Here is a 142,921-nt window from a genome sequence, read left to right on the forward strand (position 1 = left end):
AAGAAACCATACACAATCTTTCGGCTAACCCATCCTCCATACTCATCATCAAGTGCCTGTGGGAGATCACTATGGTGTAGAGTAACATGTGGTTGGATTCCTGCTTGAAAGTTAGAGCACTTAGACATCAAATTACAGAATTGTTAGATTGGTGGAAGCGGTACATGTTTCTTAAGGCATGTTTATTAGGAATGGGTATTGGAATTACTCAATTCATGTCTTCCCCCGAGTTTACTAACACAGAAGCAATCCAAAATTATATGGGTTGCATGCTAAACTCGCGAATATCCTCAAAAATAGTAATTGGATCAGCTACATAGTTGATTTGATTCCAATTCGTCAATTTAGTTCCACGATTCATGACTTCCTCCATTCCTAAGTAAACATGCCCCAAGAGTATAACCACTCCCCAAATTCGAAGGAAAATATATAATGTAGTATCATAAGGTAGATAGTAACCATGGCTGATTAGTTGATCAATAAGATTGTTGTAATATTGTAGACCCTTTGGATTGACAGGTCCTTTTCCATCTGAAATAAAGAAACTGGATATTTGAGTGCGTGAAAACTTAAGCCTTGTATGTTTAATATGAGTAACAATTGGATGTGCATGCATACTTGGGATAAGTCTTGACCATGAGATGGAAAATCTATATGCCTCTAATCCAGTATCTGCCATTAGTTGAACATCTTCCTGCAACAGTTTGAATGAACATTATATATCATGCATAAACGATATATGATATGATGTATATCAAATAGCATCAACATGTTCCTAATTAGTTATTTAGGCAATAAATCTTGTGATTACGGAACATATAGTATGTTATATTGCCTCACAAAAACTATAAAAACCTCTCAAATACTAGCTAGTCTTGATATATTATGAATCTCATGATTGCATAATTGTAACATATATGTGAATAACTAATAGTCCTGGAACAAAAAGAAAAAGATTGTTGGCAATAACTAGATTGAATTTCGTAAATTATATACCTTATACTTGTGATACGCGTCACACGCTACATCTCCAGTGGCTCCATGAAAATGACCTGAAAAATTGAGTTGAGCAATGAACTAACAAGGATCATATATGCAAGTTATCATGTTAGTTTGAACAATCCACTTTATCTAAATGTTTAAAATAATAATAATAATAATAATAATAATAATAATAATAATAATAAAAAACCAATACCTAATTAAGTAACCATAACTTTACTCTAGAGTATGTGATAAAACCGTAATTTACAATAATAATGTGACACATGAATTTGTCTCCGACTGCCGACTGACATTGTTTGGACGGACATGAATTTAACGTCATAGATGACAGTGGTTTTAGGGTCATGGGCCCCTCCCAATATAACATTGAATCTAGCACAAGAAATCAACAAAGACTTTTCTTGCTTTAAGAATACCAATCACTACAACAATATCTATGGCTGCCTACTAATAATAGTATTGATTGGTATCCAAATCAATATGATTTAAAAATCAATATCTTATACCAAATTGTCACATTTCAAGATTGGTTCTGTCGTAGCATGATATTGTCCGCTTTGGGCCCCTTTTCTGCTCTATGATTTTGTTTACGGAAACTTACGAGCAACTTCCCAGTGGATCACTCATCTTGGGATTGTTCTAGTCTTAACTCGCTTAACTTTGAAATTCTCACAACTCCGAAGTCAGTGAGCTCTTAAAAAACCTCCTGCTAGATGGAGGTGAACATGTACATATAAGGCACATCAACTCCTATCCATTGATCGATGTGGGATGTTACAATTCATCCCTCTTATGGGCCCGACGTCTTCGTCGAATGATCCACTAGTGTAATAATTTGAAATAATTGTTTTACCAAACAAAGTTCTGGGTCTAAGTTCTAGCATTCGTATAGTGTGTGTGAGTTTAGTATATTATCGCATTTCTTAATAAATACAAATCCTTTTTAAAAAAATATCAATATCTATAGCTACATCCTTTATTGACTTTTTCGAACTGAATTGAGATGTTGGTTATATAACATTTTTAAAACTAATTAATTCTTGGAAAAATTTAATCGAACTAATCAAAAACTCTAATTTATTTATGAAGAGGTCAAATTTTTTTTTTTAATAAAAATAAAAACTAAAAAAACAAAAACAAAAGAAAAGCATAAAAACTAGTATTGCTACAATCTAACCTGACCTCGCCAACCAACAAACAAAAATGAAAAAAGAGCGAAAAAAAGAAGGAAAATGTGATATGAAAGTAGTGGGAAGCTAACCAGCTTGCGCATATGTGTCCAAGATGCTCGGGGTCCTGCCATCTTCGGCTGCAGCACCTTCCACCTTTTTTCATTTAGATTTTATCAACCCAGGTAATAATACCAATGAAAAGAAATTAGAGAGAGAAAAATAAAAATAAAAAGAAATTGAGAAAACCTGATAAGCAGAGGAGGAGGCACCAAACACAAAGGCCGGTGCCGGTGGGAAGTCATCTCTGCAGAAGTTATCAGTGCTTGAAGAAACACTTTCTATAGTAAGAAGAAACCACAGCAGAAGTGAAACTCTCAACATTAATTATGGAAAAGACGAAAGCACAGCAAGAGTTGGAGATTCTGGTTTCTGAACTTATAAAAAGCAAAACTTAGAATGAGATTTGAGTGGTTACCTCTTTAGTTATCCTTACTTTAGCTTACCCTAAAGCTCCACGTCGATAAAGCTAGAAGACTCCAAATTACTTTAGAAAGGCGTTGTGTTTTGAATTGAAGACTTTTTCATTTGTCGGGTGCCGAAACTTGTCAAAAAAAGCCGAAAACTTGTCAAACTTAGATGAATTCTTTAAAATTTTACAAAACAAAACAAAAATATTTTCCCAGCCCCAACAACCCCCTCTCTCCGTCAACCCCTTCCTCCTTCCATCTCTGCACTCAAGCCCACCACCCCATTACCACCCACACCATCCACCACTGCACTGCCCCCTTGCCCCAACGACATCAATGGCTCGGTCTCCCTTAACTCCTTTTCTCTACTCCTCTCTCTGCAAATTCAAAAACCAAAATTTTATATTTCATCTCCAAAGCCAACTTTCTCTATTTCATCTCCAAAAGCAACATCAGTCAAAATCATGTTTTATTCCCACCAAATTCTCAAAAGTCACTGACTTGTTGTCCTTTCTTGTAACATTTCTACTAAGTGATAACAAAGAGAAATTTCTAATGCTCGGGTCTGAAGCTTTTCACTTCAAGGAGCTTTACACTCTGTGATTCAGCTCAACCAATTAAAGCTTTCTCAACCCACCCCCATGCCGCACCCCACACAACCACCCACCCACCAATAGCCATCGCTGCCCCAACATAGCCAGCCACAAACGACCTTATCGCCCCATCGATAGCCACACTCAAACCCCAAAACTTTTAAAAAAACCTGGATGGTTTTTGAAGAGAGAGGGGGGAAGAGAGAAAAAGAGGGATAGAAAATGAGAAGGGGTGGGCTTGATTGTTGTTGAAGAAAGAGGGGTAAAGAGAGAAATAGAGGGAGAGAAAATGAGGAGGGGTGGGCTTGGTAAGGGGAGAGAGAACACGGAAGGGTGGGTGTGTAAGGGAGAAGAGAAAGCGTGGCTGGGGTTTGGGATATTATTATTTTTTGTTTCAAAATATTATTTTTTTCACACATCAACACCAAAGTAGGTATTTCACTTGTCATGTCACCAAGGGTAAAGTAGGAAAGAGAAAGAACAATAAAGAAAAAATTTGATTAAAAAGTATTAAAAAAAACAAAAGAGAGTATAAGTAGAGAAAAAGAAAATGGGAAAATCAACTCTCTTTTTTTAATTGTATAATTTAGGGAAATAATGCTTAATGCCTCCAGTTTTTTAATTTTAACCGAAAATACTGTCTTTTCCCACAAATTTTGTAAATATCACCTATAAATATATATTTATTGTCCACTCTGTCGCTCTCTCTCAGCTCTCTCTTGGCTCCGTCTCTCTCTGTCGCTCAGCTCTCACTCTCTCTTCACTCTATCTCTCCGTCGCTCAGCTCTCACTCTCTCTTTGCTCTTTCTCTGTCACGCGCTACTCTCGGTCTCTCTTGTGCAGCTCTCTCTCTCTCCTCTCTCTCTCTCTCTCTCTCTCTCTCTCTTTGACGCAATGCTCTTCCTCCACTAGCGGTGTCTATTCATCGAAGCTCAACTCCATATTCACCTCCAAAAGGTACTGTTCATCGTCATTTTCTTAGGATTGAGGGGTTTCTCTGAAGTTGATTTAGGGTTTATGAGTTTATATGAAATTGGTTTAGGGGTTTCTTCGAAATTGGTTTAAGGTTTCTTTAAAATTGGTTTAGGGGTTCTATGAAATTAGCTTATTTACTGTAGTGCCCATTGAAACTATAGTCAAATCTCACTTTACTCGCTAAAGTGACCCATAATATACCCCCTTGACTAACGTTTGGTGGTTCACTTTTGCCCCATACTATTAACTCTATTAAAAATGGGTGGTGCTAGAGGCACCAACTTTAGGCACCAACTTGGGCACTAACTCTCTAATAGAGGTGGAGCTACACCGACCCCATACTCTATTAGAGGGTGCCCAAAGTTGGTGCCTCTAGCATTTTCCATTAAAAATTCCGTTAAAAACGTTAATGTGGCACAAATAGGACCCACTCTTTTATTAAAGTATACGTCACCTAAGTGCCACATGTAAAAAAATATAAAACAATTTATTTAAAAATTTTAACAAATAGAAAATTACATTACTTCTCTCATCTCTCTCCCTCTTTCTTTCTCTCTACCTGAGTCTCGACCTTCTCCCCCACCAACAAATAGGTAAACGTTAATGGTATAGAAAAGCAGCAAAGCACATGCCATTACTGAAATTCTTGTGCTTGAACTTTAATTACTGAAATTCTGTGCTTGAATTTTAAGCAGCAAAGCACACTCCAAATCGAAAGGCAAACCCATTCAAACATCACACAAATCAAGAGGGATAATACCCAAAACCATTCAAGAAATCAAAACCAAGAAGGCTGGGGCGCTCCTTTTGTTTATAAATTAAATTTTATTTTTGTTTTATGGTTTAGAAAAGATTTGGAGTTTTTGGGTTATGTTTGGTAGGCAAGAAAATTTCAACAGGAAGTTGAGATTTTGGAGGTGGATTTGGTTGGGGAAGGAGTGGTTTTGAGGATTTTTAGGCGGCGAAGCTGGTTAGATGGAATGGAGGAGCTAGTGGGGAGGGGGTAGGGCAGTGATGACTACCCCAAGTGGGTTGGTTGGGGGAGGGAGTCGGTACAGAGAAAGAAAGAGGGAGAGAGAAGAGAGAAGGGAAGAGAGAGGTAATGTAATTTTATAATTCTTTTAAAATAAAATATTTTATTATATTTTTCACATGTGACACTTACATGGCATATATTTTAACAAAAGAACGAACCCTATTTGTGTCACATCAGAATTTTTAACATAATTTTTGATAAAATTAACAGTAGGAGGCAAAGTGAGCTGCAAAATCTTGGTCAAGAGGGTACTCTGGGTCACTTTAACTTTCAGAAAGTAAAGTGAGATTTGACTATAGTTTCAGGAGGCACTACAGTAAATAAGCCTTAAAAAAATTCAAATATCATATTGGGTTAGAAAATTGAAAACACTAGGAGGCCTATTTCATTGTTTCTATTGTCAAAGGGCCTTTTTTTTTTTTTTTCAGAAAAGTGAAGTCTCTAGTAGTAGAGGCTTTTCTTGGTTTCCACCAAAGTTGATGGTGATTGAATGCCGCCCAACTTCATCTTGAATTGGTTCTCCAAGTCACTAAAGAAAGTTACCTCAAAATTTCTTCACCAACAAGAGCTTCAGAAGAAGGTGATGTGTCTTAGTGAGATGATTATGCTAGCAATCTCTCACCAAGAAGACCGGTTTTTGCAAGGGTTGAATGGGAAAGCTAGAGCAGAGCTTATGTAACACCCCGACCCAATTTTAACCATTTATTAAATCTATTTAATTTATTTAATTGTGAAATTACAATTTTGTCCTCGGAGTAAGGTCACAATGGTCATTTTTCGATCCGTAAGGATATTGGGGATTTAAGTGGCACCGTTGCGTAGAGCGCATTGATATGAGTTCGTAGACACGTAGTGGGCCTAAATGGAAAAACTTAGTGATAAATCGTGTTACCCATAAGTCAGGAACATAAATTGAAAGACTACCAATAATATAACATTATTAGCTTGAGAAAATCGTGAATATTAATATAACATATTTTTTTAATTGTATAATTTAGGGAAATAGCACTTAATGCCCCCAATTTTTTAATTTTAATTGGAAATACCGCCGGTTGACGCAGAAAAATAGTTCGGCACTTTCCCGCGCAACTTAGTGATGTTAGGCCTTTGGTATGCTCTGGGCTTTGGTAGAGCGCGTGATCTGCAAGATAACAAACGCGCAGTAAGACCTAGGGCACCGGTGTAATCTTGGCCGAAGGCTCTCCGATGCTTAATTAAGTACGAATTTAGTAAAGTTGAACCACATATCAATAGGCAGTATGCCGTGAGTTCTGATTACCTCCATTTTGGGGAATTGTGCTTCTTTTATAGACCTTGGGAGGTATGCAAGTTGTGTAGAATTTCGATGTGGGACTGTAGACATCGATTGTGGGCTTGCCACATGTCCTAGGAGAGGAGGTTGCCATAATCGTTGGATCGGTAGGATGGGTGCCGAAGCAAGGTGCCAAAGGCTACCATAGACCCAATCTTGTCCATGCGTCTGATTCTCATTGGCTGTTCATTTTGGTATAAACAGTACTCCCCCAAGTTCTCTTTCAAGAGTTCTTGAAAGGGGACTTGATATTCTCTTCGGCTAGGAAATGGTATCCTACCGTTCGGTAACTCGGTGGATGGAGGGGCTCAATCTTGGCACTTCCGTGCGTTCCCTTTCGGAAGCGGCGTCGAAGTCCGAAGGTTGCGCGTGTTGATGCGTGATGGGGGAGGGCGCCGTCTTCCATGCCCGCATCTTGTCGGTCATCCACATGATGAATGACATGTGGCGTGTGCACTCATTAGGTGCGGCGCATTAACGCGCCGTTTGGTTTTTCAAGGAGTACCATTGCGAACCTCGCCCTATAAATAGGGTGACTCGGAAGAGAGGATCACTTTGCATTTGTGAGAGCGCGAGAGCTCGGTTGAGGCGATTCGGCGAGTGCTAACGGCAATCAAGGCAATTTCGGCGAGAGCAAACGGCAATCAAAGGCGATTTTCGGCATAGCAAGCGACAATCAGGTACCGTTCGGCCTCTCATTTAACTCTCTTATTTATCTGCTGTTCGTCAACGTCCTTCCTTGGCATGAACTAGGTGACCATAGGGTTCCGTTCGGTAGTCTAGTTGCCATAGGTAGTGACGTAGGGATCGATAGCCTAGTCTTCTGCATGGCCCTTAGTTTCCTTTTTCCTGTTTTGTAGATGTCCCATAGCGAGTCACTCTTCGAGAGTGAGCCTAATGCTTTCAAGGGGGAGTCATCGGACGGTCTGTTCGATTGATAGTGAGGCCATAGGCCCCGTTGTCGAGGACGGAGAAGATACCGATGTTGAGATACTCGGTGAAGGCCCGAGCTCCATTCCTACTCACGGCATCGGGAAGGGGCTCATGACTCGGCAGCCCACGCCATTGGTGTGGTCTATCGTGACGTAGGCATTTCGGCTTAGATCGACCTTTGTGAGTCCAGTAGTTAGCGACCACGAGCCTCCACATCCGTCGTGGGAAGCGGCTAATGAACCGTCTCCCGTTCGAGGTATCGATAGTCTTCCCGGCAACCTAGAGTACCGATAGGGGTGACGAAGGAGCATATGTTCGGTGTAGACTACTTATAGCCAAATAAGATCACGAGCGGGAGATAGCTAAATATCGTCTTTGAATACCTTATCCGGATTCGGTAAGGATGAGGATCCAGCGCCTACGAATCCCTCGATGCCGAAGGGCGGTGAGGTCATTTTCTTCATCGGCGTGCTTCTCCAAGGAGTTTGGTTGCCGTGGCGGTGCGATAATATTGGCGCAGATCGGTGTGCGCGGATCAATACAACCTAACTTATGGGTGGCGTTGATGGGGGTAATCGCCGCGTTCGGCATTTCCAAGGAAGGAGAACCTTCCTACGAGCAGTTCTCTTACCTCTGACAAAGATTACTAGGTCGAAAGCGACCATGGCGGTGGGTTGGGCTAATCGCTTGAAGGCTTCGAATCGGCCATTTTGTCGATGCCGTGCCGACCTCTCGAAGTCGTGGAGGAATCGGAGGTGCTCCTTTACGGCGAGTCGCCGTCGGGACAACTGTCCGCTTCCACATCCCCTTGCCTTCCAAATAGCGGGTAGGTTGACGTCTTGTTCGGTAAGTAGATTGCCGTTTCTTTCTTGTGAGATCTCCACCGTTGTGTTTCTTTGCGGGAAAATTGAAGCGGTAGAGTCCTCGCATTACGAGATTGGCGGATCGGCGGGTGAAGTTGAAGGTCCTGCCGTCGAGAGAGTGTACCCCTTTCTCTTTACCGCGAATTTGGTTGAAGCGGACTTGCGAATCCTCAAAGTAAGTGGACATCATCTTTGCGTCGTCATTCATATATTGCTGATGCCTTACCGATTCTTTTCTCATGCGGTGTGAAAAGAAGAAAGCTACAGTCGAGAAGAATGAGCAGATCCTTCAAGGGGTGCTGATGATGGGACTACAAGGGAAAAAGCGGCGGAGGCGGTGCATGTTCGTCGGCGGGGTTGATTCGAAAGATCAAACCCTTGCCGATTACTGAGACAACTCAGCGCGGGACAACGTCTGTTAGTGCGGCGGCATCGGCTCTGGCGGCGAGGCGAGACTACCCGCCTCCTCCTCCAAGGCTGAAGGTAAAAGGCGATGGCGGTGGATGCGGAGGCGGGCTGGTGCCCAGCGGAGTTGGCGGGAGGAGGTGCCGAGGTTACCCTTGCCGCCAAGGATGATGAGAACCAGCGAGCCAATCACGATGCGTGTCCGTCGAAGCGATCCGGTTTGCGAACCACATGATCTTTGGTTCGCAAATGGGCTATCCGAGATCGAGGAGTTGCCGAAGCTCCTACGGGAGGAAGCGAGGCGCGCCTTCGTCTCAAGCCTCGGTAAGTTTTCTTCGCTCTTTTTCTTTTCTTTTTTTCTTTTGTTTTTTTAAAAAACCGTTCAACACCATCACGACTTCTCTTTGTCTTTCGAGCTTCGATGGACATGTGGCTGTGCATGCGGCGGGCCATCACTTCTTCTGGCCAGCGCCAAGAAGGCCTACGATGATGGCCGGGCCAAGGTTGCTGAGGTTGGCAAAGCTCTCAAGACCACGCTCATCTCGTCAAGGATATGCAGAACGGCAAGTCAAAGCTTACGAAGCCAAGTTTCTTTGAGATAGCCAGCGGCTCTGGAGGTGCATAGCTGGTGGCTAAGGAAGCCTATGAGGCAAAGGAGGCGGTTCATGTGGCCTTGGAGGAATTAGAGCGAGACAAGGCTTTGGAGATCGATCTGCCGTCCAGGAGGCGATTAGAAGCTATCGTTTGTCGACCGAGTTCTCCATCCTGCTGGACAAGGAGGGGCTCGGAGATGGCGGATCTGCTTTACCGTTTCAAGCGGTACAATCCTGAAGCTGAACCTTAACTTCATCGCCGATCCTCCTCCTCAGGAAGGTCTCACCGAGGAGATGATTGAAGACTATGAAGGGGAGGGCGCCTCGGAAGAGGTCCCTGCAGCCGAAAGCTCTGCCCATGCCGAAGAAGTTCATGCCGATGCTGATCTTTAATAATTTATTTAATGTATTTTTGTACTTGCCATGAGATAGTATTTCCGAACACCTTGATGCCGAGGGCATCTTTTTATTTAATGTTTTAACTTCTATACATTTGTTCGTGTGGTTTCACTATCGGTAGTTGTTAGTTTAACTGTCTTAGTTGTCGAGGGCTCAATAAAGGTTAACTGCCGAAAGACTAGTTGAAACTAAAAACTCAAGTAAGCCTGCAATCGGTAAGTCACTTAAGACTTAACCATTTTAAATGCCGAGGGCTAAATAAACTAAATGTTTTAACTTGTCGAGGGAAAAATAAAAACTTATTAGCCGAAGGCTAGTCAACGAATAACTCCAAAGTGAACTTTGAATCGGTAGGAAGCTGAAAATTAATCAAATTATTTGCCGAGGGCTAAATGATTGGTTAACTGCCGAAGACTAGTAAAAGAACAACTCCCAAGTGAACCTTTAATCGGTAGGATACTGGACTTAAGTGTTTAATTGCCGAAGGTTAGAAAGTGTTTATAAGAGTAGTATGCTGTGACCGATGGTCCCTACCGTATCTCTTTATTTAATGAAATAAATAAAAACATTGAAGGTTGCGAATATATATGCCAAAGGATTTTTTTTCATTAAATATTGCTGAAGGCAAAGATAAGTTCAGAGTTCGTTTTACAATTAAAACCTGCCGTAGGCTAGGGAACTACTTGAAATAATACTTGGATGTTCGACGTTCCAAGGATGGTGAGGTCTTGCCGTTGGAGTCTCTGAGGCGATAGGTTCCCGATTGGAGGATGCCGATGATCTCGTAAGGTCCTTCCGGAAGGTCAGAGTTCCTTCCGTGGGGTTCTTAGTTGCGCGAGACTTTTCGCATAACCCTTGATCCCCGATTCGAAAAGAGCGGGATCGACTCTTGAGTCGTAATGCCGAGAGACTCACTATTTGTAAGCCGTTCCCAAGGTTGGCTTGCGCTCGCGTTCTTCGATTAGGTCAAGGCTTAATGCGAGTGCTTCCTCATTCGCCTTTGGAGCAAAGGTTTCCGTTCGGTAGGTAGGCTCGCCGATCTCCACGAGGACTACCGCTTCGAGTCAAGGCTAGAGAAGCGGGTTTCCCTATTGCCGTTGGTAGGATGTCAGAATAGCTCATAATGTACGGAAGCTTCTCGCCAAGCTCCTTTGGCTTTGTCAATTGCCGTTTGATAGTTTCTTGATGATTTTGTTTATTGCTTCGACTTGATCGTTCGACTGGGGGTGGGCTAGTGAAGCAAAGAACATATTGATCTTGAGGCGAGTGCAAAATTGCACGAAGGATTAGAATCAAGCACTCTGAATCATCGGCAAATGTGGGTCGGATAAGTCCTCCATTCAGTTGCCGTTATAGTTGCTAGAGCTTCGGCTTCCCATTTGGTGAAGTAATCCACGGCAACTACAGCGTATTTGACCTAGGCTTTGCCTTGCGGCATCGGACCGATCAAGTCTAGTCCCTATTGGGCAAAATGTCATGGGCTTATGATCGACGTTAAGGGTTCGGCAGGGATTTGAGCTACATTACGGAACCGTTGGCATTTGTCGCACTTCTTCACTAACGCGTTCGCATCTTGGTGCAAAGTCGGCCAGTAATACCCTTGCCAAAATACCTTATGTGCCAGCGATCGGGAACCGTAATGATCACCGCATACTCCATGTGGATTTCCGAAGGACATAGTCCCCTTGTCCGGCAGTGATACATTTTAGGTATGGTGTGGTATAGCCTCGTTTGTACAAGACATCATTGATGACTGTGTATCTTGCCGATCGGTACCGTAGCTTCCGGGCTTGGGACTTATCGGTGGGCATATTTCCAGTCATCAAGAAAGCATAGATTGGGATAATATCTCCACCGACACCTTCCTTCCGACCTTGTCGCTTATTACCGACGCCAAACGTGAGAGTGCATCGGCGTGATTTTCTAATCGGAGATCCGCCAAATCTCGTAGGCCCGGAATTTTTGTAGGAGTTGGTGGGCTGCCGATAGGTAGGTGACATAGAGGCATCCTTGGCTGCGAAGTTTGCCGTTATCGATTCACTATGGTGGGAGTCACTTGTGAATGCTTGATTTGTTTTGCGCTCATGCTCTTGGCTAGCCAAAGGCGGCCAAGAGAGCCTCATCTCGACTCATTGTTGGAGGTTCGAGTTGAATCGAAGGGCATACTCGACCTTGGCTCCGTCGAGTAGTCAACACCACCAGCCCCACAACCTTGTTGATTTGAAGAGCCATCGACATGCGAGAATCCATACGAGGCGGAAGAATCAAGGTGTTCGGTATTCGCCTTTACGGTTTTCCGGCATCGGCATCGAAATGGCGAGTTCTCATGGTACCGTAGGTGTAAGCTCGGAAATGAAATCGGCAACAGATTGACCCTTCTCTGTAGGCTGGGCTTGAATTGTATGTCAAATTCTCGAGCTCAATCGCCCATTTTACCAATCGGCCGGATGTTTACGGCTTTGGAGTACTGCCGAAGGGGTTGATTAGTTAGAACAGTGATCTCGTGCGCTTGAGTATGGCGGAGCCTTGAGGAGCGACGAGGGCTATAGCTAGTCGTTCAAGGGGATACGAAGCTCTGCAGCGCCTTGCGACATAGAAGATCGGTAGTTTTGCCTTCTCGGCTTCGTATCAACAGAGCTAACGGTCTTGGATCAAAGGTAGAAGGAGAACTTCTCGAAGTGTTTTTGACAATAGCGGTGCTTTACTCATGTAGTTAATTAGGTCTTGAAATGCCTTGTTGCATTCGGCGGTCCACGTAATATTCTGTTTGCCCCCTTTCAAGGCTTTAAAGAACGGTATGCGCATTTATCGGTAGCCTTGGAGATGAAGCGGGTTAAGGCAGACACGCCCGTAAGGCTCGTCCCTTCTGCGTTTTGGCCTCTCCATGTAGATTATGACCTTGATTTTCTTGGGATTTTATTCCATCCCTCTCTAGCGATCATGAACCCAAGAAACTTACCCGCAGACACACTGCGATGCCTTATCGGATGCTCCTCTGCGTTCGACTTTTCACCAACATATAAATCGACATACATCTCCATGATGCATCGATGTGTTTAGCGAAAATTCGATTGACAAGCCTTTGATATATTTGCCCTGCGTTTTCGGCCGAGCGACATGACGCGTTGTAGCAGTACAATCCACGGCGATGATGAATGCCGTATGCTCGATGTTGGGAGGTGCATGAATATACAGTTGTATCACGAATAGTCGTCCATGAAGTGGCGATTCAGAATCGCCGTCGCATCAACGAGCTGGTCGATCCTAGGTAACGAAGCTATCCTTGGACAGGCCTGTTTAGGTATGTGTAGTCTTGGCACATTCACCATCCACCCTTGGGTTTCGAACCATTACCAAGTTGGCAAGCCATCAGTGCGTAGCTTTCTGATAAAATCGATGGCTTTTAGTTTGTCAACTTCCAGCGCATGGCCTCATACCGTTCGGCATGGTACGAGCAGCTCGACGGGCTTATAGGCGAGGAGATGCTAAGTTTATGGCGATGGCGTCGGGAGATATGCAGCATGTCCTCGTAGGGCGAGGCGAATACCTCAACGTGATGCCGTAAGAACTCGGCTGTGCTCAAGGTGGGGTGAGTGTGGTGCCGATCTTCACGCCTTCGGGATGCTCTTCATTCAACACTACTTTCAGTTCTTTGGCGATTGTGCTTGCGGTGTTGGCGTGTCCTCCATTGGGTCGTTTATAGGCCCGCTACGTTCGATACCCTTGCACAGCCATTGCTTCCATCGGAGGTTTGCAAGCTACCGACTTTAGGGCCGTCTCATGCACGTCCGTGCGGCTGAGTTGATCTCCTCGGGCGGTGCGGTGCTTGCGGGTTGGGAATTTCATCGGCAACATGTGGGGGCAGTGCGCTTTGACTACGGTGAGTGTCGTCCGTCCCACGATGACGTTGTATGCCGTGGGCGTCGGCGATGAGCGGTCATAGGTCATCGATTTCCGAAGAACGCCAAGGCGATCGATCGACACTACCGACCGGGCGGACGGATCCGGAGAAACTAAGTAAAGGTGTTATCTGCCGATTGACCATCTTGTCGGCAATTTCCAATAAACGGCTGACCCAATTTTCACTTTGGAATCAGGTTGAAACACATTTAAAAGCCCGACACACAGTAACCGTGGGTATAAATGACCAAAATGCCACAGATAACATAAACCCTAAGCCCTTAACTCGTGGCTCGCCTAATAGAGGCTCCTACCCTTTACGAGGTATCAAGCCACACATAGTTCTTTGTTACATTCTTGATCTATAATCGCATTTCTGTAAACTGATTCTAAGGTTGGCATTCCTGGAGTATCCAGGACTCCGTTTATGATCCGTCAAACACTATACAATCCTAGCCAAGTCTAGATTACCATATTCGAAAATGGTTACGATCCAACGGTTCGAAACTATTGAACCCGGAAATCACACAATATAAGAGATCCGTTCGGGGTTCAAACGTTAACCAAATTGAGATCTGTTAATTCCTACGTGCTCGTGACGACCCAAGGATCATTCTAGAACCGAGTCTCTACCAATATGCCCACGCGCCGGCAGCGCGGTGGCTTTATCAATTCCTGGCAGTCTGAAAAACTCCAAACCACAGGCCCAAACTCCTAACTTAGGTAAAATACCCCATTTGGAATAACTTTTGTTCTTGGACATACCCCAAAAACTGGCCGAAAGTGGCCTAAACAGTGACCAAAATCTGCTGAAACCTAACTTAAACAATCGAATGATCTACGATTGAAATCTCTGAAATCCTACACAACCAGCAGCTAGAGCATGAAAAATAGCTTGAAAACCATACCTCACTCGTCCGATTTGGTGGCCGGACGACGAAGAACGAAAGGTTGGAAGTTACGTCAAAATCGCCCACCGCTGTTTCGTGGCTGTTTCCGGTGACTATGGCGACGGATCGAGGCAGTAAAGGGCTGGGGCTGGAAGAGGGAAGTTTCATGGTTCATTTGGCACTGGTCTTGCCTGAATCGGAGGTCGAGTGAGAAAACAGCTCCCAAAGTCGGTGGTCGTGCCCCCGAATCCAGAAATTTCTGCGTTTATATAAACTGAAGTTCAAAATATTTACGGTTATGCCACTGAACTTCTTTTAATTGTAACTCCTTCTTTACAACTCCAATTTGAGTCCACTACGTGTTTACGGACTCATCTCGCTGCGGTCTACGCAATGGTATAACTGAAATCCCAAAATTCCTTCCCGGTCAAAAAGTCAACTTTTATACTATTAAAATATTCTAGGGGTATAGTGGTATTTTATTGGAATAAATTAATAATTAAATATTAATTAAGGATCGGGTTGTTACACCCAATCCTCTGAAGGCATTAGAAAAAATTACATTTACCGAGCTTCCAGTGTCGATCAATAACCTTCCAACATCGTAATCAGCGATTTCAAGTCGAATGATCATCGGGTCGTCATGGGGGTAAAGGATCCCTTCTTCCTCCTCTTCAAAAAACGTGATGGGCTCTCATCCTACCTTTGAAAATTTGCGGTGTCGGTCGACGTCTATGCCGAAGACTTGAGGGTAGTGCACAGCCCGTACATATTGCTTTACCGATCGCTTAGATGGTCAGGCGCCAGAGTGGGGCTTCGATGGTGCTGATCATGTTTATCTGCGATTCGCATTCGGGACCGGCGCATGCGTGGTTTGGCGATGTATCTTGATACAATTTCCCCTCCCGAATCGATCGTTTGACGATCTTCCTCAAACTTATGCAGGTCTTGGTGTTATGGCTTTATACTCGTGGTATCGGTAGAATTTGCTGGTATCCCAATTATCCCGCCGATTGGGCTTTGTGAGTCGGCTTCGGTATGATTTCTTGCTCGCTCATCAATACGGCTTCGACGGTGGTATTCAGCAAGGTGAATACTTGCGACCGTATTTTCCTCGTCCTTTCTTAGAGCCACCCCGAGCGCGGTCTTGATTCTGCAGTGGCGCACGGTGGTCGTTGCGACCGTATTTTCCTCGTCCTTTCTTAGAGCCACCCTGCCGATTATCACAATCGTCCTTCCGTTTGTGTCCTGCCGATGGTTCATTAGTTCTTCTAGGGGTGTACGGTGATCCTTGCCCGTGATAGCTATTCATGGCTGGTTCCTCCTGCCGAGCCGAAGGCCCGGACTTTGAGTTGAAATATTCAACCTTGGCGTGAATTGCCACTTGCTTCATCAATTCGTCATGCCGAAAGTGTGAGGATCGAAGGCCACTCTTGAAGGCGCCGTAAGCGCCCTATCGTCTTTCGGACATCTCGAGTATTCGTGGATGAAGTGTGCAGCGTATTCTCTTAAGGGCTCATCTTCTCTCTGCGAATCGTACGGATCATCGGCCAGTACTGACGATCTGCTTGGATCATAAAGTGATTGAGGAAAATCTGTTTTTGTTCGTCCGAAGGAGTCCACCGCTTATGGTTCCAATCGGAAGAACCAATATGCCGCCTGTAAGCGCGGATGGAAATAGCGAGGCATTGCCCTTCAACACCGAGCCCTTGCATCCTATTGCCGATTGGAAGGAGTGAAGATGCGTTAAGGGGTCTTCCACCCTGTAGAATGGTATACGAGAGGTTGTATGTCTCTAACCTGCCGTTATCGCTGATATGTTCGGTAAATGGTCCGACCAAGCTTTCCCACAGTCTGGTTCTTGAGAGCGAACTCGGTCGTTTTCCATCGCTTGGAATTTCGGAAGAGAAGTCGACCACGGGATCTCGACTCGGATTTCCTAGGAACTGTAGTCTTCCAAAAGTTTTTGGGGGCTTACGGGCCTAGCCTTCGAGTACCTCGTTGGCGTTGCCGAACGGTATGTGGAACTAGTCTTGGAAGGGACATACTCGGAATCTAACTCTTCGGTGGATTGTAAGCCTCGAGCCTTCCAAATCGGTGACTTATTTCCCAGGGCTTTCAATCGTGAGTCTCGGAGTTTTGCGTTGATTGGCTTGAAGTGAAAAGCCTTTGCTTCCTCCCAGCGGCGTAGGAATTCTCCCAAAGAAAGTCAACATTATTAGCTTGAGAAAATCGTTAATATTAACATAATATATTTTTTTAATTGTATAATTTAGGGAAATAGCACTTAATGCCACCAGTTTTTTAATTTTAACTGGAAATACTGCCTGTTGATGCAGAAAAATAGTTCGCACGCTTCCCGTGCATGATCTGCAAGATAACAAACGCTCGGTAAGACCTAGGGCACCGGTGTGGTACCGCCGAAGGCTCTCCGATGCTTAAGTAAGTACAGATTTAGTAAAGTTGAACTACAGATCAATAGGCAGTATGCCGTGACTTCTGATTACCTCCATTTTGGTGAATTGTGCTTCTTTTATAGACCTTGGGAGGTGTGCAAGTTGTGTAGAATTTCGATGTATGATTGTAGACATCGATTGTGGGCTTGCCACATGTCCTAGGAGAGGAGGTTGCCCTAATCGTTGGATCGGGCAGGATGGGTGCCGAAGCAAGGTGCCGAAAGCTACCAAAGACCAAATCTTGTCCACGCGTCCAATTCGCATTGGCTGTTCATTTTGGTATAAACACCGCCTTTCTCCACAAATTTTGCAAATATCACCTATAAATATATATTTATTGTCCACTTATTGTACACATAACATTTTTTTTCTGAAATTTAGTTTTCTCTCTCAGCTCTCTCTTGGCTCCGTCTCTCTCTGTCGCTCAGCTCTCACTCTCTCTTCACTCTGTCTCTCTGTCTCTTAGCTCTCACTCTTTCTTCACTCTTTCTCTGTCGCGTGCTGCTCTCGCTCTCTGACGCAATGCTCTTCCTCCACCAAATGCATTCATCAAGCTCAACTTCATCGTTCACCTCCAAAAGGTACTGTTCATCATCATTTTCTTAGGATTTAGGGGTTTCTCTAAAGTTGGTTTAAGGTTTATGAGTTTCTATGAAATTGGTTTAGGGGTTTCTTCGAAATTGGTTTAGAGTTTAGGGTTTTCTTTTAAATTGGTTTAAGGTTAAGTGGTTTCTCTGAAATTGGTTTAGGGGTTCTCTGAAATTGGCTTATTTACTGTAGTGCTCCTTGAATTTATAGTCAAATCTCATTTTACCTCCTGAAAGTTAAAGTGACTCAGAATACCCCCTCGACTAACGCTTAGTGGTTCACTCTGCTCCCCACTATTAACTCTGTTAAAAATTCGGTTAAAAATGCTGATGTGTGTCACCTAAGTGCCACATGTAAAAAAAATATAAAAATAAAAATTAGAATTTTAACAAATAGAAAAAAAAAAATACATTACTTCTCTCTTCTCTCTCCCTCTTTCTTTCTCTCTACCTGAGTCTCGACCTTCTCCCCCACCAACAAATAGGTAAACGTTAATGGTAAAGAAAAGCAGCAAAGCACATGTCATTACAGAAATTCTTGTGTTTGAATTTTAATTACTGAAATTATGTGCTTGAATTTTAAGTAGCAAAGCATATTCCCAAATCGAAAGGCAAACCCATTCAAACATCATACAAATCAAGCAGGATAATACCCAAAACCATTCAAGAAATCAAAACCAAGAGGGCTGGGGGGCTCTTTTTGTTTATAAATTAAATTTTGTTTTTGTTTTATGGTTTAGAAAATATTTGGATTTTTTGGGTTCTGTTTGGTTGGCAAGAAAATTTCAACAGGAAGTTGAGATTTTGGAGGTGGATTTCGTTGGGGAAGGAGTGGTTTTGAGGATTTTTAGGCTGCGAAGCTGGGTAGATGGAAGGGAGGAGCTAGTGGGGAGGGGTTGGGAGTGTGATGACTACCCTAAGTGGGTTGGTTGGGGGAGGGAATCAGGTACAGAGAGAAAGAGGGGGAGAGAAGAGAGAAGGGAAGAGAGAAGTAATGTAATTTTATAATTTTTTTTTCAAATAAAATATTTTATTATATTTTTCACATATGACACTTACATGGCATATATTTTAACAAAAGAACAGACCCTATTTGAGTCACATCATCATTTTTAATACAATTTTTGACAGAGTTAATAGTGGGAGGAAAAGTGAGCCACAAAATCTTGGTTAATGGGGTACTCTGGGTCACTTTAACTTTCATAAGTTAAAGTGAGATTTGACTATAGTTTCAAGAGGCACTACAATAAATAAGCCTAAAAAAATTGGGAAATGACCCCCACTACCACCCATTTGCTAATATTAACTAAAAATACCACCCCTTCCCAATTTTTGTAAAACTATAACCTATAAATATAAAATTATTGTCCTCCTGTTGCTAATTTATCACAAGTTCATAAATTTTGGTCTCTCTTAGCTCACGCAGCTCTCTCTCTCTCTCTCTCTGGCACAGCTCTCTTTCTCTTTGGTATATGTTTATCGCAGCTCTCTGTCTCTCTTGGCTCTCTCTCTCTCTGTAGCACAACTCTCTGTCTCTGTCTTTGCTCTCTTTCTCATACCGCAGCTCTTTCTCTCTCTAGATTCGTTATGTCTATTTCTCCCCATATTCGGTCTTGCTCTCTGTTTGGAATCGCGAACCCCTACCTTTAGGTATGTCTTCTGAATAGCCGCTTGCAACCGTGAAGCTCTAGTGGATTGCCGACCTCGAAAAGGTAGTGTTGATGGTTATTTTCTTTTAATATCAGTGGGATTATGTGAAATGGGTTACATTTTGATTGTTTGGGTTTGTGTTAAATTTGTTTTGGCTTTAATTGCTTTGGGTTAGGTTTTGTTGAATATCCATGCTGATTCATCTGGGTTTGTACCAATTGCACTTAGATTGGTCTGGATATGTGAATCTTGAAACTTGGGATTTTCCATTTGATGTAGTAGATCTGTATAGTGTGATTCTGATGTGTTACACCAGTGTTCCTCTTATTTTACTGTCGTATTGTTGTTATGTTGCTGTTATATTGCCATTATATTGCTGTTATATTGCTGTTATATTGTGGTTATATTGCTGCTATATTGTACGGTTATTGTGGTTATATTGCTGTTATATTGTATGGTTATCGTGGTTATATTGTGTTAATGAACTGTTGTTTTGTCATGGTCAGAAATGGAGACAATTGTTATTCTCGTGTGCTACAATGAAAAATGGGTCACCTCGAAGAAGATGTGCAAATACGAAGGGGGTGACTCAAAAGGCTTAATAGTTCCACGGACCATCAAATTTGCTGAACTATTGGACCGTGTGCATCAGATTGGTAATACAAACAGCAGGGAAGACAAGGTTTGCTTAAAATTCTCAGTTTTGGTGGCCTCGAATGAGTGGAAGCACATAAAGATTGAGGATGATGATGATGTCAATTTTTTTATGAAGTACAATTCTGAGGTAACACCTTCAAAACTAGCTCCCTTACTCGTGAGTATAGAAGATAAAGGACTCACAAATGATGTAGTTGATAGTATGAATATCACGACAAATAGTAGTCGGATGGGTCGTTCTTCAGTTGCCATTGTTGAAAGCAATGAAGTAAGTTGGAATAATACAAATGGCAATGATGTGGGAGGTGAAGTAGGGACATATTTTATGGATATGATTGATTTTAGCGAGGTGGAGGACATGCATGGTGGTGATAATGGTACTGAAAGAAATGAAGTGTCAGTGTACTCTGCCCCTCCTATTTTGGGCTGCTTGAACACATCTGCCCAACTGCCAATAATGCCTTTAGGAGGAGAATCTGAACCCATTCGTGAACATTATTGGAATCAAATAGGTGAACAGAACCGGTACAATGAAGCCGGTGTAAATGATGGGAAAGCATATTTGGATAGCGGGTGTTCGCGAAGTGATTGGAATCCGAAAATTACAGTTGGGCAAATTTTCTCTAGTAAGAAAGCATTGTTGACGGAGTTACAGTTGACGGCAATAAGAGGCCACTTCGAATTTAAGGTGCAATTCTCCTGCACAAAGAGGTTGCTTGTGGTTTGTTGTCAACGTCCATGCCCATGGCGGGTCCGAGCATCGAGATTTGGAGAATACAGCTTCATGATTGTGAGGTGTACAATTGTCCATGAATGTGATTTGAGGTTCATAAGTGACAACCATCGTCAAGCAACCGCAGCACTTGTAGCCACTTCATGTAAAAGGAAGTTGAAGGATTCTCGGACAATATACACACCAAGTGACATTATGAGAGATGTGAAACACAACTTTGGTTTGAGAATCCATTATTCGAAAGCTTGGAAAGCAAGGGAGTTAGCTTTATTGTCCATTAGAGGATCAGTGGAGGAGGCATATTATATTCTTCCAGCTTATTGCTATGAATTGGAGCGTATGAATCCCGGCACAAAAACACACATCCAAACTGATGAGAACAATCACTTTGTGTATTTATTTATGGCGGTTGGCGCATGTATTAGAGGGTTTTGTTCTTCCATGCGCCCAGTGATAGCTGTGGATGCCACTCATTTAAAATCCAAGTACAAGGGTGTTATGTTTGTAGCAAATGCATTCGATGGTAATCGAAATATATATCCTCTTGCTTTTGGGATCGGGGATTTGGAGACGGATGCATCATGGCATTGGTTTTTCACTAAACTTCATGAAGCCATTGGTGAGTGTCCCAATCTTGTTATTATTTCTGATCGAAATGTTAGCATACAGAATGTGTGGAACAAAGTTTTTCCAACTGCGCAACATGGCATATGCTTTTATCATATGAAGGGGAACATGAAACGCACTTGCAAGTTGAAAAAGCGTGATCCAATACTTATGCACTTTGAGCAGGCTGCGAAATCTTATTCCATTGCTGAATTTGATTGTCATTTTCGCAAGATCAAGCGAAAGGAACATGTTGCTCAATATCTTGAAGAGGCAGGGTTACATAAGTGGTCTAGAGCTCACATGGATGGACGCCGCTACAATGTAATGACAACAAATATTGCGGAGTCAATCAACTCAGTCCTTAGGTTTGTAAGGACGCTGCCAGTGGTTCATTTGATAGGGGAAATTATGAATCTCCTTGTCAAATGGTTCACCGAACGTCGTGAGTTGGCTTTGAAGTGCACAACAACATTGTGCCCCAATTTTGGAGAGAAGAAGTTGAGGAACAGGTTGGAGGATGCTGCAAGGATGAATGTGGTTAAAGTGAATAATGCACAGTTTAATGTTTTGGACGGTCATATGGATGGCCTCGTAGATTTGACGAACAACACTTGCAGTTGTAGAAAGTTTCAGCTTGAGCAGCTACCTTGCAAGCATGTAGTTGCAGTTTGCCGCTTCTTGAAAGTAAATGTATACTCAAAGGCTTCTTGGTATTACACTCGGAAAACCTGGATGGATGCTTATTTGGATAGCATCTACCCGATACAGCCTCACGGAATGTGGGATATTCCTGAAGATGTTCGAAGTCGAGTTGTGCTGCCTCCCATTGCAAGGGTCATGCCAGGTAGACGAAAGAAGATAAGAATTCCCTCGTAAGGAGAGGGCACCATTAGAAGAAAGTGCTCAAGGTGTGGTTCCACAGGCCACAATAAAAGCACCTGTAAAAACACTATTCCAGTGCGCAATGTATCTTAGACAATATGATTTCTGTTGCTTTGGTAGGTCATGTCAACTTTACTTTTATTTGTGGTGGGTTTCGTGTTATGTTGAATGGGAATTCTTTTACATTTGCATAATTTGGGTTGCATTGCTACAGCATGTTGTATTGCGTCCAGATTGCCATTATATTGTACTTTTATTGCACTGGTATTACTTCCATATTGCTATTATAATTTTAGTGCGAAATTAAAGGGCCTGGAATGTAATTCCAAATGGATCCAAAACATTCAAGTTCTTTGAATTCCTTTATGACACAGTTACCGTGATACTCCGACTATACCTTCTTTTGTGATTACAAATTTGGCCGATGCATAGGCCACATGTGGGGCAAATACAAGGTGAAATGTCCTATGTGTTTGACTACATCTCGTTGTTGAAGGAGCATTACGAATGTTAACCCCAATAGATTGCTCATGTCCAATGGATAATTTAGGGGTTGAAAGAGGAAGGAGCATGAGGTTTTGGGGTGTCATGTTTCTATAATTTAGGGGGGGGATGTGATGGTGCTACAAGGCATGCATTATATATATATAGAGTTCATTTTGAAGGTCTGTAATGTAGGTCATATGTCTTTTAAGGGATGTATAATTCATCCTTTTTCCAGGTTGTAATTACTTTTATTTTTTGTATTTTTGTATTTTTTTGGACCAAATAATTTTAAAAACATTCTGATGACTACGTACTGTAATATGATCATATTGTAACCCTATCACTACTCTATTGCACTCTTATTGACATAATATTGCCATTATACGCATGTTTATTGTATAGTTATTGCTGCTATATCGCCACTCAACTGGACACCGATAAACTGTATACGCACAAAAACAAAAAGAGGCATCATCATTCCATAAAATCCTATTTCCAAACTTACATAATACAACAACATTCGACCAAAAAAACATAATACAACAACAGGCCACCCCATCGTTACATAATACAAAAAGAGGCGACCTCATAGTTCCATTTCCCTGCTATTGACAAATTCGAAGTTGCATACTCTTCAAGTGCGGCGACCACGACCCATGAAATTCATGACCCCGGCCACAGTCATGTTGTCCCAGTTTCCTGCCGGATCCACTATTTTTGCAAACTTACGAAATAGTTCGAATCCGCTTTCCACTTCTTGTTGCTTCAACTTGGCCATTTCTTCTGATTCCTTGAATACCATAATTGCAGTGGCAGGGGCAATTTCAATTTTTCCTTTCATTGCCTTTATATGTAGGAGATGCATGCGGGCATGATAACGAGAGCGAATTGTGCGGTTTTTTATGACACCCCATCTAGCTTGGCCCTCCACAATTTTTGAAACTATGTCTGCATGGAGATTTTTCCAAAACATTGTATTGCCTCGACATTGCTGCATGCCATGGACCAAGTTTGCAGTGAGTGAATTGGGTGACTTGCCTTCTGTTTCAATCTTCCCTCCTTCAGTAATTGAAAGCGTTTGGTTTGGTGTGAGGTTATGGTCCATGGTCTTCGATATTTATTGTAGGCTGGTGTACGACTTAATTGGAAATAAAGGGGTCTAAATGCGATGGGAGGGAAATCCGTGGGGAAGGTAATGGCTGCAGTTAATGTGATGGAAGTTTTCATTTGAAACAGCTAGGTTGATTAATATAGGCAGCCTTTAATGACCTGGAGTAACTGAGAGAGTTATTGGCGGGAGGAATGAGGGGGAGTAATTGGCGGGAGGGATTGGCGGGAGTCTTAGGCGGGATAGTATTGGGCGGGAGTTATTACCCAGTTCACTGTATGACTTTTTGTAATATATTTCTATTTTGGATGTTCCGAACTTGGTAATTTTCCCATTATGTAATTCAAATAAGGGATTTGCCTATTTGGCTAATTGACCAACTCATTCAAATTGACCAATATGGTTATTGTCTTATTTCTCATTTCAGCAATCTCAATTCGTTTCCATGTTTCCATTTTTCATATTTTCCTATTTTCCATGTGTCATCCAATTTTTCATTATTTTTGCCTATTTTTCCTATTTCCCATTTTCGTATTTTGCAATTTCCCAAGTTTCCTTTTATACTATTTCCAGTTTTCCAATCTTTTCAATGTTCCTATTTTCCCATTATGTAATTAAAATAAGTTGCCTACTTTGCCTAATTGAGAAAGTAAATAAAATTGTCCAATATGGTAATTGTTTTATTTCCCATTTCCACAATTTCAATTCGTTTCCAATTTGCCTATTTTCCACGTGTCCCTGTTTCCTATTTCCATTTATCCAATTTTCAGTTTTTGTCCAATTATCCAATTTGCTTTTTTCCAATTGCCCTATTTTCTAAGTTTCCTTTTTTTCCTATTTCCAATTTTCCAATTTGCTAACTTTCCTTTTGTTCTATTTCCAATTTTACTATTTTCAAAGTTGCCTTATTTCCTAATTTCCAATTATCCAGTTATCCAATAGTCCAATTTTCCAATTATCCAATTTTCAATTTTCCAATTTGCGAATTTGCCTATTTTCCAAGTGTCCTTTTTTCCTATTTCCTATTTCGATTTTTCGAATTTTCCTTTTTTCGAATTTTCATGTTTTCAGAGTTTCCTTTTTTGCCTTTTTCCTATTTTCCAAGTTTCCTTTTGTTCAATTTCCAATTTTCCAATTTTCCAAGGGTCTTTATTTTCCAATGACCCAATTTTTGAAGTGTCCTTTTTGGCTTTTTCCAAATTTCCAAGTGTCCTTTTATCCTATTTCCTAGTTTCCTGTTTCTAATTTTCCTTTTTTCCTATTTCCACTTTTCCAAATTTCCAAGCTTCCATTTTTTTATATTTTCGTATTTTCGTATTTCCAATTTTCCAAATTTCCAAATTTCCAAATTTCCAAATTTCCAATTTTCCTTTTGTTCTATTTCCAATTTTCCAAGTTTCCTTATTTCTCATTTTCCAAGTTTGCACTTTTGCTAATTTGCTATTTTGCTATGTTCCAATTTTCTTTTCTGAAATTCGCAATAAATGCTTATTTACATAGTCCTAGTTTGGGTTCAAATCCACAATTTCCAATTTCCATGAAGGTTAGCTTTTTTCCGTTTGTCAGCCCATTTTATTGTTGTTAATGTAATGCTCTACTGCTGTGAATTACAGCCAACGAGTTAATGGTCTACTTTGCAATCCCATCAATTGAATGCACCACCTAAATACCGAATGTACTTCATATCAATTCCTACATATAACTCAACCTTCCTATCAATAATTGCAACTTAGCCAACTTCTTCAACGTCAGAAAGGTAATGAGTCGTACTCAAATGCAAACATTCAGTCGCCAGGTGTGAATTGTCCCCATTAATAGTTCAAGATGTCGGATGTACGCCCTCCAAACGAGCATGGCAGTTACCCGGGGGACCAGCCATGGCATGTGCCATTCCCATCTCCACCTCCGACTCCCAATCATGATCCCACTTCATCTGGAAGTGAGGCTGAGAGCAGTGATCCGCTTGACAAAATCTCAGCCGTCAAGCACGACCTCCAATATTTGTCTAAGGCAACAGATTGGTGGGAGACTAAATGTGATATTCATGGCCAAGTTATGGGAAATTTGGCCAACAAGTTGAACAAAGCATATGCTGGAGAAGTGAAGCAAACTTTAAAAGCAAACAGTCGGAGCAAAGAGTTAGAGTCGTTGAAGTTGAAATTGGAAGAGATAAAGAAAAATGCCGTCGAAAAATTCACCAAATCTGAAGAATATAACCATGAAATGGTTGAATGTTTCAACAACGGCTTCGAAATGTTCCGAGATTATGCGTCGGTCATCTCACCAGACTACAATTGGAGTGAAATTGATGTACCTGGTGTCCAGGTGCTGAATATGGGTGCTGAGGGAATGGCTCATCATAGCCTCGTGCATGCAGCGAGGAGAAAGCACAAAGACATTGATCTTTTCATGGACCTGTAGTAAGGGTAAGTGCTGCTGCAGTTCATCTCACCCGAGTACATGGATCTTTTGGTGCCTTCGTTTTTCCTTCGCGGAATAGGATTGTTAAGGTTCGGAGGCGATTTGGTTTGCATCTGTCAAATGTAGTCGTACTTTTGGATGTGTGTGTATTGTATGTAGATTCACTTCATATTGCTGTTATATTGCGTGTATATTGCTTAATATTGCCTTGGTATTGTATACATATTGTATGTATATTGCTTAATATTGCCTTCGTATTGTATACATATTGATGTATATTGCTTAATATTGCCTTGGTATTGTATACATATTGTATGTATATTGCCACCATATGAGAAGTATATTGTGATCATGTGCCTATGGTATTGTACTTATATTGCTTTAATATTGCCTCTACAGTGAAGTATATTGGCCTAATATTGCTATTACATCATATGTCAATGCCATTTGGTCTAATAACAGTCTCCATTTCGTTCAAAGTAATCCTCAATTCAAATATCACGGACAGGACAATTGTTATCCATCCTTATATTACCATGAATTGATGTTTCCCTTTGAAATGATAGTTGGAGTTGCACATCGATTCATATTCAAAAGGAAAGTAATTCTCTCCCTCAATGAATCGTCCTTCAAAAGAAGACAGCTATGAAATATTGGGTACAAAAATGCAAGAGCCAGGGTAAATTCATTGGGCTCAAACCACATCTTACAAAACCAGGATGATTTTTGGCATGCTTGAAAAGAAGGGTCAAATACAATAGAAAAGAAAATCCATTCAAGCTTGGCCAATGGAATGCACAATAACCCTTTTACATCTCCTTCCAACACCAGTGTTTTGCCTGCTTTAGGGTCGCCGAAGGAGACCAAATTGGCATTGTGCAATTCGAGGGGGCAGTGAATTTGGAATGGTGCCATAAACATGTTTTCTTCCCCTGACTTTAACTAAATGAACTTTAGTTTAATTACTTGTAAGCTCCAGCTAGGTCCTTCTGTTTTCTCTTCTTCCTCTTCTTCTTCTCATGACTCTTAAGAGGCAGTTTGATGTAAAGAAATCCTAAGATTTCCATGTGATGCACACACAATTGGAATAAATAAACAATAACAAATAAAGGGATCAGTTCATTAGTGGTTACATTTAATCTTATCTATGACAAATGTAAGAAGAAAAATACAAATTTTTTGTCAAGTCTCATCGGATGGTACCGTAGACCTCTAGCTCCATGCGGAATTTGACAGAAGAAAACTGATTCGAATCTTTCATATTTGTAACCACTTTGCTTCTTCTCCGAGGAGGAAACAAAAATAATAATAATAATAATAATACGGTGTGATTTCAATTATTTCAAAACATGTATGTCAAAACCGTTTGTTTGACATTATAAGGGCATCTCTCACAGAATTAAGGCCAGAAAAGAAACTAAACATGCTATAAAGTCCACATTAATATTTACTTCATCTCCATAATCATAATATTGGGGGAAAAAACCACGGAGAAATACATGAAATGTAAACCAACTCGGTACTGACTCTGAGATTGTGTACATACAACTTGGAACAACCAAACCAATTCAAGCTAAGCCATCTCATACGTATGCCTATATCAAATAACAGTGTATGGTCATCTTCTTTAGAATATTGCAATCAACACTTGGTTGAGACGGACCTGCAAAAACAACTGGCACACACATATGACACACATAGATAGAGTTTATGAATAGGAGTTCCAGAATTAAGACCTCTGTTAATTTGTAACTGCCACCGAGTCTGTTCATAGTGCCAAATGCAGCTATCTTGCACACAGATATGACAAGCCAAAAGAAAACAAGCAAAGTAACAAAGAAAATAGAGGATGGTGACTACAACAACAGGGTTGGTACAAGCATTAAACAAAAACAAATAACTGAAAACCAAAAATAGGCACTGCAATGGAACTACTGTCTCAAACAAACTCAGTCATCCAATTGTTGGATGTAATCAAAGAAATTACTCAAAGTTTCTCCTCAAACCCTTCCTCTTACGGATATCTATCACAAGTTCTGAAGCCTGGGATCCAGCTTCCAATGGATCAAACATCATCATCTACCAATGATCAAAGACACATTGTGGGAAGGCTGCCCTGAAGTCGAAGCCCTCATTGACCAGAGAACCCAAAACATTCAATGACGGGTAGGTATGCCTTCATATTGTACAGTGGAGTACCAGGCCTCTGCATTTCAAACACGTGCCCACGTTTCGATTAAGAACACCGTAGATACCACTAACAGTCTGCTCTGGAGCTTGGATTTCAACAAGATATACAGGTTCAAGGAGGCTTGGCTTGGCAGTGAGTGGGAGGCATAGATGAGTGTCCTAGCAGTGGGAATGACCTGACCACCTCCTCTGTGGATGACATCAGCATGAAGAACCACATCACAGACTTCAAAGCAAATACCCCTCATGTTTTCTTATGCCAATGCAAGCTGAATACAGGTTGGTTCTGTAGCTCATAATGAATGAGCAAGCAACACAAGCTCCTAAACACAAATCCATCAATTTTTTCAGCAACAAGACACAAGCTCCTAAATAAATAAACAAACTCATAAAAACCCTAGTTGACCAAATGCATAACAAAATTTAAAAACTCATACACAAATAACACGAAATACAAATGTTGTGCGAGTTCCACTAGCAACGCAGAGTAAAAAGTATGAAAACAGACCTGAAGTATTACGATCAAGTCAGAGAATGAACCATTCTTAAGCATCCATAAACAGCAACTATAAAAAGCATCCAAAACCAGCAACTATAAAAGCATCCATTAACAGCAACTATAAAAAGCATCCAAAACCAGCAACTATAAAAGCATGCGGAATTAACAGCAACTATAACAGCGTCCATAAATAGCAACTACAAAAGCATCCATAAACAGCAACTATATTTACATATGGAGGTGTCCAAAATAGTTAAACTTCAAAATCGAAACAGTGTGTGTGCCATGTAAGGCAATTAGCCACTGCTTCTAGATTGTACAATATTACACCTCACAATACTAACAATACCAACTAGCTCTAGCAAAAAGGCAGGATTACGAGCCAAAGTAGGCCCAGCAAAGCTTCCACGTGTACATCTTCATATGAAGGAGTTCCTGACATAAATAATGAGCGAAGTGAATTCCCAAGTCATAAGTCGTCATTGAGGTCAATTCACACACATGAAGACATTTACCTCATAAATATGCCTCCCCCCTTAACCCCTCTATTGCAAGCTTCAGTCGGTAATATTTGATCTTCGACGGGTCAATTTTATGCACCGAAAGCCCAGCACTGAGATGCTCGATGAATTGAACGGTCATGATTCCGCAAGACGTACTGTGAGGCCAATAAGTTGGGAAATTACAACTGCATTTATGTAAAATTTTGAAAAAATGAACTAAATTCACAATTCTTACCCATCTCGTTGTTGTGGCACACCTCCAATGATGCAAACTGAGAAAGGCGTAAACCTCGACATCTGCAGCCTCTTTTGCTTCACCTCTTCAACCTCAGAATCTTCATAAAACTTCATATTGTACAGCACTCGTGCAAGCGTATCGCTAACAGGTTGCGTATGTAACCAGCTTCAAAGATTTGGTATATTTAACATATGAGCCATACATTGCAGTATGTCGGACGAAATCAATTTCGATTGCAACCCAATGGGACTCTCGAAGATTATATGGAAAATACACTTTGCGGACTTTTTTCCAAGCTTGGGCATACCCGTGTTGCCACGTACCGTGCACAAAGTGATGTACATTCTTCACCTTGTTGGCTGGAAGGTCACTGTGTTTGAAGTGCTGCCTTCTTCGATCCATGTGTCTTGCCAGTCGCTTTTAACGGCTCTAGAAATTACTGCAGACATTGAAATGAAACCATATGACATAATGATGAGGGAAAGCAAATGAAGCAGTGAATGTAACATGGTAAAAAGTGTACCTGCAAGGCATAATCTGCCGTTGTCCAGTCGGTTCCAAATAGCAACGGATGAGAGAGTTGCCGTTTCCGGATAAGAAAGGTTGCCATTTCTAGGTGCTGACAGTTGACATATAATATCAGCACATTTTCAGACAATTGTACACTTAAAAAAGGTGAGAAAACAATTGAATGATCATAATAAAGTAGAGATTTGTGTATTCTTACCCTTGAGCTAATCCATGCCGTTTCATCGATGAGTTTGTAGAAAAAATCAGCGCCCACTGAAAATGCTTCAAGCTGCACCTGCACACTAGAAAAGGCAAACTTGGAACGGTTACGTTTGTACTCATCTCATAAATCTGACTTTGTTCATGACAAATATACACATGCATATTAATAGGATGACAATTGGATTTCAAAGGTCAAGAATCCGAACCTGATATCGTTTTTCCAGCAGTGCAAAAATCTATTACTGCCTTCACATCTTCAATGGGCAGCGATTTTGATGGATCAAAACATGGTGGGGTTGCAGTCGCATCCGACATACTCATTGTCCTCTTCTTCCTCAAAGGATCAGTAAATGGACTTAATAATGTCCTGGGCGCTTCTCTACAGCCTTTACCTTCCACTTCTTTTTTTTCAACACTCAAACTACCTTCTTCATCAGCAGCCATACTAATTGTAGGTATACTTGGAGGATTTATCGGACCTCCCGATGGCACTCTGTCAGCTATTTTCCAATCTTCTAACAAAAACATAAGTCTTTGGCAGATTTCACACCCCGCCACATCTTCCGGGGTAGGCAGCTTCTCGGATTGTGCATGCGCAGCTGCTTCATGCACTTGTAAGTCAGGAACTGGAGTGACCATGGCTGCGAAGGTTCGGCTCCATCCCTGGGGACTTGTGTTGCCATTGCTGCCGATTTTGTGGGCGGAGTGACATTGTCATGTAATGGCGACAATTCATTGTCACCTCCTTCATTCATATGAGGAGTACCGAGGTCCTCATGTCCTTCCCCAGCTTCTTTCACCCCACCGATAAACTATTTTCGCAGCTGCTCTAGCTCCAGCTTAAAATAATGCTCCATTGATGCCACTGTGTTGCGCAAATCCTCCACACACTTGTTATTTCTTTCAACTTTGGATGACTCCCTCCGTACCATTTCTTCCAACTCATGCACTCTGTTGCGAAGCGCTCGATTTGAACTGGCAACTTTGGCGAATTCATCCTTCATCCTTTCAAAGTCACGCTTCAAAGTGCGTAACTCAGTGGACGCCATTTTACCCTGCATTCAGTTATAATGCAAGTGTTACAATATTTCCAAAATATATCGGAACAAAACAGCAGTTAATTTCCTATTGTATTATGACATATATATTGGAATATTGGAAAATAGGTAATGCTTGCCCTAGAAGACGACGGAAGGCTAGCAGTTTCTTCAATGTCCTCATCTTTTTCTTCTACAGAGGCAGACGTGCTGGTTTTTTGTTCAGCGTCATCGCCAACCAACTCAACAAGTTCTTCATTGTTGTCAACACTGTCACCCCAAGTCCAATACGGCTGCTACTTGTCAATTACAGATGGCCGGATAAGTTGCACATCAACCTGCAATTTACGCAGACAATAGAAATATCAGTAAACTTATAAAATTATATTTTCATATGCCTAAGATTATCATTACAAACTGAACTAACCTCACGGTTTTCGAAGACTTGGCTAATGAGCTCATAAAAACGTGGCAAAGTGTTGCTCCTCCAATGTAGTATACGAGGGATGTAGGCATTATGTTCGTGCACCACCAAATGTAGTGCAGCCAACGCTGGAAATACCTCATAAGCCCAAATCTGGTTTGAGGAAGAAAAGCCTTAGAGATCACATGCTATAACCTTAAATAGGGCATGAAAAGCCAAGAATACAATAAAGAGAAATAATTAGCATGTATTAATTGCAGTCTAAACCTTGCCCTATGATTGACAAAAGTTAAAAGAAATACAGCCATCTAGAGATGCATAGAGGCTAAAAGTGGTTCGGGCCACATTAGTCATTAGTCTAAGAGCATTCAACACAAATCAGGAAAAAGATTATTTCCTAATATCCAATATCCCCCACTTACATAAAGGGGTGAAAATGTAAACTTGTTTTTCTGACAACTTATTTCTATAATGAGGTAATTAGTGTTAACTTAGGGTTGTTGATAGAAAAACACGGGGCTCATCATCAATATTAATGATATAATATTCAGCAAAAACAGAATAATATTACTAATTAAATAAAATAAAACCTTCTGTCCATTTTCTATTCTTGAATTCCCTTCTACCCCTGACCCCCTCCCTTGAATGTTTCTCCCCTTTCCCATCAATTTTTTAACTTTGCAAATTATTTTATTTGTTTGTAGAATTCTTTTTTTAAATACCACAGCCAGAACAGCCACCCAATTTGCTCTCTCTCTCTCTCTCTCTCGCTCTCTTTGTCTCTCTCACACAAAATATCTACCAACACACACACACAAACACAATATCATTAGTCAAAAGAATCTGTCAAAAAACAATAACAGTGGACAGAGTTCCTTTTATTCGTCTTCATCCTTCAACAACTAAACCAATCAATCCCCCAAATAAGTAATAATTACAGAAAATAAACATGAACAAATGATGTTTTAGCTCCTCCAATGCAGCTCTCAATCTCTCTCTCTCTCTCTCTCTCTCTCTCTCTCCCCCATTACTGTTTTAGAACCCATTACTGTAAACAAATGATATTTAACTTCAACAGGAATCGAAATGTGCTCACTTGAAGTGCAAAGGCAAAACCCTTCAGGTGGTACTCTCTTGGTCTACCAGTTGCCGTTGTCTTTACTTGCTTTTCAGATTTTTTGTTTTCGCTTTTTGGGCCCTTTCACTCGTGGCAATCTGCACACAGTGCCCTCAGAAGGACGCATTTGTCTTCACATAAGACACAGCACCCCATGTATATTTCCCAAAATCTTCAAGGTCTTCCGCCAACTTCAAATATCGCATGTCAATGTGGACATGTTTTTCACTGCCCAACAGCACAAACACAGCGAAGTATACAAAGCCGAGCTTCAATGCATCATCCGCATCAGCGCATCGCGAAGGCTTTTTCTAATTCCAACAGGCTCACTGTTTTATTGTTGCCAAAATACTTCCTTTTCAATGAGCGTTGTCATTACTGGGAATCGGAATAAAGGGAAGGTTTCAAACCTTAGCCCTGTGACGACGCAAAATTGCTGCGGTGTGAATTGGATCACCTTATTGCCAACAATGAATTTGATCCCGTTCACTTGGGAAACAGTCTTCGGATCAGCTTTCCTCAGCAACAATCCGTGTACAATTGGCAACGTCCACTTCAGGTCCTCGATGAGTAGGAGATGCCCAAAACAACTCTCTTCGAAGGTTCGTAGCTGTTGCTCACTGAATTTCTCTTTTATCGTACTTATTGCACTCTTTGTATGGGATAACGCCAATGCTTTTCCTTGGAACTTTTCTTCCTCTCCAATCATCAACTTAATTGGCGAAACCATGTTTCCCTGCACGGCATTATTATTAAAAAAAATTCAGTCCGTTGCAATCTGGACAATAACAAGCAATACACAATTCAACGGCCTATTATAGGATATTAAGTGAAAATTAAACACAAATTACAGCACATGAACCACAATAAATTCCCACACTAAATATGCATCATAAAATGAAACTGAAAACACGCATCACAAACGAACCAATCCTACATGACAAATAGCAACTTGAGGCACTTCGTCATCCATAGCATGAAAATCAATCAGACCAATAGAAGTTTCATCCAAGCATGAAGTAATTCACAGTTAAAATACAGAAATTTGCAATCTCTCTAATTACTAAACTTCACAAAATCAGTCACAGGTTAGTGAAATGATCCTTTTCAAATGAAAACTGTACAAAAAGACAAACTAGTCAATAACAAATACAAAACCTACTTTAGAATCACTCGTTTTGCACAGACCCGAATTGGAAATCGCAGAAACACCTAAACAAAAGCTCAATTCATGTCTGTGAGAGGATTGAGAATGAGGAGGAAGTATGTGAAAAAGTCGGAACCGAAACCAAGAATTTGGGTTTTTTGAGGCCACTGAAAGAGCAGAGAAGAAGAGAAAGACGTCCATTGAAAACATGAAAAGAGAGGGAACTGAGAGATTGTTGAAGGGAGAGAGCATTTAACGAAGCAACCCTCTCTTTCACCTTCAAGAACCCCCTCAACAAACCCTAACATTGACTGCAAAGAGAGAAAGAGAGAGTGCCATTATATTTTCCCACTTCCTTCTTTTATATTTTCTCTTCACAAGGCTTCCTAAAAAATGCCATTAAACTACTTGTCTCTCACTCAGTTTTTCATGTGTCCTTCAAATTACTTGTCTCTCACTCCAATTTCTGTCTCACAAGGATTTAAGTCTTTACCTTACATGATCATTGACAATTAACTAAATATCTACAGACACATCTCCAAACACCAGATAATCATGACAGCTTAAGCTACAATAGGAATGTGCAGTAGCAGAAGTCTAATTCAGAACAATTCAACAAGAAGACATCAGGAAACAATTTGTTGACTTCAACGTATAATGTCATGGAACATCCTATCAATTAGTGGCAACCACAATCATGACTCCAATATGCCCTCCTTTCAAATGTAAGGAAATTAATGAAATTGGCACCATCCCTTCAGTTTTTCGTTAACAAAATCAGAGGTTTGTATGTATTGTATGTGTTATCAATATCAAAGATAAATGAATAAATAAACCATCAAAACTGTAAAAAATGTTTCTTACACATGTACAATTAAAAAATTAAAAGTTCACCTCATAAACAGAGTTGTCTAACTATCCATACACAAAAAAGACAAGCAAAAGCTTAAAGAGTTAGCTTATAGCAAAATCCATGGCCCCATTTCTCTAAACCACACCTGCTGGTGGCATGTTCCCATCTTCACTCATTTCCCGCTTTGTTTTAAGCATACAATGATCAAGCACAAAACAGCAAACTTTTAAAGAACTCATATTACACCACATATGGTTCCTTGCCCTTTGTTTAGACATTGAATATTCATCCCCAAACTGAAATTCCAAATAATCACAAGAGAATATGAAAAACATAGAGAACTTATCCATATCCAATATGCAAGCCCTTAAGTTAGCAAACAGAGTTAAAGCAAAACCAATTTTAGTGAAACCCCTAAACCCTATACCCATTTCAGAAAACCCACTAAACCAATTTCAGAGAAACCCCCAAACCCTAAACCAATTTCAAACAACCCCGTCAACCAATTTCAAACAACCCCGTCAACCAATTTCAAACAAACCCATAAACCCTAAGCCGTAAAAGAATTCCGATGAACAGTACCTGTTTGCTTTGTGAATGATGGCGTTGTTCTTCGATGCACAGATTTATTTGGGAGAGGAAGAAGCAAGAGTGACAGTGAGCGGCGAGAGATGAGAGAGTTAGAGTGAGAGACGAGAGAGTGAGAGCAGAGTGACCAGAGAGTGAAGATGAAGAGACTGAGCGACGGAGAGCTGATGGGCGGGAGGTCAATTTCAGAAAATGTGTTAGGAGAGCAATAAGGGTACAATAATTTTCTATTTATAGTTGATAGTTATAAAAAAATTGGGAAGGGATGGTATTTTTAGTTAAAATTATTAAAGGGGTGGCACTGAGGGTCATTTCCCACAAAAATTCAAATATCATATTGGGTTAGGAATTGAAAACACAAGGAGCCCTATTTCATTGTTTCTCTTGTCAACGGGCTTTTTTTTATCAAAAAGTGAAGTCTCGGTTCGGAATTGTAAAGTCACGATGGTCACTTTTCGATCCGTAAGGATATTGGGGATTTAAGTAGTCTAAAAGGTATTTTGGGAATTAGACGACATAGAAGCACAATGTCCTGCCCTAAACCAAGAATGCAAGAACAAAAAAACATATTAGATGCATCTTTCTTTACACTCCATCGTTAATTAACAATGTATAGTGAAATCTACTGAACGCGATCATGGGAAAGGGATTTAATAAACCCGTCTAAGCTGATGACGTTCTTTCTCTTTAAAAACTGGGAGTACCAGTGAGCAGAGAGTTTGGGTTGTCTTCTTAAATCGGGGTCATCCAAATCGATGTAGTAGAGGCCGTAGCTCGATTCATAGCCGTCCAACAGCTCAAGGGAATCCAAGAAGGACCATACAAAATAGCCTCTGACGTTTGATCCATTCCTTCCAAAGTAAATATTTCATAGCATCCATTAGTAATTTAAAAACAGGTATTATATCTTTCCGCATCTCATAAACACCTTTGTTTGGACTTGGCCAGTTAGCCTTTACAAAATGGAGAGAACATGATAAATCATATAACCCTCGGCTTAAATTATAATCGACAGAAAATAGGTATACCTTACAGCTTCAAGCAAAGCTTGGATGTGTCCGTCCAAATATTTCACCCTTGGCCAATCCTCTAATGATGAATTGCGTCGAGTTCGTTGACCTAAAATATATTGGATGCCAGATTTTTTCATTAAATTTCACCATTCTGAAGAGTTTATTTGTTTTTATCTTTTTGCTGCGTTATGTTTTCTCACATTATATATGTCTTCATATAAATGCACTCTAGCAGTACTTTGATTAAAATTCACTATTTAGGGGAGAGAGAGAGAGAGAGAGAGAGAGAGAGAGAGAGAGAGAGAGACCATTTTCATGGATATATATTGGAGGATTTCCATAGTTTTGCTTGACATATTCCAGCAGTCGTTGCAGGCCCCAGGGAGTTATTGGAAACTGAAATCAAAGAAACCGATCGGTATTAAGGCTCTGAAATTAACCCCATAAGCAGTGAATTGATTACGTTCAAGCTTCTACCTCAAATGTTGTATCATTTTGTAGACCTGCACGTGAAATTAAAGAAGGTTTGAAAGCTATCACATGAACAATGCACAAATATTCCTTGCGCATGCATGAGCGATGAACAAAAAGAAAAAAATGAACGACGCACAAACAACCATCACAAACACAAAAAATGAACATTGTGATTTTGAAATATCTTCATAGAGGCTAATTTTGTTTATGATATATGCTTTAGCATATTTCGGTCATTCATATCATATTTGGGACTACACACTCCTTGCCTATGCAGTGTCTGCTTGAAATGCTGAGTTTTCTAGGGTTTGCGTCGTACTTTTATTTTTAGTAAAAAAGGAGAAGGAAAAGAAAACGAAAAAGAAAAAGGCATCAGCATGGTACAGAAAATTTACAAATTTGAACAGAAAAAGGCATCTGTATACATACTACATCAGTTTTCTCCCTGCACAACATGCATCCTTTAAAGAAAGGACATCCCAGTAAAATATTTCTAACATAATATCTCTTTATTTTTTCTATCAACACTACTAGCACATTGTAGGGGACAAGGTGTCATGCAAGTGCTTTCAGATATTGAATGGAGAAAGCAGTGTCCAAGAATTTAATCACACTCTAATCTCCTTAATTCCTAAGGTGCAGACACCCTCCAGAGTGACTGAATTTAGACCAAAAAGCCTATGTACAGCGATTTACAAAATTATTGCAAAGGCTTTTGCAAATAGACTCAAGTATTTATTGCCTTCAGTTATCTCAGAGTCGCAAAGTGCTTTTGTACCCCCAACATCTAATTCTTGATAATGTGATGGCAGCCTTTGAGACAATTCATTTTCTGAAAGGTTTAAAGAAGGGGCAACAAACAAAGATGGCCATTAAACTTGACATGGCTAAGGCCTATGATTGAGTAGAGTGGTCTTTTTTGCAAGCAATGATTTTGAGATTGGGTTTTGATTCAGAGTGGGTAAAACCGATAATGGACTGCTTAACAACAGTCACTTTTTCGATGCTTTGGAAAGGTAATCCATTCGGGCATGTTATTCCTCAGAGAGGGTTAAGACAAGGGTGCCCCCTTTCACCATACCTATTTTTAATGTGTGCTGAAGGCTTTTCAAGGATGTTGTAGGATGCTGAAAGGATAGGGAGTTTGCGTGGGATTCAAATTGCTAATGGAGCTCCATCGGTTAGTCATTTATTCTTTACAGATGACAGCATTCTCTTTTTGGATGCAACCAAAGAGTCCTGTGAAACAGTGAATAATATATTTGAAGTGTATGAGGAGACTTCTAGGTAGAAGATCAACTTCACAAAGTCGGCTTTAACTTTGAGCCCAAATGCTACTGCTGTTGAAAAACAAATAGTATTGGATTTGCTGGAAATTCCGTTGGTGTCTTGCCATGAAAAATATTTAGGTTTGTCTTTCATGACTGGCAAGGGAAGAAAACAGATTTTCGAGATTGTCAAAGATCGAATCAGAAAACGAATTAGTCGGTGGAAGGAAAAGCTCTTTTCTAGAGCTGGTAAAGAGATCCTGATTAAAGTTGTGTTGCAGGCTATGCCCACCTACTTGATGAGCTGCTTTCGAATGCCTAAGGGGATGTGTAAGGAGCTTCATGGCATGATGGCTAAATTCTGGTGGTCTAAGAGTAAGAATATGCAAGGTATTCATTGGACTAAGTGGGAAACATTATGTGTGAGCAAGCAGAATGGAGGATTGGGATTTAGAGACCTTGAGGCTTTTAATCAAGCTCTCCTTGCAAAAAAAAGTTGGATATTATTTTTTAATTGTAATTCCTTCACAGCGAGAATTTTTAAGGCATGATATTTTCCGCATTGTAATTTTCTAGATGCTGGTTGGGGATATCGACCCTCACTTATTAGGAGTTCGTTGATCTGGGGTAAGGATTTGTTGAAGGCGGGTTTGCGGTGGAGAGTGGGAAATGGTGACGATATACAGGTTTATCAGGATCGTTAGGTGCCTTTACCAATGAATTTCAAGATCATCTCAACGCCACAATTTGATGCTTCTATGAAGGTATGTGAGCTGTTTACTACAGCAAGACAATAGGATGAGGAGTTACTAAAAGCTAATTTTTGGGAACAAGAAGCAGAGGCTATCCTCCAAATTCCTTTGGCTTCAAATAATAGAAAGGATAAATTAATTTGGCACTGTGATCGAAGCGGTAAATACTCAATCAGAAGTGGTTATATGGTTGCATGAATGAAGAAGCAGCGGGAAAATGGCATGGAAGGGTCCTCGGTACAAGATGAAAAATTGTTATGGAAAAAATTGTGGAGTTTGTGCCTAATAAGATCAAATTCTTTCTATGGAGATGTATATGGGGGTTTTTGCGTAGCAGACAAAATATTTACCATAAGAAGATCTTGAATTCTCCTAGTCCCAAATGTGCTTGGTTGATTATGGTACAAACAGTAGTCCCTCAAGTTGCTAATCAGAGGTATTGTCATACCAATTGGCAGGGGAAAATGATCCTGGCACAAGTCATGTGTGAGCCCCCTACACTATCGGCACAGAGCCTGCCGATTGGAGGGTTGACATCATGCACGAGTCATGCACAAGTCCCCCTCACAATCGGCACAAAGCCTGCCGATCGATATGGTTGACATCATGCACGAGTCGTGCGTGAGTCCCTTACCTGGTCGGCACATAGCCTGTCGATCGGTAGGGTTGACGTCATGCACAAGTCGTGCCCGAGTGTTGCCTTGTGTGTATTGGTCTAAGTAGTGGGAATCGAACAGGCTTCGTTAAGGTTTCGTTGGTGTGGAAATCGAGACGTTAGTGCGGGCGGTTGAGATGCAATAATAGCGACGGTTCGTAAGTTGAGGCGTTGGTATGGCTGGCACCTATAAAATGGCTTCAAGGGGAAGAATGAGGAGTACTTAGCATTTGAGAGTCGTTTGGAGAGAATAGGAATAGGCAATTTCCAGTGAGATTTTGAGTGAGGAAAGGCGAGGTGATTTCCTGTGCAAGGTATTTTTGTTTTGCTGCCCTATTTTTTAATTGAAATGCACTTTTTAGGTGAAGTTTTGCATGAAACTTTGAAATTATGCATGAACATTTGAAGATCCTCCTTAGAGTAAAATCCTAGGCATTCCAACCGTTAGGTATTTTGCTTTGAACTTTGGCCTATCGTTTAGTATCGTTCATTTATGTTTGTAGATGTCTAATAGTTCTGATAAAGAAGTGAACAATCCTCAAGCCTTTGGTGGGGAAGAAACGAAAAGTGAGGGGCGTACCATTTCTAAAGTGGCTAGTAATGAAAGCACCGAATCTGAAGTTATTGTGGAGGGTTTGGTAAAAGATGGTAGGGTGGTGGTGGATAGGGTTAGGGTAGAAAAGCAATCGGTAAGATATGGGGGTGAAGCTTATAAGGAGATGCAAAGGAATTATGTTACACTACAGGCGATGGCCAATCGAGTTCTTGAAATGCCTCATACACCTGAAGTGGAGTCAAGCAACCAGGGCCATCTGGGTCTAGTAATGTGGTGGTAGCTTTTGCGCCAGCTAGCGTGAATGTTCCAGTGGGGGTTCCACTACAGAAGAGAAACAAGATGAACTTATATACGTATAGCAAAAACTTACCTATCCTCTTCATTGCCGAGTCAGCAATATAGTCTCTGTTTGTATTCTTTAAGCTGATGGAGTTGTCCTCGGCGTATACGGCAAGATAATAATTAAATCCTATGAAGTCAAACGAACCCTTGACACTTTGAGACTCAAGCCTAGTGAAGAAAGGAATTCTAGAGCCTGCATTTTTTTTCATCACATCCGGGTAATCTCCAAACACCAAGGGATTCAAATACCTGCAACACAAAATAGACACAATGGAATTACAATGCGATTGCAGTTAAGACAAGTAAATAACAATTGACATATATATATATATATATATATCGGTTTCACATAGTAGCTTGATCATCCACACCACCAAATTGGGCCGGAAAATGACTACAAAAGAGAGAACAGAGAGGTTGCAATTTTATGCCAATTTCAAACTTACCAACCAATATAGAAGTCGAAGCCTCTTTGGGTTGCTAGTTCATCTTCAATGGTTTTTGTTCGAGGAAAAAACCAAAAGGCAAAAAGGTTGATTCCTATAAACCCACGTTGTTTATCCTGCATTCCAAAAGTATTGATGTTACATGGAATAATCTTTGTTGAATTAGGTTGGTTTTCTTTTAACTTCTTTATCATAGTTTATAACGGTCTGTATTGTATGTTTGAGCTTATAATTGTTTATGCATTTCCACATAGTATATGTACATTAGAAGGAGAGGCATCAAACATTGCAGAGTTTTCTCTTTTTCTACTTCCCATTTGCTCACAATTTCTTCTTTTCTCAACCTATCGTTAAATATTTTCTTAGTTAAAATCTTTATGTTCTCGAATTAAAACTCGAAGACCTAAGTAACAAGTGAAAGTTAGCAGCTATGACACTTATTAATCTGTATTATTTCTTGATTCAAGGACGTAAGGACACCATTGCAAGAACAGCAGTGCTTGAAGCATTTAACATGAATTTGTTTTCTCTTCCAATTACCTGGTAGTTTTTCTTGTACAATCTAGCAGCCGACGCATGAGATAATAAGATATTATGCGTTGCCAAGTACGGTTCTGTTGAGGAGTTACCCCTAGAGCAGTTGAGACCAAATGGAATTGAACATCGTTGTGGTGGAAGAAATCCAGTATCATAACCCCCAAGAACAAAAACATTAGGTTCATTCATAGTAGTCCAATGCAAAACTCTATCCCCGAAATTTTTGAAGCACACATCTGCATACGCAGTGAAGTCTTTTCTGCAACCACAAAATTGTTCCATCATGATCTTTTCCCTTTTTCTCCTGATGCATTGAAATTACGCAAAATAAAAAAAATAGGGTTAAGAAACCATACACAATCTTTCGGCTAACCCATCCTCCATACTCATCATCAAGTGCCTGTGGGAGATCACTATGGTGTAGAGTAACATGGGGTTGGATTCCTGCTTGAAAAATAAAACACTCAGACATCAAATTACAGAATTGTTAGATTGGTGGACGTGGTACATGTTTCTTAAGGCATGTTTACTTTATCAGGAATGGGTATTGGAATTATGCAAATTCATGTCTTCCCCCGCGTTTACTAACACAAAAGCAATCCAAATTATATGGGTTGCATGCTAAACTTGCGAATATCCTCAAAAATAGTAATCGGATCAGCTACTTAGCTGATCTGATATCCAATTCCTCAATTTGGTTCCACGATTCATGACTTCCTCCATTCCTAAGTAAACATGCCCTAAGAGTATAACCACTCCCCAAATTTGAAGGAAAATATATAATGTAGTATCATAAGGTAGATAGTAACCATGGCTGATTAGTTGATCAATAAGATTGTTGTAATATTGTAGACCCTTTGGATTGACAGGTCCTTTTCCATCTGAAATAAAGAAACTGGATATTTGAGTGCGTGAAAACTTAAGCCTTGTTTGTTTAATATGAGTAACAATTGGATGTTCATGCATACTTGGGATAAGTCTTGACCATGAGATGGAAAATCTATATGCCTCTAATCCAGTATCTGCCATTAGTTGAACATCTTCCTGCAACAGTTTGAATGAACATTATATATCATGCATAAACGATATATGATATGAATATGATGTATATCAAATAGCATCAACATGTTCCTAATATTTAGGCAATAAATCGTGTGATTACGTAATTGTACAGAACATATAGTATGCTATATTGCCTCCCAAAAACTAAAAATCTCTCGAATACTAGCTAGTCTTGATATAGTATGAATCTCGTGATTGCATAATTGTAACATGTATGTGAATAACTACTAGTCCTGAAACCTCTGAACTAAAAGAAAAGATTGTCAGCAATAACTAGATTGAATTTTGCAAAATATATACCTTATACTTGTGATACGCGTCACACGCTACATCTCCAGTGGCTCCATGAAAATGACCTGAAAAATTGAGTTAAGCAATGAACTAACAAGGATCATATACACGCAAGTTATCATGTTAGTTTGAACAATCCACTTTATCTAAATGTTTAAAAATAAATAAATAAAAAAACCTAATTAAGTAACCATAACTTTACTCTAGAGTATGTGATAAAACCGTAATTTACAATAATAATGTGACACATGACACTGTCATGTATTTTGTTTTAATTAATTACATAGTTTGTCTCAAAAAAGGAAGAAGAAAAAAAAATTCAACAACAAAAACGAAAGTGTGCCAATAGAATATGTGAATTACTATTTCGTACCTGATCACTTGTCTTTAAGAATTACTTTTTCTTCATACGGTTTTGAATCTATTTCGATCAGGTTTCGGGCATGAGGTTTTTTTTCCAGAGTACAAGTGATAATCTAAACTACAAGAGGAGGGGGGTTTCTCATGCACACAACCAAGATGTCATGGAGGTTCGGACCTAAGACCACTAGGCTACAACTCAAGGTCCTTTTTCCAATAAACGATAAGGATACCAGCATAATACATACCCAAGAACCTCAATGCTTAAGTTAGGTACGTATGGGGTATGTAAAGGTAATTTCATAGACTAGATTTAGGGTCCATCTCTGCATGTCACTATGTGGATAAGGAGGAAAATATTGTTAAAAAAAAAAAAACCCAAAACCTAATTAAGTAACTGTTTGGGCCAAAATTGACACATCCAGCCCAAAAAGATGGAAGCCCAAAAAACTGTAAGAGTCCACCCAAGGCTCATCAGAGCAAACAAGGCTGATTTGGGCCTCACAGGCCCAACATAATAGGAAGAGGAGTCCAGAAGAAGGAACAATCCCACGTGGCAACCTCTGGGATAAAAAGTCAGCAATGGCAACCTCAGGATGAAAAAGTCAACAATGGCGGAAGTCGAATGGCAATGCCATAGAAGAAGTGATTGAAGGGTTCGTGACATCAAGTTGATTCTCAAGAACTGAAGATTAAATCCCCTTATATATGTATATTCAGAGATTTTTCTTCTGTCTTTACAGAGAAGGTAATTTTCCCAAGGAGATAAGCAAGTTACAATCTCGAGAGGGATAAGCAGAAAGCGGGAGCTGTCCAGAAAAGGAATCAAACTAACCATCACAGGTAAAATATCACAAGGGGCGTAGAAATTGGGAAAGAGATTAGGTTCTTTTTCAAGAAAATCAGGGAAGTGATTGCCTATCTGAGAGCCTATCTGCCAAAACTGAAGAAGAAGAGGAAAAGGGGGAAATATCTTTGCCGCCCAATAAATAAACACAATCACCCTACTCCAGAGAAGAAACAGTTTACTATAAATACAAGAAGGGGTGAACAGGGTAAAAGACACTCAAAAAACAACCAAAAAATCAATCAAAAACAAAAACTCAAAATGATCACTTGATCTCAAAAAACCTTCAAAACACTGAAGCAACCAAAGCTCATTGAGCCAAGACACCAACACAAACACACAAAAACCTCAACAAATTTCACAACAAATTTCACAGTGCAAGTCTCTAGCCCACTGAAGTCCTCGAGAACGACCATACGCCTTTCGATCAAGAAGCGCGATTCGCCCCACTCGTAAGCTTCACAAAAGCTTAAGGTACATTGAAGCTCTGCCAGAATCAACCTTTGGTATCGATTTATAGTTGAAGCTTAGCAATCGAGTTGTCAACGGTCCAGTCCAGCCGACATTCCAGTCCCCAAGCATCTCCAAATCCGGCCGGGCATTTCCAGTCCGGCCGAGCATGTAACCTTCCATCTCGGAAATGGAGTTCCAATGTATCTTCATCTCTAGCATGAGTATTTATTGTTATAGTTTTGTAAAAGGCGATTCGCTTAAAAGCGATTTAAATTCCATCAACCATTCGCCGAACAACCTCTTTATACTGAGATAAATTGTTAAAGTCCTCACCACCGAGGCAGAAAAGAACTTACTTGGGAGATATTCCTCACCCAAATTCACAATCGCTTGTTTGCGAAATCAAGAACTTGGCGCAAGTTATCTATTCCAAACTAAGTCCGCTAGACTTTTATTACTAGCATGTACGCTCGCACACCAAAGAAAGCGACTTGTTGACCGTCTATGGTTCTCAAGGCGTGGGAACTTTGCCCTTCCGTCACAGAGTAAACGCAAAGCGGGCAAACAATTTGGCACGCCATGGGACTTCTCAAGTACACATTGTTCTTTACCACCATGAATACTGGAAGCTCTAGCAGTAACCCACACCACGACATGGAAATAAACCAAGTGGCCCTCGGGGAAGGACTGGAATCGGAAAGCGATGCGGCATTGGCACATGGCGATAGGGAGCGGGAGGTCGGGGCCGGCTCGGAAGGATGAACGTCGACATAGGAATCGTATTACGACAAGAGGTCACAACACAAAGGAGCCAAGATACCCTAAATAATATGACGAGCCATGACGCAATGGCGGTCAACGAGCAATTCAGGAAGGATCGGGAGGCGCCATGGCGAATTCCCAATCATGATGAGGTGGTCGGCAACTAGACCTTCCCTATGGTCCCCACCAGGGATTGGCATGGCCATGTCAAGAGAATCCTCTCGGTGCGGTGGCCGGGATACGAGCGGGGAGAAATCCAGTGGACACAGGAAGTGATTGTTCTGTCCCAAGAACGTGTGGCCCCAAGATGCGGCCGTAAGCTCTGCGCCAGACAAGTTCCGCAGAATCGGCTAGAACCTCGACTTGTTCCGCAGCAAGCGGCCCCACAAGATCTCCCCATGGAAATTCTGCAACAGCAAATATTACCCTACAGGCCCGTAGGATGGATCCCAATCCATTCCCTCCACGCAAGAGGAAGGAGAGGCGGGGGGAAACTATCCTTATGCCAATAACGCATGTAAATGCAGGCGGGCAAACTGGAGGAACCACCAGGTGGAAGAGCGAGGAGCACGGGAAGAAGTTCGCTTAGACCAAATAGGCGTAACCACGATTTGCTCAGCGATTTGCTCAGCAGGGACAAAACCCCTCCCGTAATGCTCTAAATGGCGTGGGGTCATTGCAGAGGATATTCAGGAAATGATGGAGCTGAAGCGGGGAGGGGGAAAGGCCCACCTATAGGAAGCCATATCCACCTTACATTGATCGGATACCCTTGTCCCTGGTTTTAAAGTACCAAACTTCACTTTATTCAACGGAAAGGATCCTCATGCTTCATCAGATTGAGCACGTAGGCGATTTTCCACCCAATGCATAGCCATAGAGAGTAACCTTTATTAAAGCTAAGACTTTTTGGGAACTCTCTCTCGGACAAGCTTTCACTTGGTACACTAACACCGCCAAAGAAATTCTATTCAGACTTGGGAGCAAATGGAGAGCGTCTTCCATGACTACTATTACATAATTCACCGAAGTCACCATCGGTGACCTTGCCGCTCTCAAGCAGAGTGAAGATGAACACCCAAGACTTTATAAAGTTGAGAAGCTCAAAATGAAGTGCGAATCCCCATCGAAGAAAGACATTTCATCCAAATGGCTCAGTGCCCTCAAAATTTCTTTGAGGAAAAGATTTGATGGGATGTTGTTTGGAGATCAGCAAAGCGGCGTAAAGCGACCAAGTACAGGAATTGCTCGAGAGGAGCAGAAGAGAAACTCTTCCAAAGGCACGTATTACAAATCCCCTTCTTCCTCAATACATATGATTGAAGTGGAGTCAGAAGAAGATGCAGAGGAATCGGAGGAGAGAGAGGTTGCAGATTGCGGAAATGGCAAAATTAAAGCATCCCATCAGTTGTAAAACCCTTACAAAGCCTCCAAGGGATCAAAAGCCGCCACCATTCACAGGAGGGTTCGTTCCAAACAAACCCATGCAGAACAAAGTATATTCTTTCGATCTGACCAAAGTAGATGCTTTGTTTGATGAAATGTTGCTACTGAAAGCAATAGAGACGCCTCACAGAATGCCCAAACCAAGAACTCAAGGGCGACAGATTGCGATGGCACAATTCTTGGAATCATTCTACCAATAGTTGTGTTGTTTTGAGAGATGTTATACAGGAAGGGATAACAGCAGAAGTCCTAGCGAAAAACCTCCATCCGTCACCACAGATCCTTTTCCCGCCACAAGTTAATATGGTCAACCTAAATTGGCGAGCGAAAGAAGGAAAGCGACTATAGAGGTGACTCGGTAGAAGCGAGAATAGTTTCAAAGGAGACTATGGAAAGACCAAAAGCAACCATTTCACCGAATAGTGCTCTGCAGCAGGTGCAAGTGTGAGTGGTGGAGGTAATCCCGAAAAGCAGGATCTGCCCACTCCAAGTGTTTTTGACCGGATTGGAACCACGCCGAGATAAGGCGAGCAGAGAAACTACCCTAGGCCTGTCAATCCAACAAAAGAATGACTAAGCAGCCCAAGGAAGAAACATCAATAAGAGTGCCTAGTGATAAACCTTGGCAGCCATCATTGAAGCGGGTGGTATTCAGTCGGGAAAAGTGGCGGACCAACAATGGAGCCGACAAGAACCCAAAGGAGGAGGGTTCAGAGACAAGATCGCACATTCCTCAATAACGAGAAAACGCAGTGTGCTTCCAGAGGCCAATTCGCCAAAAAGGGAAAGAGCCGAAATATTTCCCCCAGACAGAACAAGCAATCTCTCAACCACGTGGTTGAAAGAAGCGAGAATCCTCAAAGAAACCTTCTATCCATTCTACCTCCGCCTCGAAAATCTACTTAAAACTCCCGGCCAGAGGAAAAAACCGATCCTATTCCAGAGAAGGGCAAGTAGGCTAGGTTGAGGAATATGAAGAGGAGCGGTGAATTATGAACCATCTACGATGACTGAAATGCGCTCCTCTGAGCATGTAAGAACTAGGAGAATGGACGGAGGTATGATGGAGAATGATGGATTATGACGGAGGATGGATCACGAGCGGGGCCTTGGTGCGGGGTGGAGGACTTGTTACGTCGACCTAGGCATCAATATAGTGTTCATTCCGCGAGAAAAGTTCGGCGGTAGAAGGACGAAGAGCACTGCGGCGGAGGCGTATTTTCCCAAGAAAGTTTTGAATGCGAGGTTGGCGAAGCGGAAGAAAGGCGTATCAAAGAGCAGTCCTGACAGTAGGAACAACCCACAAGTTGGCTACAGATCGCTTTGCTTCTCCAAACCAACCAAAGAAATGGCAAACCACCTCGACCCTTGTTTATAACAAGCAAACTTTGGGGTGTTCCTATTCCCAACACTATGGTAGATGGAGGTGCAGCCATCAACCTTCTCGCCTCACGAATCTTTGAGCAAAATGGGCGAAAAAAGGATTTAATTCCAACCCTTTGACCGTCACCAATTTCGCAGGAGGCATCACCAAAACCCTTGAGATCCTAGATGTGGATGTTTTAGTAGGAAGCAAGAAGCTGAAGGTTGTATTCTTTGTGGTAGAAACTACCTCTACCACTTACAATGCATTGCTTGGCGGTGGATTCACCAGAGTCTATGTGTTCCTTCCACTCTTCATCAATTAGTTTTATGGAATGAAGAAGGCTACATGGAGATAATAGAGGCCGATCCACGGCCATTTCTACCTTCTGCCATGTGTTGTGAGGCAAGGTACTATCATGATGACCTTGGTCCTTTCACCTTCTTTGGAGTCAACCAGTAACGGCCGCCTCCATGGTGTCACGGCCCAGAGGCTCATTGAAGAATGTCTAACCAATTCCTTGGAGGATTGGAACAGACCTTTTGTTCTAAATTTCCATAGCACTAATGTCTAGTCCCAATAAACAAGAAAAGGATCGATTTGCCGCAACAATCCGGTCCATTACAAAAAGATTGTTGATATACTGGGAGGAAAGAAAGTTTTTTGCGAATTCACCATCAATATGGCGTAATTCACTCATGAAAGCACTGAAAGCCGGGAGGAAGAGGAACTACAGGAGGAAGTGCTAGATTTTGCACCACCAGACTGGATGACTCTGCGAGTAGAAGATCCTTTGCGGAGATAAACTTAGGAACAGGAGGATCCAAGGCCTACCTTTATCAGCACTATTGAAAGAGCCACTTAAGAATGAACTCGTTGCACTTCTACAAGAGTTCAAAGATTGTTTTGCTTGGCATTATCATGAGATGCCAGATTAGACAGGGAATTGGTAGAACACAAGTCGCCAATCAAAGAGGGATACCACGGTCAAGCAGCGTAAGAAGGATGTCCATGGACACAGAACTAAAAGTCAAAGAAGAAATAGAAAGGCTGCTCAAGGCGGATTCATCAGCTGCCATCTATGCCGATTGGCTAGCTAATATTGTACCCGTTCTAAAAGGAAAATTGGGGCGTCAATCTGCGTGGATTACGTAAACTGAATGAAGCCTCTCCCAAGGATGAGTACCCTATGCCAATGGCGTACATGCTAGTAGATGGAGCTGCCCACAACCAGATGCTATCTTTTATGGATGGCAACGCAGTTACAATCGATCATGATGGCGAAGAAGATATCCACAAGACCTTCATGTGTCCAGGGCATATAGGTGCTTTTGAATACATCAATGCCTTTTGGCTTGAGAAATGCAGGGGCTACCTATCAAAGGGCAATGAATTCATTTTCCACGATATGATTGGACATTCCTCGAAGTTTATATTGATGATGTTGTGATTAAATCACCGAGGAGGAAAACCACATGATGATCTAAGAAGAGCATTCCTAAGAATGAGGCAACATAAAAAATGAACCCAAAGAAGTGCGTTTTGGAGTTCAAAGTGGAAATTTCCTAGGATTCTTGGTCCACCAAAGAGGCATAGAGATCGACAAAAACAAAGCAAGATCCATCATAGAGGCTTTGCCACCTAGGAACAAGAAGGATTACAAAGTCTCTTAGGAAAAATTAATTTTTTGAGGAGATTTATATCCAATTCTGCAGGAAAGATCCAGCCTTTCTCTTCTTTGTTAAGATTAAAACAGGAACAAACCTTTAAGTGGGAAGAGCAAAGCACCAACAAGCTTTTGAGGAAATCAAGCATTACCTCTCAAATCCACCAGTTCCTGTCCCCACTCAAGGAGAGGCACCACTCAAGCTTGATATATCGCATCAAGTATCCATTGGAAGTTTATTGGTTCAGGGATAACAAGGAAGGAAAGGAACAGGCGGTTTATTACCTAAGCGAGAACTCGTGAAGTGGAAAGAAAATATTCGCAATTAAAGACTTTGCCTAGCCTTGTACTTCACCGCCAGTAAAGCTCGGACATTATATGCTTGCCATACACCATCTATATCATTGCCAAAACAGATCTGATCAAATACATGCTAACAAGACCAATGCTAAGAGGCGAATTGGAAAATGGACCTTGGCCTTGACAGAATTTGCCTTCAGATATGTTCCTCGAAAGTCAAAGGACAAGGTGGCAGACTTCCTAGCAGATCATCCCGGAGAGGAGATTGAAAATATGGACTCTTTAGACATAGCAAATGCAGATCTATTGACCAGAGCTCACACCGCCTCAACAATCCTACCTACTCAGTTCATCTTGCACCTTGGAAGTTATACTTTGATGGATCAAAAGCTGATATAACTTCAGTGCAGGAATTGTCTTGGAAGAACCACTTGAATCGACATCTGCTACTCTTTCCAATTGGATTTCCAATGCACCAACAACAGGCGAATATGAGGCCTTAATCATTGGCTTAGAAATACTGGTAGAACTAGGAATCCAATCTGGAAATTGCAGGAGATTCCATCTTTGGTTTTGAAACAAATTCTTTGGAGAATACAAGTGCCTAAGCCCTTCTTTGGCTGTCTACTTGGTGGCGCTAGGAATCTTCTGATGAATTCAGAGAAGCCACTTGGGAACATATCCCAAGGAAGAAAATTTTGCAGCCAATGAATTGGCCCGGTGGCAACAGCGTACAAATGCCAAGGCGTGTACAAAGAATCATCAGATATGAAAGAAAAGCCTACCATCATTGCGGCGGGGATGGAGATAGATGTCAACTCTGCCACAATCACTGAAGATGATTGGAGAAATCCTATCATGACCTATCTACGATATCCAACTTTGCCCTCTGAGAAGAGAGTCAGAATCATGGCTTTAAACTACCTTATGTGGAATGAAGATTTGGTCCGAAAGAGCAAGGATGAGGTGCTTTTAAGGTGCCTCGGAAAGAAAGAATACATGAAAGTTATGGGGGAAACCCATGAAGGAATCTGTGGAGCACATCAAGGTGGGAGAAAAATGTGCTGGTTAATTAGGAGATATGGCTACTTCTGGCCAACCATGATGAAAGATTGCATTAACTATTCCAAGGGGTGTGAATCTTGTCAAAGACACGGCCCATCCAGAGGCTCCATCGTTCCCATGAATCCAGTGGTAAAACCATGGCCCTTTAGAGGATGGGCAATGGATCTCATTGGTAAGATCTATCCACCAGCAGCCAGAAGATCGCTTTATCATTGTTGCCACAGACTATTTCACTAAGTGGGTGGAATCCAAGGCTCGTTAAATCTACTACATCTCAAGAGATCATCACTTTCATAGAAGAGCAGATTATCCAAAGATTTGGCATCCCAGAATCAATCACAACTGATAGAGGATCCTCCTTCATATCCGGAGAAATGCTGGACATGGCAGAGGCATTCAAAATCAGATGCTCCAATCCACTCCTTATTATGCCCAAGCCAATGGACAGGCGGAATCAAGCAACAAAGTGATCATCAACATTATCAGGAAAATGCTTGAGAAGAATCCGAAACAATGGCATGAGAAGCTGTCAGAAACTCTGTGGGCATATAGAACTTCAAAAAGAGAAGCGATCGCATGACTCTATGCGTTAACCTACGGTCATGATGCAATTCTGCTATGGAGATAGCTGTCACCCTCGTAATTGCTCACCAACATGACTTAGTAGGAGAGAACTACTCCTGTGCCATGATGCCGAACTGAGGGATTGGATGCAGGCACTGACACTCTCAACAAACTCTGGCGGCAGAAAACAGGTGATCAAGGGCCTACAACAAGAGAGTCGAGGACAAGAGTTTTGAAGAAGGGAGATAGTCCGAAAGGCTCGCTTCTTTGGAACCCATGTGGCTGGTTATGGAAAATGGTCGCCTACATGGGAAGGCCTTTTCATAATCAATCAGATCCTCGGAATAGGGGCATACAGGTTGCAGGATAGGGATGGAGAAATTCATACGGCCCCAATCAATGGCAAATGGTTAAAAAAGTTTTATCCAACCATGTGGGATGCGCAGGCTGTACAAATAGACCCTGGGATAGACACAAGATTACACTAAAAATCTTTTGATTCCTTTCAATATTACCCTTGTTTTAGATTTACTTTGAGTTTGTCCCTTTTGTTGTACTTCTACTTCTGACTTTGAGTTTGTCCCTTTTGTTGTACTTCTACTGCTTTGAGTTTGTCCCTTTGTTGTACTTCTACTTCTGTCTTTGAGTTTGTCCCTTTATTATACTTCTACTGTTTTACATTAGGGAGAATTTACCACGCGCCAATTTAATGGCCATGTATTTAAGTCGAAACTGCTTCCAAAACGATTGGACTTAAGGGGCATTGTTTGGGCCAAAATTGACACATCCAAACAAATAAAAGATGGAAGCCAAAAACTGTAAGAGTCCCCAAGGCTCATCAGAGCAAACAAGGTGATTTGGGCCTCATAGGCCCAACATAATAGGAAGAGGGAGTCCAGAAGAAGGAACAATCCCACGTGGCAACCTCTGGGATAAAAAGTCAGCAATGGCAACCTCTGGGATGAAAAAGTCAACAATGGCGGAAGTCAGAATGGCAACTGCCATAGAAGAAGTGATTGAAGGGTTCGTGACATCAAGTTGATTCTGAAGAACTGAAGATTAAATCCCCCTTATATATGTATATTCAGAGATTTTTCTTCTGTCTTTACAGAGAAGGTAATTTTCCCAAGGAGATAAGCAAGTTACAATCTCGAGAGAGGATAAGCAGGAAAGCGGGAGCTGTCGAAAAGGAATCAAACTAACCATCACGGGTAAAATATCACAAGGGGCAGTAGAAATTGGGAAAGAGATTAGGTTCCTTTTCAAGAAAATCAGGGAAGTGATTGCCTATCTGAGAGCCTATCTGCCAAAACTGAAGAAGAAGAGGAAAAGGGGGAAATATCTTTGCCGCCCAATAAATAAACACAATCACCCTACTCCAGAGAAGAAACAGTTTACTATAAATACAAGAAGGGGTGAACAGGGTAAAAGACACTCAAAAAACAACCAAAAAATCAATCAAAAACAAAAACTCAAAATGATCACTTGATCTCAAAAAACCTTCAAAACACTGAAGCAACCAAAGCTCATTGAGCCAAGACACCAACACAAACACACAAAAACCTCAACAAATTTCACAACAAATTTCACAGTGCAAGTCTCTAGCCCACTGAAGTCCTCGAGAACACCACTACGCCTTTCGATCAAGAAGCGCGATTCGCCCTCGAAGCTTCACAAAAGCTTAAGGTACATTGAAGCTCTGCCAGAATCAACATTTGGTATCGATTTATAGTTGAAGCTTAACAATCGAGTTGTCAACGGTCCACGGCCCAACATTCCCAAATCCGGCCGGGCATTTCATGTCCGAATGTAACCTTCCATCTCGGCGAAATGGAGTTCCAATCGTATCTTCATCTCTCTAGCATGAGTATTTATTGTTATAGTTTTGTAAAAGGCGCTCGCCTAAAAATGCGATTTAAATTCCATCAACCATTCTCGCCGAACAACCTCTTTATACTTGAGATAAATTGTTAAAGTCCTCACCACGAGGCAGAAAAGAACTTACTTGGGAGATATTCCTCACCCAAATTCACAATCGTTTGTTTGCAAAATCAGTAACTTGGGGCGCAAGTTATCTATTCCAAACTAAGTCTGCTAGACTTTTATTACTAGCGGCACGCCGCACACCAAAGAAAGTGACTTGTTGACCGGTTTATGGTTCTCAAGGCATGAACTTTGCCCTTCCGTCACAGGAGTAAACGCAAAACGGGCAAACAGTAACCAAAACTTTACTCTAGAGTATGTGATAAAATCGTAATTTACAATAATAATGTGACACATGACACTGTCATGTATTTTTTTTTATACAAATTTATAAATAAACCCAATCCTAGACATGTATACCCAAAATCAACCCCAAAGTCAACTTTTTGGGTGTGTTTATAAATGGATTTTGAGTGTGTGTAATGATGGGTTTTGGGTGTGTTTATATGTTTAAATAGTGCTTGGGTTTTTTTATAATTTCAACCCCCATTTTGGGTGTTTTAGTGAAACTCCCTTTTTTTTATTAATTACATAGTTTGTCTCAAAAATAGAAGAAGAAAAAAAAATCAACAACAAAAACTAAAGTGTGCCAATAGAATATGTGAATTACTATTTTGTACCTGATCACTTGTCTTTATGAATTACTTTTTCTTCATACGGTTTTGAATCTATTTCGATCAGGTTTCGGGCATGAGTTGTTTTTCATACGGTTTTGAATCTATGTCTCATACTTTTTCTTCATGTTTTGACTGCCGACTGACATTGTTTGGACGTATATGAATTTAACGTCATAGATGACAATGGTTTTGTGGTCATGAGATGAGCCCCTTCCAATATAACATTGAATCTAGTACAAGAAAACAACCAAGACATTTCTTGCTTTAAGAATACCAATCACTACAACAATATCTATGGCTGCCCACTAATAATAATATTGATTGGTATCCAAGTCAATATCTAGGCAAATGTGCACTAGTGTGGTGGTTTGGAGTTCGAGTCCTAACATATTATCGTCTCTCGTAATAGAAAAAGTCTTAAAAAGAAAAAAATTAATATCTATTGCTGCATCTTTCATTGGCTTTTCGAACTGAATTGAGACGTTGATTATATAACATTTTTAAAACTAATTAATTCTTGGAAAAATTTAATCTAACTAATAAAAAACTCTAATTTATTCATGGAGAGGTTAAATTTTTTTAATAAAAATAAAAACTAAAAAAACAAATACAAAATAAAAGCATAACAACCAGTATTGCTACAATCTAACCTGACCTCGCCAACCAACAAACAAAAATGAAAAAAGAGCGAAAAAAAGAATAAGAAGGAAAATGTGATATGAAAGTAGTGGGAAGCTAACCAGCATGCGCACATGTGTCCATGATGCTCGGGGTCCTGCCATCTTCGGCTGCAGCACCTTCCACCTTTTTTCATGTAGATTTTTTTTTCAACCCAGGTAATAATACAAATGAAAAGAAATTAGAGAGACAAAAGAAAAATGAAAAGAAATTGAGAACCTGATAAGCAGAGGAGGAAGCACCAAAAACAAAGGCTGGTGCAGGTGGGAAGTCATCTCTGCAAAAGTTATCAGTGCTTGAAGAAACACTTTCTATAGTAAGAAGAAAACACAGCAGAAGTGAAACTCTCAACATAATTATGGAAAAGACGAAAGCACAGCAAAAGTGGGAGATTCTGGTTTCTGAACTTATAAAAAGCAAAACTTAGAATGAGATTTGAGTGGTTACCCTTTAGTTATCCTTACTTTAGCTTACCCTAAAGCTCCACGTCGATAAAGCTAGAAGACTCCAAATTACTTTAGAAAGGTGTTGTGTGTTGAATTGAAGACTTTTTCATTTGTCGAGTGCGGAAACTCGTCAAAACAGCCGAAAACTTGTCAAATTAATTGATAAAGGTTGTGCAAAGCCCCACTGCGATGATTGGCTTGAAGTGAAAAGCCTTTGCTTCCTCCCAACGGCGTAGGAATTCTCCCAAAGAAAGTTAACATTATTAGCTTGAGAAAATCATGAATATTAACATAATATATTTTTTTTAATTGTATAATTTAGGGAAACAGCGTTTAATGCCACCAGTTTTTTAATTTTAACTGGAAATACCGCCTTTCTCCACAATTTTTGCAAATATCACCTATAAATATATATTTATTGTCCACTTATTGTACACATAACACTTTTTTCTGAAATTTAGTTTTCTCTCTCAACCCTCTCTTGGCTCCGTCTCTCTCTGTCGCTCAGCTCTCACTCTCTCTTCACTGCTGTCTTTCTCTGCGTGCTGCTCTCAGTCTCTCTCTTTCTCTCTCTTTGACGCAATGCTCTTCCTCAACCAGCGGTGTCTGTTCATCGAAGCTCAACTCCATCGTTCACCTCCAAAAGGTACTGTTCATCGTCATTTTCTTAGGATTTAGGGGTTTCTCTGAAGTTGGTTTAGGGTTTATGAGTTTCTATGAAATTGGTTTAGGGGTTTCTTCGAAATTGGTTTAGAGTTTATGGTTTTCTCTTAAATTGGTTTAAGGTTTAGTGGTTTCTCTGAAATTGGTTTAGGGGTTCTCTGAAATTGGCTTATTTACTGTAGTGCCCCTTGAATTTATAGTCAAATCTCACTTTACCCCATGAAAGTTAAAGTGACCCAGAATACCCCATTGACCAACGTTTAGTGGTTCACTTTGCCCCCCACTATTAACTCTGTTAAAAATTCGGTTAAAAACGTTGATGTGGCATAAATAGGACCCACTCTTTTGTTGAAATATATGTCACCTAAGTGCCACATGTAAAAAAAATATAAATATAAATATAAAATTTTTAACAAATAGAAAATAAAAATAAAAAATTACATTACTTCTCTCTTCTCTCTCCCTCTTTCTTTCTCTCTACCGGAGTCTCGACCTTCTCCCCCACCAACAAATAGGTAAACGTTAATGGTAAAGAAAAGCAGCAAAGCACATGCCATTACAGAAATTCTTGTGCTTGAATTTTAATTACTGAAATTATGTGCTTGAATTTTAAGTAGCAAAGCACATTCCCAAAAATCGAAAGGCAAACCCATTCAAACATCATACAAATCAAGCGGGATAATACCCAAAACCATTCAAGAAATCGAAACCAAGAGGGCTGTGTTTATAAATTAAATTTTGTTTTTGTTTTATGGTTTAGAAAATATTTGGATTTTTTGGGTTCTGTTTGGTTGGCAAGAAAATTTCAACAGGAAGTTGAGATTTTGGAGGTGGATTTCGTTGGGGAAGGAGTGGTTTTGAGGATTTTTAGGCTGCGAAGCTGGGTAGATGGAAGGGAGGAGCTGGTGGGGAGGGGTTGGGGCAGTGATGACTACCCTAAGTGGGTTGGTTGGGGGAGGGAGTCAGGTACAGAGAAAGAAAGAGGGGGAGAGAAGAGAGAAGGGAAGAGAGAAGTAATGTAATTTTATATTTTTTTTTTCAAATAAAATATTTTATTATATTTTTCACATGTGACACTTACATGGCATATATTTTAACAAAAGAATGGACCCTTTTTGAGTCACATCAGCATTTTTAATAGAATTTTTGACAGAGTTAACAGTGAGAGGCAAAGTGAGCCACAAAATCTTGGTCAATGGGGTAATCTAGGTCACTTTAACTTTCAGAAGGTAAAGTGAAATTTGACTGTAGTTTCAAGAGGCACTACAATAAATAAGCCTAAAAAAATTCAAATATCATATTGGGTTAGGAATTGAAAACACAAGGAGCCCTATTTCATTGTTTCTCTTGTCAAAGGGCCTTTTTTTTTTTCAAAAAGTGAAGCCTCGGTTAGGAATTGTAAAGTCACGATGGTCACTTTTCAATCCGTAAGGATATTGGGGATTTAAGTAGTCTAAAAGATATTTTGGGAATTAGACTACAGAGAAGCACAATGTCCTGCCCTCAATCTAGAATGCAAAAACAAAAAAACATATTAGATATCCATCTTTACTTGTTTATTTTGCTATAATTTTTCAAGTACATAGACAGAATTTCTAAGGGGAGTAAAAACACGCATCTTTCTTTACACTCTTATCGGTATTTAACAACGTATAGTGAAATCTACTGAACGCGATCATGGGAAAGGGATTTAATAAACCCGTCTAAACTGATGACGTTCTTTCTCTTTAAAAACTGGGAGTACCAGTGAGCAGAGAGTTTGGGTTGTCTTCTTAAATCGGGGTCATCCAAATCGATGTAGTAGAGGCCGTAGCTCGATTCATAGCCGTCCAACAGCTCAAGGGAATCCAAGAAGGACCATATAAAATAGCCTCTGACGTTTGATCCATTCCTTCCAAAGTAAATATTTCACAGCATCCATTAGTAATTTAAAAACAGGTATTATGCATCTCATAAACACCTTTATTTGGGCATGGCCAGTTAGCCTTTACAAAATGGAGAGAACATGATAAATCATATAACCCTCGGCTTAAATTATAATCGACAGAAAATAGGTATACCTTACAGCTTCAAGCAAAGTTTTGATGTGTCCGTCCAAATATTTCACCCTTGGCCAATCCTCTAATGATGAATTGCGTCGAGTTCGTTGACCTAAAATATATTGGATATGCCAGATTTTTTCATTAAATTTCACCATTCTGAAGAGTTTATTTGTTTTTATCTTTTTGCTGCGTTATGTTTTCTCACATTATATATGTCTTCATATAAATGCACTCTAGCAGTACTTTTATTAAAATTCACTATTTAGGGGAGAGAGAGAGAGAGAGAGAGAGACCATTTTCATGGATATATATTGGAGGATTTCCATAGTTTTGCTTGACATATTCCAGCAGTCGTTGCAGGCCCCAGGGAGTTATTGGAAACTGAAATCAAAGAAACCGATCGGTATTAAGGCTCTGAAATTAACCTCATGAGCAGTGAATTGATTACGTTCAAGCTTCTACCTCAAATGTTGTATCATTTTGTAGACCTGCACGGGAAATTAAAGAAAGTTTGAAAGCTATCACTTGAACAATGCACAAATATTCCTTGCGCATGCATGAGCAATGAACAAAAAGAAAAAAATGAACGATGCACAAACAACCATCACAAACACAAAAAATGAACATTGTGATTTCGAAATATCTTCTTGCCTATGCAGTGTCTGCTTGAAATGCTGAGTTTTCTAGGGTTTGCGTTGTACTTTTATTTTTAGTAAAAAAGGAAAAGGAAAAGAAAAAGAAAAAGAAAAAGAAAAAGGCATCAGCATGGTACAGAAAATTTACAAATTTGAACAGAAAAAGGCATCTGTATACATACTACATCAGTTTTCTCCCTGCACAACATGCATCCTTTAAAGAAAGGACATCCCTGTAAAATATTTCTAACATAATATCTCTTTATTTTTTCTATCAACGCTATTGGCACATTGTAGGGGATAAGGTGTCACGCAAGTGCTTGCAGATATTGAATGGAGAAAGCAGTGTCCAAGAATTTAATCACACTCTAATCTCCTTAATTCCTAAGGTGCAGACACCCTCCAGAGTGACTGAATTTAGACCAAAAAGCCTATGTACAGCGATTTACAAAATTATTGCAGAGGCTTTTGCAAAGAGACTCAAGTATTTATTCAGTTATCTAAGAGTCGCAAAGTGCTTTTGTACCCCCAACGTCTAATTCTTGATAATGTGATGGCAGCCTTTGGGACAATTCATTTTCTGAAAGGTTTAAAGAAGGGGCAACAAACAAAGATGGCCATTAAACTTGACATGGCTAAGGCCTATGATTGAGTAGAGTGGTCTTTTTTGCAAGCAATGATTTTGAGATTGGGTTTTGATTCAGAGTGGGTAAAACGGATAATGGACTGCTTAACAATAGTCACTTTTTCGATGCTTTGGGAAGGTAATCCATTCGGGCATGTTATTCCTCAGAGAGGGTTAAGACAAGGGTGCCCCCTTTCACCATACCTATTTTTAATGTGTGCTGAAGGCTTTTCAAGGATGTTGCAGGATGCTGAAAGGATAGGGAGTCTGCGTGGGATTCAAATTGCTAATGGAGCTCCATCGGTTTGTCATTTATTCTTTACAGATGACAGCATTCTCTATTTGGATGCAACTAAAGAGTCATGTGAAACAGTGAATAATATATTTCAAGTGTATGAGGAGACTTCTGGGTAGAAGATCAACTTCACAAAGTCGGCTTTAACTTTGAGCCCAAATGCTACTGCTGTTGAAAAACAAATAGTATTGGATTTGTTGGAAATTCCGTTGGTGTCTTGCCATGAAAAATATTTAGGTTTGCCTATCGTGACCGGCAAGGGAAGAAAACAGATTTTCGAGATTGTCAAAGATCGAATCAGAAAACGAATTAGTCGGTGGAAGGAAAAGTTCTTTTCTAGAGCTGGTAAAGAGATCCTGATTAAAGTTGTGTTGCAGGCTATGCCCACCTACTTGATGAGCTGCTTTCGGATGCCTAAGGGTATGTGTAAGGAGCTTCATGGCATGATGGCTAAATTCTGGTGGTCTAAGAGTAAGAATATGTGAGGTATTCATTGGATTAAGTGGGAAACATTATGTGTGAGCAAGCAGATTGGAGGATTGGGATTCAGAGACCTTGGGGCTTTTAATCAAGCTCACCTTGCAAAACAAAGTTGGATATTATTTTTTAATTGTAATTCCTTCACAACGAGAATTTTTAAGGCTTGATATTTTCCGCATTGTAATTTTCTAGATGTTGGTTGGGGGTATTGACCCTCACTTATTAGGAGTTCGTTGATCTGGGGTAAGGATTTGTTGAAGGCGAGTTTGCGGTGGAGAGTGGGAAATGGTGATGATATACAGGTTTACCAGGATCGTTAGGTGCCTTTACCAATGAATTTCAAGATCATCTCAACGCCGCAATTTGATGCTTCTATGAAAGTATGTGAGCTATTTACTACAGCAAGACAATGGGATGAGGAGTTACTAAAAGCTAATTTTTGGGAACAAGAAGCAGAGGCTATCCTCCAAATTCCTTTGGCTTCAAATAATAGAAAGGATAAATTAATTTGGCACTATGATCGAAGCGGTAAATACTTAGTCAGAAGTGGTTATATGGTTGCATGCATGAAGAAGCAGCGGGAAAATGGCATGGAAGGGTCCTCGGTACAAGATAAAAAATTGTTATGGAAAAAATTGTGGAGTTTGCAGTTGCCTAATAAGATCAAATTCTTTCTATGGAGATGTATATGGGGGTTTTTGTGTAGCAGACAAAATCTTTACCATGGGAAGATCTTGAATTCTCCTAGTGTCAAATGTGCTTGGTTGATTATGGTACAAACAGTAGTTCCTCAAGTTGCCAATCAGAGGTACCATCGTACCAATTGGCAGGGGAAAATGATCCTGGCACAAGTCGTGTGCGAGCCCCTACATTATAGGCACGGAGCTGCCGATCGGTAGGGTTGACATCATGCACGAGTAGTGCGTGAGTCCTCTACCTGATCGGCACAGAGCCTGTCGATCGGTAGGGTTGACGTCATGCATGAGTCGTGCCCGAGTGTTGCCATGTGTGTATTGGTCTAAGTAGTGGGAGTCGAACAGGCTTCGTTGGTGTGGAAATCGAGATGTTAGTGCGGGTGGTTGAGATGCAATAATGGCGACGGTTCGTAAGTTGAGGCGTCGGTATGGCTGGCACCTATAAAATGGCTTCAAGGGGAAGAAGGAGTACTTAGCATTTGAGAGTCGTTTAGAGAGAATAGGAATAGGCAATTTTGAGTGAGGAAAGGCGAGGTGATTTCCTGCGAATTCTACGATGGCAATAACAAGGTATTTTCGTTTTGCTGCCCTCTTTTTTAATTGAAATGCACTTTTTAGGTGAAGTTTTGCATGAACCTTTGAAATTATGCATGAACATTTGAAGATCGTCCTTAGAGTAAAATCCTAGGCATTCCAACTGTTAGGTATTTTGCTTTGAGCTTTGGCATATCGTTTAATATCGTTCATTTATGTTTGTAGATGTCTGATAGTTCTGATAAAGAAGTGAACATTCCTCAAGCCTTTGGTGGGGAAGAAACGAAAAGTGAGGGGCGTACCATTTCTGAAGGTGCTAGTAATGCAAGCATCGAATCTGAAGTTATTGTGGAGGGTTTGGTAGAAGATGGTAGGGTGGTGGTGGATAGGGTTAGGGTAGAAAAACAATCGGTAAGCTATGGGGGTGAAGCTTATAAGGAGATGCAAAGGAATTATGTTACACTACAGGCGATGGCCAATTGAGTTCTTGAAATGCCTCATACACCTGAAGTGGGGTCAAGCAACTAGGCGGGGCCATCTGGGTCTAGTAATGTGGTGGTAGTTTCTGCGCTAGCTAAAGTGGATGTTCCAGTAGGGGTTCCACTACCGAAGAGAAACAAGATGAACTTATATGAGTTGGAAGAGCTCAAAACAGAGTATAGGATCCCTTCTTCAATGGGGTAGGAGCTACCAGCTTCGACAGATGTAGTGAGGTATCCTCTTGAGGGTTTTGTTATGATTTTCTCAGCAATGTACAAATATAGGATCAGGTTGTTGTTACATCCCTGGGTGCAGATGATGTTGGCAAAGTTGGGTTATGTGCCAAGGCAATATAACCCCAAACATGTATTCCGTCTCCACACAAGGGCAATTTTGAATGGGTTCAGGCTAACTGTTGAAAGGCGAAAGAAAGAGGTTACTTTATAGGGTGCATGCTTTCGTCTCAGAAGTCATGGAGGAATTGGTTGTTCCTTGCCTTCAACGATTAGGAGTCCTTTATAAAAGGAAGACCATTAACACACGTGCCTACCCATTTCCAATCTGTAGGTTCTAATTTTGTTGCTTGCATGTGCTTGTATGAATTGCCATGCTGCCGATTGGTATAAGTGATGATGGGCTAGTTTCAGTAGCCTTAGATAAAAAGAAAAAGGGCTTAGAGGCTGCCATAAAAGATGTCATAGGTAACGAGCCAGGGCTGCCTTCGTTCGACTTGGAGCCCCTTCCCCCTCTCTCTCGCGGAAACTTCCACTCGACATGGAGGATTTGTTCTCTAAAGATGCCGAAGATATTTACTTTGCCGCGGTTCGGCGGCAGAAGAAGAAGGTGTCGTTGGCCATGCATCGTCAGTGCCCCCGTAAACGCCTTCCTCATTGGGGTGAAGATTGATGTTGGGGAGCTGGCTCATACTAAAGCTACCACTTCTCAAATCGTGTGCGAAGACAGTCTTGTCTTCGCCAACGTAAGCACCGAAACTATTTGTTATTGTTTGCTAACAACAATTGTTTTCGACAACTTTCTGTGATCTGCAGGCTTTTGGGGTAATGTATTTGACCCTAGCTAGGCGAGATAAGGAGGTGGCGATGGCAAGGCGTCGACGGAGGTAGTGAAGGCTGATGTTACCGAAGCCCAAGGCTCAATTCGTGAGAAAAGAACGCCTTGCAGCTAAAGACCAATAGGTTTGAAAGGGAGTTCAAGGAGACGAAAAATCTAGGGGTGGCAGAGGAGGCTGTGGCCGAAGCCAACGAAAGTGGAGGAGGTCACTGCTACTCATACCGAGGTAGTGAAGAAGCAATTTGATTGGGATAAGCTTGTGGCGAGGTTCAATCCTACAATAGAGATAAACTTTGACGCCAGCAGCGTTCCTCCTCCCATCCCTCTTGGCAAGGAATGGATGTTTGCTTCCCCATCATTTGCCGATACAGGTATTTCGCCCAATCATGAAGCTGATGCTGGTGTCGAAGGTAGAGGTGGTGGCGAGACCAAACACATCGAGCAGATTGCTGAAGAGGTCCGGGGCATGGATGCCGAAGCCTAAGGGCTTGTATGTTTTGTTTGTGTATGTAACATGTAATTTATTTAAACAATTTGAGAGTGTCGATAATACTCATTTTTTTATGGATATGTTGCCCTGCCATAAGGCGGGGTTATTTTGGTATAAATTGTCGTATAGTTTAACAAATGTCTTGTTTAAATGATAATCGTATGTGTGTGTCGAAGGCAATTGTATAAGTCGAAATGAGTCAAGGTCAGGCGGTTCATTAAGTAGATGCCAAAAAGCATAAGTATATAAGAAGTTTGCGTAAAACATAAGTGTCAAAGGTAAGATCTTTGGAGTATTTATTGGTAATAATACTTAAGGTAATCAGCATTCCATGGGTGAGGTAGGGGCTTACCGTTGGAACCACGAAGCTGGTAAGTGCCGGGGTGGCATACATTAATGAGTTCATAGGGTTCTTCCCAAATTGGGCCAAAGGTACCTTCAGCAGAGTTCTTAGTTGCCCATGAAACCTTGCATATGACCCAGGTTGAAAGGCAACTGCTTTTCATTGGCTTCATATGCTGATGTTCGATAGAAACCTGGCTGATTTTTACTGGGACCACCGCATTAGTGCCAAAGGAAAGAGAGAATGGTGTTTCTCCAGTAGAAGTGTGAAAAGTTATTCAGTACGACCATAAGACCTCTAGGAGCAGTTTAGGCCAACCACCTTTGACTTTGTCAAGCTTTGTCTTCAAAGTCTTCTTGATGATCTTGTTAATTGCTTCGACCTGGCCATTAGATTGGGGATGGGTAGGAGAGGCGAAGCAAAGGCTGATCTTGAGATTTGAGCAGAAGTTGGCATTATCGAATTGCTTACCGTTGTCAGTGAAGATTGCCTAGGGTATACCAAAGCGACAGACGATATTTTGCCAAACGAAGTTTTCAACAGAGGCTGTGCTAGTAGCTAGGGCTTGACTTCACCCACTTGGTAAAATAGTCCACAGCAACAATGACGTACTTGACCTGGCCTTTTCCCTCTAGCATAAGTCCAATGAGGTCGAGTCCCGACTGTGTGAATGGTCATGTCATTGGTGTTAACGATTCAGCAAGGAGCTAAGGGATGGCAAACCTTTGGCATTTGTCACATTTCTGGGTGAAGACTTGGGCATCAATATGGACGATAGGTCAAAAATATCTCTGCCTACTGACCTTGTGAGTGAGAGATCGGGCACCAAAATAGTTGCTACAAATGCCCTTATGGATCTCCCAAAGGACATAGTTGTCTTCTTCTAGCGTGAGGCACCGAAGGTAGAAGAGGCTGAAACTGCACTTGTATAAGGCGCCATTAATGATTAGGTATCGAGCTGAAAGATATCGAATGCGATGTGCTTCAGCAAAGTCGCAGGCAATGTTTGATTCGGTAGGAATTGGAATATGGGATCCATTTATGTTGCACTGTGGTTAATGGTGCAGATGGCAACCGTTTATGTGCTGGGTGCCTCTATGAATTCAATGTGGATCTTACAAACGAGGCTTTGGTCCATGGACGAAGCCAACCTTGCCAAGACATCAACGTGGTTGTTCTCATAGTGTGGGATTTGACTGATGCGATAAGCGTTGAAGGTTTACAGCAACTGGTGGCCATACTGGAGGTATGTTGTCATTAAGGTGCCTTTGGCAAGAAAGTCACGATTGACTTGATGAATAACCAGCTGAGAGTCGTTGAATATCTGAAACTATCTAGCTCTCATGTCTTTGGCTAGCTAAAGACCGCCTAATAGTGCTCATATTCTGCCACGTTGTTGGTGGTCTGAAAGTTGAAGGGTGTATTCCAAAACCTCCTTATTTGGAGAAGTGAGGACTAAGCCAACCTCACAAGCTTGGGAGTTAGAAGATCCATCGACATGAAGAGTCCATAATGGCTCACTGAGGTCAAAGTTTCTTGCAGCAACAAGATGGACGAGATTCGGGGTTAGGGTAGGTTCGGCAATATTAGTGGTTGTCTTGGACAAAGAAAATCACTATATAATATACACATATATAAGCAAAAACTTACGCATAATCTTTGCTGCTAAGTCTGCATTAAAGTCTCTCTTTTCCGTCTTCAAGATGCTAGAGTAGTCCTTGGCGTACAATATGTTATAATAATTAATTCCCAGGAAGTCACATGAACCCTTCACAATTTGGGACTCCAAACTAGTAAAGGCAGGAAGTCTAGAGCCTGCGTTCTTTTTCATTACATCAGGGTAATCTCCAAACACCAAGGGATTCAAAATCCTACAACACAAAACAGATACATGAGAATTACACTTTGGATGATATCGCATTTGAAAACAACTAATAAATTATCAATATTCATTGAGGGACCCCTTAAATAAGCTTATTTAAGGGACATCCTTGCAGGGCCCATTCCGTATTGTATTTTACTCATCCAAACCGTCTATTTTCTAGATATTCATTCAAATATCTCTACAAGAAAATCACTTGAATCGAATATCATTTAACCATTCAATTAAATTATTGAAATTCAAGTACTTTATTGAATCAACGTGTTCATTGATTTTGTTAGTCTCGATTAAATGACTTAATGATTTTCAATTTGCATGATTTTTTGCAAGGATGATCTTTGAATGAATATGTGAAAAATAGATGGTTTGGATCGTTGAAAAAAAAATTTGTATGCGACCCTAAAGGGTGTCTCTCAAATAATTTTATTTGAGGGATCTCTCAATAAAAAAGGACTGTATATATATAGAGTCCTGCACAGTTAACAATATTTGAGGAACACCGTGTTAGGCCCCATTTCACATTATATTTCAAACAAGCATGTATGTAGATTAGAAGATAACTCTTACATAGAGAGAGAGAGAGAGAGAGAGAGAGAGAGAGAGAGAGAGAGAGAGAGGTGGAATTCCACAATTCCACTTTTTATGTAAGTTTCAGACTCTTACCAACCAGAATAAAAGTCGAAGGCTCTTTGGGCCGCAAGTTTATCTTCAATGGTTTTTGTTAGAGGAACAAACCAATAGGCAAATACATTGATTCCTACAAATCCACGTTGCTTGTCCTGCATCCCAAAAATTTCATTACATTGATCAAACTTTATTTTTTTGTGAGAAGTCTTCTTTTATTAGGAGCCTTAATGTTACTAGTAGTCTTTGTTTTATTGGGTCTGGTATCTTTCAGTTTCTTTATCTTTTAGTTTATGCTAGTCTGTATTGTTTGCTTTTTGAATGGTCTTATCTTTTTCACTACATAGTATAAGTAGGAGGGCAACAATCTATTGCAGAGTTTTCTCTTCTTATATATGTTTTTTAGGACCTTTTCTATTGAGAGGGGCAATAGCATACTTAACTCACACACACTACAAGGATGCTAGAACTCGAACCCAGGACCTTCTGGGAGGAGCATTTGCTCCAAATCACTACAATAGTGGGTTCTTTGCTTCTTTTATATGTTTCTAACTGAAAGGAAACTATTGTAGATAAATTATGATGTAGAGTAGGGGTACAAAAAGAATTGCTAAAATAGTTGTGAAGTCTTCTCTACTATTTGTCTCTTGATATTCCCATTTACCCTCAATTTGGTTTTGTTTTTTTGGCTTCTAACTATAGTCTTACTTGTAAAGGTTTGATGTTCTTAAAATAAAATCGAAAGGCCTAAGTGACAGTAGCGGTGAAACTTTTGTACAACCATTGGATTTCAGGACATAAAACATTTGAGGATTGTATTCTCACTATCACAAAGATAAAAGGTCTTATAATTACCTGGTACTTTTTCTTGTACAATCTAGCTGCCGATGCATGAGATAGCAATAGATGATGAGCTACAATGTATGGCTCTACTGAAGAGTTACCCCTAGAACAATTCACACCAAATGGAGCTGAACACCGTTGTGGCGGAAGAATTCCAATATCATAACCCCCAAGTGAAAAAACATTAGGTTCATTCATGGTAGTCCAATACAGAACTCTGTCGCCAAAATTTTTGAAGCATACATCTGCATATGCTGTGAAGTCTTTTCTGCAGCCATAAAATTGTTTAATCACAATCGTTTTGTTTCGTCTTGATGCATTAAATTTACAAACAAAGGGTAAGAAACTATACACAATCTCTCGACCAACCCATCCTCCATACTCATCTTCAAGTGCTTGTGGGAGATCACTGTGGTGTAAAGTAACATGTGGCTGAATTCCTGCTTGAAATAAAGAATACTTAGATCAGTGCTTTGGAAGTGGCATTTTTATTTTTAAATCCCAAGGAAATTGTAAAATTAATGTAGATAGTAACCATTGCTGATTAGTTCATCAATAAGATTGTTATAATATTGTAGACCCTTCGGATTGACAGGTCCTTTCCCATCTGAAAGAAAAATAAAATTTAATACTTCAGCGCGACAATAATAAAGAACCATAAGAACCGGAAATCGCTTCTTGTATGTTTAAAATGAGTATCAATTGGATGATCATACTTGGGATAAGTCTTGACCATGAGATTGAAAATCTATATGCCTCTAAACCAGTATCCGCCATTAGTTTGACATCTTCCTGCAATTGTTTGAAAGAACTCGATCATGTGATGTGTATTAGTTAGCATCAATGCCTTTTTGATTAGCTGTTTTGGTAATGAATCTTGTGATTGCATAATTGTAACACATATAGGATGATATGGTTTCGTGCAAAAAGAAAAGAAAAAAAACAATTGACTAGTAAATGAAAGGATTGCCTACAAAAACTAAATTCAATTTCATTAGTTATATACCTTGTATTTGTGATACTCATCACAAGCTACATCTCCAGTGGCTCCATCAAAATTCCCTGAAAATTTCAGTTAAGAAATGTCACTTGGCTTGCAAACTGAGAAAATTACATACGAGCTAAAAAGCTAGCTAACCAGCACGAGCAAATGTGTCGAAGATGCTTGGGGTCCTCCCATCTTCGTCTGCAGCACCTTCCACCTTTTTTCATGTAGATTTTTGAACCAACCCAACCCCATTACTTGATCAGCTTCTTCACTTGATCTCGTTTCAATTGATAAAAATAAAATAAAAAATTAAAGGAAATTAAGAAAATTCACCTGATAAGCAGAGGAGGAAGCACCAAAAACAAAGCCCGGTGGGAAGTCATCTCTGCTGAAGTCATCTGTGCCTGAAGAAAGATTTATGAGAAGAAAACACAGCAGAAGTGAAACTTTCAACATTAATTCCAACTGCCAAACCCACTGCTTATTGCTTAAGCCAAGTTCAACTTATTAGTAGGATATGGAAAATCTTTTGAGAAAATTGTAAGGCAAACTTACACTCAGAAAAAGATATTTGAGTGGCCACTTCTCCTTTACCTCTATCCTTACTTCAGTTGACCATAACGTTCCACGTCGGTCATAACGCTCCACGTCGATATTCCAGTAAACTCTAAATCTTCTTTTTGTGTTTTTTATTTCTTGGAATGTCACGAGACTCCAATTTTTTATTTTTTTTTTCTCCCAAATATACAAATTCCGAATTCTAGAATTTGTTGGCTTTTTAAGTTGAACTAACTACATTGTTTGGGTTTTATAGAAATTATTTAATGACAAATGAGACAAATTGTTCCCGTTGGTGGAAGTTTGAAAGTAAATTATCCTACATCGGAGGAAACAAATAGTTTTATGCTTTATAAGTGTGATACTTTTACACCAATTAAAAAAGATTGGTAGGCTGATGGGCTTGATAGTAAAGGCTATACATAGTTGACTTAATTAATAATATTTAATTAATTAAGTCTTGGGCCTTGAGCTCTCTGGAAAAACTACTAGACACTTAGTCTGAAAATATTTTTTGGGTTTCTTATAGCAGAAGTTAAATTCAAACCAGAGGTCTTATCCTTTTGTTGGAATTTGAACAAGTATAAGATATACAAGAGCTAAAAATAAGATGGCACCTATTGCAAGAGCCAAAAATAAGATATACAATGGCACATCAAGGCATATGAGGCGAAGACATAACACTATTAAGCAATTCCTCAAAAATGGAATAATCTCATTAGATTATGCAAAGTCAAAGGAAAACATAACTGATCATTTGACAAAAGGCCTATCTAGAGAGAAAATTAAATATGCATCGAGGGAATGGGTTTAATGTCAATTTCACAATGAGCTAAATTGATGGAACCCCAACCTAGCTTATTGGAGATCCCATGGTGTAGGTTCAATAGGCAAACTGGTTGGCAACGGCTCAAGGTATGAACACATTATTTACTCATTCTTATGACCAAAGTGTGTTGTCTACAGAAGTTTATAGGGTATGTTTCATACAAACATTTAATAACGTTAATATTTTGATATTCAAAAGACGTATGGCAGAATACTTTTAATTAACGTTACCTATATAGGAGTAAATGTGGGGTTGCATTTATGAGAATTACATGACTACATTCTCTAAAGCTCCTATTAAACCGGGATTTGTTCAGGACCAAAATCAGTACAACCGCATGAACTTAAGTGAGTGTGTATAGATTTAATGCATGTGTGGCGTTTTGTCTCGGTTTACTACACAACAATGAATAGTTCAAGGTTATGAATTCCACTTATTCATTAAGTAGATCTGATACGTCTACACTAGGGAAAGTTCAAGTCCAAAAGACACTTATCCTGATGTGTATTTTATTTAATTTGTTATCCAGTTTTTGAGTCTGCGTATATTTTTAAAAATTTGCATTTCAAATGTGGCAGAAGTTAAATTCAAACTAGAAGTCTTATCCTTTAGTTTGAATTTGAACGTGTATAATTGATACTAATTGCTATTTTGAAGAGGTGCAATTATGTTATAAAACCACAAGTGAGAATATATTAAACAAAGCAATTAACACTACTACAAAAATGGAAATAGATGACGGGGAAACACCGCCGTCTTTATGCTTTGAAAACGTTGTTTTATCGACCGCCATTTGAACGTCAAAACTACAATGGTTTTTCACCATCGTCTTTAATCTTTAAAGATGATGATTTTTTATATATAAAAAGGTCGTTGATAGATGTAAAGACAATGGTGTTTGTAATAGAACTGTCGTTAATTATTAGTAAAGACGACGGGTTTTAGAAGGAACCGTTATAATTTTTGCTAGCACTAGCTCCTTTTAAAACACAACGATTTTAGATGGAACCGTCGTGGTTTTTCGTGGTTTATAAAAACATGACGCTTATTAGTTTTACCGTTGTCAAATAGGCATTGTGGTTTCCATTTTTGTAGTAGTGCAAGTTGGGACTGATCATCATTTCGAATTCAAACCAACATAGAGTGCAGGAAGGGAAAATAAACAAAGGATTTTTCAGGAGTTGTCGACTGAAAATTAAAGAGTGAAAGAAAGAAGGTTGTTGAGAAACATGATACCATGTTGATAAAGTTGAAATCTGTTTGAGAGATTGAGCGTGTCTACTGTTTTCACCCTCGATTTTCTAATAACATAGTGTCACTTGATGGCATAGTGACAACAAGACAGTAGCTTGACCTACTAGGGAATAACCTCTCATCAACCCTTGCTGAAATTAAGCAAGCAAAAAATTCTAATCTCAAATTTCAGATAAGATTTTCACCTTCTAAAATTGCGCCACATGTCCCATGTCAAATAAGATTTTTGAATATTTATTAAAAAATTATAATATCAGATTTCAGATAAGATTTTCACCCTCTAAAATTGATCCACGTGTCATCTCTATCTTCTAAATTCCTCTATAAAACTACACCATCAACTCATACCTCTCACACCATATCTTCTCTATTCTTTCATTTCTCAGATTTTACAAAACACATTATACTCTTAATGTCTAACCTGAGGAGGGTGTTGGAGAGGCAAGAGCGAGAAGAGGAAGAAATCAGGCACAAACGTGTTGAAGAAGACCGTGAGTTAGATGAAGTGGAGGAAGAAATGGTTGTAACGGTGTGTATGCTCAATGAATCAAGGCAACACCATCGTCATCTTGCTCCAAACATGGACAGACATAGGCACTCTCGGGGTAAGAATCTCTTGGAAGATTATTTTATCACAAATTCGTTATTTCATGTTTCTCATTTTTGAGAGAGATATAGGATGCTGCCTAATTTGTTCCAAAAAATCATACATGATATTTGCAATTACGACACATATTTCGTTCAGAAGTATGATGTTGTTGGGGGTTTGGGTCTTCTTCCTGAGCAAAAACTTACATCTACTTTGCAGATGCTTGCGTATGGGGCATTTGCAGAGCAGGTGGATGAGATTGCTAGGATGGGGAAATCAACTATCCTAGAGTGCTTGGTTAGATTCTGTGATGCAATAGAAAATCCCTACAGTAGGGAGTACCTCCGCAAACCTATGACTAGGGACCTCTGAAGGCTTGTACAAAGAGCTGAGGCTCGAGGTTTTCCAGGCATGATTGGAAGTATCGACTGCATGCACTGGCAGTGGAAGAATTGACCAACTGCTTGGTAAGGAGATTATGGGAATAGAAAGGACCAAAAAAGTATAATTCTAGAGGCCGTAGCTTCATTCGACACTTGGGTTTGACATTCCTTCTTCGGAGTTATCGGATCTCAGAATGACCTCAATGTGCTTGGTTAATTCCCGGGTATTCAACGATATCTTGAGAGGTCATTCCCCCCACGTCACATACCGAATCAACAATACCATCTGTTAGAGTGCATACTACCTCGCCGACGGAATTTATCCGAGGTGGACGACATTCATGAAAACAATTCTGAATCCCTAATCCGAGGAGGAAAAAAGCTTTGCTGCCTTTCAAGAAGGTTATAGGAAAGACGTGGAAATGTGTTTTGGTTTCTTGCAAGATCGTTAGGCAATTATTAGGGGTGCTGGTCAGATGCTTGATGAGGAGGTGCTGCAGAGCATTATGATGACTTGCATAATCCTCCATAACATGATTGTAGAGGATGAGTATGATGATGATGCTCCAGAGGTGTTCGAACCCGATCCTATGAATACGACATTGACAAGAATTTATGAAAGGCCGACGAGAGCAAATGGACAACCAATGGAGCACGAACTTTAATTTGGGATGGTCGATACAACAACCCCATGATTGACCGTTATCAGGAAATGCAATCTTCGTATGTTCACGAGAAACGTTAAGTTGACTTGATCGAGCACTTATGGGAGATAGAAATCACAGTGGATGAAGTTAAGTTTAATGCTTTATTTGGAATTATGTTTTGTTTTGTGTGTGGTTTGATTAGAATTATGCTTTGTTTTGTATGTGGTTTGTAATGAATTAAGGTTTGTTTTTAATTAAGCTTTGTTTTGTGTGTGGTTTGTAGTGAATTAAGGTTTGTTTTTAATTATGCGATGTTTTGATGTATGAAATATTTTTCATAAATAGCTATATTATTTAATGCTTTCTTTATTGAATAAAAAGGAAACAATACAACAAATTAATACATATTGAATAAAAGGGAAACAATACAACAAATTAATACATATGGCAACTCTTTCAATACAACTTAATGGTTTTGCTCATTTAACCAATCCGTGTTGCTAGGTCCATCGTCATGCAAAAGCTTTCTTCTCATAACATTCCTTCGTTTTAGCTTCCAATAAGACTTTGTTTCAGGAGACATAGGGCTCGTATCCATGGCCATGATTTTCATCTCTCTGTCCTCCATGTCTTGTTCTTGTGTCTGCTGCCTTTGAATTGCAAATGCTTCATGTCATGCCTTGTCCACTTCTTCTCTTTTCAAGTCTTTCTCAATTCTCAGTGCGCCGTTCCTAGCAATTTGCTCCAAAAATTGTTCACATTCATTGTTCGAAGTGCTCCCTCTCTTGGCCTTTGCCACCTTTCTCCCAATATGAAACGACCTGATCCAATTTCCACTTTGAAATCTAGGTCGAAACCTGTTTAAAACTGACACTGGTGACAGTGGGTCAAAATGACCAAAATGACCAAAACGCTAACACAAACTCGGGGCCCTAATTGTGGCTGCGCCGTAATGAGGCTGATTACGTACCCTTCTGAGGATCAAGCCACACGTAGTTCTCTCCTCTGTTCTTGACCGCAACAGGTTCGTTATTTTGTAATCGTTTACTTAACCGTAGAACCTATTCTAGGGCTGACATTTCTGGAGTATCCGGGACTCCGTTTTACGATCCGTCAAATACTATACGATCCTGGAAATACCTAGATTAACATACTTGGACCTAACAACGATCCAACGGCTCAAACCTGCTGAACCCGGAACTCACATACTAGGCGAGATCCGTTCGGGTTCAAACGGTAACCGAAATAATATCCGCGAATTCCTACGCGCTCATGACGACCCAAAGATCACTCTGGGACTGAATGGGGTCTCGACCAATCTGCCCACGCATCGCCACACGCGCCGGCAGCGCGTGGGTGTCCTAAGCGATAACGCCTCGCCAAAAAACTCAACAACTAGGCTCAAGACTCCTATTTTAGGTATAACACCCTATTTGGAGCCACTTTTGTTCTGGGACTTACCCCAAAAAAGTGGCCGGAAGCAGCTGAAATCGCGATCTCAAAATCGGCCGAACCCTAGGTTCGAAATTAACCCTCTCACGCTAGAAATTCCTCAAATCCTACTCAACCATCAGGTAGATCATGAAAAATAGCTAGAAATTCATACCTCACACGACCGGATTGGTGGCCGGAGGAGGGAGAAATCGCTGGCCAAAGTTCTATCAAAAACCGGTCGGAAATCATGGTTTTTCCAACGGTTCGAGGCGGCAGGCGGCGGGAAGGTGACCGGGCTAGGTCGGCGGAGTGATGCCGGTGGTCTGGGTCCGGTCCGATGGGTCGGGGTGGCCTGTGGCGGTGGCTGGGAGGAGAGGACCAATCGGACAGAACAGGGGGAGGAGGAGATCGCAACGGGAGAGAGAGAAACTGAGGGTTTTTAAGAAAAATCCTGATTTCCCAAAATTACCATTTTGCCCTTGAGCGTATTTTGACCGTAATTTCTTCGTTATAATTCCGATTCAAGTCTAATACGTGTCTACGGACTCGTTTCGTCGCGCTCTACGCAACGGTGTGAGTGAAACGGTCAAATTCTTTCTCGGTCAAAAAGTCAACATTTTCCTCAATAAAATATTCTAAGGGCATTTTAGTCTTTTCCTCTAATAAATTAATAGTTAAATATTAATTTTAGGTTTGGGTTGTTACACAATAGGTCTCGGCTTATGTTGGATTGGTGAGTCTCGATCCATTGAGGAGTCCAATGGCGAATCAATTGCCGATGAATCGTAGAGCGGCGTCTCATTCTAGACTACCGTTGGACCAATGAAAATAATTTTGAATCTCGGACAATTTTTCACAACATCCCAACATTGGTGATTCATGAAACTCTTTTTGCCTTGGCCCATGACACCGAACCACATTTGTGCTTGTATAATCTATTAAAAAAAAATGGAAATGCAAGAAAATAGAAACAAATTGGAAATGGAAAAGGAAAAAAAAAAGCAAGAAAATATAAACAAATTAGAAATGCAAAAAAATATAAACAAATTGGTAATGCAAGAAAAAAAAAAGTTACATTAAATTGAATAAAATGGCATTTATTAATATTTTACCTCTTCGGCAAGATTATGACCGCTTCGAATGTTGTCCATCGCTTTTGCCAACGCATCTCTCCATTTCCCTAACTCTTTATTCAAAATTTTCCACATACTACCCAAGGCCATTTCCGTCCGAGGCGATCTTATTGCCCGTGACTGGGCGATGACCAACTTTCACCCAACACTCACACAACACAAAATCTTCATGAGTTGTCCACGCGCCTCCTACTTCACTGGAAGATGCCATTTGTTTTTTTGATACAAACGGAAAGTAGTAGAAAAATGTGAGTGGAAAGTAAAAAATATTGACAGGAGAAGAGTTTGTATGAAGATTTGGTGTGGAAAGTGAATAAAATTGTTAGGTATTTATAGGGAAAAAATCCATAATTTTTTGCCAAAAAAAATCACAACTGTCGGATTTCGGAAAAAAAAAATAGATTGGAGTGTCCAGGAAGTGCCACGTGGCTTCTTCCCATTGGTGGTTGTTAGCACTGGCGGCAATCGTGATGTCAACGACTGAAATCAAATTTTTTTCTGTTGGCGAGTGAATTTCACATGCCAACGGTATAAAAATTAATTTCGTGACGCGCGACGTCACGACTAACATCAGCGCCTTCGGGCAAGAGCCCACCAGATTTCCCGTGGGCTTGCCCGGTTGGTGGGTCCCATGCCTTGCTTGGGCTGAACTTCGTGCACTGGAGTTGGTTTCGGGCCTCTAGCTCCTTTTGGCTGATTCGGGCCGCTACGCTGAAGGTGCTCTTAAAGCCATGAAATTGGCCCAAAGTCAATTTTTACGCAAACATAAACATAAACACTATATTAAAGTCACACTCATTCTTGGGAAGAAAAAAAAAAAAAAAGTCATACTCATTTGGTGTTTGCTTGATTGAATTCTTGGGTTTTAGCTTGCTTAAATTTTTTTTGTTGCTGCAAAGCATTCATTTTTGTCATCATAATCATAGACATGCAATATAATCATAGAACTAAACTTTTGGGTTTTAGATTTTGGCTTGTCAACAAACACATGGATAACAAACTATAACTACGGGCCTATTTGGATGAGGGATTTGGTCAAGAGATTTGGGTTTTCATGGGATTTAAAAATTCTTATGAACCAATTACCTTGTTTGGAAGAGCCACTAGGAGGATTCAGAAATCCCCTTAGGATTTGAAGGAGGGATTTTGTAAAGCCCAAATCCCCCCTTGAAGTAACAAGTATAGGTCTTGTTTTGGATTGGCACGACATATTTTTGAAACTGTGACTATAATGCGTGTAGCAAATATTAAAAGACAATACAACATTTTCAGTATTTAAAACTGTGACTATAATGCGTGGTGTAAAAGTACCAAATTTGACAACATATCAAATGAAATCCAACTAGAATCTAGAAGCTAAAACACAATGAAGGTACTAAACAACTTTAAAAGGAGAAATTATATATAATTTTAAAAGGCTAGAAAAATTTACACTAGTTGAATATATGAATAAAATACAAATTTTTATTATTATTGAGTTATATACAATTATTCTCTTATCCAGCACATTATTATTGTGCGGATGCCATTGTAAACAGGGAGAAAAGCAAGGAGGGGTAGTAAAAAATACATGGCGTCCGTACAATAATAACGTCTGACGTCCGCATAAGAATTTCTGGAGACGTATATATATATACACATATATATGCTCTGCTAGGGCCTTTTGGTTTGTAAATTGTTTTCTTGTATTGGGCTGTGTCCCTTTTCTTTAGTTCATGTACTATTCGTTTACCCAAAGAAAAAAAAATCTGTTCACTTTAGGGGAAAGGAAAAGTGGAGATTCATCAATCTATCAGAACAAGTATAATGTACAATCTCACTACTCACAAAACAAGTATAACTATAATGCGTCATCATCTTTTCGTATACCAAATCCCTAGAAAGCACATTTGTTCTACACACACACACATATATTTATGTATATTTGTAAGAAAGTTGCTTCTGCAAATGAGGAAAATAAAACTCATTCCAATTTTGTGTTTCAATTTGTTATCCTGTGAGGATGGTTCAAATGCTTGGCCCCATGATGCTCTGGTTTATGTGGTTGAGTTCGTAATGTGTTCTTTGGGTGGAGGCGTTCCAATGAGGCTAGAACATCAATCATGAGTGGCCTGTACTTTGGGTCTGTATGAAGGCACTGTAAAGTAAGTTCAGCTGCAGTTTGTGCTGCTTTCTTGGGGTATTGACCTCCCAACCTTGTGTCCATGATTCTTAAGACTCGTTTTGTATCACTTAAGAATGGCTTTGCCCAATCCACCAATGTTTCCTCAACACTCCCAGCCCTCTCATCATCCATTGCTCGTCTTCCTGTTAGTAGCTCTAACAACACAACCCCGAAGCTATACACATCACTCTTTGGTGTCAAGTGACCTGCAGCTCGTTAAAACAAAGAGGAACGACAATTTCATTCAGTAAATACATTATGATTTCCATAACAAACAAAAAATTGTATTAAGTGGATAAAACTTATGTAGTTTAAGTTTTCAGTCTTCAGGTACCATTTCATTTCTTTTGTTTCTCCTTCTTATGAGCATCTTTATAATCTCTCTTTAAGTTCACCAGCATTTCTTTATGTTTGTTCTCGTTTTTATGTAATCCGGTTTAGTAATTATGAAGTAAAACATCAAGCCTTTCCTTTTTCTTTTTTGTTAAAATCCAGAAAGTTTTTAATCATCATTTCATTTGTCGTGAGTCTATTGGTACACAAGTTAAATCGCAGTTCCTCAAGAATTTTGATGTCAGTGAATAAGAAATCCAACATGCAATGTATGATTGATATCATTTCCTAGTAGTTTTCTCATCCTATGAAAATTAATAACTCAATTGTTCTATGTGGTTGAGGGCGTCTTCTATTCTTTTTGTAGCTCAATTTTATTTGCTGGTTCTCTCTTTTCCAGGATTATCGGTGAAAATATTATGGATGCAGTTGAAAAATAACACTAACCTGTAGCAACATATTCTGGTGCAGCATAGCCTCGAGTTCCGACCACCCTGGTTGAAACATGAGTGTTGTCTCCAGTAGGACCATCTCTTGCTAACCCAAAATCCGAAAGCCTAGCATTGAAATCCTGCATACATCACATGAAAACTCTCTCAGGCTTGTGATTACAATTCAGCAATCGTTCACAAACTGGAGCTTTTGATGTCTAAGCATACCGAATCAAGTAGAACGTTTGAAGCTTTCAAGTCACGATAGATAACATTAGCATTTAAACTATGTAGGAAGGACAACCCCCTTGCCACATCAATTGCAATATTCATCCGCACAGCCCAACTGATGGGTTGAACACCTTCTGCAGAAGAATAAACAAAAACAAGGTAACGATTTGGTACTTTACTAGCGAAAAACAATGTTTATTTGACGACAGCTTCCTATTTTGCGGTTGATGCAATATAGTCTTCTGCTGATGGATCAAAGAGTAGCAGAAGGGATCACTGTTCTAAAATTAGAAAGAAAGTCTAAACAGAGGAACAGAAACGTGCAATTATCTCCACCATTCTAAATGCTAAGAACACATCAATGCATTTGCCACATAGGTCCCTTGGCTAAATGGATCCTTATATAGCTTTCAAACTGGGATCATTTACCAGGAATAGTTATGAAAGCAGTAATAATCGAGAATGCCAAAATATCTTTCGGATTTCTGTTGAGCAAATTTTATGGTGCCCAAACTGGTCAAGATATGTTCTTCATTTCTATCTTCATAAAAAATGAAGAAAATGGTGTCTGTTTCTCTTAACTGTGGCTACCAATATTTTTGGTCCACAAACCTGTTCAAGTTCTAGCCGGATTACGGGTCATGGTTAAAGGAAAGACAGCAGGTCATCTCATCAGCCTAGAAGTCTCTACAAAAATTTCATCAAAGAACATAAATTTGTTCAAATTCGGCTACTTCTTTACAAAGGATGCTACCCAACTGTATGCAAGAAAATCTATCTACTTGTTATTAAAAACTTAAAAATTAACTGGAGGGATATTAATGGGGATTGAGCAAAGGTTGTTAGTAAAAATCTGAAACAGAATAACATAAGCTCATAATTATTAGTGAAAGACCATTTCACAAAGTGCAGAGTAGAATTCGGCAAGTGCAGGTTATCTTAAGATCAAGTATTAGGCAAGAATGAACTGAAAAAATTATAGGTATCAAGTTCATAAGTATGAGCTCGCTAGCAGCTACTGTCTACTGAGATTGATCCAGAATCAACAGTCCTTGGCGTTAAATTATTGTATCCATTTGTTTGACAAGAGTATTTAGCCAGGAAGACATCAATCTATATGTAAAATTACCAAGTAACAAACTTATAGGTGAATTGGTGAGAAGCAATAGCACATAACAATTCAAAAAAATACGACGAAAGGGTATGTACTTGTACTCACTTCTAAACAAATGATTCTCCAAGCTTCCCTTAGGCATGAACTCGTAAACTAGAAGTCTATTGTCAGATTCTGAGCAATACCCTATGAGTTTCACAAGATTTCCATGGTGAAGCTGACCAAGATAGTTAACTTCTGCCTGAAAAATTGAAAAGTGATACAAATTCAGATTCAGAAAAGCAAGGTTAAAATGGAAAGTAAAACGGTCCAGATTCGACATACGAGCCACTCCTTGTGGCCTTGAAAGCTTTCTCGCTTGAGTCTCTTGATAGCCACCACTAACCCTGTTCCAGGTTTAGTGGGAGCAAAGGTGTTTGCATCAATCCATCCTTTGAAAACCCACCCAAACCCTCCCTCTCCGAGCAGACTCTCTGACCGGAAGTTCTTAGTAGCATTCTTGAGATCACTGAAACTGAAGGACTTGAGGCTGCTAGGGACAGATGTATCAGCCTTGGCCACTATTAAAGCTTTGTTCAAACCTCCTGATGGTGTTTCTTGGATGGAGGAGGTTGTATCCAGCTGTCCCTTGCCATTAGACTTTGTACTTCCTAAAAGATGAAAGAGGTAAGCAGCTACAAAGATTGACCTTCAAATTACTATGCAGAAAAATACTGGTCATAAAACTATGTTAATGGAAAACCATAGAAATATGAAACGAAGCATGTATGTGTTTCATTTATTTTCACGTTGCAGCAATGCTTGAACAAAAAATATGCAGTAAACGAAAACGAGAAGGCACTAGAACATAATATGCAGAATAAGTTACAAATAAAATCAACTAAACTCTAGTGATAAAATGGTCTCGGATACTAAGAACATCAATTTAGAATAAGATCAGCACGCACTAGAAAAAACAGAGATGAAACTTAATTCGTTGATAGATTCAGAAGCAGATCATCTTCATATATCAAAACTAAAGAAGATACAAAAACTCTGACAGTCCATTTCTTTTCGTTGATGGAAGTCATATTGGAGGAGGAAGGAATCGAACACACCGCCTCGCGTGCTTGAATGATTAATCTTAACCAATTCAGCTACAAGACCGATGCAACAGTGTTCCTTGGACAGTCAGATTATTGATGGATTTATGTTTCTTAAAAAAACCAGAGAGGGAACCACAGTTAAACACACACACAAAAACCTACAAATTCATAGTATTTAATTTATCTGATTTAAAATAGAATAACATGAAGTGAAACCCACCATGAAGGAGTGTAAACAGGACAAAAATAATTAAAAACAAAATTCAAGACCAAAATGAAAGAAGCTGCAGATTAATACCAGAGAAGTTGATGGAAGAAGCATGAGCACACTTGGCAGATTTTCTGCAGCAGTTTCCCATCATGAAGGAGGAGACTGTTTGTGCCTCAGAACTCAGAACCAAACCTCAATGGTTGACTGGACATGGCATGCCCATATATTTGAAACATTTGGCAAATTCATCAAACAAATTTGGAAACCCACTTTGTACACGATTAATTGGTGACTGTGGCAGTAGGTACGGAAGGCCAAGGAAAACAGAGAAATGTGAAAGCAAGAGAGAGAAGAGTCCATTGACATTTGACGGGAAGCAGCTGCTCAAAGCTTTTGGTCAATGGAAGAAACCAGCCGCTGTACGCACGAAAAGTTCTTGCATTGAAAAGTATTACAATATTCATACTATTTTGGTGTCCAACTTTAAAGAAATTTTTTTTGGCCCCACTCTGATATTAATACGGTTTTGACTCAGTGGCCACCTGTCTCTATTGAATTTCTGTATCGTTGAAATTTCTGACCGGAAGAGTTTCATGTCAAATTGCTAACTTGGTGTTTTTTTTTTTTTTTTTTTCAGTTTTATTATTATGTACGGGTCAAGCGCACGGCCCCAATCAGAGCAAGTGACGACATCCGCTGGATCGCAAAGTTTGATTTTTTCTTCATTCTAAAATTTATTTTGGGCCTACCAAATGTTTTCTAGACCCAACAGATATCTTAAATATCAGTTGTCCATTTTACTCTAATATAAAATTATCATTCATCTTCCCTTGAAAAAAGAAAATGATCTTCGCTTGTTTCCACGGTCTCGTCACTTATTTTCTTGTTAGTCTCTTTACTTCGGTCCTTAGGCTTGATTTTGGGTTGCCGTGCTTCTTGTAGAAACCCCTTTTTTTTTTTTTTTTTTAAATGTTAAATATTAATTTTTTTATAGAAAAAATTAGATTTTAGTGAAAAGAATCCTTACTAATGAGGATTTGATACATAGAGTACTTATGTTTGAGTTTTGATACATAAGAATCAAATTTTGTTTTGGATTTGCCACAAAGAGGCCCAGACTCGTTGGCCCAACTTGAATTAATCACTAAAAAAACAATTGTACCTTTTTTTTCTTTAAAAGTCTGGCCCAACTTTAAAACTTGCAAAGTAAATGTCCCTTTTAACCCCGTGTGTTTAAAGTATGCTCGATTTGAAATTTGGCTTTCTGATTCGGTTGCTCTTTTACGTGGTGGAGCTCTAGTTCTTCAGTTGCGATTGGAGCTCTGATCTTCTGTTTCGATTTCATTCACTTTTTTTCATTTTTCTCTTTGATTTTGATCATGTTTTGTGGTATGATTTTTAGTAACTTTTCTTTTGCATGCATAATCAAGGTTAATTTTGGTGTTCGATCTGATCTGTGTGATTCTGAGCTTTGGTGCGATTTTGCTTATTTTAGTTGAGCTAAGTCTTTTTCATTTTAACTCGAGTATCTTATGATCTAGTCTTTTTGAGCACAAAATAGAAAATAGAGAAATGGATAAGATTTTACCATTGATGACTATTTCTTGGACAAGCCAAGAATGAACACGTTTGTAAGAAAATGCCTTCTTTTCTTCCTCTTCTAACAAGCTCCTCAGCCCAAAACTCCAAGAGTGAAGTCCTCTACCTCCCCACACTAAAATGGACTAGAGATGGAGAGAAATCAACTTAGAGAACTCAGATGCTAGACTTTCTTTAGGTTGAACTGATTTTTGGCTAAAGAAAATGAGAGTGAGGATGTCTCACCTACACATCAAAAACCCAAGAGTGGAATGTGTTAGTAGTATATCCTTAAAACTAACTAATTATACGATAATTAATGTTAAGGACATCTTATGTAATAACTTATTAAGTTATTCATGGGCAAGACCAGTTGTTTTCAACCATGATATTTGGTATATTATCATAACAGTAAAACAACTATAGTCCTAGGAATATATAAGTGGACATGAGAACTATGTAATGAGATTGTATACATCGAGGCTTATCATGGTCCCTAATCCTAAATATGTTCCTGGTCATAGGAATATCAATTGGGCGTTGATATTCCACCAAGACCAATACACAAAATATCTTCTCTATATGTAGACAATGACGATGTCTCAAGTCATTGAGTGTATCGACACAAAGATATGTGTGCAGGTGCTTGCAGGAGAACAAGTATACACTAAAGCGATCAAATACATGAGTTCTAGAATGAAAGTTTTTACTCACATATCAAACTAGAACTCATAAATTGCAATAGTGTAAACTAATCCTTAAACATGAGACATGATAGATGTCTTGTGGCTATATTGTTTGTTTTTGAGGGCCCCATACAGTTGTGTTACATAAGACATGACCTAAAGGTGTTCATTAGGACTCTCAATAAAGTCATGTAGGCAAATGAATATATAGCAAGGAATCTCTATTTTCACCAAGGAGAGAGAATACTCTAAGGATATGATTTATCAAATCTCTGCGTAAAGTAGTAGATAAGATTTGAAAGAAGTGATAACTCCATATTTGTGCTTTTTTCCTATGCCCTATTCCTATTATTTGCATTAGTTGCTTTTGTGAAATTGGTTGTTTTGATGTGTTTAGTATCAGTTTTGTAGGAAATCATCCCTAGGCTTGAGTTGGCGCTAAAAGGAGCAAAATATGTTGAAAATGAGTAAAGAATACATAAATTTGGAATTAGAAACTTGCAAGTCAAGAAACTGCCTATGCACATAGATCTACTTTACGGTTCATGATTTCGAGTTTTCTAGAGAAAGTTACATTAGTTTTCGTACAAGTGGTTCAGGTTGCAAATTGTGTGACTACATTCTGGCGCTCGAGCAGAAGTTGCAAGTGATCGAGTGGCAAAGACTTGATTTTTTGCCCAGCTTCTAACGCTCGAGCGGATAGCGCAAATCCAATGCTGAATTTTTAGCCTTTTTGGCTAGTTTTTCCTAAGGTTTTTGGGAGTTTTAAGTTTCCTAATCCTTGTATGATTGGAGAAAAGTTCTAGGGGTTTAAAAGATGTAGAGAGTTTGTAAAATATTTAGAACACTTCAGATTTTGAGAGAGAGGGAGTTTCTCCAGCAAAAAAATTTGGCACCTTTTTTGGTAAAAAAATTTAGTTTTTTTTTCTTTCAATTTTTTAGGATCGTGATATAGTTTCGACAACATGTGCTACATGTTGTAGACCTAAACATACAACAACACGCCAAGGGTGTGTTGTAAAAAAATCTCAAGCGTGTTGTAAAAAAACTCTAAATTTCTTTTCAACAACGTGCAGTAAATACACGTTGTAAAAATTTATATACTATAATGCGTTGTTTCAGCATGTTATGAAAAGTGTACTTCCACAACACACAACCTATGAACGTTGTTGTTTGGGCCAAAAATAAATCTAAAAGCACCAGCCCATCTTCGCAAGGAAAGGCCCACAAAACAGAAAGGAACCAGGGACTAGGCTTTGATTACCAAGAAGAAAGAAAGCCCAATCCACGACAAAAGCCCATGTCTTTTTTCGAAAGGACAGAGTTGTAAAAAATGCCAAATTAAATGGCGGTTACAACTAAGCAGATCGACAAAAGAATTAAATTGGGCCCAATCTCTAAAACCAAAAAAATCAATCAAAGACAAAATCAAATGATCACTTGATCTCAAAAGCCTTCAAATAAACTGAAGCAACCAAATCTCATTGAGCCACAAGAAAGAAGCTAGCTACAAATCAAAATCTCCAACTTCAGTTTAGACTTAGAGAAATAAGTCATTCAAAATGAGATTTCTCTTGTTACAAATTTGGTTTAGCATAAGCCAAATCAAGCAGAGTTCGGGTTTTTACAAATATGAAAACCTCAACAAATTTATGGAGAGCCCTGATCAAGGTAATGTACCACAGGCGCTTCTAGCTCGGTGATTAAGTCCACCACTTCGCCCCTTCCAGACTAAAGAGGTCCCAATTTTACCCATTCAAAAAGCCTTACAGGGCTTGAAATAGATTGAAGCTATGCCAAACTCGAATGTTGGTATCGATTTACAGCTGAAACTTAATTGAAGTTATTGGTAGTCCAGACAGACATATCCAGTCTAGCCCGGATCGAAGCATCTATCCAGCGAAATGGAAGTCCAAACCTTCTTTTTGTCGTTCTAGAGTTGGATTTTCCTTTTGAGTTTTGCAAAAGGCGTTCCGCCTAAAAACAATTCACTTTCTTATTATTTATTCTAGCCAGAACTACCGATTTTGTACTGTGAAAAATTGTGAAGTCCTCATCAGTTTGAGGCAAGAAAAGAACTTAATTGGGAGATATTCATCACCCAAATTCACAATCGCTTGTTTAGAAATCAGTAACTTAGGGCGCAAGTTATCTATTTTTAAGAAGTTTGCTAGGATTTCTCATTGCTAGCAGTGGCACGCTCACACACTAAAGAAAGTTGACTTGTTGACCAGTCAATGGTTTTCAAGGCAATGGGGAACTTTACCCTACCATCACAGGAACAAACAAAAAACGGGTGAACAGTTGTTAATGACATTAAAAATTTTCAACAGGAACAAATAAATATTAGTCAATATTAAATTTTCAACAAAATTCACTGCAACTGTAAAACAAACTATAAAGATTCATGTGGCTAATGTAGAGACTATAAATGAACACCTACAATTTCCCTTCTTTGTATGAAACAAAGCAACAAACAAACACAGAATCCAATTGCATAAATTGCCAAAACCATTAAACCTACCATGGAACGGGAATAAAACCAAAATAAACTAGCAATAAAACAGCACTACAATGCCAATATAACACCACTAAAATGGCAATCCAACAGCAATACAACATCCATAACAACAGCAGTTTCAAACAAAGAAAAAAGAACACACTCCTTAACTATTTCAAACATGGAATCATCAGAATCACATAACCCCTATACCCCAAACCAATTTCAGAGAAACCCCTAAACTCTAAACCAATTCTGAAGAAACCTCTAACTCAATTTCATAGAAACCCATAAACCCTAAACCAATTTCATAGAAACCCATACACCCTAACCCAACTTCAAAAAAACCCCTAAACCCTAAGCAAATGATGATGAATAGTACCTTGTGGATATGAACTGTGGAGTTAAGCTTCGATGAACACACCGCTGAGGGAGGCAGACTAATGCGTCAGAGAGAGAGAGAGAGAGAGAGAGAGAGACTGAGAAAGACCGAAGAGAGGTGAGAGCTGAGCGAAGACAAAGTGAGAGTTGAGCGACAGAGAGACAAAGCGAAGAGAGAGTGAGAGCTCAGCGACAGAGAGAGACAGAGCCAAGAGAGAGATGGAGACGGAGCCAAGAGAGTTGAGAGAGAATAATTTTTTTGAAAAAGTGAAATATGTGCAATCAGTGGACAATAAAGATGTATTTATAGGTGGTAGTTTTAAAATTTTAAGGGAGGGGTGGTATTTTCAGAAGAAAAAAAAAATTATAAAAGGGTGGCATTTTGAGTTATTTCCCAAAAAACAAAGCATTGAAAGCAAAAAACACTTTAACCATTGAAAGCCCCTATATCAAATTGAAACCAAGTTAAATAATCAAGCTCTTTCTAACCTAGTTTGTTCAAGCTTCCACTGCCTTCTCCTATGCTCTTCATCATTTTAGTTGTGTAACCAGCTCCATCAATTGATTAACTTTTACGCACATATGAGAATTTTTCAATTAAACCCTAAAAGGCCCAAAAGAAATCCCTAATTTGTGTTTGAGGATTCGAGCCTTCATGTTCTCTTTCTCTGGAGTACAAAGAATGAGAACGCTCGTTTATTCCACTATCGCAGGAGTGCTATCAATTACAGGGGATTTTACCTTAATGCCCCCCCCCCCACTTATTCAATAACTAACGGCAATAGCTGATGCCCTAACAGAACTAAAAAGAATCAGACGGAAATTGAGAAGTGTCATAGAATTGCTTGGACTCTTATACCACAGTGGCAAAAGTGACAAAATTGAAATCACAGGGACCTTAGTAATAAAAGTTGGAAACCACAGGGGCTACAAGTGTCATTTGCGACCTGGAGAAGAAGAAAGTGGATCCTATTTTGCAACTTGGAGAAGAAGAAAGTGGATCCTATCACCATCACTTGGTGGAATACTTGGGTTGGACTCAAGTTGTGCTCTAAGGGTGAGTTTCTATCTACCTTTCTCTCTTTACTTTCTTGTAAAGTAGTTTATATAGCACATCAACCCCCTTGAACCTTAAGATCCTTTGAAAAGTTTTGTTTTTTAGCTCTGGGATTTTGTTTAAAGTCTTTCGTTGCCTATCAACTGAATTTTTGATAAACTAGATGTCTAAATGAACCTTGTTTTTAATCGAACCCAATACATATCACCGCCACCTAGTAAACAGCAATTGACACCAGCACCTCCACCACCCATACTCAATCAAAGCACCAGCACCATCAAGCTAATTGAACAACTACAAAACTCATCTACCTAATTTTGTTGCAAAGAGAGTATCATCTTGAAACTTTGATAATGAGGCACAATAAAAATGATAGGCTGTTTATTGAGATCTTAGAGATTTTAGTAGTGTTTTTTTTTGTTGGTCAATATCTCAATGGTGTTTAGTCAACAAAAATGGAGAGAGAGAGAGAGAGAGAGAGAGAGAGAGATATGAGGGGTTTGACAAAGAAAATGGAGAAGGGGGAGAAATGTTTAGATGATGAAAATGAGGTGGGGTGTTCTAACAAAAAAAAAAAAAAAGGTGTGTTTTTTGTTTTCTTTTGCTCAGAGTAGGTTGAGGTCGTTTCTTTTTCATTTTTCAAATATAATTCTAGTTTTTTTTTTTTTACATTAAAAATTTATACTTTTTACATGATGCATTTTAATTAAATTACATGATATTAACAAAAATAAATACCTTTGATATAGCTTAAATATTGATTACATGATGCATTTTAATTAAATTACACATTCTTTGTTTCTGTTTTTCCCAAGTGTACTACCAAACACCTTTCCAGTGTTTTTGTTCGTTGAAACTGTTTTCTAATTAAGTTACCAGTATTCTCGAATCTTGAAAATACATATTTGTTTTCTCGTTTTCATTTTCTAAATACATTTTTAAAAAATATTATCAAAGACATTACCATGCCCTAACATTGTTATTTCATTGATCCATCTTTACTTACAAGTTTCAAAACTCACATAGCAGCTGCAATTTGGAATAACTAGGTAAGTCATTTTACTCTAACATAAGAAATCACAATATTCCTTTGGTTCATGGTAATTAACCTAAATATTTTTTTGTATTTGACTACAGGAACGTGAGCCTTTTAGGTGCATGTCGAAGACATCTACCCTTCATGAGTGGAATTGGTGGGCTAAACCAAATAATGGTATATTTAAAGGGTACATTTAGAGGTCTGGGTTAGAGCAACTTATTATGTGTTCTTATCGGAATGCAGATAAGATTGTTGTATATGCCTTTGTTGAGAGGTCCCGAAACGAACACCTTTCAGATGCCTTTTGGTGAGATGACCATCACATTGGATGATGTGTTATCTATTTTAGGCATTCCTGTGTCTGGTGCAACGATCTCTCCTCTTGAAGATGATAGCGACACAAATTACGAGTTGTTAGTCAATTACTTAGGAATGCCTAATGAAGAGGCTAATGAACAATTACACAAATAGAGTGATGAGTATGTGAGTTTGCCATGGTTACGGGGGTGATTCTCCAATGTTTCAAACATAAATCAGAGGAGTGCAACATGTATTCTGCCAGAGCATATTTGCTATATCTCTTTGGTTGCACTTTGTTTGTTGACAAGACTGGCACAAGAGTCCAAATTGTATAGCTTAGACTACTTAGGGACCTTAATAGTATTGTTGGTTATTTCATGGGGGTCTAAGTGTTTAGCGTGGTTGTATAGGCAATTAGGCCAAGCTTCGAGGTCTAAGGTGAAGCAGAATGCTAGGTGCATGACTTTGCTGGGGGCATAGGTGTATGAGCACATGCATGGTGTTGTTGTTCATGATCGTGACCTTGATTATTCAGAGGTCCAACCTCATGCTCTTCATTGGACTCCACGACGAGACAATGGGACAACATCGGTAAACATGCATAAGTATAGACATCGACTTGACACTTTGAATGCTGATTAGGTGTGTTTCTCTTACATGATTATCCAACTTTGTTGTGTTTTTTATTTTATATATACTGTTTTTGATATTTTATTTTTTACATTAGTTCATTCTATATTGCGCATCATACTTCAAGTTATATGGGAACCTTACAAGTTTGAAAGGGAACACCACCCATTTCCAATTGTTGAATTCTACTTAGGGATGCTCAAATGTTGCGATGTTGTTGAGCCCTACCATCCTGAGCAATTCCTCATCACCAATATTAACACCTTTTAACAAGAAGGGCATCCACATTTCTTGGTACCAATATCCTTAGAATACTTTTTCGCATCTGTTGGAATTTTAAAAAGGTTTTAAAATTTTAACCGTTTTTATTTATTTAATTATTTTAGCTGTTTTATTTTATTTATTGTGGGGTTATACATATTTAATTTTCAGGTTTTATTTCTACTTAATTTTCTAGTTTAATGTGGTAAAGATTGCATGTTATTTGGATGCTTATAAAAGCCCACTCCTCCTTCACATTTGAACACCCAACAATACACCATCAAAATATCACATACCACAATCACCACCACAAACTTATTCTCTCATTTTCTACTTTTATATATATTTTCTACTTTATATTATTATTTTGGCAATGGTTTTGTGACTTGGATACCTATATCCGTCTATGAATGTGCTCATAGAGGATTTTGAGTTTGTGTACAAGAGAGTCTTATCTTAGAGTCTTGTAAACCGTCAGTACCTGCACGTTGAGAGACTACAAAGGCTTTAGGACAACATGTTTAACATGCTTCACTGTACCAAATTCACATTCTTATTTATAATTTATTTTGCTTTTACTTACCTATTAATTTATTTTTCTTCAATTTCATTGTACCTTAAAAGTTTTCCAATTTGTTTATATGTTATTTATAATATAAATGTTTTGTATTTGGCTTTACGGAAAAGGAAAACTATAATTTCAATAACAGTATCACCATTTGCATCCGACCTTACACCAGTTGTCTTAGTAGACTTTTAAGACCTATATTTACTGCTCCTCTCAGAAGCAAGTATTACTCGAGGTCTCCTCTTGCCCTCACCTCTAGAATCAGACCTTGTAATTACAATTACGATATTACTCATTTTGCCTTCTGCATAAGCCCATCTAATTAATGTATCTTTACCTTTGAATATCTATACATTAAACTCACGTTATTTGAAGCATTAATGCCACGTTAATAATACTAAAAAGGATTTTAGACCCAAAAAAAAAAAAAAAAGGATACTCAAAATGATCACTGAATAATTTGTGAATTAATCACTAAATTCCATTACACATTCTATGCCTTCAGTAGCGACGTCACCTTGTTGATGTTCCTTCAATAGGAGTAAAGTCAAAATAGCTTTAATTAAATTTGTGGTCGACAATAAGTTATTGAAAAAATAAATATATTTCAGTTCGTCGCCACTGAATGATAGGTAAAAGTTGGTCATACGTCACCGAAGCCCTTTCCACGTTACGGTGGATCTCCACCGCATCTTAAGTTAACAACCGGCCAAATATAACCCAAACAGGTTCAATGTTTCGATGGCATGCCACCGAGTTTTCCTATCGCGGTCAGTATTGGTGTATTGCATATAACCAGCGACCACCATACAACCCTAAACTTGAAAAACACCAAAAAGTAAACTCATACCTCATTCGAAGCCTCCCTAACTTCAGTCTCACCATTTATGAATAAATACTAGATATGTTTTCACCAATATAAACCGTATAAACCTTGTTAGGGTTGTAGGAACATAATGGTTTGTGAAAAAAGCATAACTAGGATTGCAGGAACGTATATGGGTGTGTAGTGAGCAAATTTAATTTAATTTAATTTAAAATGTTTTTTTATTCTTAACAATAATTACGTATAAGGGCAGTTCTAGCAAGTCGGGCTAGGCCCAAAACAGTTGTAGGGCTGGCTAAGGCAGCTGCTGGGGCCCATGAAACAAAGCCCTCAGGCAAGATGAGCCTAATTGTTGACGTCCGCAATAAATAAACAAATTAAAAAAATCTATAAAATCCTATAAAAATACCAAAAAATTCAAATTTTTTTTAAAAATCAATACTTAGTCATAGTTTTCACTTCCCATACCAAACTTCATACAAATTTCTCTCCTCAGTATCTCATGTGAATAGTTGTTGTCACAATGGATGAAAACACAACAAAGTACTCTAAGAGTAAAATAGGTTATTCTGGTTTAAAATTAGCAAATAATTGGCTACAAATAAAATCACCCGAGAAATTGTAGTGATCTAAAATGACGATGTCACAGACAGTTTGCGTGCGAAGTCCCAAAGCGCCCTTTTCAATCGGAATGCCCTAATAAGAGGGATTTGAGCCCTCTCTCGATTCAGTCTCCTCTCTGCTCTCTTCTGCTTTCAGTAGCTTCCGAATCTTAAACGCTTTGAAAGCTCAGAATTCCTTCTTGGCTCTTGAGCAGTCATGGGTTCCGGTCTCTTTCTCTCCCGAGATTTATATATATGTATATATTTATTCACAAAATTATTGAATGCCGCATTATCTATAAGTGTATGTGTGTGTATGCAGATGCTGATATGGAAGATTACGGATTCGAGTACTCGGATGAGGAGCCTGAGGAACAGGATGTTGACATTGAGAACCAATATTACAACTCTAAAGGTATTTTTAGGTTTGATTTTCGCGATAGATTTCAATGGGTTCTCATCCTTTCTTTTCTGATGAACATGGGTTCTTAGCTTTTGCTTTTAGGGTTCAATAGTATTTTTATTTTTATTTTGGAACAGTTAGGGTTCAATCGTATTTCTTTTCTCTTTGCCACACTGGATGATTTTTTATTTTTTTATCTGACTTCCAAAAAAAACTCAGGTTTGGTTGAGACAGATCCCGAAGGAGCACTTTCGGGATTCGACGAAGTAGTTCGAATGGAGCCTGAGAAGGCCGAGTGGTGAGTAACACCAATAAACTTTTGCTGAAAAAAGTAAACGAGTTCTGGCAACACCTTAAAATTTAGATGTTCTCTTTGTTTAATTCCTATATTCTTTTTTAGAGGGAAGGAAAAATAGAATTTAATGAGTCTGGAAGACGATTATGCTTGTAGATGTGGTCTTCGAGGATGATAATAGAATGCCCTTGTTGTGAAATGAAGTTAGGATTAGTGAGAACCCAGGATTAATCTTGATTGTTTGTTTTTTTTTGCTTCTAGTTTTTCTTTCTATTTTTCTTTCACAGCTGAAAGCATGGGGAAACAGGGAGGGCTTTATTCTTAACTTGAGATACAATACATCTTCATTTAAATTGTGAAAGAAGTATGATGGGGGAACACATGGCAACTACCAAACTTCATTTAAAAGATGTATAGTTTATGGTGTATATGTGCATTGGAAACTTTATGCTTATATTTTTCCCTTTTCATGAGCCTTGAATGGAACTACCAAACTTGTGCAGATATTGTTTTCCTTCTGAATTCATTTGTTGGAGGTATTCCTTAATAATTAAATTTTTCAACAGGGGATTAAATTTTGTACCCTAAACACTTGTGTAGTTTGTTAACTCTCCTTCCTCAATTTTTTTTTTAATTTTTTTAAAGTTGTGCAAGTTTGTAGTGAATAATGGGGAAAGGGTGAGATTTTGAGAGGTTTTGTGGCTGGGAGAAGGGCCACTGCAGACGCTGTTTCCCAGGTTACATGCACTTTCTAGAAAACACTATGAGTGTATTTCAAGGTGTGCGGATGCTATTTATTTTCCTTATAATTGGGATTTGAAGGTGGAAGATGCTTCACTGTTAGGAAGCATGGGATGGGCTCATTTGTTCCTTCAAAAACCAATGTTAGGAGTTGGAAGTTAGATGGGTCAGGGTGTTTTACATGCAAATCTTATAGTAGTTTCTTTTGCAACAGAAAGGCTTCGTTTCATTTTTCATGTTGTTTGGCATTAGCTATCTGTTGGGTAATTGGGTTGGAGTGTAATAGGATAATTTTTTTAGCATTAGAAAGGCGTTGATGTGGAAGATCCTTGGGATCAAGTTAGATTTGGTCAGCACTGTGGGAATTGGTTTGTGCAGATTTTAGGGGGATTCCTTGTATGTTTTTCTGTTAGATTTCATAGCTGTAGTGACGATATGTTTTCTTGTAGTTTGTTTTTAGTTCAGTTTTTATTTTATTTTTTATATTGTGCATTCTGTTTTCAGATTACAGTGTTTTGGGCTTATTATTTCTTATCATAAGTTGTCCGTTTATGTCCCATGAACGTTTCTATACATAGTTTTTGCTTTTAATAAAGTTTTTTCTAAAAAGTTAAATAAATATGTTACAGGGGATTTAAAGCTTTGAAGCAAACTGTGAAGCTCTATTATCGTCTGGGGAGGTATAAAGAAATGATGGATGCGTACAGGGTGATGTTAACATACATCAAATCAGCAGTAACACGAAATTACAGTGAAAAATGTATAAACAATATTATGGATTTTGTTTCTGGTTCAGCTAGTCAGAACTTTGGTCTCCTGCAAGAGTTCTATCAGACCACTTTAAAGGCCCTTGAAGAGGCAAAGAATGAGGTCAGAATATAACCATAGTTTTAGCATAAGTTTTTAATTTCTAATATGAATGCAATCTGACCTCTTGTTGTGCAGAGACTTTGGTTCAAGACAAATCTTAAGCTGTGCAAAATTTGGTTTGATATGGGTGAATATGGGCGAATGAATAAGGTAATCTGTCTATTTGGATGATACCTTTCCACAAAATATTATGCTGATTGTGATCTTAAAAGGCTGATCATAACCTGTGTTGAACTATTAGATTCTGAAAGAACTCCATAAATCTTGTCAAAAAGAAGATGGTACAGATGACCAAAAGAAAGGAAGTCAACTTCTGGAGGTTTATGCAATTGAGATTCAGATGTACACGGAGACTAAAAATAACAAAAAGCTCAAGGTAATAATCTTCAGTCTTGATTGAAGACTACCTCTCTTTCTCTCTCTGATTTCTCTCTACTCTGTCTATGTGATATGCATTTTCTGCCAGACTCTGAGATGTAGGGTTTGGTTTAATTAAAGCACAAGGATATAATGCTAAATAGATTATTGATACCAGTATTTCAGTGGGGTTAACTCTGGTTTGCTTAACTTTTTTATTTGTTAAATTGAGAGAACAAGAGTTTGAAGTAGGGGAAATTGGTGTGATGCTTTTCTCTCTGATCTATCTGTTCTCAAATTGAATAGAACATGTAAGTGTTATGAGCACGGTAACAGATAGACGTTGAACTTATTGTATGTATTGTAGCAAAAGACGGTTTCTTTTGTAAAATTTATTCATGTGGAATTTTTAAGAGTGGAGCCAGTGCCCCCCGGCCATTTCCATATCCTAGCTGACCTTATTTTAATATATATATAAATTTACTCGTCTCACCCTATTATACCCAAACTGCCCTTGCTCCTTCCTTCTCAGTCACCTTCACCCTCCCCTTCCGTTGCCCCCACACTTAACCCTACCCCTAAAATGCATGCATGTATATACTTATGACCCTTTTTAAAGAGAAGAAAGCAAAAGGCAAAAATGGTCTTCCATGAATAAGTTAAATCGAAATTGAAGGAAATAAGTGTTTCCTAATTCTTCAATTGATCTTCTAAATCATACCGGATCAATGAAAAGCATATGAGTTGGAAAATTTCTAGGAAGATGAGATCCACATTAATTCTGGGGTTCAGTTAAAAAAATTTATGCATCTCAGATCCCTTTTGGTTGAGTTGCGCTAACTTCTGCATTTCACAATCTCAATATTTTTACCAATATGCCCACAAGCGGTTATTTCTTGTCTGTGCATTTCCACTGTACAAGCAGCTTCAACATTAGATTATGTCTATATGATAAGTTTTAGACTAGAGAAATATTCTTGCCGAAGTTGGTAAGAAATTCAGTGGAGTGGTCAGAAGATCATCCGTATGTTTAATTGGCTCATGTTGTAAATAGCTCAGGCGGTGTTTCTGATGCCCCATGATCAGGGTTGGTTAAAGGATTTTAAATGTAAAATACTGTTGAAATGAAAGTTTAATTGAAAAGTGGTTCATGTAGATTTCAAATCAAGTTATTAGGAGGATTGGGTCGAGTTATGTGAAAAACAAATGCTGGGATACTATTATGAAACAATGGGGTAATAATTTCTAAATTTCGGAAAAAAAGTACAACACCTCAGTTGTATTACAACATAAGTAAATGGTCATTTTTAAGTGCTTGTTTTGGTTGATTGTTTCAATCAAAGTGGATCTTCAAGCATAAATAAGGATGAAGAACAAGAATCATGAAATACTTATTGTTTTAAATCTATAACTAAATAATGTGTATATATATTTGTTGGTTGGCATATATGTTACATTAGTTGGAACAGTCAGGCCCATGGTTTGCTCCCATGCAGTCTTAGGTTTGAACCCCCAAGGTACCTACCTAGCTATTTGCTAGTATTTCCTATCTCCCAAAGATTGTAGGGTTCGGCAGGAGGCCCCAGTTTCAAAGCTGTGCCACTTTGAGGATTGGTGGATTTCTGGGTATGAAAAAGAAATATAATAGATTTTGTCTAATTATATATAAGTTTGTTAGGTTCCTCAGGTTGGAGTCAATGCGTCTGAGTTTCCTGAAGTTCATGTTGGGTTTGGTGGGTTGGGTTCCTGCACTCAATGCCAGCAACCATAGAGCATCCGTCAATATATAAAACAGAACTTTATATAGTCAAATGTATGCATGCATAATTTTGAAAGATTGTGTTGTTTGCCCCAAGTTAATTAGTCAATATTATTAATAATTAGGATAGGAAAACTTCCTCATGATTGTATAACAACATATGGAAAATGCTTAAGTGGATAATGCCTTTCAATATCCCAAGGGGACGATTTGTAGCCCTTGAAATGTAAACGGAAGAACGCCTCCCCCGAATGAAATCCAAGGGAACAATATAATTTTTGTAGCTAGTGTCTCATATTTCGTAAAAGGCTAAACAAGGCCTCCTTACAATTGTCGTCGTAGTGATAATTCATCAAGGAATATACTTTTTGTCATTTTGTGTGTTTCTGTTTGCTGTTGTGATTTAGCAGCATCTGACTCTGGATTGAATGCAGCAATTATACCAAAAAGCTCTTGCAATCAAGTCAGCAATACCTCATCCTAGGATCATGGGAATAATTCGTGAGTGTGGGGGGAAGATGCATATGGCAGAGCGTCAGTGGGCGGATGCAGCCACAGATTTTTTTGAAGCCTTTAAGAACTACGATGAAGCTGGGAACCAGAGGCGTATACAATGCTTGAAGTATGCTCTCTGGGGCCATGCGTTTTTTTTTTTTTTTTTCCATTTGGACTTGTTAATAGGCGTTCATCCTATTTCTCTCTCTCTCTCTCTCACTGTTGATAGTTTTCAAAAGTGGAGGTGAAGTCTACAAATCATTATGTGCTATCACCTATGAGGGGTATGAAACTTAGATGATAAGGTTTACTAATGATGATGGAGTCAACCTCACAGTTCACCATGGATGAGAGCTGAAGTCATACTACATGTAAAATGCACCATCTAACATATGAAATTAATGGAGACAATTGCATGACCATTTGGATAATAAATACCTATAATTGGAATTTAAGACGATGAATTTTTATTTTACCAAGGTTATGGTAGAATTTGTCGACAAATAACCGTTTTTATAGTATAAATTTTAGTAGAAACGTTGAATGGCTGTTAATTTTGAATTTGTAGTGATATGATTTGAAGACTTAGACAACATGATGACAATTCCTTTGGTTAAACTCATTATGTTTGTGTGTTTCTTAATTACGTGACACAAATTCCTTTGTTGATATATGGCGATTGTCTTCGAGTTGATTTAAACTGGGATACACTAGATATATGGTGATTGTCTTTGTGTTCCCCAGGTTTTACTAATCTCTCCATGTTCAATGTGCGTTGCTTGACAGGTATCTAGTTCTGGCTAATATGCTGATGGAGTCAGAGGTTAATCCATTTGATGGTCAAGAAGCAAAGCCGTAAGTTTTGAAAATATGTTTTTTATTTTGGTGTTTTCAAGTTCTTGTATTTCCTTCTGTTCTTATGATTTCGGTTCCATAGGTATAAAAACGATCCTGAGATCTTGGCAATGACAAATCTGATAGCAGCATATCAACGAAATGAGATACTGGAGTTCGAGAAAATTCTTAAGGTGTTATTCTTCTCTAACACGACGTTATGCAAGTTAAACCTACCTCTGTGTTTGTGTGTATCGTTCATTTTTTTTTCTTTTCTCTGTCTTTCTGTATTATTTCCCTTAGTTGAATTGGCATTTGTACTTTTTTCAGAGTAACAGGAGGACAATTATGGATGATCCGTTCATCCGAAACTATATTGAAGATCTGTTGAAGAATGTTAGGACACAAGTTCTGCTTAAACTTATCAAGCCGTACACTAGAATTCGGATTCCCTTCATATCAAAGGTGGGCCATACGTTCAATCTTTTTGTATTTGTTGCTCATTGTTTTGTTGTGCTTGTTTAATCATTAACTCTTGAGAAACACTGGATGGGTTTTATCTTTTAGTTCAAATACTTTTTTTTTTCAATATGACCATCGCTGCTGCCATTATGCGCTTGGTCATATCACCTGTAAACTTACTGAACTTTGTTGATGTTCAGGAACTTAATGTGCCTGAGAAAGATGTTGAGCAACTCTTGGTTTCGCTTATATTGGATAACCGAATCGATGGACATATAGATCAGGTGAACCGGCTCTTAGAGCGTGGTGACAGGTCTGTTTACTTGACTCATACCTTTTACTTTTAATCCATGGATGCTGGTTCATGGTAATAGTCCATGTTTGATTGCCACTGATTCATTCGCAAACAATGTGCAGGTCAAAGGGAATGAAGAAATATGCTGCTATAGATAAATGGAACACACAGCTAAAGTCTCTTTACCAAACTATCAGTAACCGAGTATATTGAGAATCACATTTATCGTTTACGATCTGGATGGTGCCCAGCTTTCTGTTATTATGTCATGAGTTAGTTGAGCTCCAACTTTTACCCCTTTTGAGAACAAATGCTGGATGAGATGTGAATAGACGTGATTTCTGAGCTTTATAAGCTGGTTTTTATTTAGTGTAGTATATTATTAAGTATGACCATTTTGTAAGATTCGATTGTGTCGAACTGTTGCTAGGCAGGAAGGAGAATGTATGTGTTTAATGGTGCTATTATGTCTGTTTGGATCAGCAATATAGCTTCGGTTTTTATACTAACCACTTGTCATTTTCTAATTGATTCTTAGAAAATTTAACACACTAAGAACCAATTAGAAAACGACAATTTGCTAATTTGGGTTTCTCTCTAAATAGGTTCTATAACAGTTTGTTTGAAATGAGGGAAATAAACTTGGCATTTTGACAAAAGTCAGAATTTCTAAATTGACATAAACCAATTCTCATGTTTGGATAACTAAACAAGAAATTTATAAATTCCAACGTGAGAATAAACATCGAATTTAAAGGTCATAAATCGCAACTTTAAATTCTATCTAAATAGTCATCATTTTGAAAATTTAAAGAGAGATTGAGTTCTAAAAAAGGTAGCTTTACAAATAAATGTTAAATTCTATGTTTAAATTCATTAGCCAAATAAGAAACTTTGCACATTTTAGAATATTAATTTCAGTTATTTCTAATTCAATTCCTTTGTACTTTTAAATTTTCTCATCCAAACATACTGTAAGTGTTTTTGTATAATATGTAGTTAGAATGAGATTATTTGTGAAAAGCGGATTATTAGGAAATAAGAGGTTTGTTTGAATATTTTCGTTGTATTGACAATATATATATATACAGTCCCCTTCTGTTGAGGGATCCTCAAATAATTTTATTTGAGGGATGCCCTTTAGGGTACCCTACAATTTTTTTTCCAATGATCAAAACCATCTATTTTTTAGGTCTTCATTCATAGATCATCCTTACAAAAAATTAGACAAATCGGAAACCGTTTCGACATCCAATTGTGTCCTACAAAATCAATGAACACGGTGCTTCAAGAAAATACTAAAATTTCAAGAACTCAATTGCATGGTCAAAAGATATCGGATTCAAGTGATTTTTTGTAGAGATGATCTTTGAATGTGTATCTACAAAATAGACGGTTTGGATTAGTGAAATACAATCCGGAGTGGGCCCTACAAGGGGTGTCCCTCAAATAAGCTTATTTGAGGGATCCCTCAATGGAAGCTCTCTGTATATATATATATATATATATATATATATATATATATATCTTAAGGTGGGATTAGAAGCTGTGATCCACTTTAGGTGGGATTTGATCTAGAATAATACAGGAAATTAAATATATTACAGTAATATTTCCTAATACAACAATATTTCGCAATACTTCCCTTCAAGTTGGAGAGTGAATATCAAGAAGACCCAACTTGTCTCGTAGTGTCACAAATTGATCATTTCTCAAGGCCTTCATAAACACATTTGCCAGCTGGAAGCGTGTAGGTACATATCAAGGACTAATCATTCCAGCTTGCAATTTTTCTTGAACTATGTGACAATCTATTTCAATGTGTTTTGCACATTCATGAAAAATAGGCTTTGCTGGAATATACAAAGCTACCTGATCTTCACAAAATAATGGCACATGAGCCGTCTGTGGGACCTTTAAATCCTGTAATATGTAGCGCATCCAAGTCAGCTCCAAACAAGTATTAGCCATAGCTCGATATTCAGCTTTTGTTGATGATCTAGAGGCATTAGCTTGTTTCTTGGATTTCCATGAGGTAAGGGCATTTCCAAGAAAAACACAATATCCTATAATCGACGTCCTTGTGGCACGACAACCTCCCCAATATGAATCACAAAAGGCTTTCAAGGCAAGATTGTTAGAGTCAGGAAATAATAAACCTTGACCACGAGTACCTTCGATATATTTGAGGATTCATAAGGCAGTATCCCAATGAGGTTTTCGAGATTGATGCATGAATTCACTCAATGTTCGAACGGAATAGGCTATGTCAGGCCTTGTGACAGTGAGATAAATCAGTCTACCAACTAGTCTTTTGTAATTAGTTGGATCATGCATCAGTGCTCTATTTGTGGGAGTGAGTTTCAAATTTTGTTCCATTGGAAACTTGTCTGGAAGTGCCCCCAGAAGTCCTGAATCTTCCAAAATATCTAGCGTGTATTCTCTCTAAGGCATAAAAATATCTTTCTTGGAATGAGAGAATTCAATACCCAAAAAATATTTCAAATTTCCAAGATCTTTGATGCGGAAGCGTTTGAGAATGAATGTTTTGAGATGTTCCATTTCTTGAAGATCATTGCCTATGAGAAGTATGTCATCAACATAGATAAGAACTGTAGTAAATAAAGTGCTAATTTCCAGCTTTCTGAATGGTGTCTGAAAAAGTGGAGAACCAGTTTCTAGAAGCCTGTTTGAGTCCATAGAGGGACTTGTTGAGATGACATATAGTGTTCTCCTCATGTTGGCGAAGACCAAAAGGAGGCTCCATGTATACCACTTCATGCAAATCGCCATGAAGAAAGGCATTCTGAATGTCCAGTTGATGGATGAACCAGTGGCGAGTAGTAGCAACAGTCAGCAGACAACGGAGGGTAGTGAGTTTGGCTGTAGGAGAAAAGGTTTCTTGGTAGTCAATGCCCTCAACTTGAGTGTATCCTTTAGCAACAAGGCAAGCTTTGTAGCACTCAATGGTGCCATCGGACTTCTATTTGATTTTGTAAACCCATTTGCAGCCAATCGGTTTATGACAAATGGGTAGAGGAACCAAACTCCAAGTGTTATTGTGCTGCAAAGCCTCTAATTTTGTAGTCATGGCCTGTTGCCAATTTGGAGCAAGGATAGCTTGAGCATATGATGTAGGTTAGGTGTGACCTAAAATGTTAATCAGAAAAGGAGAATATGCAAAAGACAAATGGGAGTATGAAAGGAAGTGAGAGAGTGGATATCGAGTACTTGACGCAAAACAAAGCATCGAGATTGAGTGACTGACTTGGGTGGACATGTGGTAATCTTTATGCCATAGAGGAGGTTGCTTAGGGTGAAGTGACTGACGTGGAAGGGTAATAGGAGTGGGGTTGGCCTGATGGTTAGGCATTAGAGAGGATTCTGGAGCAGGTGAAAAAGGCGAAGTGGGATTTGCTGGAAAGGGGACATGTCTGATGGGATGTGTGAGGGGGGCTAAGGAGACACGGGTCCTATAGGGTTGTCAAGATTGGCAAGCTCGTCAGGAGCAGGGGCATGGGGTGACACGGTTGGAAGCGCATCAGTCTTTATCAACTCGGTGAAGCTTGGCCGGATTGGCTCTAGTATGCTTGGCTCGATGGGTTGGGTGTCTGGGCCCAACGATTAGCATTATCAGGGCCAGGAGGTGGAAAGTGGGGCTACATAAAACTGGGAGCATTGGGGTTGGCAATTTGGGAAAAAGGAAAAGTGTTTTCACAAAATTTAGCATCATGACTTACGAGAAATTTCTTGGTCTCTAAATTGTAAAGCTTGTAACCTTTTTTACTAGTGGGGTATCTAACAAAGACGCAACGTTGAGCACAAAGGTCAAATTTATGAGTAGGCTGCACAACCGTTGCATAACAAAGGTAACCAAAAACTCTCAAGTGATCGAATGATGGTTGGTGATGGTATAGTAGTTCAAAAGGGGATTTGGTGGATAATAATGGGGCGGTTCATGAGTTAGACTGCGGTTAAGACATGTTCACCCCAAAAAGTAAGAGGTAATTGGGATTGGAAACTCAAGGCACGCACTACAATGAGAATATGGCAATGCTTGCATTCAACGACTCCATTTTGTTGTGGAGTGTAAACACAAGTGCGTTGATATTCGATGCCTATAGTTTGGAAAAAATTTCTTATGGACAAAAATTCAGAACCATTGTCTACTCGGATGGCTTTAATGGTGGCATGAAACTGAGTATGAGCAAAGGTGACAAAAGATTTGAGAATATTTTGCGTCTCAGACTTGTGCTGCATCAGAAATAGCCATGTGCATCTAGTAAAATCATCTACAATAGTAAGAAAGAAATGTGCCCCTGAATGTGTGGGAACTTTGTGTGGGCCCTAGATATTACACTGTAAAAGGAGCATGAGTTTTTATTGAACTTAAGGGGAACGAAAGTCTTGTTTGCTTGGCCATGGGACAAACAGTACAATTGTCATCAAAAGAGAGATTACTGGAAGACAAGAATGAAGAAATTAATTTAAGACGAGAAGGTGATAGGTGTCCAAGGCACATGTGCCACAAATTGGAGGGATGAGAAACTTGATAAGTGACGGGTGTCCTTTGTAATGGAGACATGTAATAGAGACCACCACGCTGCTTACCTGAGCCAATCATCTTCCCCATAGCCAAGTCCTGCAAGACATAGAAAGTGGGAAACAAAATAGCATGACGGTTTAGAGAAGTGGTAACCTTGCTAGCAGACATAAGATTTCAGCGAAAAGAGGGAACACATAAGACATTGTCTAAAGTGAAATTTAAATTGAATGGGGCTATCCCTGTGGAAGCGATTTGGGCAGATGTTTGGGCCAAAATCCTGCGCACCCAACCCAACATTGGAGGCCCAGAAATAACAAAGAAAACTTCAGGGGCCGAGCAGTTTGAACTTTGCATCTAAATTAAAATCAAGGGCCCAAAATTCAAAATCCAAGAAAGCCCAGCCCAGAACCTATCCCACCACGAGGATGACTTGGGCTTCGAAGAAAACCAAATTGGGTTTGGCATGTTTAAAGTAAAGAAAGATGAGCCCAGGAAAGAAGCAGACCCACGTGACCTCATGACTTGAGAAAAGTCAGCAATTTCAACTGAGATTGATAAAGAATTAATAGGGGCAGGTATAAAAGGACATCTTTGAAATCTCTGCCACCAGAAGATCAAAATCCCTTTTTATATATTTAGAAAAATTTCTGCTCCAAAGAAGGCACCATTTTCAAGAGATAAGCAGACTATGTTTTGGGAGATAAGTAGGATGCAGGGAGTTGTTCATCTGGAAAATCAAACTAACCATCACAGTTTGAATTCTTACAAAGCAGTTGAAATTAAAGAAGGGTTTGGTTTCTTTTTCAAAAAATACAGGGAAGTGACTGCCTTAGGAACTGACTATTGGAGGCTTATCTGCCAGAATTGATAAAACCCATTTTTTCTTTGCATTTTAAAATAAAAGATCTCTTTTAGAAAATCTGCCGCCCATTTTTAAAAGGATTAGAAATTCCACTCCAACATTTCCTATAAATATAAGAGAGGATAAATAGAGCAGGAGGCCATAAAAAAAAAAACAAACAAACAACCAAAAAATCAACCAAAGACAAAAACTCAAAGTGATCACTTGATCTCTGGAACCTTCAAACAAACCGAAGCAACCAAAAGCTCATTTGAGCCACAGAAGAAGCCAGCTATAAATCAGAACTTTCAGTTCATACTTAAGGAAAATAAGTCATTCAAAACGAGATTTCTCTCATTACAAATTTGGTTCAGCAAAAGCCAAAACAAGCAAAGTTTGAGTTTTTACTGATATTAAAACCTCAACAAATTTATGGAGAGCCCTAACTCAGAGAACAGTACCACAATACAGCCATTCTCAATAATCCTCAAGTCCACCACTTCTACCACTTTCAAACTGAAAAGACCACAATTCTGCCCATTCAAAAAGCCTCCCAGTGTCTCGAAATAGATTAAAGCTCGCCAAACTCGAACGCTTGGTATTGATTTACAATGAAGTTTAATTGAAGTTATTGATACCAAATCCAACACAGATATACCCGTCCGGCTGGATTAGAAGCTTCTATCCAGGCAGAAATGGAATTCGACTTTCTTTTGTCTTTCTAGAGTTGATTTTTCCCTCCGAGTCTTGTAAAGGGCGTTCGCCTAAAAGCAGTCTACTTTATTGTTATTTATTCAGCCAAAACTACCAATCTTGTACTGTGATAAATTGTGAAATCCTCACCAGTTTGAGGCAGGAAAAGAACTTACTTGGGAGATATTGCTCGCCCAAATTCACAATCGCTTGTTTAGAAATCAGTGACTTGGGGTGCAAGTTATCTATTTTTAAGAAGTTTGCTAGAATTTCTATTACTAGCAGTGGCACGCTCGCACACTAAAGAAAGTTGACTTGTTGACCAATCAATGGTTTTTAAGGCAATGGGAAACTTTACCCTTCCACAAAACAGGTGAACAGCAAAAAACCCAGTGGGTAAATTGACGATTGGTATTTGTGAAGACTTTGTTTGTGTAAAAAGTGTGGGACCGGAGGTGATGTTATCAATAGCTCCGCTATCCAAAATCCAAGGTTTGGTGAATACATAATTAATTGAGGCAACAAGAAAAGGAGACAGACCTGCAACATTAACATATACATTGCTATTACCAGAAGCATTATTCAAATTTATTAGAGAGACAACATGGGCTAGTTGTTGAAGCTAGTTTGCAGAGAGCCCATCGAGAGGGTTCTGTTGAGAGGCTAGCAGATGGGACAATTGGGCTGGATGTTGTGCCCAATGGTTGAAACTAGGGAACTGGGATAATGTTGCTGTGCATTGTTGTTGGGCCCCAACTTGGGTTGTGTCTGCTACGTTGGCAGCAGGAAAGGATCTTTGCTGATCGCAAGGTCCTTGTCTCTGTTGCTGTTGAATTCCTCTATGTCCTTGGTTTTGCCGATTGTTTTGGGTTCCTGTATGGTTGGGAACCCATGTGCCATTTTAAATTTGCATCGATCCTTAATGTTGCCTTTCTTATCACATTATGGGCAATAAAACTTTAGGGTCTGATATTCTTCAATTGTATGGCCGTTCCTATCATAGTGATCACAGTGTTTGGAATTATTTGAGAAATTGTGAGATCGGCTCTGTATCGTAGTGGCGATGGAAAAATTCTCGGTTGATCCTGTTTGGGCCTAAAAATTGACACACCCAGCCCGGCGGAGGAGGCCCAGAAAAAGGCTGCAAAAATCAAAGCAATTTGGTCTTCGAGAAACAGGAAGATGGAAGCCCAAAAACCAGAAGAGCCCAGCCCAAAGCTTATCAAAGCGAACAAAACAAACAGGGCCTCACAGGCCCGATGTGATAAAGGGGAGCCCAAGCAGGAAACAAACCCACGTGACATCTCTGCGATAAAGGAAAGTCAACAATGACAACTGTCATAGAATAAGTGATTGAAAAGTTTATGACATCAAGCTGTTATGAAAAACTTGAAAAATCTGAAGATCAAAATCCCTCTTACATATATATATATACATTCAGAGATTTTTTCTTCTATTTTTACAGAGAAGGTAATTCTCCCAAAGAGATAAGCAAGCTACAATATCAGAGAAGGATAAGCAGGAAAGCAGGGAGTTGTCCAGAAAAGAAGTCAAACTAACCATCACGGATGAAATCTCACAAGGGGCAGTTGAAATTGGGAAAACAGATTAGGTTCTTTTTCAAGAAAAACAGGGAAGTGATTGCCTATTTGAGAGCCTATCTGCCAAAACTGATGAAATCCTATTTTCTTTCTTTCCATTAAAAAGAAAAAAAGGGAGATATCTTTGCCGTCCAATATTAAACAGAATCACCCTACTCCAGAAGACTATAAATACAAAGAAAGAGTGAACATGGAAAGGAGACAAAAAATTCAACACCCAATCAAACAAAATCTTATACAAGAAAACCATCAGTCAAATGGACAACTCAAAAATCAACCAAAAAGCCCACTTGAATTTCAAGTGAAACCAGCTTCAGATCAGAATTCCCAAGGCTTAGACTTAAGGAATAAGTCATTCAAAACGAGATTTCTCTCACAAATTTGGTTCAGCAAAAAACCAAGACAGGTAGAGCTTAAGCTTTCCCCAAACATGGAAAACCTCAACAAAATTCACAGTCAGTCTCTAGCCCCTAAAGCCCTCAAAAGCGATCATACGCGCGCATATTGAGGAAACCGCATTACGCCCACTCAAAAGCTTCACAAAAGCTTGAGGTACATTGAAGCTCTGCTAGGATCAACCTTTGGTATCGATTTGATTGAAGTTTAGCGGTCAAATTGGTCAACGGTCCATCCGGCCGAGCATGTCGATCTAGCCGGATCGAACCTTCCATCCCGAAAATGGAGTTCGGTGTCTCTTCATCTCTCTAGCATGAGTATTTATTGTTATAGTTTTGTAAAAGGCGATTCCGCCTAAAAGCAGTTTAAATTCCATCAACCATTCTGGCGAACAACCTCTTTATACTGAGATAAATTGTTAAAGTCTTCACCAGTCTGAGGCAAGAAAAGAACTTACTTGGGAGATATTCCTCACCCAAATTCACAATCGTTTGTTTGCAGAAATCAGTAACTTGGGGCGCAAGTTATCCATTCCAAACTAAGTCTGCTAGAATTTTTATTACTAGCAGTGGCATGCTCGCACACCAAAGAAAGCTGACTTGTTGACCAGTCTATGGTTCTCAAGGTAGTGGGGAACTTTGCCCTTCCATCATAGGAGTAAAAGCAAAACGGGTGAACAATTTGGCACGCCCAGTGAGACTTCTCAGTATACATATTCTCATAGAATTCTTCTCAAGTTCATGTATGCTGGAAGCTCTAGCCAGAACCCACACCACGACATGGAAATAAACCAAGTGGCTCTCGGGAAGGACTGAGTCGGAAGAGAGTGATGCCGGCACTCGGCACATGGCGGCCTGAGGAGCGAGAAGGTCGAGGATCGGCTCGGAAGGATGAACTCGGGAATGCGTGTTACGACAAGAGGTCACAACACAAAGGCCAGGATACTCTAAATAATATGACCATGATGCAATGGCGGTCAACAAGCAATTCGGGAAGGATCGTGAGGTCGCCATGGCGAATTCCCAATCAAATGAGGTGGTCCAAAGAACTAGACCTTCCCTATGGTCCCCACGATTGGCATGGCCATATCAAGAGAATCCTCTTATTGCAGATAGGGAATGCGAGCGAAGGAAGTCCAAGTGGACGAGAGGAATGAGCTCTTCCTATCCAAGAGCGTCGAGGCCCCAATGAGGCGAAGGCAATGCGCCAGAAAAGTTCAGAATCAGCCAGGCCTCGGCTGTTCCACAACAAGCGGCCCCACAGATCACCCTATGGCAGTGCTCGAGCGAGATACCCTACAGGCCTAGAAGGATGGATCCCAATCCATTCCCTCCACCGCAAGAGGAAGGAGAGGCGGATGGAAACTACCCTTATGCTAACAATGTCAGAGCGGTGGGCAAACTCGAGGAACCACCAGTGCGGAAGAGCAGGAGGAACACAGGAAGAAGTTACGCCTAGGCTATATAGGCGAACCTGAATTAATTATGCCCGGCCGAGCGGGGCAAAATCTCCTCCCTGTTAATGCTTTAAATGGCGTAGGGGCATTGCAAGGATGATCGAGGAAATGATGGAGCTGAGGCCGGGAGGAGAGAGACCCACCTCTGACCATATCCACTTTACATTGATCGGATACCTTTGTCCCGGGTTTCAAAGTGCCGAACTTCACTTTATTCAACGGAGAGGATCCCCACGCTTCATCGATCGAGCACGTGGCGATTTTCTGTCAATGCATAGCCATAGAAAATAACCCACTATTAAAGCTAAGGCTTTTGGGAATTCTCTCTCTGGACAAGCTTTCACTTAGTACACCAATCTGCGACAAATTCCATTCAAACACAGGAACAAATGGAGAGTGTCTTCCATGACTACTATTACAGATTGACGAAGTCACCATCGGTGACCTTGCCGCCCTCAAGCAGAGTGAAGATGAACCTGCCCAAGACTTTATAAGCGAGTTCAGGAAGCTCAAAATAAAGTGCCGAATCCCCATGGAAGAAAGACACTTCATCCAAATGGCTCAGTGCCCTAAAGATTTCTCTGAGAAAAAGATTTGATAGGATCTTTGTTTGGAGATCTGCAAATGGCGGATAAAGCATCCAAGTACGAGGAGCTGCTCGGGAAGAATAGCATAAGAGAAACTCTTCCGAGGCTAGCTCCAGTAGAAGCGAGAATAGTTTCAAAAGAGACTGTGGAGAGACCAAAAGCAACCATTTCATTGGGGTAGTGCTCTGTAGCGAGGTGCAAGTGTGAGGTGAATTGAAAGTGGTCTGGACAAGCAGGAACTGCCCACTCCAAGTGTTTTTGACGGATTGGGACCACGTCCCATGATAGAGCCAGACAGAGAAACTACCCCAAGCTGTCCAACCCAGCAGAAGAATGACTAAGTAGCCTAAGGAGGAAATATCAATAAAAATGCCCGGAAATGAGAAACCTCTGGCACCCATCATTGAAGGCAGATGGTATTCTGTTGGGAATAATGGCAGACCAACAATGGAACTAACAAGAACTCAAAGGAGGAGGGTCGAGACAATACTGCACATTCCTCAATAACAAGAACAATGCAGGTACTTAGGACAACAATTCGCCAAAAAGGAAAGAACGAAGTGCTTCCCAGACAGAACAAGCAATCTCTCAACCACGAGAGGTTGATGAAAGCGAGTCTTGAGGGCCTTCTATCCATCCTACCTCCACCTCGAGAAAATCTCTGAAAACTCCACAACGAGGAGGAAAAACCGATCCTCTTCCGGAAGAAAGGCGGAGGGTGGGTGAGGAGTATGAAAAGGAAGCGGTGGATTATGAGCCATTTGCGGATGGCGAGAATCGCTCCTCGAAATAGAAGAAGCAGGAGAATGGGCAGAGGAATACGGTGGAGAGCAGATGGAGTATGACGGAGGTGGATCTGGCCGAGGCCTTTAGGTGCAGTGGAAGATTTATTACGAGGTGACCTAGGCATCAATATGGTGTTCATACGCTAGAAAAGTTACAGGGTAGAGGGACGGAGAGCACTCAGGACGGAGATGTATTTTCGGAGAGTTTTGAATGCAAGTTGGCGAAGCGAGAAAAGATGCGGGCGACAAGCGAGCAATCCCGAGAAGAAACTACCAACAAGTGGCTGCGGACCGACTTTGCTTCTCCAAACCAACCAAAGAAATGGCAAATCACCTCGGACCCTTGTTTATAACAGCAAACTTTGGGGGTGTTCCCATCCCCAAAATTATGGTAGATGGAGGTGCAGCCATCAACCTACGCCTCACGAATCTTGACAAAATGGGCGAGCAGAAGGGATTTAATGCCAACCCGCTTGACCGTCACCAATTTCGCAGGGGGCATCACCAAAACCCTTGGGATCCTAGATGTGGATGTTACAGTAGGAAGCAAGAAGCTGAAGATTGCATTCTTTGTGGTAGATACTACTTCTACCACTTACAATGCACTGCTTAGCGAGACTGGATTCATCGAGTCTATGAAGAAGGCTACATGGAGATAGTAGAGGCCGATCCACGGCCATTTCTACCTTCTGCCATGTGTTGTGAGGCAAGGTACTATCATGATGACCTTGGTCCTTTCACCTTCTTTGGAGTCAACTGAACGGCCGCCCCCATGGTGTCACGACCCAGAGGCTTATTGAAGAAGGTCTAACCAACTCTTTGGAGGACTGGAGCAGACCTTTTGTTCTAAACTTCCGGAACTCGATGTTTAGTCCCAATCAACGAGAGAAGGATCGATTTGCAACAATCGATCCATTAGAAAAAGATTGTTGATATACTGGGAGGAAAGAAAGCTTTTTGCGAGAATCCACCATCAATATGGCAGAATTCACTCATGAAAGCACGGAAGACCAGGAGGAAGAGGAACTACAGGAAGAAGTGTTAGATTTTGCACCAGTGCCTTTGGATGACTCTCTGCCAGAGGTGGAAGATCCTTTACAGGAAATAAACTTAGGAACAGGGGAGGATCCAAGGCCTACCTTTATCAGCGCACTATTGAAAGAACCACTTAAGAATGAACTCATTGCACTTCTACAAGAGTTTAGAGATTGTTTTGCTTGGCATTATCATGAGATGCCAAGATTAGATAGGGAATTGGTAGAACACAGGCTGCCAATCAAAGAAGGATACCTTCCAATCAAACAGGCCAGAAGAAGGATGTCCATGGACACAGAACTGAAAGTCAAAGAAGAAATAGAAAGGTTGTTCAAGCGCAGGATTCATCAGGGCCACCATCTATCTTGATTGGCTAGCTAATATTGTACCAGTTCTAAAAGAAAAAGCAGGCGATTAGAATCTGTTTGGATTACAGGAATCTGAATGAGGCCTCTCCCAAGGATGAGTACCCTATGCCAATGGCGACATGCTAGTAGATGGAGCTGCCCACAACCAGATGCTATCTTTTATGGATGGCAACGCAGAGTTACAATCAGATCATGATGGCGAAGAAGACATCCACAAAACAGCCTTCATGTGTCCAGGGACATGTAGGTGCTTTTGAGTACAACTGTAATGCCTTTTGGCTTGAGAAATGCAGGGGCTACCTATCAAAGGGCAATGAATTCTGTTTTCCATGATATGATAGGGCATTCCTTGGAAGTTTATATTGATGATGTGGTGATTAAATCACCAAAGGAGGGAAACTACATGACAAATCTAAGGAGAGCATTCCTAAAGATGAGGCAACATAAACTGAAAATGAACCCAAAGAAGTGCGTTTTTGGAGTTCAAGCGGGAAATTTCCTAGGATTCTTGGTCCACCAAAGAGGCATAGAGATCGACAAAAACAAAGCAAAATCCATCATAGAAGCTTTGCCGCCTAGAAACAAGAAAAAATTGCAGAGTCTCTTAGGAAAAATTAATTTTTTAAGGAGATTTATATCCAATTATGCAGGAAATATCCAACCTTTCTCTTCTTTGTTAAGATTGAAACAGGAACAAACCTTTAAGTGGGAAGAATAGCACCAACAAGCTTTTGAGGAAATCAAGCATTACCTCTCAAATCCACCAGTTCTGTCCCCACCAAAGAGGGGCAGACCACTCAAGCTCTATGTATCTGCATCAGAAATATCCATTGGAAGTTTATTGGTTCAAGATAACAAGGAAGGGAAGGAACAGGCAGTCTACTACCTAAGCAGAACTCTGACAGAGGTGGAAAGAAAATATTTTGCAATTGAAAGACTTTGCCTAGCCTTGTACTTCACTTCTTTGTGAAGCTCGGACATTACATGCTTGCCATACACCATCTACATCATTGCCAAAACAGATTTGATCAAATACATGCTAACAAGACCAATGCTGAGAGGCGGGTGGAAAATGGACCTTGGCCTTGACAGAATTTGCCTTGGTATGTTCCTCGAAAGCCGTCAAAGGACAAGCTGTAGACTTCCTAGCAGATCATCCGGGAGGAGATTGAAAACATGGACTCTTTAGACATAGCAAATGAAAATCTATTAACCAGAGTTCACACCTGCCTGAACAATCCTATCTATTCATTCATCTTGCACCTTGGAAGTTATACTTTGATGGATCAAAAACGATATAGCTTGAGGCGGGAATTGTTTTGGAAGAACCACTTGGAATCGGACAACATTACTCTTTCCAATTGGATTTCCAGGTGCACCAACAACAAGAATATGAGGCTTTAATCATTGGCTTGGAAATCTGGTAGAACTAGGAATCAATCATGGAAATTCAGGAGATTCCATGCTGGTTTTAAAACAAATTCTTTGGGAATACAAGTGCCTAAGTCCTTCTCTAGCCGTCTACTTGGTGGCAGCTAGGAATCTTCTGAAATTGAGAAGCCACTCGGGAACATATCCCAAGGGAAGAAAATTTTACACCAATGAATTGGCTCGGTGTATGACAGCATACAAATGCCCGAAGATTGTGTACAAAGAATCATCGGGATAGGAAGAAAAGCCTACCATCATTACGACCGGGGAATGGAAATAGATGTCAATTCTGCCACAATCACTGAAGATGATTGGAGAAATCCTATCATGACTTACTTGCGATATACAACTCTGCCATCTGAAAAGAGAGTCAGAATCATGGCTTTAAATTACCTTATGTGGAACGAAGATCGGGTCTGAAAAAGTAAGGATGAGGTGCTTTTAAGGTGCCTCGGAAAGAAAAAATACATGAAAGTCATGGGGGAAACCCATGAAGGAATCTGTGGAGCACATCAAGGTGGGAGAAAAATGTGCTGGTTAATTAGAAGATATGGCTACTTCTGGCCAACCATGATGAAAGATTGCATTAACTATTCCAAGGGATATGAATCTTGTCAAAGACACGGCCCAATCCAGCAGGCTCCCTCAATTCCCATGAATCCAGTGGTAAAGCCATGGCCCTTTAGAGGATGGGCAATGGACCTCATTGGCAAGATCTATCTAGCCAGCAGCCAGCAACACTGCTTTATCATTGTTGCCACAGACTATTTCACTAAGTGGGTAGAAGCCAAGGCTGTTAAATCCACTACATCTCAAGAGATCATCACTTTCATAGAAGAAACATATTATACAAAGATTTGACATCCCAGAATCAATCACAACTGATAGAGGATCTTCCTTCATATCTGCGGAAATGTTGGACATGGCAGAGGCATTCAAATTCAGACTGCTCCAGTCCACTCCTTATTATGCCCAATCCAATGGACAGGAGGAATCAAGCAACAAAGTGATCATCAACATTATCAGAAAAATGCTTGAGAAGAATCCAAAACAGTGGCATGAGAAGTTGTCAGAAACTCTGTGGGCATATAGAACTTCAAAAAGAGAAGCAACTGGCATGACTCCCTATGCATGAACCTACGGTCATGATGCAATTCTGCCTATGGAGATAGCTGTTCAGTCCCTCAGACTTGCTCGCCAACATAATTTAGTAGGAGAAAACTACTCCCACGCCATGCTGCTGGAACTGGAAGGATTAGATGCAAGCAGAATTGACACTCTCAACAAACTCCTGGCAGGAAAGCAAGCTGTATCAAGGGCTTACAACAAAAGAGTCAAGAACAAGAGTTTTGAAGAAGGGGAGATAGTCTGGAAAGTAGTTCTGCCCCTTGGAACACATGTGGCTGGTTATGGAAAGTGGTCACCTACATGGGAAGGCCCTTTCATAATCAATCAGATCCTTGGAATGGTTAAAAAAGTTTTATCCAACCATGTGGGATTCACAGGCTGTACAAACAGATCCTGGGATAGAGGCGGGACTACACTAAAAACTTTTGATTCCGTCTGAAGTTATCTTTGTTCTAAAGTTATCTTAAAGTTGTTCCTTTTGTATTTCTACTACTGATTCTGTTTATTTCATCAATAGAAATTGAAAACAAGAATTGCAACAAAAATAAACTTTATTTAAAATAAATAAGCCGTTCCCCATGGCAAACTATTCATCAAAAAGCAAAAATAAGAAAGCATGAATAAATAACAAAATCAAAATCCTAATTTTCTAAGAGTCTCTTGCAGATTGGTCTTCTTGATAGAAAGTTCTTTTTGAAGCAGCACCCCCTGATAAATTGAAGCCTTTGCAATCTCGGTGGTCTAGAAGGCAACCATGTTCGCACAAGGAAAGTGGCCTTAGTCTTGGAGCTCAATCCAGCCCAGAGCTTGCTGCACTTCCGGTGCTCTGCCACTATTTTGAAACTCATGTCTGTTTCTCAGTTTGTCCGCATGGCTTTGGCTTCTTTATACCCCACCACCATCTGGTCGATTCGCATACGCTTTGCAAAATCAGCCAAGTTGGCTTCAAGAGTGGCCTTGCAGAACTTAGAGGTTTTGAAGGTGGGCTTGATCCTCATAACGGTCGTGAAGGTAGAGCACATCCCTTGCCAAGCCAAGGCTCATCTCAAGTATAGGTTTTAGGGCCATGTTCTGCCTGTGCAGCAGATCCAGATCCTTCATCGGTTGGTCAAAGACCTCCATGCCCTCATCCATCTCGATTCGAGACTACGGATCTTGATCTCTCCATTGCCTCTTCCACGCCTTGGACTTTATCTTGCCTCTGAGGTGAGCTTTTCCAACTTGTCGGTGGGCATCTAGGTCCATAACCAATTCTACCACTCAAAAAGAGGTGTGGCGGATGAACTGCAAGGAATGAATAGGCATCTGTAGAAGGAAGCATAAGTCGAACTAGGAAGAAATAGAAGAAAATAAAAATACAATAACACTTACAAGAACAATCGGAGGTGCAAGGGGTAGGTCCTCACTACCAAGGTCCCAATTTTGGTATTTCTACCTAAAGATTTGATGGTTAGGAGACAAAAGAAGGACAAACCTACATAAGACAGGAAAAGACAGAGTAAGGACAGAACTCACCATAAAGCTAGGAACGGCAGCGTACTTTCACTCTGAGGGCGGCAACCACTTGTTACTGCTCCTGAGCTCGATCCGGATTCCTCCACTGGTCCTCACTGGAGCGGCAATAGAATGTTCTGCCTCTGGATCATCAAAAAGGGCCACCTCTGAGTTAGTTAGCCTGTCCCTATATCTTCCTGCTGCTTCCGAGCCAAGGCAATGCTCTCCGCTATCACCTCAGAGAAATTTCCTCATATGGATGCCTGAAGTCGAGCAGAAGAAATAAAAGTGAAGCGAAACGAATACTGCCAAAATAAATAAGACTCACCTCTTCTTCCACTGTCTTGGCCTTCTCTTGAGGCCCCTCTCCTACTTCTTCTAGCTCTTCCAGCTCCTTCTCTTGCTCCACACCTCGAAAGCCTCTCTCAGATCATCATCCGTGCGAAGTGGTGGTAGGAACTGCCCTAGTTCCCTCCGGGGCCACATATTCTTCTACAATCTTCTTTCTAAGTCTTTTTGACTTAGTAGGGAGGAGAGGGACTTCGGCTACAATAAACAGAAAATGAGCTTTAAGAATTATGGCGAGCAGAATTATGAAGAACTCAAAAAGAAAGCTGTCAAAATATACCTGAGTCACAGATTGGGCAATTTCTTTTCTTTTTCTTCTAACAGGAGAAGTGGCCTCGACAGTAAGTCTGTTCTACCCGATCTTCTTATTCTTCTTCTTCCTCTTCCTCTTCTCTATCCCGGAGGGCAGCTCCAGATCCCCAGACAATATGAGTTAACTATGCAGAAAACAAAAGTCAAGGGTCAATCCAGCAAAGAAATGATAGGAGAAGCTGAGCAGACATCAAAACTCACCAAACACCTCTCCATTCTGGGCAGGTTGGCTACCAATATTCTTTGTCAAAGAGGGATCTAATTACAGACAAAATAAAATATTAGTATCATCACTAAAAACAGAATGGGCAACGACAGACAGAATTGAGAAATTACCTTCTATAACTTGAATATTGATGTCTTTGATGGTCTGCACCATGAACTTATGAGTCTCCTCGTCTGTGTGGACAGTCCAGTTGTCCCAACCTTTAAAAAGAACCTTAAGTGCGGTACTAGAAATAGGCAGATCACGAAATCTGGCCTTCCACCAAGCATCAAACTCAAAAGCTAGGAATTGGTTCCCATGAAGGATAAAGGGCATCTGCACTATTGTTGATCTTATTCACTGCACACCTAGCATCTTTGTGGACCTCCAAATCATCTGCATCGCTCCAAGAAGAGCCCCGATTGCAGCTTCTATATGACTTGAGGGGTATGAGTGAGGCGCCAAGCCGCCTTACTGCAGGTTGGGATGGTAAACTTACGCCTCCAAATGATAATTTGGAGGCTTTCCTCCTCCGTGAGGCGATCTACAGGGCAAGGTCACACTCAGGGAACTTCTTCACGAAATCGATTCTGGCGATTCTTCTTACGGCTCTTTACGAAACAAACGGTATCCGTGTTGAAACCAAGGATAGGTTCTCCGATCACCACTTGCCATGTCTGCGACCTCTTAGTACAATGCCCACGAAGATCATCGGTACTCATCAATTGACCTCTTGGGGACTTACGCGACAACGGTGGTCGAGCGAACTGATCCTCGGGCGTAACTATGTCCGAAACCTCAATTCGGAAAATAGACTGCGGCGGATCTGAATCATCCGAAGGCGCCAGAGCGCAGATTTAGTGGATACTCGGGGTGGCGATGCGTGTTCTTGAATAGATGAGCGAATCAGCTGTAGGCCCGAGTCCAACATCGCAGTGTGATTATGCAAAGCTTACGCCAGTGTCTATACTCAGCGAAGCTGCAGAAGAAGCGGTTAGGCGGAATAAACTGTTCACTAATACTGAAGAAACGACATATCTTTGGTCCTTGTCCTTCTCAACACCGAATTTTCTAAGATAATTGGAGAAGGAGCAATTACAGTTGATCGTGGAGAGATGTTGAATGGCTTGGCTAGCTTCGCTAGTTTTTCTTCTGTGATAATCACCAACAGCATCAACGGGTCTTCCATGGGGCCTAAAACCGAAAATCTGAGCCATATCTAGCGAGTTAGAGCCATGGGGCCTATCGCGAAAGCCGAAAGTGTTACTAGCGAGTGCGAAACACAGGCGGCGACAGCGAGTTCTCATCTCGTGATAGTTTGCACAGACGAAGTATGGCGTCATAAATTCCAGCCCGTTTCAGTGAGCACCAAATTGGGGAAGAAGCCGTCAATCCAGTCAACCCACTTGGTGGACTGTTTCTCACTTCACTAGATGGGAGCGAACGACTTAAGTTCTTGCTAACCCAAGAATGAGAAGCCATAGCAGAAGAACTCTCGAAACATAAAGGGCCTCAGGCATCCTTCTTCATCGGTTCTGCCATCTCGGGAGGAACGGACCAAACCAGTGAGGCCCGGCACCAAGGTATTTTCGAACAAATGGAGGACATTTTCGTCTAGGTTTTTCTGGGCAAAAGGATGGAGCTTGCTCCTAACCTCTATCGCATGCTTATCAATCCCATAATGTAATCTGGAGGAACTGAGCAGAGGAAGATTGAGCACGGGATTTGGGAAGACATTTCTCGGAATTGTTTTCTAAAAGGAAGGTTGACAGGAAGGGCAAGGCGGATCGAGCGAAAGGGAGTTATCGAAAGAAAGAAAGCTCAAGAGGAATGGAGTCTGAAAGTACTAGGTTTTCAGGTGAACAGGAATAGTGGTTTTAAATTTCTTTTAAGAAGCCAGCGTGGGAAAGAGAAGACGACGTGGAAAGACAAAGCGTCATCGATATTGACTAGCTAATAAAGAGCTAATGTAATTTTTTCACACAGGCACTAGCTTAGCGGGAAGCGTGGCGGATGTAGGATAACGGAAGAAATTTACCACGCGCCAATTTAATGGCCATGTCATTTAAGTCTGAAACCATTCCAAAAGCGATTGAGACTTAAGGGGCATTGTTTGGGCCTAAAATTGACACACCCGTGGAGGAGGCCCGAAAAAGGTGCAAAAATCAAAGCAATTTGGTCTTCGAGAAGCGAAGATGGAAGCCCAAAAACCGTAAGAGCCCGCCCAAAGCTTATCAAAGCGAACAAAACTAACACAGGCCTCACAGGGCCCGATGTGATAAAAAAGGGGAGCCGAAGCGAAACAAACCCACGTGACATCTCTGGGATAAAGAAAAGTCAACAATGGCAACTGTCATAGAAGAAGCAATTGAAAAGTTTATGACATCAAGTCGTTTCAAAAACTGAAAAATCGAAGATCAAAATCCCTCTTACATATATATATATATTCAGAGATTTTTTCTTCTATTTTTACAGATAAGGTAATTCTCCCAAAGAGATAAGCAAGTTACAATCTCGAGATAAGGATAAGCAGAAAAGCAGGGAGCTGTCCAGAAAAGAAGTCAAACTAACCATCACGGATGAAATCTCACAAAGGGCAGTTGAAATTGGGAAAAGAGATTAGGTTCTTTTTCAAGAAAAATAGGGAAGTGATTGCCTATTTGAGAGCATACCTGCCAAAACTGATGAAATCCTATTTTTCTTTCTTTCCATTAAAAAAGAAAAAAAGAGGAGATATCTTTTTGCCGCCCAATATTAAACAAAATCACCCTACTCCAGAAGACTATAAATACAAAGAAAGAGTGAACAAGGAAAGGAGACAAAAAATTCAACACCCAATCAAACAAAATCTTATACAAGAAAACCATCAGTCAAATGGACAACTCAAAAATCAACCAAAAAGCCCACTTGAATTTGAAGTGAAACCAGCTTCAGATCAGAATTCCCAAGGCTCATACTTAAGGAATAAGTCATTCAAAACGAGATTTCTCTCGTTACAAATTTGGTTCAGCAAAAAACCAAGACATGTAGAGCTTGAGCTTTCCCCAAACATGGAAAACCTCAACAAAATTCACAGTGCAGTCTTTAGACCTAAAGCCCTCAAAAGCGATCATACGCGCGCAAATTGAAACCGCACTTACGCCACTCAAAAGCTTCACAAAAGCTTGAGGTACATTGAAGCTCTGCCAGGATCAACCTTTGGTATCGATTTACAGTTGAAGCTTAGCAGTCAAATTGGTCAGCGGTCCATCCGGCCCAGCATGTCGGTCTAGCCCGGATCAGAACCTTCCATCCGACAGAAATGGAGTTCCAGCTGTCTCTTCATCTCTCTCTAGCATGAGTATTTATTGTTATAGTTTTGTAAAAGGCAGTTCCGCCTAAAAATAGTTTAAATTCCATCAACCATTCTGGCTAGAACAACCTCTTTATACTGAGATAAATTGTTAAAGTCCTTACCAGTCTGAGGCAAGAAAAGAACTTACTTGGGAGATATTCCTCACCCAAATTCACAATCGTTTGTATGCAGAAATCAGTAACTTGGGGCGCAAGTTATCCATTCCAAACTAAGTCTGCTAGAATTTTTATTACTAGCAGTGGCATGCTCGCACACCAAAGAAAGTTGACTTGTTGACTAGTCTATGGTTCTCAAGGCAGTGAGGAACTTTGCCATTCCATCATAGGAGTAATTTTTCATTGTGTTTCATCTTGAATGACGAGTGAGTAGGCTTGACGAACATTAGACAATGGTGTCACCATGAGGATATTGCTACGAACACCGTTGTAGGTGTCGGTAAGGCACATGAGAAATTACATCATCCGATCTTCTTCTTTTTGTGCATTATGTGCCTTCATCTGGTTACAAGTGATTGAGGTTTGATGTGTCTCTAATTCATCCCAAAGATCTTTTAGTTTTGTGTAACAATCTGAGACTGTCATGGTGCCTTGTGAGAGAAAGGCGATGGACTTCTGTATCTGATATATTGTTGGTGTGTTCTTTCATGAGAATTGGTCTTTAAAATCTTGCCACACTTGATAGACAATCATGGCATGAACGAATGATTTGGCCAGATCATGCTCCACCGAGTGAGCAAGCCGTGATAAAATCATAATGTTGCATCGATTCCAGAGTGCATATTATGTCAGTTGTTTGGTTTCTGAAGGAGGCTTAATGGATCCATTGACAAAGCCAATTTTGTTCTTATCTAGAGAGCATGAATCATGGATTTGCTCCAAGATGGGTAATTGGCGCCGTTCAATTTTATTGGAACGAGCATGAGACCGGGGTGATCTGAATGATGAAGAAAGTATTAATGTGATGAATCCATACTAGGATTTGCATTGCTGGTGTTTGAATGTTTGGAATCGGTTGGGTGTGATGAATCCATACTGGGATTTGTGTTGCTGGTGCTTGAATGCTTGGAATCGGTTTTTGGTGATGTTTGCTCTCCACCTGTCATGATGGAGGTGTGCTTGGGTTTGAACAAAAGGTTAAGTACCAAGATGCTTTGATACCATCTCAAGAAGTAAGAGGTTTGTTTGAATATTCTCATTGTATTGACAAAGGTCTACAAACCAAGATACATATACATGTAGAATTCCTACTTCCTAGGCTTAGAAGCTGTGATCCACTTTAGGTGGGATTTGATCTAAAATAATACAGGAAATTAAATATATTACAATAATATTTCCTAATACAATAATATTTTGTAATATTGTTCCTTTCGGTTTAATGAGGCTGCCGTTAACATGCTAGTTCTTATCATGTAATGTTCCTTTCAGTTTAATGAACTACAATCTTTTCTTGAAAAAATTAAAAATCAATACAAATTACAGTTAGGGAAATTTGCATAAATACCACATGAACTTTTAGGTATGTGTACCATTACCACCTAAACTTTTAATTTAATTTTTAACCACCTAAACTTTGTAAAGTTTTGCAATTTGTTGATGCCCAAAAAATCCAAGGTTAGCCCCAAATATATTTCTAGTCTAGTACAACACTCATTCGAGAAAGAAGCCCGACCGGGGTACGCAAGAATTTGTCGTATGCACTATCACAAGTTATGGTCTGCATGCCACGCGCCAATATGCACACTGCCATGCAAAGAGGTCGCAATGAGCCTGTAATTTGTATTGGTTCCATGAACCCGCACTCATTGTCCCGTCAAGCACTGCTTGGTTCGTCATAGCCCGTTACAATATGGCAGAGTCCGAGCACAAATAAGCCACACGACACGCAACGTCAAGTAAAGAAAACCTTTATTTTAGTACCAAGCTACGCTACAAGCTTAAGTGGGCCCAAGCCACACAAATGCCTGTGGCTTGCTGAGCGGGTTTTGGTATGGATGGTTATAAGTGTTCACGATAGCCAAAACTCAAGCCCATTTCTTGAGCCCAAACATATGGGTAAACATGAGAGAGAAAAATGGCACATCACCTTAGAAAATGTGGCCCATCACCTTAGAAAAAGTGGCCAATATCACCTTAGGAAATAGCCCAGCACCTTAGAAGAAGGTGGCCCATGATCTTGAAAAATGTCCCAAGAAAATCTCTAACACATTACTAGAGCCAAATCCAAAACAAGCCATCATTAAAACCAAAGGAAACTCACATGTGCAGGCTACTGGAAGTAAAACACCCTTCGGACCAGCACCCTTACCCATTCTTTCCTTTACCAGCTCATGCCAGAAAATAAGAAATGAAATGGGGAGAGAGTGTTGCCAGGGATGGAAGGTGATATAGAGGCTAGTTGCAAGAAGACTCTGGAGCTCCAAAACATCTTGTCCCAGTGTGTTTGGATTAAGGAAATTTCACAAATGAAGGTTGAATCGAAGGAAGTGAAGGGAAAATGGAGAATAATACTTCGCAAAATTGGGGAGAACTAGCTAGGGTTTTCTAGAAAGAAGGAGCTTTCAGCGCCTATAAAAGGGCATCTCCTACCCAGCAGGATAACACATCATGAAAGAGCAGGCATCCCCACGCACTGCTGGAACCTTCAATTTCAAGCCTTGTTCTCCCATCTTCTTCTTTTCTCTTCCGACAAACCATCTAGAGCACGATCAAGCAATTGTAGAGCTGCTGGAAAATCTACTCAAGCCACCCATCCTTTTATCCCCATCTCCTACCCAGCGGGACAACACATCCTGAAAGAGCAAGCATTCCCATGCATTGCTGGAACCTTCAATTTCAAGTCTTGTTCTCCCATCTTCTTCTTTTCTGTTCTAGCAAACCATCCAGAGCACGATCAAGCAATCATCGAGCTGATGGAAAATCTACTCAAGCCACCCATCCTTTTATCCCCACCTCTCCCTCTCATCCTTCATCAAATCTTCCCAAATTTCCCTCTCCCTTTGCTCTGAACCTCTGTTTCTCATAAGAAATACAAGCTTTCTCTCTCTATTGCTAAACTCATGAAGGCTCAGCCTCCATGCCACAAGCTCCTTAAGCCAAGCCATAATATTGATATGTAAACAACTGTCTCTCTTGTTGGTGAAAGAAACCAAAGTCCTTCCTAAGACTCCACGAACTTTTCGAAGCACTTTTGGGGACTGATTCTTGAACTCAAGAACATGGGCAACTTCATATATTTGCTCTTTACAACAGCGCAAGCCCATTTGCAGCTACTGGAATGAAAAATCCCCTACACAATCCAATACCTATGTCTAACTCCGTTAAAGTTTCCATTAAATTTAGGGATATTTTCGTCAATTAACTGTAACTAAAAAGAATTATAAAGAAACATAATTTAAAAAATAAAAGTAACCTAATTAGAGCATCCATAATGAACTCCTTAAACCACCTCCTTAGATAAAATTTATAGAGAAAGTGAGAAAACCCACCTTCAACCATGCTCCCTATCCAACTCCTAAAATAGGGAGACCTCTATGAGCTCCTAAACCTGAGGAGTGAGAAATGACTCCTAGTGGCTCCCAATAATTAAATACTTATTGACTTCAATACTATTTTAAGTATTTATTTAATGTTAACTATTTATTATTATTATTTTATATGAAGATGGATTATTTATGCTATACTTAAAAAAGAAATAAATCATTTATGATTTCCTAAACTAGAGAGCATGGTTAGAGTTGAAATTTTACAAAGAGCTCCTAAAATAGCTTTCTAGTGTTTTTAGCTAAATTTTAACTAAAAAACAAGGAGCATGATTGCGGATGCTCTTATACCACGCATTACCCTAATCCCCTACCCATTTCCAATCTCAATTCCTCCCCCCACCACACCCAAGAACAAACACTCTGCTTTTTGTCTCTTGGGATTATCAAACCCCTTCTTCTCAAACATTGAGATTATCTCTCCCACAAGGCCACACTGAACTCCATCAGGTTTTACCATTTTGTATGTCTCATCAACTTGTTCCAATGAAGCAGCCAAGTGGGGAAGAAAGATACGAGGTTTAGGGAGGGTTTTAGCATGAGGATGAGATAGGAAATATGGGAAAAGGGTTATTCTTGTGGTGGGCAAAGGATAAGTTGTAGATTCTCTTAGCTGCTTAGTTTTTTAGTTATAGTGAACTGACGAAAATGTATTCCACTTAACGTAAATTTTAATGGAATTAGATGTAGGTGGTGGATTGCAACACTCTACAAAGTTTAGGTGGTTAAAAATAAAAAATAAAAGTTCAAATGGTATTTATGAAAATTTTCCTACCATTTATATATGGAGGTTCTATTAACACCCAAAAAGTGCACTTATCCATATATATTATTCCATAGAAATTTGCAACTTATGGAATTTTTAAATGATGTAATTGGAAATTCCGTCATTTACAATTTCCATGGAAATTAGAATTACTTCATCCAAATACACCGTTAATTTATATTAATATTTTGAAACTTCATAAATTTTTTTTAAAAAAATTGTCCTTAGCAAGTGAGTGTAGATTTGGAAATTTGATTGATGAAATGAAAATGGAATAAAAAGACTTACATGACAAAGAGTGATAGGCCTAAAATGATGGACTTTTTCAGAGGGTTTAACCTTATGAATTAGAGCAATAAAAGTTTAGATCATAGTATGGCTTCCTCATTTGCAAAGAAAGAATTAACCATAACATAAACAGAATATTCAGTATTGCAAGTTGTAGGATAAAATAAAGCTTGTTTGACCATCAGGCTTTTAAAGTACAATTTATTCGATAGCAGTATCAATTTCCTTTGTAGAGATGAGAGAAATTAAAAGTGGAAAATACCAATTTACTTCCCTGGAAAGTAGGAACTCCTACTTTCATGTCAATCACAGTTTGACATGTGTGCAGAGATTTTTTATTATGTGTTTTTGATGAATTATTTTTGTATATATGTCAAACTTTGACTTGCGGTTTCGATTGAAATAAGTTAGGAAATAGGCTGCATATGGCCGATTCTATACTCTAAAATTATGGACATGCTAAACTACCAATATCATGATGAAATGTGTAAATATTATAAAGTGTTGCAATCTACCATCTACGTCTAGCTCCGTTAAAGTTTCCTTTAAATTTACATGGTATCCAACACTTGCCAGGGAGACCAAAAGGACATTCAAAAGAAGAGGTGGCCATGGTGTTTGGAGCTGACTGACATATATGATCATCATAAATTCAGACCATGACACAACCACAACATGTTTAGAAGGCCTTGGTTTCTCCCCAACTGAAGCTTATCGTATTCGAAGAAGGAACATGAATGATGCTAGTCATGGAGATTTTATTATTGTGTATTTGACAAAAAGTGCCTTAAACTTAACGGAAATTTTTACGGAGTTAGAAGTAGGTAGTGGATTACAACACTTTACAAAGTTCAAGTGGTTAAAATTAAAAATAAAAAGTTCATATGGTAATGACGCACATACCTAAAAGTTCACGTAGTATTTATGCAAATTTCCCCATTATTAATAAGTCAACTGCTTTAGCTATTATTCAACTAAAATTGAAGCCATAATCGGTCCAAACCTGTTCCAACCAATTTGACTTTTTTAGTTAACTCAGTCTGTCCTAGTTTTTTTTCCAGCTTGGATCGACTCAATTGTGTGGCTTTCTGTTTCTTATGCCCACCTCTTAAAAAAAAAAAAAAAAAAACTAAAGTGGAAAAAGTTTGCACAAAGAACTCACATCACTAAAATTAAACATGATCTCAATCCAAGCCTACAGAACCGAAAACATTTGAAATCTAAAAAAACTTAAATGAACACTATCACCACCACTTGAAGCAACGTTACTCTCAAACCCACCACATACATGCTTGAGAAAAGTATAGAACATGAGGTAGATCTTAGAAAACATTAGCTATCCAACATTTTACATAATAGCGAACAAATTCTCTAAACTGACAAAGTTGACCAAAACCAACTAGACAACTTGCAACAAACTTCTTCAAATAAAGGGTAGAACTAAATTTCAAGAAATTGAGAAATTTTAGATGGGATGATTTTGTGAGAAGGATTGGATTGATGAATTAGTAAAAAAGAGGTCGAATATTCGAGTTTGAGCATCACTCATACCAAATCACCACAAGATCTCCGCGACCCAGCCCCATAAAATCAGATCTGGATTATCTCTCTTCATTTCCATCTCTCTTTCGCGTCAAACCCCGCCTCACCCCGACCCCCCAAATTCTCTGCATCCTAGTCCTAGCCCCATTGCTGCTACAACACCTTCCTCCTCTCTCTTTGACAGCCACGAACCCCAACTCATCCTCCGAAGGTAATGACGGTTTGTGCCGAGATGGGTCCTTCCTCCTTGACCTTCAACTATGTTAAATGTGTGTTGGATTTGGGAAAAAAAAATGTTGAATTTGTCTTGGATTTGTGAAAAAAATGTTGAAAAATGTTGAATTTGGGGAGGAAAAGAATAGGTTGGGTGTGTTGAGAATTTTTGGGTATGGGGTGGTGTATGCAAATCCAGTGAGTCAACGTGGAACTATGAATACCATATCATTGTTTAACGGAAAATTTGACAATTAAACTAAAAGAGGTATGAAAATGGTAGTAAAATCAAAATTAGGCATGCATCTTAGAGCATCTCCACCCACAAGGACTAAGTCTAAGGCAAGGGCAAGCAAGGGCTGCCACTATTCACGTGAATAGTGTCAGCCTTTGCATTTGTGGTTTCACTCATGAGGGCAAAGTCTAGGGCAAGTCTAAGGCAATTACTATTCACTGTACTTTATTTCCTATTTTTTTATACTTTAAACCATTAATTTTGATAATCTTTTGTAATTAAATTTTCGGCTAAGATTTTCACCCTCTAAAATTGTGTCACGTGTTCCATGTCAGATATGATTTTCAAATATTAAAAAAAAAATTTATAATCTCAGATTTTAGATAAAATTTTCACCTTCTAAAATTGTGTCACGTGTCCAATGTCAGATAAGATTTTCAAATATTTTTAAAAAATTATAATCTCAGATTTTAGATAAGATTTTCACCCTCTAAAATTGTGCCACGTGTCCCATGTTATATAAGATTTTCAGATATTTAAAAAAAAATTATAATCTCATATTTTAGATAAGATTTTCACCTTCTAAAATTGTGCCACGTGTCCCATGTCAGATAAGATTTTCAGATATTTTTAAAAAATTATAATCTCAGATTTCAGATAAGATTTTCATCCTCTAAAATTGTGCCACGTGTCATCTCTATCTTCTAAATCCCTCTATAAAACTACACTATCAACTCATACCTCTCACACCATCTCTTATCTATTCCTTCATTTCTCAGATTTTACAAAACACATTCTACTCTCAATGTCAAACTTGTCGAGGGTGTTGGAGAGGCAACAGAAACAAAGGGAAGAAATCCAGCGTAGATGTGCTCAAGAAGATCGGGACGCCGATTAAGAAGAGGAACAAATGCTTGCAGCAGTAGTGTGTATGATGGATCAATCAAGGCAACATCGTCGTCGTCGTACCCCGAATGTGGACAGACGTAGGGAGTCTCGGGGTAAGAATCTCATGGAGGATTATTTTATCCCAAATTCGTTATATCCCGCTTCTAAGTTTCTAGAGAGATATAGAATGCAGTCACATTTGTTCCAAAAAATCATGCATGATATTTGTAATTACGACACATACTTCATTCAAAAACATGATGCTGTTGGAGCTTTGGGTCTTATCCTAGAGCAAAAACTTACAGCTGCTTTGCGGATGCTTGCTTATGGGGCATCTGCAGAGCAGGTGGATGAGATTGCAAGGATGAGAAAATCTACTATCCTAGAGTGCTTGGTGAGATTCTGTGATGCAGTGGAAAATTTGTACACGAGGGAGTACCTTCGCAAACCTACGCCAAGGGACTTGCAACGGCTTCTACAAAAAGGTTAGGCTCGAGGTTTCCCAGGAATGATTGGAAGCATCGATTGCATGCATTGGCAGTGGAAGAATTGTCCTACTGCTTGGCAAGGAGAGTACGGGAATCGGAAGGGCCAAAAAAGTATAATTTTGGAGGCCGTAGCTTCATTCGACTGTTGGGTTTGGCATGCCTTCTTCGGGGTTGCCGGATCTCAGAATGACCTCAATGTCCTTGGTCAATCCCCGGTGTTCGATGAGGTATTGCGAGGTCATTCCCCCCAGTCACGTACCAAATCAACAATACCGTATACTCTAGTGCGTACTACCTTGCCAATAGAATTTATCCTAGATGGACGATATTCTTGAAAACAATTCTGAATCCCCAATCCGAGAAGGAAAGAAGTTTTGCTTCCTTTCAAGAAGGTTACAGGAAAGACGTGGAAAGGTGTTTCGGTATCTTGCAAGCTCGTTGGGCGGTTATTAAGGGTGCTGCTCGGATGCTAGATGAGGAGGTGCTACGAAGTATTATGATGACTTGCATCATCCTCCACAACATGATTGTGGAGAATGAGTATGACTACGATGCTCCATAAGTGTTTGAACCCGATCCAATGAACACGGCGTTGATAAGAATATATGAAAAGCCGATTAGACCAAATGGACTACCAATGGAGCCCCGAACCGTTACTTTGGGATGGTCGATTCAACAACCCCATGATTGATCGGTATCAAGAAATGCAATCTTCATATGTTCACGAGATACGTCAAGGTGACTTGGTCGAGCACTTGTGGGAGATGAAAGGCAATCACAATGGATGAAGTCAAGATTAGTGCTTTGTTTGGAATTATGCTTTGTTTTTAATTATGCTTTATTTTGTGTGTGGTGTTTTTTGGAATTATGCTTTTTATTATTATTATGCTTTTATGTATGGTTTGTTTTGTGTGTTGTTTGCAATAAATTAAGGTTTGTTTTTAATTAATATTTGTTTTGATGCTCAAATGTTTTTAATAAATAGTCATTTTATTTAATGCTTTTTTTTTTTAATAAAAAGGAAACAATACAACAAATTAAAGGATAATACAACAAGACAACAATACAACAATACAACATATGGCCTTTGCGTTTCAATACAACCTAATGGTTTTCATCATTTAACCAATCCGTATTGCTAGGTCCGTCGTCATGGAAAAGTTTTCTTCTCATCACATCCCTTCGTCTTAGCTTCCAATATGCCTTTGTTTCGGGATACATATGACTCGTATCCATGGCCATGATTTTCATCTCTCTATCATCCATGTCTTTGTCTTGTGCCTTCTGCTGTTGAATGACAAATGCTTCCTCTCGTGCCACGTCCATTTCATCTCTTTTCAAATCTCTCTCCATTCTTAGTGAGGTGTTCTTAGCTATTTGCTCCAATAATTGTACACATTCATTGGTCGAAGTGCCTCCTCTCTTGACCTTTGCCGCCTTTCTCCCAATAGGTCTCGGCGGACGTGGGAGTGGTGACTCCGTTTCCATTGGGGAGCCCAATGGCAAATCGGTTGATGGCGAATCGTGGAGCGGCATCTCATTGAACACAATTGCTGGACCGGTGGGAATAATTTTGAATCTTGAACAATCCTTCACAACTTCCCAACATTGGAAATGCACGAAACTCTTTTTGCCTTGCCCCGTGGCACCGAACCACATTTGTGCTTGTATGATCTATTAAAAATAAATAATTGGAAGTGCGAGAAACAAAAATTATTATGCAAGAAAATATAAACTATTTTGAAATGCAAAAATAAAATTGATTATGCAAGAAAATATAGACAAATTAAAGGAGCACAAGAAAAAAAAAAAGATTATGCAAGAAAAAGAAATAGAATATGCTATAAAAAAAAGTGACATTGAATTGATTAAAATGGAAATTATAAATATTTTACCTCATCGGTAAAATTTTGACCGCTTCGAATGTTCTCCTTTGCTTTTGTCAAGGCATTTTTCCATTTCCATAACTCTTTATTCAGAAGTTTCTAGCTACTAGATAAGGTCATTTCGGTCCGAATAGAACCCAATCTTTGACAAAATTCTCCATGAATTTTGCTCCACATATGATGGAATTTCATCTCATTGCCCGTGATAGGGTCATGACTAATATTCACCCAAGATTGACACAACGCAATATCTTCCTGAGTTGACCACGAGCCTCCGACTTCGACAGAAGATGCTATTCGTTTTTTTTTTTTTTTTTTTTATACAAATGGAAAGTAGTAGAAAAATGTGAGTGGAGAGTAAAAAATATTGGAAGGAGAAGAGTTTGTATGGAGAATTGGTGTGGAAGTGAAAATTGTGAGTGGAAAGTAAAAAATATTGGAAGGAGAAGAGTTTGTATGGAGAATTGGTGTGAAAAGTGAATAATGTGAGTGGAGAGTAAAAAATATTGGATGGAGAAGAAATTGTATGAAGATTTGGTGTGGAAAGTAAAAAAAATGGTTAGGTATTTATAGGGAAAAAATATAGAATTTTTGGGTATTTTTTAAAAAATTTCAGAATTTTTTCGAATTTTTTGCAATTTTTAGCTAAGTCATCACGACGGACGCTGAAGTCAAATTTTTTTGGCGCATGTAATTCACGTGCGGTAAAAAATTGAATTACCATATCGACGCGTTAGCGTGACACTCAAGATCGACGTCATGGCAAAACTGGCGAGACTTGCCATTGGCCTGCTGGTGGGACCCAGCGATTGCCCTGGCTCAATCTTCCGTGCTGGAGCTGCTTGGGCTCGCGAGGGCAGCCTTTTGCCCAATTTGGCTTCCGCACTGGACTTGCCCTTAGACAAAAAAAACTTCGTGTAATAAAGTGAAATTTATTCTTAATTTAATTATTAATTAAAGAAAAGACATTTTATCCTTAAAAAAGAAAAAAAAAAAAAAATTAAGGATGATAGAAATAGATAATAAATGATGCAGTGTAGATAAGATGCATTTACTGATTTAGGTGGGCCTGCAAGTCTGAAGGAAGCTGTACGACAAAGGAAAAAAGCTGAACAACCCATCACATAACACGTGGACCAGATTCTCTTGCGGCAGGAGAGAGAGGCCATACTCAATAATTCATTTTCCTCATACAATATATAAAATGGATTAAATATATATTAAAATCCAAAAATAATAGTGATTTTAATAATAATAAAAGCTTAAATGATTGGTAAAAGGAGGAGAGAGAAGAAAATATTCGCAGCTTTAAGCTTTGTCTGCAACGATTCCATAGCAGTCAACTAATGTCTCTCGTTGCCTTTCGAGACAACTCAAAAGCCATTCCATTATCGGCAACACCTCAGCTCAGCTCAAGCTGCCACCCTCTCTTCTTTATCTCATTAACTTCAACTATATCCTCATGTATTTTCTCTTTCCCAATTCCACTTTTACAATTATTCTATTATTTTTTAATTCAAAAAATAGTTCTTCACATACATTTGTTTGTATATGCGCATGTTTTTTTCATGTTCATATTCAGTAATTGCCTTCTTAAATTACTCATTCATTGGCATATTAATTCCTTCTGGTTGTTTCTTGAAGCCCAATTATTGAAGATTACTGTGACAGCTTAGAGGCGTTTTCTGTGTTCAGTTTTTCAATTTGGGCTCTCCGTGTAGAGAAATTCGTTTCTGGGTCATCTGGGTCGGATCAATTCTGGAATTCGGTTTTGAATACCTGCAGTGCATGCCGTGTTTAAGAGGTTGGGTTTGCATATTTGAAGGTGAAGGAATTTTGGGGTTTGTAATAAGATCACTTTTTTTTTTGTTGGTAGATACTAGTTGTCAAATTTTAGCTACGATTCTTCTTTGATTGAATTAATTTTTTTGGTCTTCTTATTTATCCGGATTTTTTTTTTCTTATTTATTTATCCGGATTGTACTACTTGGGGTTTTATGAAGTGGGTGTAAATTCTGGTTGTGTGAGCAAATAGATCACATTCTGGTTGTATTGTATCTGGGATTGTGGTTTTAGAGCACCAACTATATTTGACTACTCTTGTTGTATGTATCTAGTTGGCTGCTTGATTTGAGTAATGAGGTTTCTCCTAGCACCTGTGCTATTTGTTTTAGTCACCCAACACTTGTATCACTAAATTTATATAATTTTTAACACAAGACAATTATTGCATAATTTGTTGGGTTTACAATGCTACAAGTAGTTTCTGGGTTTTGCTTGAGTTAAAATAATGTTCATGTTGGTCTAGATTATCCTTGGCAATCTAATGCGTCTGAGACACAAGTTTTCTGATGTGCATTTCAGGACCCTTCTTTGAGAGCCCCCTCAACTGCAAGTGTCAGAAATTGAATTAGTAAATCGAGAATGAATAAACAAAAAATCAAGCGTCGAGTGGGTAAATATGAGGTGGGAAGGACAATTGGTGAGGGAACATTTGCAAAAGTGAAGTTTGCTAGAAATTCTGATTCTGGGGAACCTGTAGCTCTCAAGATTATTGACAAAGAGAAGGTTCTCAAACACAAGATGGCTGAACAGGTCCCTTTCACATTATTCTTAGTTGCAGTTCATTCTCTCTCCTCCTTATTTTTCTTTAATTTTTGTTTTTATATATAATTAGACATTACATGTGTGATCTAGTTACGGAAGATTCTTTTCTGTTCTGCTTTGGCTATGAGTTATTATTTCTCAGTTGCTGTTTCATTAAAATATGAAAAGATTTTGAGATGTTGTCTTGCAAATGGTTTGCAGGCCTAATTCCACTTGTTGGATTGCATTCCTAAGATGATGTACATTTAATTGGTTGAAAAATTTTGTACCTGGGAAAGTTTAGAAGGGTTCTTGTTTTTCTGTTTTCTTTTTGTATGCATATCCTGAACATAATTTAAAATTTTAGCAGAAAGGAGCTAAGAAGTTGACTTAGTAATAAAGGTCTAATCATATATGTTTTGCTTTTTCATACTTTTACAGATTAAACGGGAAATAGCAACAATGAAGCTGATTAAGCATCCAAATGTTGTTCGGTTATTTGAGGTCTCTCTCTCTCTCTCTCTCTCTCTCTCTCTCTCTATATATATATATATATATATATGTGTGTGTGTGTGTGTGTGTGTGTGTGAACTTCAGTGTGCAACACATGTGGTGTGTGGCTTTCTACATTCACCTTGCAGGTTATCTGAAGTAGGTCTTCTTGTTATGTGGATGTCATAAGTTAATGGAGGAATATCACCAACTTGTTTCTGTTTTCTTCAGCCAAAATATGTTACTTCCTTCAATAGGTTTCCAAAGAGATGTTTGCATGTCCATGAAAAATAAAATCCAACCAAAATTTCATTTCTTTTTTCTTTTCCAAGGAGCACATTTTTATTGGAGTTATCCTTCTACCTTACCAAATTTTATGGTATTGGGATAAATCTGAAAGTTCAAAATTGCAATGACTGGTACCTTTCATCAGGAGATGTTAATATTTCACTGTTGGGATGATAAACATGACTTTAGTCATGATTTTGTATTGCATATGTTAATCTTTAATGAGTACAGCTTTACTCCCTTGGGGAAAACATTGTCAATTCTGTGGATTCCTACCCTCATCAATGCCAATGTGCAGCAAATAGAAGCCTGGTAGACATCACTGCTGCTATGGAATACGAACACATACAAAATCGCAGGCATTTTAAACAATTCTTACCAGATTTCCTCTTCTATTAAGTATCTCCTCACTACTATCAGTTGATGATCCATAGCCACTACAAATTGGCAGGAAAATGTGATTAAAAAAGAAGAAGACTGTGTTCTCTGAAAAAGTTCAATTCCTTCCCTCTCTCTTTCTTCTCACTCTCTGTTTGCGTTGGATTGTTGTAATTTTTTCATACCACCACAATATCTCTAGCCAAATAAAACATAGCAAAAATAGAAAAGTGGGCTGTTTTCAGTAGCAGTGATGATGTGGACCATATGCAGCTTCCATCTAGTGTAGAGCTGCTGTGGTGCAAGATTTTGCAATTGGCTGCAGGACTAGGTAGGAAGTTTCTAGTAAGGGAAAAGTGACTCCATTGAAAACCAGCAAAAATGGCACTACATTTTGACCTTAAGTTGATTTCCTTAAGGTGCAGAGTCTTTTGATAATTTTCCATATTTTCAGGTAATGGGGAGTAAGACAAAGATATTTATAGTTATGGAGTTCGTTACCGGTGGGGAGCTCTTTGACAAAATTGTGAGTTAATTTTCTGCCAGTTTTGTTCAATTTTTTTGCATTATCCATTTTACAAAAATAAATTACATATTGGGGTCCAGAACACAGTTTAACCATTCCCATTTAACATATATTCTCTTCAAGGGCCGCTAATTATTTGGTAGAGAGTGCGTATTTTTTGATGGAAACTTCTTTCTATTTGAAGGTAAACCATGGACGGATGAGAGAAGATGAAGCACGGAGATACTTCCAACAGCTTATTAATGCTGTTGATTACTGCCATAGCAGAGGTGTCTATCATAGAGATCTGAAGGTACTTAACCTTTGCAAACAAGTGAATAACAGATATAAATATAAGAGAACGATAAATAATAACCTTTCATTTTCATGTATTTTCTTGCAGCCAGAAAATTTGCTATTGGATGCATATGGGAACCTTAAGGTTTCAGATTTTGGATTGAGTGCACTGTCCCAACAAGTCAGGGTATAAATAATATAATGCCATCTCAATTCACTTTCTTTCATCATTCATCTGTAAATATCATTTGATCCTACTGATGTTAGCTTCTTGTGTGGAGGTTCTATATAAATATATTTAAGTTGTCTAACTATTTGTAGACACAAGTTTTGAACTCTTTTTGAAATTCTTGAAATTGGTATAACATTTATAAGATTGAAGATATCTGAAATTTAGTCTCTGGCTCACTTAAGACTTTCATGTACGCTGTAATCTGTGATGCACATGCGACTATTGTTCTAATTAGGTTGGTTCATTTTTGAAATGACATGATACATCTTAAAGGTCCAGCATTTATTTTTTACTGTAAAATTTCACTGGCAGGATGACGGCTTGCTTCACACTACATGTGGAACTCCAAATTATGTTGCTCCTGAGGTGTGGATATTTATTCATGCCAAACTTCTTCCACATTATATATCTCTTTCTACACTTTTGATCCTTAATCTTGTGAACATGTACTCTCTTTGAATTTAGGTCCTTAATGATAGAGGCTATGATGGGGCGACTGCGGACTTGTGGTCATGTGGAGTGATACTCTTTGTATTGCTTGCAGGTTACTTGCCTTTTGATGATTCTAATCTTATGACCCTGTATAAAAAAGTGAGCAATTTACTGATTGTATATTGCAACCATGTAGTCTTCTTCATCTTCTGTTTATTACTTTCTGTTGCTATGTGTGCAGATCTCAGCAGCTGAATTCACTTGTCCCCCTTGGCTCTCTTTTGGTGCCATGAAGTTAATAGCTCGAATTTTGGATCCCAATCCTATGACTGTAAGTACTTGTGCGCATCCCGTTGATAAGCTCATGGCTTTGGAGCCGATTCTCATATCTGATTAATATAGTGCCACTTTTTGCAATCTGCACCTGGGTAGTGATGTATATTCATGCTAAAAACAAATGGTTTTATGGTTAAAAAAAGACAGTTTTATTAAGAGAAAACAAAAAGAAAAGAAATTAGAAGCATGGTCAAGTAGTCCGTGAAACACAAAATAACAAAGGAATCATAAAAAGCCAAAGAGGAAACTGTTGGGACCCACTCTTGGATTTCTCCCCTTGGAACCGTAGAGGAGTCTTGAGCATGTCCAATACCAATTGGGTGTTGGGCCCAATAGCTAACTAACCTTGATCCAAACCTTGGAGCAAATAAGGACTCGACTTCTACTTAAAATCCAGCAGTCTCCCCTGTAATTAGCACTATCCCAAATTCTTGACCTGTACGAAAATCACAATAATAATCCCTAATCCTCAAAAGAACAATCTCCAACAATCTCATAGAGGTCTGAGACACTTTAAACAAATAAAGGTCACCCTAAACATGGATTTATGAGAGCATAGTCTACTTAGTTACAAAACTCAATAAGAAGTTCAAAAACATAAAGGAATGGAAACCCCATGATAGCAAGGGGAACTGAGAATGAGAGGAAGTGAATGCCTCCACGTAATTCCATCTGAACTCAAGATCTACTACCTAGGCAAAACAGAAATAAAGTTTTGGAAACCCTTCCTTCAACGGTCAAGTTTGAACATCCATTCCGATCTCCTATGATTACCAAAACGATTTGAAGGTGCCTAACCACTGTCAGTTGTGCATAAACTGAGGCATTATGCTGTGTGCTTTTTACCCTTCATTGTGTCATCCATTTGTTACATATTTATTTCATAATTTTCCTTCCTTAGTCACAACAGATGGAGACAGAAACCAAGAATTCATATATTGAACATTTTTCCTGCTCCGTTTCTGCTTTCCTTTACTATTTTATTGTGGTCATCTTGACCACCTTTGTAATTTATTGACTTTTGCAATAAATCCTGTTTCCTTAAAAAAAAAAAAAAAAAAATTTTACTAATTGACTTATTTATTTCCCTTTCAATTTCTTAAATTCACGTTAAAATTCATGATAATATTATCTGTTAGTTAAAATTCATGATAATATGATCTGTTGCTTAAAATTCATTTGCATTAACCTGATTGTTTGAATATGTTGAGCATGTATAATTGTACCTCAAAGTACAATTTGTGCAGCTTTTGAAGTGGCCTCCAGAACTGAGAATTTATCAATTACCAAATTTTTTATGTGGACTTTCCTTAAATGTTCTCTCACCACCAGTTATTTAGTTGGCAATCCTGATTTCCTGTTTTATATGGCAGCGTATCACTATTGCTGAAATTCTTGAAGATGAATGGTTCAAGAAGGATTACAAGTCACTTGTGTTTGAGGAGAAAGAAGATACAAACTTGGATGATGTAGAAGCTGTTTTTAAGGATTCAGAAGTATGTGGAAGGGATTCTATTAATTATGAATAAGATTTTGTCTTTGGGTGGTAGGCATAATAAAAAGTTTCTTGAAAGAAATTGGTGCTATTCTAAAATTTGTCTGATGCATGTTCTTGGTTTCATGACAGGAGCACCATGTGACAGAAAAGAAGGAAGAACAACCAGCAGCTATGAATGCATTTGAGTTAATTTCAATGTCAAAGGGGCTTAACCTGGGGAATTTGTTTGATGTAGAACAGGTTTGCTTGTTGAAGGGCATGCTGGATTTCTTTAGCTGCATGTGTTGTACATAGTATTATGCCTGTTACACGTTTTAAGGAGTCCGATATATGTTGTGAAATTTTCCATCACTCTCTCATCAGCATTTTAGGTTTCTTTGGAATCTTGGTGATAAAAGGCTAAGTTTCATAAATTTGTGTAATAGGAAAGATAAGTGTAATTAGTGAAAACTAAAAAACAGTTAAAATAAAACGCATTGTTCTATGAAACACATTGCTTTTTCTGATGTTATCTGCTATTGTTTATCCTTTTGTAAAATTAATCTGCAGGAATTTAAGAGAGAAACAAGGTTCACATCCAAATGCCCTGCCAATGAGATAATTCATAAAATTGAAGAAGCTGCAAAGCCTCTTGGTTTTGATGTACATAAAAAAAACTACAAGGTGAGGACATGCAGAATTTGGAATTTTAGGATTTGAGGCATTTTGTGTACTATGTTGGGAAGATAACGAGTTTTATGTATTCTCTCAGATGAGGCTTGAAAACATGAAAGCTGGAAGAAAGGGAAACCTTAATGTTGCCACAGAGGTACATATCAAGTTGTGTTGATCATGTAACTAGTAAGATAGATCAGTATCAGTTAGACTTTGTTTTTACATACACTTGCATTGATCAGATATTTCAAGTGGCACCTTCTCTTCACATGGTTGAGGTGCGAAAAGCCAAAGGGGACACCTTGGAGTTCCACAAGGTAATCTTGCTTCTGTGAACTTTATTTATTATTTGATGTGTATATTCTCATGACATGTTTATCCAATTTTCTGGGAAATGTGATATGTAAAATAAGCTTCCTACTAGGATTTATGGTCGTCGTACTCGGGGCATGGTCTGGAACAAGTGCAAGTAAGATAGAGGGCCTGGTTTTTGTTTATGTTTTGTTTTTTTGTTTTGGAAATTTTTTTTTTGGGGGGGGTGGGGGGGATACTTATGTGAGCTAGCTTACTATTAGCCTACTTATCACATACCTTAACATATGTGAGCTAGCTTTTTAGTACATTGGAGGTTAGAAGTTGACATACTTGAATGTTAGTTGAATTATTTACCCTTTTTTCTCTGCAGTTCTATAAGAACCTCTCTACATGCCTGGAGGATGTTGTTTGGAAGACTGAGGAGGATATGCAAGAAATGAAGTAAAATCAGCGTTATATTTCAACAAATTTTGCCATGATGGTGCATCGCCAGTAATGTTGGTGTTTTATGTCAGCATTCTTTCTTTTGTTTTTCTTTTTTCTTGAGGGGCATTTTCTATCCCCCATTCGATAGATTTAGACAGACATCCATTGACCTTATGGTTTCTGTGCTATTAATGTCGGAAAGCATAGAAAATATACATAGAGCTGCAAATATGAGAGATGGATGTTGATAGTTTCTCTACTCTACTGCTTGTGGGTGTAGATTAGAAGACATTATGTACACTTCATTATTATCTATTGGCAATACAGTATGACTTTAGATGCAGGCTTAGCAGCAGAGCAAGATGATAACATCCGCAGCGAAGCACACCCTACTTCTTAAAAGCCCATGATAGGACCGTTAACTTTCCAATATTGGACAAATACTCTCATCACGTTCTCCTATGCGTGGCATCACTCAAACTTAACACGTGGATAAACACACATGTTGCAAGCTTAACACGTGGAGGGACATGTATGTTGGAACTACGTAAAAATCAATTTCAAAATAGGACTTTTATGCACGTATATGACTACTTGTTCTTTTGCCTTCTTTGTGCTAATAAATCAACCCAAAGGTAAATTTTGAAATGAAAAATAAATTAAAATGTTTTTTCTCATAAAGGTAAATTTCTCTCATCAAAATACTTTTTCTCTCTCATCTTTCTCTAACCCAACACGTTCTTTGCTAGTCATAGCAAGGATTTAAATATTGAGGGTTTCGGAAACATCAGTGGTCCAAAAATACGAAAATATCGATGGAAATATTGACAAAATATCGATATCGATATCGATAAAAAATAGATAAGAATGACGGAAAGTGGTAGAAAAACTTGGAAATTTTTAATAATACTTTTAGAAGATGTTCAAATAATCAATTATCTATTGTTTTGACACAATAAAATTGAAAGAAATGCATTATAGATGAGTTTGAGTGAATTTAAGTTAAGTAGAGGGTGAGCTAACAAACACTATAATTTAAAAAATAAATAATATGCAAGTAATAACAAATGTAAAGATACATAACAATAATAAATATGAGAAATTTATGTAAAGATACATAACAAAATTTTAGATTCAGTAATAAAAGGGCTTTATTTATAGTAAAAATATTAGCAATATGTGTATTTATTAAATAATGTATTATATATATGATCATTTCTTTGATCGAGTAAGTTTATTGGCTTTTCTCTTTAAATCAAGGGAGCTTTCATTTAAAAACACTATATAGTTTACTAATTAGAAGATAGGAATACAATTTCACCTAAGACCAAAAAGTAGTATCTAATTTTACAATAATGTAATTAAAAAACATCAAAATTACACACAATGTCACTCCTTCTAAGTCAAGTACACTATGCCACATGTCCACCTCCGGCAATCTCCCTTGCGGTCAGCTGCCACTGCCATCCACTGTCTTTGCCGCCCATTGTTGGCCAGCCACCAATCGGTGACAAACTCCGTTGCCATTTATTTACCCTTAAAAAATAGAAAATTTTGTGTGCTTGAAGAGACTCGAATCTTGACTCTCAAAGGAGGAAAGCCTCTTTCACAAACCACTACAACAACCTTGTGATATTAGTTGAGTTGCACAATATTTATATTACCAGTCACCTTTTTTAAATAAATAAAAAATTCATTTAGGTTGTTGTAATATTAGTTGAGTTGCACAATATTTATATTACCAGTCACCTTTTTTAAATAAATAAAAAAATCATTTCAACACTAATACATGCAAGATTTGTACCAAATACCTCATGCTCTACAATTTAACAAAAACATAATTGGAAGAGTAACAAAAAACAAAACAAAATTATTAAAGTTATTTTAAAAAAAAAAAATTCACTATTAAAAATAGAAACTACAATCCATTTTGTAACCAAAACTGACCAAACAGAAACTAACTCAACAAAATAGTAAAGGAATAAAAAGGCAAAAGCCATGATTAAAATACTAAAACTAAGTCAAAATAACATATAGCTTCAAAATCAGATAGACTTCTTCCTAAAATCCAATCATCATTGGCGTTTAAAAAAGGGAGTTTCATTAAAACATCCAAAATGGGGGCTGAAATTATAAAAAAACTCAACACCTAAAACACTTTATAAACACACCCAAAACCCATGATTACACACACTTAAAACCCATTTATAAACACACCCAAAAAATATACAATTGTTGATTTTAGGGTTGATTTTGAGTGTGTTTCTATGTTTAAATAGTGTTTGGGTTTTTTTTTATTTTTTATAAATACATGTCTAGAATTGGGTTTATTTATAAATTTGTATTTAAAAAATTCAAATTAAACAATCAGAAATTGCACTGCAATTTCTGATCAAATTGCAACCACACTAACAAAAACAAAAACAAAAACAAACCAAAAAGCAAAGCCATCATGAAAACAAGCAACTAAACAAAGTCAAAAAGAGATATCCATTGATGACACAATTGTATAATTTCCATCAACTTCAAAAAACATACCAATATCCAGTGATAAAACAATTTAGCCAATTGTAATAAAATGGAAACTGCAATGCAGTGTGTGTAAAACTGCAATGCAACACTTGTCTAGAAATTCACTGAACGATATAAGCAATCATAAACTAAAAAATAAAAAAGACCTTGTTTTTCTTTTTGGGTGTGAGGAGACTAAAAGTCACTAAACCAAAAACACCAATTGAAACATAACACAAACTTAATTTATTGCAAAGACCTTTACTGTATTGAAACAAGAAGACTCAAAAATTGACAAAATTCTTTTCCTTCAAGCTTCAACGGTTTCCTTGATGCTAACCTCTAATGGAATGAATTCAACACTGTGGAAGCAAAATATCTCAGATCTTAGGTCAAATAATTATGCCAATCAATTTAGGAATTATTTGACCTAATTGGGAGTTACTCGATTTAATTGGGAGTTATTTGATTCTTGCAATTAATTAGGGATTTGATTTAAATCAAATCCCTAATTACATCAATCTTGCCAAATCATGGAAGAATAATTCCTTTCCATATGTGGAATTATTATTCCGAAACGCAGCAGTAGTGGCACCATTCAACTGCCGAATTTGTTGCACAGCCCCATGGCTACTTCGACATTGTCCCAGTCTTGGAGCAAATCCATTCTCTTCCTCCTATGCAACCACACTTGACGTATGCACCTGTGTATGCGTCCAATGGAGCCCTTGCCCATATGTCATTCAACCCGATGCACACCTCTCTACTCGACCCGCGCAGTTAGGTGGACCTTAACTCACGGGTTGATCAACTCACATAGATGGTCAACGATCAAAACAACTTGATTGGCTAGCTACTCAGGCAGATCAACTTGCATCAAGGCTCTAGCCTTGGATCCTGGGACGAGGAGAGAAGGACGTGCGAGTAGTTCGAGAGGTCCCAGGCTGGTCAGATGGGGACAAACGGGTAAGGGAGAGAACGAGATTGTGCTGATGAGACGCAGACATCCGCAAGCCGTACTGAGCCACCGATGATTCGTCGAGGTTAGGTCCAAGGACACGAGAAGCTGGGCCCACAGTCTAATGTCCACGCTCTCTTGGGCCCACAAGGAAGTATCTAATCTAGGCTGGGCCTACAAAGAGTTCGAGTTCTTGAACAATTGCGTGATGAATGCAACTGCTGACGCACACCAACCCACTCGAGAACCATTACATAACGACAATTCGTAGAGGAATCCTCACAAGCTTAATCTCCTAATCTTCCCCACGGGCATAATAAACAAGAGGATCGACCTTTGGAAGCTGAGGCACCGAAAACATCGACCCGAGCCACCAGCCCTACGGGCAAAAGATGTCGAGAGGCTAGTGAATGACCGACTCCAAGGTATCCAACTTAGAGGAAGCACAGAGGAGGCCTTGCGCAGGGAAATTGATCGAGTCTACTGCTCGTCCTTTACCAACGAGGTGCAACGAGCTACACCGAAAAAGCGGTTCACAACACCGTCCATCACTCCGTTCAAGGGGGACTCTAACCCCGATAGCTATTTGTGGCACTTCAAAAGCGCTATGATCTTATACAAGGCAGACGATGCCCTGATGTGCTAGGTGTTCGCGATGACTCTGCAAGGGGCAGCTCAAGGTTGGTTCCACACTCTACTGTCCTCGTCGATAGGCAGCTTCAAGGAGTTCACCTTCATTTTCAGAAAAGAGTACACTTCTTACTAGACGATCAAAAAGCATGCAGACCACCTGTTCAACTTGTGCAAGAATCCAGACAAGTCTCTTCGAGACTACCTCAAAAGGTTTAAGGCTGAGAAGGCGAACATCATAGGATGCGATGACCTAGTTGCATCCTCAGCTTTTAAGAAAGGCTTGCCAACCGAACAAGAGGTATACCGTGAGCTAGCCACAACCATAAGCCAAACCTTGCCATAAGTCTTTGCAAAGGCAGAGCGATACGCACTTTAGGACGATGACCGTATTGCCCGAAGAAAGTCAGCAAGCAAGTCTGACCACCCGACAAGGCAGGTAAACCAATTGAGCAACAAGTTTGAGCACAAAGCTTGGGACAAGCACAGATCACGGCCCCAAGAGAGAGGCTCGGAGACAGTAACCTTCATTAAGTTTACTATCTCGATCCACTAGATCTTTGCACAAGTGAAGGATAAGTCGTTGGTGAGGAGACTGCCGCATCTGAGGGGAGACTTATCAAGGAGAGGCACCAGTAAATATTGCGCATTCCACGTGGAGCACGGTCATTACACCAACAACTACAATGCTTGAAAAAGGCACTTAGCGAAGCTGGTCAAAGATGGCCATTGCATGAAATTTATCACAAAGAAGGTCATCCAGCAGATCGAGGACCGTGATGCAGCTGCCAAGAAACCTCCCTAAAAAGTCATACATATCAACACTATTCTAATCAACTCCCAAGAGTCTGGGCTAAGCACTAAGAAGCTTAAGAGAAAGATCACGCAGGCGACTTATGTCTCCCAAGTCACAACTAGCAAACCAGTCATTGAAGACACATCTATCATCGGCTTTCAAAAGAAGGACTTGATCGGGCTTGATTTGCACCATAATGATGCCCTAGTCATTTGCATCCAAGTTGAACAAGCTGTGATCGAGTGAGTTCACGGGGACGAGGGCAGCGCAGCCAACATCCTACAGCTATCTGTTATCCAACAGATGGATTGGAGCCCAAGATCATCAAACTTTCCAGATTGGTCACCGACTTTGATGGAGCCAAGTCAATTACTGTGGGAACAATTGACCTTGACATCTACTCACCCTCGGTGGTCATGGTCATCGACGAGGTCTCCCTTACAACTGAATCTTAGGTTAACCATGGATTAACAATGTTGAAGCCATCACATCTGCCCTACACCAGAAAATCATTACCCCATCCCTGGGCGGGATTGGACAGATCGACAGTGACCAAGCCATGGCGAGGAGATGCACAGCCCAAGGGTTCAAGAAGAGCAAGTAGTTGCAATTCACACCAGAATGCAGGCTGCTGAAGTGGCAGGACATGCTCCAAGCAGGACAAGCAAACCCAAATGGGAAGAGAATTGCTACCTCGCAATAGCAGCTAAGGAGCCAGGATCAAGGCGAGGGAATCCACTAGGAAGACTCCCCTGAAAAGGGTTGGAAGCTTGAGGATGACGTTGAGTTAGTACCCCCTGATCTTGGCCAGCCAGACAAAGAAACGCATATTGGCTGGCACCAAAACCCAAACAAGAAGGATCAAGACGAGGGAATCCTCCTGGAAGGCTCCCTTGAAGAATGTTAGAAACCTATGGAAGACGTTGAGTTAGTACCCCTCGATCCTGACTAGCCAGGACAAAAAATTGTGGATCGGCTTGTGCCTAAGCCTAGATGAGAAGGTAGAATTGACCACCTTCCTCCAGAACAACAAAGACATGTTCGCATGGTTGCCATCTGACATGCCTAGCATCGACCCGAACATCATCCGCCACCAGCTCCATGTCAACCCTGCCAACGAGCCAGTGGTGTAGAAGAGACGCAACTTCGCTCCTGAGAGGGTCGTGATCATTGAAGCCAAGATCAACAAGCTCCTAGCTGACGGCTTCATTGAAGAGGTCTCCTACTCAGAGTGGCTAGCCAACATTGTTCTAGTGGCACAACTAGAAAAGGGCAAATGGAGAGTTTGCATCGATTACATCGACCTCAAGAAAGCATGCCCTAAAGACAACTTCCCATAGCTGAGAATCGACTAGCTCGTGGGTTCAACTTCTGGTAGTCAACTGCTCAGCTTCATGGACTCTTACTCCTGCTATAATCAAATCTTAATGCATGAAGATGACAACGCGAAGACTTCTTTCATCATCGAGAGGGGACCTACTGCAACAAAGTCATGCCCTTTAGGCTGAAGAATGCTAGAGCAACCTACGTAAGGCTGGTGAATAAAATTTTCAAGGAGCAGATTGGAAAAACCATGGAAGTTTATGTGGACGACATGTTGGTCAAAGCCCCTAGGCGTGCAGACCACATCAAGAACCTCACTGAGGCATTCAACCTGCTCTGCCAGTATCACATGAAATCTGAATCCAAGTAAATGCACGTTTAGTGTATTGTCCGACCGATTCTTGGGAT

The 142,921-nt window shown here is 39.5% G+C and overlaps 9 protein-coding genes, 2 long non-coding RNA genes and 1 pseudogene across 20 annotated transcripts in view; 5 read left to right on the forward strand and 7 right to left on the reverse strand.

The window, feature by feature from the left end:
• LOC103343477 (beta-glucosidase 11-like) overlaps positions 1-2,847 on the reverse strand; it is a 7,022-nt gene extending 4,175 nt beyond the window's left edge. The window contains exons 1-7 of one of the 3 annotated variants that reach the window (XM_089044031.1): positions 2,653-2,847; positions 2,424-2,481; positions 2,267-2,330; positions 997-1,052; positions 619-694; positions 460-531; positions 13-100 (exon numbers count right to left, since the gene is read on the reverse strand). In XM_089044031.1, the coding sequence (XP_088900157.1) occupies positions 13-100; positions 460-531; positions 619-679 (221 nt within the window). In that variant the 5' untranslated portion in view covers positions 680-694; positions 997-1,052; positions 2,267-2,330; positions 2,424-2,481; positions 2,653-2,847. The other 2 variants (XM_089044030.1, XM_089044029.1) reach the window with 2 other exon arrangements.
• A 16,897-nt stretch (positions 2,848-19,744) lies between these two features.
• On the forward strand, positions 19,745-22,375 carry LOC148920703 (uncharacterized; annotated as a pseudogene).
• Positions 22,376-25,535: 3,160 nt separating this feature from the next.
• LOC148920704 (uncharacterized) lies at positions 25,536-26,132 on the forward strand. Its single transcript, XM_089044135.1, has one exon. The coding sequence runs from the start codon at positions 25,536-25,538 to the stop codon at positions 26,130-26,132; it is 597 nt and encodes a 198-aa protein (XP_088900261.1).
• Positions 26,133-29,944: 3,812 nt separating this feature from the next.
• Positions 29,945-30,640, reverse strand: LOC148920705 (uncharacterized). Its single transcript, XR_016123256.1, has 4 exons — positions 30,501-30,640; positions 30,290-30,374; positions 30,086-30,181; positions 29,945-30,001 (listed from the first exon to the last, which is right to left on the reverse strand). It is a non-coding gene; the product is annotated as an uncharacterized LOC148920705 (long non-coding RNA).
• A 30-nt stretch (positions 30,641-30,670) lies between these two features.
• Positions 30,671-32,942, reverse strand: LOC148920706 (uncharacterized). Its single transcript, XR_016123255.1, has 4 exons — positions 32,852-32,942; positions 31,759-31,908; positions 31,472-31,669; positions 30,671-31,349 (listed from the first exon to the last, which is right to left on the reverse strand). It is a non-coding gene; the product is annotated as an uncharacterized LOC148920706 (long non-coding RNA).
• A 43-nt stretch (positions 32,943-32,985) lies between these two features.
• Positions 32,986-33,581, reverse strand: LOC148920707 (uncharacterized). Its single transcript, XM_089046860.1, has 2 exons — positions 33,330-33,581; positions 32,986-33,183 (listed from the first exon to the last, which is right to left on the reverse strand). The coding sequence occupies exons 1-2, from the start codon at positions 33,579-33,581 to the stop codon at positions 32,986-32,988; spliced, it is 450 nt and encodes a 149-aa protein (XP_088902986.1).
• Positions 33,442-55,391, reverse strand: LOC103330627 (beta-glucosidase 11-like). Of its 2 annotated transcripts, none has more exons than XM_089044033.1 (13): positions 55,180-55,391; positions 55,023-55,086; positions 42,866-42,921; positions 42,472-42,547; positions 42,313-42,384; positions 41,860-41,947; positions 41,507-41,762; positions 40,967-41,082; positions 40,549-40,769; positions 36,951-36,976; positions 36,782-36,869; positions 36,489-36,579; positions 33,442-33,608 (listed from the first exon to the last, which is right to left on the reverse strand). In XM_089044033.1, the coding sequence occupies exons 1-13, from the start codon at positions 55,312-55,314 to the stop codon at positions 33,581-33,583; spliced, it is 1,317 nt and encodes a 438-aa protein (XP_088900159.1). In that variant the 5' UTR covers positions 55,315-55,391; the 3' UTR covers positions 33,442-33,580. The 2 variants fall into 2 exon arrangements, with proteins under 2 accessions (XP_088900159.1, XP_088900158.1); XM_089044032.1 differs by lacking the exon at positions 33,442-33,608 and adding an exon at positions 36,010-36,311 and having other exon boundaries at positions 55,180-55,389.
• A 2,191-nt stretch (positions 55,392-57,582) lies between these two features.
• On the reverse strand, positions 57,583-68,644 carry LOC103330636 (beta-glucosidase 11-like). Of its 3 annotated transcripts, XM_089044035.1 has the most exons (14): positions 68,575-68,628; positions 68,430-68,500; positions 68,247-68,310; positions 68,115-68,170; positions 67,825-67,900; positions 67,644-67,715; positions 67,461-67,548; positions 67,121-67,376; positions 66,305-66,420; positions 65,410-65,630; positions 58,574-58,599; positions 58,405-58,492; positions 58,130-58,220; positions 57,583-57,960 (listed from the first exon to the last, which is right to left on the reverse strand). In XM_089044035.1, exons 5-14 carry the CDS (start codon positions 67,883-67,885, stop codon positions 57,732-57,734), a joined length of 1,248 nt encoding a protein of 415 aa, XP_088900161.1. In that variant the 5' UTR covers positions 67,886-67,900; positions 68,115-68,170; positions 68,247-68,310; positions 68,430-68,500; positions 68,575-68,628; the 3' UTR covers positions 57,583-57,731. The 3 variants fall into 3 exon arrangements, with proteins under 3 accessions (XP_088900161.1, XP_088900160.1, XP_088900162.1); XM_089044034.1 differs by having other exon boundaries at positions 68,430-68,644; XM_089044036.1 differs by lacking the exons at positions 68,247-68,310; positions 68,575-68,628 and having other exon boundaries at positions 68,430-68,570.
• Positions 68,645-76,679: 8,035 nt separating this feature from the next.
• Positions 76,680-80,785, reverse strand: LOC103330647 (putative serine/threonine-protein kinase PBL3). Its single transcript, XM_008233252.3, has 6 exons — positions 80,580-80,785; positions 79,521-79,846; positions 79,302-79,437; positions 78,080-78,216; positions 77,868-77,991; positions 76,680-77,293 (listed from the first exon to the last, which is right to left on the reverse strand). The coding sequence occupies exons 1-6, from the start codon at positions 80,641-80,643 to the stop codon at positions 76,905-76,907; spliced, it is 1,176 nt and encodes a 391-aa protein (XP_008231474.2). The 5' UTR covers positions 80,644-80,785; the 3' UTR covers positions 76,680-76,904.
• A 10,118-nt stretch (positions 80,786-90,903) lies between these two features.
• On the forward strand, positions 90,904-97,940 carry FUS12 (proteasome family protein). Its single transcript, XM_008233262.2, has 12 exons — positions 90,904-91,147; positions 91,243-91,335; positions 91,543-91,621; positions 92,989-93,229; positions 93,305-93,379; positions 93,471-93,605; positions 95,780-95,967; positions 96,627-96,695; positions 96,778-96,868; positions 97,005-97,139; positions 97,337-97,449; positions 97,554-97,940. The coding sequence occupies exons 1-12, from the start codon at positions 91,138-91,140 to the stop codon at positions 97,642-97,644; spliced, it is 1,320 nt and encodes a 439-aa protein (XP_008231484.1). The 5' UTR covers positions 90,904-91,137; the 3' UTR covers positions 97,645-97,940.
• A 31,145-nt stretch (positions 97,941-129,085) lies between these two features.
• On the forward strand, positions 129,086-136,638 carry CIPK3 (CBL-interacting protein kinase 3). Of its 5 annotated transcripts, none has more exons than XM_089043853.1 (16): positions 129,086-129,320; positions 129,552-129,681; positions 130,221-130,451; positions 130,884-130,946; positions 132,055-132,126; positions 132,311-132,418; positions 132,509-132,589; positions 132,947-133,000; positions 133,100-133,225; positions 133,308-133,397; positions 134,776-134,898; positions 135,030-135,140; positions 135,450-135,563; positions 135,652-135,708; positions 135,797-135,871; positions 136,240-136,638. In XM_089043853.1, the coding sequence occupies exons 3-16, from the start codon at positions 130,281-130,283 to the stop codon at positions 136,312-136,314; spliced, it is 1,320 nt and encodes a 439-aa protein (XP_088899979.1). In that variant the 5' UTR covers positions 129,086-129,320; positions 129,552-129,681; positions 130,221-130,280; the 3' UTR covers positions 136,315-136,638. The 5 variants fall into 5 exon arrangements, with proteins under 5 accessions (XP_088899979.1, XP_016651198.1, XP_088899981.1 ...); XM_016795712.2 differs by having other exon boundaries at positions 129,139-129,320; positions 129,501-129,681; XM_089043855.1 differs by having other exon boundaries at positions 129,187-129,320; positions 129,552-129,697.
• A 6,044-nt stretch (positions 136,639-142,682) lies between these two features.
• LOC148920708 (uncharacterized) overlaps positions 142,683-142,921 on the forward strand; it is a 5,772-nt gene continuing 5,533 nt past the window's right edge. The window contains exon 1 of the mRNA XM_089046867.1: positions 142,683-142,879. Within this exon, the coding sequence (XP_088902993.1) occupies positions 142,683-142,879 (197 nt within the window). The remainder of the gene's footprint in view (positions 142,880-142,921) is intronic.

The sequence above is a fragment of the Prunus mume genome, linkage group LG1 (genome assembly GCF_029339155.1).
Source record: "Prunus mume cultivar Tortuosa linkage group LG1, ASM2933915v1, whole genome shotgun sequence".
NCBI lineage: Eukaryota > Viridiplantae > Streptophyta > Magnoliopsida > Rosales > Rosaceae > Prunus > Prunus mume.

Excerpts from the sequence above, each read along its gene's own strand:
- LOC148920704 (XM_089044135.1), top strand. The coding sequence starts at position 25,536 with ATGTCGGATGTACGCCCTCCAAACGAGCATGGCAGTTACCCGGGGGAC.
- LOC148920707 (XM_089046860.1), bottom strand. The coding sequence starts at position 33,581 with ATGATTGGAGAGGAAGAAAAGTTCCAAGGAAAAGCATTGGCGTTATCC. Across the intron at positions 33,184-33,329 it reads AATTCATTGTTGGCAATAAG|AAAAAGCCTTCGCGATGCGC; the intron begins GTGATCCAATTC and ends TGTTGGAATTAG.
- LOC103330627 (XM_089044032.1), bottom strand. The coding sequence starts at position 55,314 with ATGTTGAGAGTTTCACTTCTGCTGTGTTTTCTTCTTACTATAGAAAGT. Across the intron at positions 55,087-55,179 it reads CTTCCTCCTCTGCTTATCAG|GTGGAAGGTGCTGCAGCCGA; the intron begins GTTCTCAATTTC and ends ACATGAAAAAAG. Across the intron at positions 42,385-42,471 it reads ATGGTCAAGACTTATCCCAA|ATGGAAAAGGACCTGTCAAT; the intron begins GTATGCATGAAC and ends TCTTTATTTCAG.
- LOC103330636 (XM_089044034.1), bottom strand. The coding sequence starts at position 68,552 with ATGTTGAAAGTTTCACTTCTGCTGTGTTTTCTTCTCATAAATCTTTCT. Across the intron at positions 68,311-68,429 it reads CTTCCTCCTCTGCTTATCAG|GTGGAAGGTGCTGCAGACGA; the intron begins GTGAATTTTCTT and ends ACATGAAAAAAG. Across the intron at positions 65,631-66,304 it reads TTCGACTTTTATTCTGGTTG|GATTTTGAATCCCTTGGTGT; the intron begins GTAAGAGTCTGA and ends TTTGTGTTGTAG.
- LOC103330647 (XM_008233252.3), bottom strand. The coding sequence starts at position 80,643 with ATGATGGGAAACTGCTGCAGAAAATCTGCCAAGTGTGCTCATGCTTCT. Across the intron at positions 79,438-79,520 it reads AAGGCCACAAGGAGTGGCTC|GCAGAAGTTAACTATCTTGG; the intron begins GTATGTCGAATC and ends TCAATTTTTCAG. Across the intron at positions 77,294-77,867 it reads ACCAGAATATGTTGCTACAG|GTCACTTGACACCAAAGAGT; the intron begins GTTAGTGTTATT and ends AACGAGCTGCAG.
- FUS12 (XM_008233262.2), top strand. Across the intron at positions 91,622-92,988 it reads GAGCCTGAGAAGGCCGAGTG|GGGATTTAAAGCTTTGAAGC; the intron begins GTGAGTAACACC and ends AATATGTTACAG. Across the intron at positions 93,380-93,470 it reads AATATGGGCGAATGAATAAG|ATTCTGAAAGAACTCCATAA; the intron begins GTAATCTGTCTA and ends TTGAACTATTAG.
- CIPK3 (XM_089043853.1), top strand. The coding sequence starts at position 130,281 with ATGAATAAACAAAAAATCAAGCGTCGAGTGGGTAAATATGAGGTGGGA. Across the intron at positions 132,419-132,508 it reads TCTATCATAGAGATCTGAAG|CCAGAAAATTTGCTATTGGA; the intron begins GTACTTAACCTT and ends ATTTTCTTGCAG. Across the intron at positions 133,226-133,307 it reads TTATGACCCTGTATAAAAAA|ATCTCAGCAGCTGAATTCAC; the intron begins GTGAGCAATTTA and ends CTATGTGTGCAG.